The sequence below is a fragment of the Budorcas taxicolor genome, chromosome 8, assembly GCF_023091745.1.
Source record: "Budorcas taxicolor isolate Tak-1 chromosome 8, Takin1.1, whole genome shotgun sequence".
Taxonomy (NCBI): Eukaryota; Metazoa; Chordata; class Mammalia; order Artiodactyla; family Bovidae; genus Budorcas; species Budorcas taxicolor.
The window spans coordinates 66844045-66979266 of NC_068917.1; the positions used below are offsets into that span (position 1 = coordinate 66844045).

The 135222-nt window shown below is 41.2% G+C and overlaps 1 protein-coding gene across 1 annotated transcript; it reads left to right on the forward strand.

The window, feature by feature from the left end:
* Window positions 1-12707: 12707 nt before the first annotated feature.
* TGFBR1 (transforming growth factor beta receptor 1) lies at window positions 12708-78715 on the forward strand. Its single transcript, XM_052644452.1, has 9 exons — window positions 12708-12792; window positions 44876-45115; window positions 48434-48664; window positions 53615-53845; window positions 58732-58899; window positions 61814-61970; window positions 72248-72372; window positions 73360-73490; window positions 78462-78715. Exons 1-9 carry the CDS (start codon window positions 12708-12710, stop codon window positions 78585-78587), a joined length of 1494 nt encoding a protein of 497 aa, XP_052500412.1. The 3' UTR covers window positions 78588-78715.
* The last annotated feature ends 56507 nt before the right edge of the window (window positions 78716-135222 follow it).

Genomic DNA, 135222 nt, shown 5'->3' on the forward strand with positions numbered 1-135222 from the left:
GAAGCTAGAATTACAAAATATGAGTGTGTGTTCCCAGGAGCAAGTGGTAAATACTATCTTGTGAAAGTCCACAGTGGGATTACTTTGTGGTTTGGATGGGCTCTAGGCATTTGAGTGTCCATGACTGACCTTAACAATTACCGTAATCCCAGGCAGTTGCCACTATGATTGGGTCAGGGATGAGCAGTAATCCTAGGCCTTGACCAATTAGAACGTACCACTCCTTGGCCACAGAGTGGGGGGACACATGTCCCAGTTAATCCAAGGTTCTGTCCCTTAGGGAATCCAACCAAACCCTTTGATGGGCCTGGAAATTTCAAAAATAAATACTTTGGAGATGCCCAATCTGGTCTGAAACACAAAAGGGCTATTCACTGTCCACCCTACCCCCATCCCAGGCCAAAATTTGGTGGGTAGGGAGGAGAGACCAAGAGAAAACAAATAAGACACAGGGTAATTTCCAAGTTACATCATCAATAACCTACTTATAAAAGTCATGGTTTTGCTGCCCTAAAGAGAGCTTTGTTGGCAACCACAGGTCCATCTCAAACTCTAGGTTACCCTAAGGAGTAGTTTACATACTAGAAGAACCTGTGCACTTAGAAGGCTGACTTCCTGGGGAAACAGGGCTTTGGGAGGCAGCTGCACATCCATGCCAGGGGTAGGTGGCAGGTGGGAGAGCATTTGAGGTTGTCCAGGAAGAGCTATAAATTGAGTCAAAGTGAAAAGATGTGGGATAGACCCCGGCAGGGGGTGGGGTGGGGGGAGGGGAGCATTGATGGACAGAGAGAGCAGTGGTAAGATTCCTCTTCCGCTTACAGACAAGGGTCCACCACCACACTTGTATTGTAGCATTGTGGTGACACAGAAGGAGCAGACTGTCCCTCCTGCAACCTCTGGCAGCCTGCCAAGACCGGTCCACATTCGCCTGCCAGATTTGCAAGGCTTTTGGGATAGAGATCTGGGTAAGCAGGAGACGTGGATGGAGACTAACTGGACATAGGTTAGAATGGATAGAGGGCCTCTCAGAAGGAAGGAGGCATTCACTATAATCTTTCTGGTACCATTTAACATTTTTCAACAAAAACGTAAATGGTTTTTTTGTGTTTGAGGGGAAATCAGACCATTGTTTCTTGTGATGAAACATTATGATGAGGGGACTAGGAGGTGGTCACCTCTAGTGGAGTATGACACTGTGATAGCTATTAACTGTGTATAGTCCTCACTATACTATGGGCTCCTAGAAGGAAAAAAGAGCTAGACTCAGAGAAGGCGACCTGCCTGTGTTTGAAAAAGGAAAGCACAGTTGAGTGGAAAGATTTTATGCTGAAGTCTCACCCCTCCAGGGTAGCTGCCCTTCCTCCACTCAACCTGCCCCATGAGAATCATCCAGGAGGCCTGACCCCACACTTGCTTTAGTTGGAGGGAAGAAATCCACCTCAGAAATACTATGGAGTCATGCATAAAAGGAACTCAAATAGAGTGTGGAGCAGAACCTTCCAGAAGCTGAGAGACATAGATTTCTATAAGCTTGGCAGATATATGGCATTTTCTTCTTTCATTTCATTTAGCTTCACAGTTAAATTTCTTTGGAAAGTACTACACTGTCTCAACTATCTAACCGGAAATGAGGAAGAAGTTTGAGTTATATTCTGGAGTCTGAAGGAGGAGTCAAGAACTGTCCTCTAGGGTGAAGCCTTGGGGTAGGGAGAGGAAGAGCTAGTGATCCTGGCATGGTCTGCCCTGATCTGAGCAATGTTCTCTGAAATCTCTTCTAAAAATGTGTCCTAGCCTTTGCTTTTGATTCATGTGAGATGCTTCCCAGAGTCTGGCTCCTGCAACCACATCCATCATCCCTCAGCCCAGCTGTGGAGCCATGAAGATATTGGGGCTCCTCCTTTCCTCTTTCTTAGCAGTCTGAAGGTGGCCAGGGCCCTGGGAACACCACAGGGCCTGGTTCTGATAGGCTCACCCAAGGGAAATGGCACTTGCTCGGGTGTGATGAGTCCATGGAAGCTCCGTCCTGGCTTTCCCTCAGTCCAGCGTGTTCCGTCCAGCTGACTGTTGGTGCTGACTGGGGAAGTAAGGAGCCTTGACCTCTTGGGGCCAAACTCCAGAGAGCATATGGAGGAGTCAAAAACTCAAGGGACCAGGAAGGCCCCCATGACAGGTGAAGGGGGATTGGTTTTGAGCTGGAGTCCTGAGATTTTAGGATGTGGAGTGGTGGAGGCCTGGCTTGGCAAAAGGGGGTTGATAATTCTTCCCTTTGGTAGCACTCATGTTTCCCTGAAAGATGGGGGCAGAGGTCTGCAATCAACAGCAATGGGTCTTTGTCTGCATAGCATCCTTCTGGTAATAGGAACCTGGTGATAATTCCTTTGGGAAGTGACTCCTTCCCATCCACTGGTGCTTTGTGATGGGTCTGGAAGGGTTGCCAAACCCAGTGGCCCATCCATCCTGATCTCTACCACAGGAAAGGGCAGGTGGGAAGGGCTCCCATCACCATGCCCCGAGTCCTTGGCTTCAGCAATTGGTACAAGGCAGTGGTTCTCCACCTAAGGCAGTACTGCACCCCACAGCCCTGGCCTTGGAAGTGGAGGGGTACAGTTGATTGTTGTCTTGGAATCACTTTGGCATTTAGTGACCAGGGACCCTGAATACTAGAAATGCCCTGGATAGTGCTTCAGAGCAAAGAATTGGCCTATTCAACAGCTTCTCTATTGAGAAACCCTGACCCAAATGACTCAAACGATGGGCACCTGATCCCAGGTGGGCCAGCCAGAGTCTATCCCTGAGACTTTGTTTCAGAATGACTTTCAGGTGTCAGGTAGCCACCCCTCTACCCCAACACATGCAAGAGTATGTCTGAAAGAGAGAATGAGGACTAGGCAGAGAAAAGGCAGAGATGAGAGATGGAGAAAGAGAGCTTGAGAACTAATGACATCATCTGCCCTTATCCTTTTCAGCTATGACAGCCAATTTTTTTCTTTTTGTGCTTAATGGCTTCGAATTTGGTTTCTTTTTCATAACCCTCAGAATCTCAACCACCATGAGGGTTCAGGAAGCAATGTTCCTCCTTGCTGGGCACAGATATAGGGGATCAAGATTTTAGAAAGCAGCTTTAACTCTTTCTCCAAATATGGAAACAGGTCCAGAGAAGGGTCACACAGCTACTGAATGACAGGGACCAGGCCATATGTCAAGTCTCCTGCCGAAGAGCTCGGAACAGAACAACCTACTCTTGTTTAATGAGATCAAATCTAAGCTCCTGCCATCTGGATAGGGGTGCGATTATGTCTTTAACATGCCATTTGGCACTCAGGGGAATGCTAAGAGACACAAGGGGAAGGTTCAGGACCTCTGAGAAATTTCAACCTAATTGGGACCATCATGGCTACCTGGATCCTGTTGGTTTGGCTTAAAAAGTGAAATATGCAGATGGAATTGGAAATACAGGACATCCAAACTAAAGGGCAGGGAATTTCAAACTGGCTAAGGATCCCCTTTCTTCATTCTAGTTTTTCCAGTTTAGGTAACTTAATGGCTCTCTATGTTCACCCATTTCCTTTGCAAAACACCATCAGGAGACAGTCAGCATCTCTGTTGGGCCCAGAGAATTTTTAGAGGTTGTTTGTGGCCAAGACACTATAATTAGATGAATGAGATCCTTTGCCCTTCCCCTGTAGGTAGGAAGAAGTTATGTAAGGAAGGCTGGTGTTTGCTGACTTGGGTGGGTGGAGGCTGCCTTAGAGACTGTGGGGCACCTGCTTGCCTATAAGTGCTAACTTGGATCCTGACCTGTCCAGAGACCTGATCCTCTAGAATGTTCACTGTCCACTCTGCCCCCAACCTTCTTACTCCCCACCTCCCCACCCATTGCATAAGCTTAAAGTAACTGTCAGTTTTTTCTGGCACTAAAATGGTTTTCATTGTTATCAGTATTGAAGAGAATTCAAATAAAAGCTATTGGCAATACAGTCCAAGAGAAATTCAGCTTCTGCCATTATCTCCCCTTTTCCAACTGTGAGAATGTGTTCACGGGCTGTCTCTCCTCCCGCTTTCAAGCTGATGTCTCCAAATACTTGGGTTACTCAGGAAATTTTTGTATGTGTTTTGAATATTTTGTTTTGTTTTCACTTGAACTTTTGTTACAAATGCCCAACTTTAAACACACCAGAGACACAAGGATTTATCCTCTACTGTTTCTGCTTTGAAGGAATTTGTTGAGGTTTCTTAATTTATGATCAATTTTGTAAATGTCTTTTTGATACTGGAAAACAGAAGAAAGTACTCTGCATTTTGTGCTTGTGAACCTGCGTGTGTCTGTGAGAGAGAGAGAGACAGACAGACAGACAGATAGAGCATTAGTGCATACTTGGCCTTGGAAGTTATACTTGCTTGTTTCTTGACTGCTTGTTCTGCCAAATAGAGTTGTATTAAGCTCTTCTCAGCACTTCTGTGTTTCTGTTTAATTATCTCATTGAATGTGGGTGCTATTTTTTTACATATAGTTCTAAATATGCAAGTGAATTTGCATGTGTGTGTGTGCAGAAAATTAACTTGTGCAGATCTCCTACTAAAAGGCCACATGGGCATGTGTTCCATGTCTTCTGGCTTTTTTCTCTTTGCACAATACTTTTTAAGAACATGTGATTAAAGGGAAATTTGATCCAAGGGGAAGGGGTTGTGTTGTGATTAAAGGGAAATTTGATCCAAGGGGAAAGGGCCGTGGGAGCCTATTGAAAATCTTCAATTTGTCTTGGCCACAGGGAATCTTCCTGGCTGATCAGGGGGAAAAGCTAGGCTCTCGCTGAGATAATTCAACTGGATAGGGCAGACCAACGCAGAGGAAGATTCTGTGACCTTTGTGAGGCACTGAGTCTAGTGGGGGCACGCAGCAACCAAGGAAAGAACATGACCATGGGCAGTCAGTTCCAGAGATGCTGTAAGGAGCGAGATGTTTCTAGGACAAAGAGAGAGCAGCATCATGTACCTATAAAGCATAGGCAACCACATTAGAACGTTCATCTGCATGGAGCAAACATTCATCCACTGAGCTTGGTTTTGGCCAGATATTCCAGTCTTAAAAGGGGGGTGATAAAAAGGAGTTTGGGCCAAACGGAGGATGTGGGCAATACAGGGCATCAGTGCAGTGGCCTAGCCTTGGAACGAGGCAGAACCTAGTTATCAGTTGGCTGGAGACTGAGTTGTAGAGAGGGAAGCCAGAGGACTGCTTAACGTCCAGCTGTCTGAGGTCAGGATGGGTGCAAAGGGAGTCACAGTGTGCAGCTTGGGACAGCTTCTCATGGCCAGGTGGAAGACAGCGCCAGCCTGCAAGCCCTCAGCCCTAACCCACAAGGGCCAGGAAACTGGCATTAATGTTTGCTTCTCTGATGAGGTAAGGAACCTGGTCAAGACCAGAAGATGTGTCTCTGGGGAAAGAGGGAAAGCAGAAGAAGAGAGATCAAACAGTCAAAAATAAGCAAAGGTTAACTACCAGGATTAAATATACACACACATACACACTCACAAATTCACATGAGTAAAAGAGAGTCTACTTCTGTTTTTCAGTATCTGTGGGGCATTTATTGAATTAATCTAAATAAAAAAAAATAAAATTTTCAAAGCAGAGAAAGTTTCCATGGGGCAATTCTTTGTCAGTAGTGTGTTTAAAATAAGACTTTCATAATGAAGGTCCAATAGGAAACAAAACAATACAAAACAGAAAACAAAACATTTTCTTTAAAGTAACCCAAGCATTTGGGGGAACCAGCTTGACAGAGGCGAGTGGAGAGACAGCCTGTGAACATATTTTGAATGTTTGAGAAGCGGTAGAGAGGCTGCCAGAAGCTGGTTGTTCACGTTCTGTATTGCAAAACAACTTTTGTTTGAAACCCTGTGAGATCTATAACAGTTACGACTGTATTTTGTTCTAACAGATAAGAGATAACTGCATAGTGATTTTTAAGGTATTTGTAGGATGTTGCTGCTGCTAAGTCGCTTCAGTCATGTCCGACTCTGTGCGACCCCACAGACAGCAGCCCAGCAGGCTCCCCCGTCCCTGGGATTCTCCAGGCAAGAACACTGGAGTGGGTTGCCATTTCCTTCTCCAATGCATGAAAGTGAAAAGTGAAAGTGAAGTCGCTCAGTTGTGTCCGACTCTTCACGACCCAGTGGACTGCAGCCCACCAGGCTCCTCCGTCCATGGAATTTTCCAGGCAAGAGTACTGGAGTGGGGTGCCATTGCCTTCTCCTCTGTAGGATGTTAGGCAGTAGGAATTTCATTCCTGATAACTAGTGGATTGACCCTCCTAAGGAAAAAATTTCAAATGCAGAGAAAATATATCTTCCTAAGTGCATTTCTGAGTTGGCAAGAAAATAAGAGGTTCAGGCCAAAACGCTAAGTGAGTTCTAAGTGAAAGAAGGACCACGCTGGCTGTGGCTCTGAGGGCATTGGTTGAACCAGGTGGACTTGAGCTTCTGTTGTTGGGCTTCACAGAGGACAGAGAATCATGAAGTACAGAGACCAGGGCCATCCAAGGCACCTGGACACTTCGCCCATAAAGGTGAGACCCCCAAATGCCTACACTTCAAGATTGTATAAACTGGAAATAGTTATTAACCACCTTAACCATCAGGGAGTTGCAAGACCCTAGGTCCTGAGCAAAAAAGGAAAATTAATGTCATTACTGAGCATCTGGGACCACAATCTGTCCCTCATGTAGCTTGAGGCCCAATTTCATACTACCTATGTATTCTAAATAGTAAACAACAAACCACCCTCCACCCCCAACACTCGAGCCAATACTTTGTTAGGTTAATCCGAGACTGGTAGTGGTGTAGGTGGCAAGAACTAGTGCCAGTCTTTGATAGAGGAACCTACCTTTATCTCAGACCTTAAAGAATTTCCACAAATAAAATCTCAGGGAAGTACACAGCTTTCAATAAAAAGAAACGATCTTCACACAGAGGCGCTATAAATGAGAAAAAACCAGACTGCAGAAATAAACCCACAAGAATTCAAATACTGGAAATATCATACACAAACAAAACTCTGAAATAACTACGATTGCTATATTGTTTTTTGAGAAAAGATCAACTTGAAAAACATGTTGGAAATGAGGAACTATAAGGAAAGATCAAGCAGATTTAGACAAGGTCCAAATAGAACTTCTACAAATGAAAAAGAAAATGAAAATGAAAACTTAATGGAAATAACAATTAGAAAATGAAATTTAGTAATTAATTCCAGTAAATTCCCTTGTGGTCCAGGGGTTAGATCTTGGTGCTTTCACTGCTGAGGGCCCAGGTTCAATCCCTGGTCAGGGAAAGAAAATCCTTCAAGTTGTGTGGCACAGCAAAAAAAAAAAAAAGAAAAATTAACTCTACTTACAATAATGTAAAAACTTACCTAGAAATAAATTTAATAAATGTTACAAAAGGCTCCTACCAATAAAAAACTACAAAACATTGTTGGGAAATAAAAAAAGGTGTTGAGAGAAATGAAAGACTTTGAATAGAGAAATATACCATGATCACAAATTAGAATAATCAATATTATAAAGATGTACATTCTCCTAAAATTGATTTATAGACTCAAGGCAACTCCAGTAAAAATTCTAGCAGGGTTTTGTGTAGATATTGACAAGCTATTATTAAAATTTACTTGGAACTCTGTAGGTCTTAGAATGGGCAAAACAACATTGAAGAAGAACAAAGTTGGAGAGCTAATGGTACAAGATTTTAAGACCTACTAGTGATATTGGCACTAAGATAGACAAATAAACCCCTGTAAAAGAAAAGAAGGTCCAGAAATAAACTACAATCAAGTTATTTTTGACAAAATTACCAGTGTAGTTTTATGAGGAAAGACATTTTTTCAACGAGTCAACAAATTATTTATAATTTTTATTTATTTATTATAAATATTTTATTTCTAAAATATAAAGTCTATTTAAAATGCAGAGAGAAAAGATAGCTTACCTACAAAGGAGAAATCAACTAATATCTGATTTCATAAAAACAGCAATGGAAGCCAGAGACAGTGGGATGATGTCTTCAATTGTTGAGAGAAAACAATTATCACCCTAGAATTGTACATCCAGTGAAAACACTGTTCCACAATAAAGATTAAATATAGACATTTCAGCAAAAGAAAACCAAAATTGTTTGCCGCTACTCAACTCTCACTAAAGGGAATTCAAAAAGATGTGCTTCAGGCAGAATGAAGGTGACCTGAGATGGAAAAATCTAGCGGTAAAAAGAAATGAAGTTCAGAAAAGGTGGTAAAAATGTTTTTAAAATGGCCACACCTATTCCTCTCTTGGTCTCCACGCCCCTTTGCAATCTGGTTTTGCATCCCCTTATGTCAAGAGATGGAATCTATTTTTCCACCCTTTGAATTTGGGTTTGGCCTAATTCATGACCAAACCAATGGGACGAGGCAGAAATTATGTTGTGCTAGTTGTAAACTTCCATTTAAAAGCTATTTTGGACCCCTAAACTGTCATGTTAACAAGCTTAGGCTAGCCTGTTAGGATTAAAAACCACATAGAAAAGTGATTGAGATTATTATAGATCTTTTCGGCATCAAGTTGATTTGCCACCTGACAGCGATTCATATGTGAGCTCAGCTGAGATCTGCTTAAATTGGCCTACATCAGAATCACTGCCCAGCCTACCCACTGCCTTTTTCTACCCACTGGTGAGAAATAATACATGACTACTATGCTAAGCCTCTAAGTTTTGAGGTGATTTGTCATTTAGTTCAGAGCACCAAGAGTTAGCAATAGATAATAATGAATGGTATGGGCTTCCCTTGTGGCTTAGCTGGGGAAGAATTTGCCTGCAATGCAGGACACCTGGGTTCAATCCCTGGGGTGGGAAGATCCCCTGGAGAAGGGAAAGGCTACCCACACCAGTATTCTGGCCTGGAGAATTCCATGGACTGTATAGTCTTTGGAGTGGCAAAGATTTGGACACGACTAAGTGACTTTCACTTTCAATAATGGTATAAATCGATAATGTCTTGTGAGTTAAAAATTAAGATAGAAAGAAAATATATAGCAATAGATAGCATAGGACTAGAACTGAAGTGTTCTAGAGTTTTAAAAAAGATGTTTATTTTTCTCATTTCAGAGTTGGTACAGTTGCTTAAGGAATTTATCAAGGACCCAGACTGTCTTTTATTTTCCTCTTCATTATTTCTAGTCATGGCCATCATCCTGATATTCACAAGATGGCTGCTGCACTTCTAGGCATTGCAACTGTGTTCCAGGCAGAAAGAGGGTGAGAATGTGGTATGTCTGTCTCTTCTTTATGAGGAAAACAACATCTTTCCCAGAAGCTCTACTTGGTAGACTTCTGATTATATTTCTTTGGCCAGAAATCTGTCACATGACCATATCTAGGTGCCAAGCCTGGGAAATTTTTAGTTAGGTGAACTGCTTTGCCAAAGGAAATGAGGATTCTGTTATAAAGTGAATGTGGGAATGGATGTAGATTAGGCAACTAGCAGTCTCTGCTCTCTACTTGAGAGAAAACGTCTTACATGAAGAATGATGAAAAGCAAAGCAAGCAATGTACTCTGCATAAAGATGGAGAGACAGTATTGTGTAGGGACTAGAGTGAGAATCTCCAAGTCTTAGCTCTGAAGATGACTCAGTGGAGGACTGGTCCTCACTTTCTTCCCCTTTAAAGCACAACGTTGGAGGGAACAAACTGTATTTCTTTTTCAGGGCCGATAGAAACTGTGAAGGGAAGTCACATCATAGATTCTTCATGTGCAAGAACACATTTAGACCTTATAGCAAATATATGAGTCAGTGTCATTATCTCATTTTACACCAGGGTGATGTAAAATCTCAGAGAGATCGGGTAGAATGCACAGATCCTACATCTAGGAAATGCCAGAGCCAGAGTTTCAGCAGAGCCTTCTTTCCATTGCCCACCCTATTTCAAAAGGTGAAATAAGCACATGCATTTTTCAAATTAAATTTTAAGGTCACATTTCCTAAACTAAGTGTCTTTTAAAGCATGACCTGGTGACACCAGCAGCTTAATCTCCTGGGGGTGTTTATTACAAATGCAGACTCTTCTGGACCTCCTTCAGATGAACTGGAGCAGAACTGAAACCAGGAATCTGCATTTTAAAAAGCTCCCCTGGTAATTTGGAGGGGCATTTTAAATTTGAGAACCATGGTTATAAACTTATAATTTATCATTCCATTCTAATGTAGTTTATTTATGGATCTATGGCTCATGGAAATTTCCTACACATATCACGAAAACAAAATTTAAAAATAGTCTGTTTCTCCTTCCTGTTCCTCAGTTTCCTAAAAAACACACTCAATTCCATGGAAAATGTGAAGGACCTGGAAGTGCGTCACAGAAGATATCCCAACAATGATTAACTGAGGCTCTGTAAGGCAAAAGCGTGGATTACTATGAACGTGAACGCTGATTAGAATCACACAGAACTGGAATAGGATGGGCAAAGGAAATGACATTACTAAATATTTACTATGTTCCAGACACTGTTCAGACACATTACGTCATTTAAGGGGCCTAAGACATGTGATTTGATCCCTTTTATTTATAAATGGGGAAGGTATTCTTATATTTCCATTTTAGAGATGAAAAACAATGATGAGAGAAGAACAATCGCTTGTCTGAGATAAATCATTCATTCATTCACACAGTAAGTATCTCTTGAGTGTTTATCTTAAGTAAGATATTGAGAGTAGAGCAGCAAACAAAGAAGTCTCGAGACTGCAGGTGTCACAAAGTCCTGATTGACTCACCAAGTCTCCACTGAAGAAACCAGAACTGAGAAAGCAGATTGGGGCTGGACCCTGGCAGAACAGGCTCTCTGGGCTTCTCCTGCCTGCTGCAGGGAGCTAAGAACAAAGCTTCTTGCTGGTGATCTCAGGCAGCGCCAGAGAGCAGGCTGTGACCTTGGTTCCAGCAGTAGCTACATCCCTGGTTAGGTGGTCTGGTGTATGTATATTTGTATGTATACCAGCTCCTTATTGGCCCAGAGGAGAGGAGCAGGTGAGGGGTCCAGAGAGAAAGTGTATCAGCAGAATTTCAGAGGGAAGAATGGGAGCCCCCAAGTCTTAACATAGTCTCTCACTAAAACTTGGGAGATAGATATTATTTCCATTTTATAGATGACGAAATGGAGGCTCAGAAAGGTTAACTGGCTTGCTCAAAAAGGTGTTCAAGCCAGAAGGGGAATAGTGCCCATCTCAGATCTCAGTTCCAACACCCGCGCCCTGCCCCTTTACTGCTCAGGAGGGAGGTCTTCACAGGCTTGTAAAATGCTCACCCCCGTAGCCCTAAACCAATTTACAAATCGATAGTAGAGGCTGGTTCTGATTCCTGCTACCAAGGCTTTATTTAATTTCAAGTTCGAATCACACAGAAAATAAAATTTTCTCCCTGAAAGGTTCTGTGGAAAAATGTTCTCTGTTCTATGTAACAGCCTCCTCGGCTGTGTTTGTGTCTGAAGAGAGGACTAGTCTGACAGGAAGAATTACAAATCTGGAGCTCATTTTGGCGTCCCAGAGGAAAGGTGGGTGGAGCGTCTCACAGTAAATTAGGAATTCAGAATGAAAACGTAGCTGAGTTTATTTAGGTTTCTAGTGACACCTCAGAATTATTGTGCAGGCGTGTCAGAGGCAGCTCAAAGTAATGACTGCTCCTCCTCCGCTCCCGGGGTGCTGCCTGCTAAGAAGGGGGAATCCCTCTCCTTGGGGGATGGGGGTGGGAACCTTCCCTTTCTCACCTGGATCAGGAAGGGAGACGGGGAAAGGAGTGTGGTTTGGAGTCCTGTCTGGCTCAGTTCTGAGTTCCGGAGAGAGGGGGGAGTCAATTCGGGGGTGTGTCTGAGCTCGGGATCTGTGTCTGAGGCGGATCTGAGGCCAGGATTTGGAGACTTTCTTTAGATTTTTTTTTTTTTTTTTTTTTTGCGGGGTGAGGGTAATCTAGGTTTGGGGTGGACAATGACAGTGGGAGGAAACAGGAGATTGGGTCGTATCTGAAAAGCACTGAGGTAGGATCTTGGGGTGGGGGGATGGTGTTGAAAGTTGAGGCGTGGATCTGGAAAGGGGAAGTTGAAGCCTGCCCGACGATACTAAGGATCTGGGTGAATGTGTGGGGGATTGACGGTGCAGGACTGTGAATCGGGGTCAGGCTCAGTACCAGATCTTAAATGAGAAGAAAAAAGGCTAGAAGAATAGAGCTTCGAGCTGCCACAGCCTTTTTCCGAAACCGACTCACACCCAGACACACCCATCGTCTAGCCCTCGCCCTCTGTGGCTGGAGGTAAGGCTGTGCCAGGCTCGCTAGTCCCTGCCCCCACCCGGCCTTCTAGCTCCCAGCGGCTCGGACTGGGGCAGGGGTCTGTCTCTTCGACCCCGGGGGAGTCTGGGGGCGTGGCCAGCAGCCCGGCGCCTGCGGCTCCGGATTGGCTTCCCAGCGGGCACGTGGGCGGGGTTTCGGCTTGGGTCCGGCTCTGCAGTTCGCAGACTGCGCGGAGGCGGGGCCGGCGGGAGCCCTGCAGCCAATGGACTGGCAGCCCCCGAGCAGTTACAAAGGGCCGAAGCGAGGCCGCCGCCGCGGCAGGGGAGGTGGGGCGAGGCGAGGCTTGTTGAGGCAAGGCGGCGGCCGGGCCGGGCCGGGCCACAGGCAGTGGCGGCGGGACCATGGAGGCAGTGGCCGCTACTCCGCGTCCCCGGCTGCTCCTCCTCATGCTGGCGGCGGCGGCCACGCTGGTCTCGGAGGTAACGGGTGAGTAGTGGCGCGGCAGGGCTGGCGGGAAGCTTCGGGGTGCGCGGGCCGGGCCCGGCCTCTGGCTCACTTCTTCTCTTTCTCAAACATGGCGCGGGGCCGGGGGCGCAGGTGGCGGCACCCGGGCCGGGCTTTCCTGGTCTGGCCGCCGCCTCGCGAGTCGCGGGCGGACAGCGGAGGCGGGGCATAGTCGTGGGTCTGAGCGCGGGTGAACGTGCCCGGCAGCCCGCAGCCGCCGCGGCTGCTGGCTCTTCACGGGGAGGTGGCGTCGGGCGAAGCGGTCCGGGGTCCTGGGCTGCCCTCTGGGGAGCGAGTGGGCGCGGGCCGAGGGGCGGAGGGTGTGAGACTGGCCGAGACCGGCAGAGCTGGGGCTGCTCCCCGGTTCCCGCGAGGCGCTGCGTGGCGTTGTCCCAGGCACCGCACCCTGATCGAGTTGGTCCTCCAGGCTTCGGGGGCCCTGGCGGGGTTAGGGGGTCGGAGGAAGCTTCCAGGGCGGGGTGTGCGCTCTGAGCCTCCAGGCCTCCCCCAGCAATGGGAGGGGATGTGTGTGGCAGAGACCCTTGGGGTCAGCGAGGCCTGCCTGGCCTTTGACATCGGCTTGACCCGGCCGAGTGGGGCTGCTTCTCCAGCCGGGGGTGGCTTTGGAAGAGGAGCTGCTGCGAAGCTTTGTGTGAGGACAAGGAGGCACTAAGATGTGTGGAATGTTTCTTTCGTGCGTCTGGGGAACGCTGAAGTGAAATCCACTCACCAGAAGGCTGCGGATTGTTTTGGTAGTAGAAACTTGAACGTTTGCTCACTCTGCGGGGTTTGGAATGTTTGAATGGAAATGACTCTGAATTGATCAAACGATTTTATTTTCTCGAAGGAACATCGGTAGAGAGGTTCCATCTCTTGAGTGACAGTAGTTTGAATCGGTCGTCTGTGAGGCTGGTTTCGAGGGACAGTGTTATGTTTTCCAAAATATTAAATCAGGATGGGGTATGTGGTCATCACCAACCCAATGGAAGGGGGAGTGAAAAACTTTGTTAGCATTCAAACTGTACTACTAGAAACTGAGATGTAGAGCCTTAGTGAAAGCAACTAAAATAAAGTGAATACATTTTTATTTCTCTAATTGAACAGTGTTTTAAAAACATTTCAAGACTTAGGGTGCCAGTTATTATTAATAGCTATTGTCTATTAAGAGCTTATTATGATACAGATGCATAAAGTAGACCAAAGTACATTATCTGATCCTCACAACTAAACCCTGAGGGCTGGTGGCGTTTGCCCCATTTTACAGAAGAGAAAACAGGTGTGAAGAGGATAAGTACTCAATTGCTAAAAGCTGGATTTAAGATTTGCAGCAAAGGTTTCAGGGGTTCCAAAACCTATACACTTTAATATATATACCTGTCTGGCATTGCCCATATTCATTTTTAGATTTTTGTCCTCAAAATTAGAAAACCAATTTGGCTTCTTTCAGACTCCAAGTACTTTTTTTTTTTTTGGCCACACTGCATGGCATGCAGGATCTTAGTTCCCCCTGCAGTAGAAGCGTGGAGTCCTAACCGCTGGACTGCCAGGAAATTCCCTTCCAGTACATTCTTATAGTCCCTTCAGGCTAGGCCTACCTTTGAGGAAACAGATTTTTGACATTGCCTGAGAAGGGGGGCAAGATAGATAGGTGGATAGGTAGGAGAATCAGTATAATTATGCATCAAGTAACATTTCCACACCACTAATTAACTCAAATAGCATAGTTCTCTCTTTTCCACTTAGCTTAGCACAGAGAGTGTTCATGTATTCAAATAACAGAATTGAGCTTACTATATACACAAAGCATTGCCCAGTTCATGCCCTGGAGGAGCTTGCAGACTACTCTGGCATGCATTCAATACAAAGCTGATCCAGGCGCTATTATCCTTAAGTCTCAACTGGTCTGCCTGCTCTCCTAGGTGACGTTGATGTTTCCATTCATCCTTTCATACCTTGTGAAGATGCTCAAATGCTCTTTAAAATTTATAAATTGAGGGACTTCCCTGGTGGTCCAGTGGCTGGGACTCCGAGCTCCCAATGCAGGGGCCTGGGGTTTAATCCCTGGTCAGGGAGCTAGATCCCACAAGATGCAGCTAAGACCCAGTGCAGCCAAATAAATACACACCTTTTTTTTTTTTTTTAATAATTTGACCCTCATTTTTAAGAGTCTGCATTTGTTCCTTATTGTCTGAGTATCAGTTTTATATTTTTCTGCCCACCTTCTGCTCTGTCCAACATAGATTTCTATGGGGAGATTGGTCCCTTGTCCTTGGTACACAGTTTAGTACCATTATGTTTACATAGATTTCCCATGTGAGAATGCTTTAGCTTCCTGTCATTTTGTAACTTTTTCTTCGAAAACATGCCCAAGCCCAACTATTCTTTACATTAATGCCTCTTGAATGTATCTTCCTTTCTTCACATGCAGCTGTCAGGTTTAGTCCTGCCTATTATCCCTCAAATGCATTTGCTTTCCAGAGTTTCTCTCACCTAGGCTTTTCTTTTTTTCACCTAGGCTTTTCTGTAGGCTGCTGCCAAGCTAACCTTCAACCATCCCCACAAGGGGTTTCCAAGATTTCCCATTTGTATTCAGTGCTTAGAGCAGTACCTGAGGCTTATGATTAGGGCCATTTCTGTATCCAGCTAGAGATCTCTCATCCTGCTACTGCAAACCCTCGATTCCAGTATTTTGTGTTTTCCCACCCACTCCTGACTTTTGGGAGTGTGAGAAGTTTTTAGTCCTGACTTCCTATACTGGTTTAGTTTGTGAACTATTTGCTTGAACTGCATGGAACTTACACTTTGTGTTTTCTGTTTCTACCACCTTACACCTTAAATATTCTCTTGAACATGTTATAAGTACCCAGAGGGCAAGGGTCATGCATTTAATTTCCTTTTGGTCTTAGAACCTAGCACTATGTTTTATATTCTGTTCCATTTAAGTACTTGTTGATTAAATGAATTCTATTTGACTTGAGTATTCCTTTAGTGATTATACTGTTATATGTAAGTACAGTTTATACAGTATTGAGAATTCTGTGTATAATCAGAAAAGTCATGTACCTTCTAGTTATGCAGAAGACGGGGATGATACCTACTTTGCCTAGTTTGAGATTGTGGAGATCGAATGAGAAAATGGTATTAGAGTTTGAGGTTGCTGTTTTGTATTGTTATTAATAGGAGGGCTGATGTTCAGCCAGAAATTCCCACTGGGCCACCTGTGTTTTGATTGGTCAGACATCCTTTCTGATTGGTTGATCCCACTGTGGTGCTGGTTGTTAATACTTTTAATATCACCCCTGCAGAGAGGCATCAGTATTCAAAGAGGGAAGTGAGTAGTCTAGGCTGAAGTGACTGGGGGAGGGAGGCTTCCTGGACACTTCAGGACTTAAACTGACTTTGAAGGGAAGCTGGAATTTATTGAGGCTAAGTGGGGAATGTGATTAGTGTTAAACTCTCTCTTTGTAAACTGTGTCCCCCAACTCCCCTAGGGCAGGAAGCAAAAGCTTTTATTGTCTGCCTGGCAAGTTACTCTATATTTATAATTTCCTTATTCTAAAATGTGGGGTTTCGATATATTAAACACTATTATTTATTCTCCAATTCTAAAAATTCTCTAATATGTGACTGAAGCAGAAATGAAATATAAGTGGGATAAGAGAGAATAATATAATAGGATGCCCACTAGGGCTAGGCATTCGAATGTTGAAAGTCATAAGTCACTCACTTTACAGATGGAAAAACATGGGTTAGGTGAATTTTTCAGGATAGGGAAGAACCAGAACAGGAATTTTGATTTTTCTGATCCTGGATCTTGTGTCCTATATGGCATTTTAAGATGTGAAGGACTTGGATCAGGGAGGAACAGAGTTAATGGAGTACTTTCCTAAGTGAAGTTACCTTGAATTTCACAGAGCTTAAGAAAAGTGAATTCTGAAGGTGGGAAAGAGGGGGAATAATTATAGGTTATAAAGGCCTCAAGAGAATGTCAGTATCTTTTTTATACTGCTGGAAAAAAAATAAAAAGAGGACCTGGTGTAGTGTTTGTTGATTGAGAAATGTAGACATATTAATTTGGAAGAAATTTTGGGTTAATTGAAGTGCGGTGTAGGCCTTGTAGTACATGATGGTTAGGTTTAGAATTTTAGATGAACTCTTTTTAAAAAAAAAACAAAACATTTTTTAATGGGTGATACGTTGTAAATACGTTTTATTTTTATTTTGTTTTTTTCCACTTGCCCTGCAGGATCTTAGTTCCCTGACCAGGGATCAAACCCATGCCCCTTGCAGTGGAAGTGCAGAGTTTTAACCACTGGAACGCCAGGATCTGCTTTGTTGTTGAAATTAAATGGGGAACTGATATGTTAAAAATAAGCAAAAGGGAAACCAATTTTCTTGTGGGGAAGGCTGCTCCTGTGAAGACTTTAGCTGAAAACTCCTAGGCCTATTTGGAACAATTACCTGAACTCAGTAGTGCTGTATTGTATCAGATATGTTCATATGTTCATGTCTAATGAAGTGGGTTTTGAAAATGCTAGTATCCAATGGATTGCCCTTTTGATGTGAGAACATATCTTTTCAAACCACAGAATCCCCTGCACATGTCAAAAAACCTCATGCCTTTTGCTGTTCTTCTTGGTTGTGGATTGTATAATGCAACTTTCTCTGAACAGATAGACTGTGGTTTGATATCATGTGATTGGATCACATCTTTGCTTCCTGGTTCTGGAAACTGAGGGCAGATGCTGGCATGTTTCTCAGAAATTTTCGTGCCTTGTCCCATAGAACTGGCTCAAGAAAACTCTTGGAATCTTCTAAAAATGTATAGTCTGTCTTGACCCAGCCTAACTCCAATACTTAGGGTAACACTTAATGCCTTTCTTAATGTAATTTTCTCAGTATCAAATCCAAGCAGTCTCCATAAATATTAAGATTTGCTGCTACTCTGAATTAAATCCAGGTATAGCTGTACAGTTTCAGTCCAGATAGTGCAAGTAGGTTTCTTACGGTTACCTTTTTCTGGTGTGAACTTAGGATTGATTGACTTGTAGGCTTTTTGCCTTAGAAACTTTCTCAAATGCTAGGGGAGTAAGCCTGATTGGTTTTATGGGTTTTATGGGTCCAGTTTTATAGATCTGGCCTTTAGAAACCTTCTTTCTCAGTTTGGCAATCTGAGAGCAATAAACATCATAAAGAATGATTTATAAATTAAATTATGACTTACATGATATACAAACAGGTTGCTTTGACATTTCTCAAAGGTTTAGCGGGCCTTGCATCATCTTATCAATCTGAAAGGAACATATTTTAAGAATGTGCTGGGAATTCTACCTGCCTTGTCTCATTTAATTCGCATAACTAACCTTAGATGATAGCTGTGTAATAATACAAAAACTTCTTACTGTGTACCAGTTAATTTCCAGAAGAGTCTTTTTAAGTCCATTTGTCCCCAAGTCCAGTGACCAGTGCTCTGCAGATAACTGTAGATTTGTATGACATTGGTTTTAACCCAGGATTCTTTTCAGTTCTCTTAAATAATTTTCGAAGATGTTAACATTTTGTCATTCATATTTTAATCATAAATACATTTGTAAAAGGAAGGAAGGAAGGAACAGATAATGACTTATCCCTTCAGAAGGAATAGATAATGACTAACAGTAATCCAACCACTGAGACTCAAATGATTGTGTATTAATTACCATTAATTCCATCTGCCTGAGTAGGCAGAGTTGTTGGGATTTTGCTCAGATTGGAACTTAGTTTGTATCGATGAACTTTGGTAAATAGAGCTTCTGTGTTTCCATTTTACAGACCAGGAAACTGAGGTCATGGTGTTAATGAGTGGAGCCTGTATTTGAGCTTTTCAGAGTGTGGACTGTCCTCTACATCATGCTGCTTTCATACACAGTAAATACCTTGTTATGGTCACTGTGTCAGGAAGGATTTTTTTTTTAAACCATGAGAATTTGCTTCACTTTGTCTTTATTATGGGATTCCCTGGTCTTTATTACAGTTCGCCTCTTTGAAACTGCAGGTTACTCAGATCTTGCAGTCTTTGACATAGATAATTTTAATTTCTCCAGTGAGTCTAGTGATAATTGATCATTCACTATTTGTGTTGCTTTATTTATATTCATAGCAAACTCTTATGCTTCTCAAATTAACATAGACACAGACCTGAAAATTTGAGTCAGAGAAAAGAAAAAAGCTATCATTATCCGTTATTAACATTTGGCTTATTCTTCCCCCTCCATACATTTTTTTGTATAATATAAACATTCTTTAATCATTCCATTTTAGTAGTTTATCAGAACTAATAAATATGTTTTTAAGATGGCAGAACTTTGACTTGAAGAAGAAATAGCTCATTTAAAACAAGCACATATTTAGTAATGGTCAACACAGTGGAAATACAGAAAAAGAGGTGCACTTGCTTTCAAGGAGTATGATGCTGGGGTAATAATGATGAATCCAGATTCAGTAATAGAACTTCTTGGGCTGCTTAATAGAGGTGATAGGACTTGATCTCATGCCTTGCAGGACAGGGATGGTTTAGACAGGATGACGGGCAGAGGGAAAACACTCCTGGATAGGGGAGGATGATGTGAGTGAAGAAGGAGCCTGCTGAATTTCAAGAATTTAAGGGGAGGAATGGAAATTCATGATGTTTACATTATGAGTAGGCTCAAGAGAATTATGAGCCTTGAAGATCAGGTGGATGGTTTTAATAATTTTAATGTGGAAAAAGAATGTCTAGCTATACCAAAGAGGAAATGGAGCAGGGTGGCTACCTAGGAGTTTTGGAGTAGGTATGATGACCTTGGGAATGGCTTTGTGACATTTCAAAGAAACAGGAGGAGCTAGTAGTAGGGAATTTTTATGACTGTCCCTCATGTATCTACGTGGCCTCCTCCCTCACTACTTCTATGTTTTTGATCACATGTCACCTTTTTCCCAAAGAGGCTAACCCTGACCACACTTATGTAACTGCCGTTATCTTTTCTTTTTCTTTTTTTAACACTGCCTTCTAAAATACTGTTTATATATGATACTTACTGATTTACTGTGTTTATTGTTTCCTTCTAACTACTAGGATATAAGACATGAAAGTGGCTATTTTTTGTTTTGTTCATCAGTTTATCTCAAGTGCAAAGAAAGTGCCTGGTGCATCATAGATACTCAGTAAACATTTATTGAATATTTAAGGAAGTAGCTCTTAATTGTAAAAAGGTGAGTACTGGTGTTTAGAAGGACTCCATGATATAAAAATAAATGATTCCAGGGGTTTTTATATCTAGATCATTCCTTTAACTAGTAAGGAATTTGGTGAGAGAAAGATTGAAGAGAAATGAATTCTGGTTTGAGCATGTTGAGTTTGAGGTGAAAATAGGATAGGCAAGTGAAATGGTTCAGTAGGTGGAATCCATAAATGACTGAAAGATGCTTGGAATGGGAGAGGACCTTAGGGAGAGAAATGATATCAGCATTTGGCTTCCATCTCATTCTTGTGGATTCTTATGCCCCCCAAACCACCTTAAGTATTTTGACTCTGAATTCCTAGCTTAGATCTGGAGCCTTGCTCAGTTCATGTTATATTGTTTCCTCCTGGGTTGCAGGTCCATATTTAGAGTACCTGGCAGATAGCCTGATACTGATAAATATCAATAAATGAGACTTATACATTTAGATAAGTGGAGGAATGTCTTTTGGAAGAGGAAATATATGTCTCTGTAATGAAGAGTTGTGATTAACTGGTAGACTGAGAAGCAGATTTCACTCAGTATAAGAAAGGACATTATATCAATAGGGAGCAGTCATAAAGTGAAACATTACAAGGTACTACGTTCCCTGTCACTGGAAATGTTCAGGCAGAGGTGGTAGGTAGAGATAACCTCCTGTCCAGAAGTTGTAGAAAACATTTCTTGCGTTATGTGAGAGGATGGAATTGATTACATCCAAGCTCTTTTTCTACTCCAGAACTCTGTACTTAGAGTTGTAGTCCAGGCTTCCTTGCTGTTTTTAGCCAGCGTGCAGGCTCTCCACTTCCCTAGCATTCATGACTTCAAGATGAGCACCTTTTGTAACTTACTGTTTGGGAAAAATTGATTCAGTGCTTGGCTTGTCCTCTGGCCATTTTCCATAAAAGGATTTAGGAAGCTTGAAATAAAAATACGTGCAGTAAGACCAAAGCTAGTGATCAAAAAGATAAGAACCAGTAAGTAAAAGGGGGAAATAAGGAGAACAATTAACCATAACTTTTTCACCTGAGGAAAGTGTTAGTAGTAGAGCTAATAATTAGCTTTGAGTTTTCTAGCCGTGAGGGCCATACGGGAACCTGAGAGCTTACATAGATCTCATTGCCTATAGTTGAGAACACATGAGGAGGCTGCCACCTTCATTAATAAAATAGAGCTCCCAAACATGCAGAGTGCAAAGTAGGGAGTAGCTTCAAGTGTAAGAGTTCCGTGGATCTGGCAGCCCTGACCCTTGCTCTCAGCCTCCTCTTTAACATGCTGGAGCATTTACTTGAGTGCTGCTGCTCCCATTTTTCTTCTCTACTCTTAAGGACACACTAGTTTTGCCTTAATTCCGGTGCAACAGCTGATGTAAGACTGGGATGTTTAAATCAAGCTTTCCTAAAAGCTAGAGGGTAATGGATGGAAAGCAACATAAAACTGTTCATCCTGGTTTATAAAGACTTTGTCTTCAGGTCCTTATCTTTGGCAGACAGAGTCTGAGTACTGCCACCAGGTGAACAAAGCCGGATATTTACCTCTCTTCCCATAGGCCCAAGACAGCAGGGTCCACAGAGTGTCTCTGCTTGGGTTTCTTGTTTGAAGAGCTGCCTCCTTTCTGGGTGATGAATTATAGGAATGATGACTTCCTTTAGGAGAGACTGCGCTTACCCCTGGAGATCATGGCCCTACATATGTTGGTTGTATAGTAACCTCAATATTCATGTAAAAGATACTGACACATGTTACCATAAGTTGCATTCTTTGGTTAGAGACATGATTATTTAACTGGAGAAAACAGTTTCTCCATGCTCTTTAGCAGAATCTATTATAGAAGTTTTTGTATAAGAAGGTGAAAGTCACTTAGTTGTGTCTGACTCTTTATGACCCCATGGACTATATATAATCCATGGAATTCTCCAGGCCAGAATGCTGGAGTGGGTAGCCATTCCCTTCTCGAGGGGATCTGCCCAACCCAGGGATCAAACCTAGGTCTCCTGTGTTGCAGGCGGATTCTTTACCAGCTGAGCCACCAGGGAAGCCCAAAAGGGCTTTGTTTAAGAGGCACTGGGAAAAAAGGGAAGAATTTGAGTTTATAAGTTTCCATGACTTGAGTAGATCACTTTCCTTGCTTATTCTGCAGTTGCTGAGTTACTTAGGCCTGTTTCAGTGTTTCCTTGTTTTAACCAATAGGGCTGAAACTCCTTATTTTTGTTCACTTGCTTAGGATAACCATCCCATCTAGATTTCCTAGGTGTGACCCTCACTGATTTCATAATGGTGTATATTTATAGTTCTGGGACACCTTGTGCAGGCGTCCTGTTACATTTCTCCAGTGTAAGATCTTTCAGTATGCATGGAAATACAAATAGCTCCCATGGGAAAAAGCAAAAGCAAATTTTTTTTTTTAACTGGAAATGAGGACTAATATACATATTTGGGACCATTGAACATGAAAGAGATAGTTAAACCTGAAGAGGAATATAGAGATAAAAGCAGTAACGGTGGCTTTTCATTTATACACACGCACGTGTGCACACGCACACACACACATTATGTGTATGGGGCTATTTTTTTCCCCTAGATGTATTCATTCCCAAACCAAACCATAATGTGCTCTAATTGAGTCTCTTTGTTTAGCACATGGCTGTTGATTTGAGTACTTGCTCCAATTGAAAAACTGACATTTAAATTTTGTTATTCAGTGTACAACAGATTTAAATAAAAACACCAAGATTGTGTATTGTAGATTTCCTTCAACATAATTATATGTAATTATTTTACCAAAATAAACAAGTTAATGTAGTTTTAGCTATTTTATCTCACTTCACATTTGGAGAAGAATTACAGAGCAGGGGTTAGAGTTTGCTCATGTTTCTCAATGAGGAGAGCTAATTTCTGATTGCTAGTTCCAGCTGGTTCCATGCACAGTTGATGCTGGTCAGAGACACTGAGCATGAGGAGAGGAAGTGCAGCTGGAAATAGGTCGGGCTGACTGCCTGTTGCTAAAACAGGTGACAGGTTTCATGAGTGTGGTATCTCAGCAATTGTAAGGAACCTGTGAAGGTTAAATGAGATTGTACTCCTAAGCTTGGAGCATCCCTCCTGGCACTTAGAAAACATGAAGTAAATGATAGTTAATAGTAGGAAAATTGTTTTTCATAGAATCGTAGAAGTTTTAGACTAAAGAAGGACCATGAGACCATGATTATCATTTTGTCTAACTTTGTAAGTGAGGAAACTGAAGCTCAGACATTATGTGGCATTTCAGGATAAGCAGAATGATTTCAGGATAATAATTCAGCTAATGACTGAACAGGAGGCCAGCTGCCTCCTCACCTGCAGTTTCATTTCGCATCCCTTTTCTGACTCAAGCCTCCATTAGGGAGAATGATTTTTATTTTTTAATGTCTAATTTGTGGAAGGTTTTTTTGGTGTGGTGTGCGTGCTCAGTTGTGTCCAACTCTGTGACCCCAGGGACTGTAGCCTGCCAGACTCCTCCTCTGTCCATGGAATTTTCCAGGGAAGAACACTGGCATGGGTTGCCATTTTCTACTCGTCTTCCTAACCCAGGGATTGAACCTGTGTCTCCAGCGTCTCCTGCATTAGCAGGCAGATATTTTACCACTGAGTCACCGGGGAAGATTTCTTTAAATACTATCAAATCGGACCCTTAACAGATAGATGCTGTTGCTAAGTCACTTCAGTCGTGTCTGACTCTGTGCGACCCCATAGACGGCAGCCCACCAGGCTCCCCCATCCCTGGGGTTCTCCAGGCAAGATCACTGGATTGGGTTGCCATTTCCTTCTCCGATGCATGAAAGTGAAGTCGCTCAGTCGTGTCCGACTCTTAGTGACCCCATGGACTGCAGCCCACCAGGCTCCTCCGTCCATGGGATTTTCCAGGCAAGAGTACTGGAGTGGGGTGCCATTGCCTTCTCCGAGATAGATGCATAGGTGGATAAATAATGATAAAATTAATATAACAAAATAGTAGTTGTTATGGAATTTAAATGTTAAGTATAGAGGCGTTCACATTTCTGTCAACTTTTCTGAATGTTTGAAAATGTTCATAATGTTGGAGGGGGGAACTAAAAAAAAATGATCTCCTCACCCCAGATATCTGTGTCTCTGAACACAGACAAATCAGCAGTATTTGCTACAGCCAAAGGAAATAAAACAACAGGGGGTCCAGACTCCTCTAGGCCCTTTCCTTGACATTCTTCAGGGAGTGAGAACCACAGGTCTGTCTCACGTTTTCCTGTTCTTTCTTTACTCTATCTCCCTCCTTTCTTAAATTGCAGACGCTGCAGATTTGAAAGTGCTCACCCACGAACAAGCCAGTTAACACAATTAGCACTGTCTATGACTTTCATCATTTTTCTTCTTTCTATTGTTTCACTTTCTCACTTTCCATGGTAAATTTCGCTTTTGTTCTTTTCTTTCTTGTTTTAGTTTATAATCTTGAGTATTTGTTCTTACATATCTTTCTCCCCAAGATTGCGGTTGTTTCTTCTACCTTAACCTTAAAAAAACCAAACACCCAAACATGGCCGCATCAGTTGAGTATTTGTTCTTATATATCTTTCTCCACAAGATTGCAATTCTTTCTTCTACCTTATCCTTAAAAAAAAAAAACCCAAACATGGCCTTATCAGTATTCTTTTAGTTGGGGTCTTTCTACTCTTTCTCATATAACACTTAAATTTTGTCAGATCCAGCCTACCCTTTCCTTATGGTAGGAGAAGGGGAAGGAGGGAGTTTTAATAAATTGGGTTTTAGGAGTCAGGATACTCTTAAAGGGTCAACAGACTCAGAATTGGCAGTGCATTGTAAACAGATGGTGTGCCCTAAGGAAATAGCTGCTCTAAACAGTTGGGTTCTTGCATCTAATTTAGCTTCGAGATCCTGGAACTAGGGAAAAAAATTTCATGGAGCAAATAAAGTGAGTGAAGTCGCTCAGTCATGTCTGACTCTGTGCGACCCCATGGACTGTAGCCTACCAGGCTCCTCCGTCCATGGGATTTTCCATGCAACAATACTGGAGTGGGCTGCCATTTCCTTCTCCAGGGGATCTTCTGACCCAGGGATTGAACCCAGGTCCCTCACATTGCAGGCAGACACTTCACCGTCTGAGCCACCAGGGAATCCCAAATTCCCGTGGAGCAAATGGGAATACTTAAATATAAACCATTTTAAACCATTGCTAGGGCCTAGTCACTATTGACTGACGTATAGACATCATAGCCCTGTGCCAGCATTTTGTATGCTGCGTAGTTTTGTAACACATAGTTCTGTGCTGTATCTTCTATTCTCCAAAGGATAAGCAACATCAAGCCTTAACAGCCTCTTACCTTTTAATAACCAATCCCTACTAGAGTCCTTCAGTAACCAAAATGCTACTAGCAATTTGAAACTTGTATTCCTAATGCTGCGTCTTGGGACTCTAAATTTTGAGGTGTGAAAACGTTATTAGGTTGATTACAGTGCATCCCCAAAGCTCCAGTTTTTAAATACACAATTTAGTCTTAAAAGGCTAAGTATTCCTCTGAAAGAAGTCAGTGCTAGCTGCTTGAAGCCTCATGCCCCAAGGGAGGCTACAGATTCCGAGCGTTAGAAACATTATGACAATATACACATAATAAACGCGTCTCCATTTTGACTGGATTTTTCTGTCCTTGCTTGGTTTGGTTCAGCTATATTTCTCTGTTGCTGCTGCTAAGTTGCTTCAGTCGTGTCCAACTTTGTGCGACCTCACAGACGGCAGCCCACCAGGCTTCGCCGTCCCTGGAATTCTCCAAGCAAGAACACTAGAGTGGGTTGTCATTGCCTTCTCCAATGCATGAAAGTGAAAAGTGAAAGTGAAGTCGCTCAGTCGTGTCCGACTCTTCATGACCCCATGGACTGCAGCCTACCAGGCTCCTCCGTCCATGGGATTTTCCAGGCAAGAGTACTGGAGTGGGGTGCCATTGTCTTTTCCAGGAGACTGTAATTAGAATTGAACTGCTTTCTTTGATATTTTATTTGACAAGAGAGATGAACATTTCAGACGAGAAGACAAGAACGTTATAGCCTGTGTAAATTGTGGTTCACCAAGTCTCAGATTTCTAAAGTATTTATCATCCCTCTTTTGGCTAAATTCTGTTATTTTTTCATTTGTTTCGCAAAGGGTTGGGAATGACATAAAACTAAATACCAAGAGACTGAATTAAGAGTAGAAAAAAAATGTGATTACCTCTGTGGAGCAGGAAATAGAAAGGGTTGAGTGTTGGGGAATTGTTACCTTTTGTCTGGGGGAGGGGGAAGGTAGATAACAGTCTTGTAGAACTATTTGACAAACTTTATACATATACAACTTTGATCAAAATAAAACCAAAGTTAATTAATGATAAACATATGGCAGTTGTAAGTTCATGAATGCTTAGTAAATACGAAGGTTTGAATTCAAGAAAATAGATTCTTAGATTAGAATTATATAAACACAGAGGTCTGCAAATCTAGCACACCTTTTCATGAGACACTTAAAATGACATCAAAGGTTGAAATAATGAAATAGAAAAAGGCAAATATGACACACACAAAAAAGTAGATATGGTAAAATTAGTACCTGACAAAATTTAAGCTGCAAAAGATACACAGATGACACCACCCTTATGGCAGAAAGTGAAGAACTAAAGAGCCTCTTGATAAAGCGAAAGAGGAGAGTAAAAAAGTTGGCTTAAAGTTCAACATCCAGAAAACTAAGATCATGGCATCTGGTCCCATCACTTCATGGCAAATAGATGGGGAAACAATGGAAACAGTGGCTGACTTTATTTTTCTGGGCTCCAAAATCACTGCAGATGGTGACTGCAGCCATGAAATTAAAAGATGCTTGCTCCTTGGAAGAAAAATTATGACCAACCTAGACAGCATATTAAAAAGCAGAGACATTACTTTGCTGACAAAGGTCCATCTAGTCAAAGCTATGGTTTTTGCAGTGGTCATGTATGGATGTGAGAGTTGGACTATAAAGAAAGCTGAGCGCCAAAGAATTGATGCTTTTGAACTGTGCTGTTGAAGATTCCTGAGAGTCCCTTGGTCTGCAAGGAGATCCTACCAGTCCATCCTAAAGGAGATCAGTCCTGAATATTCATTGGAAGGATTGATTTTGAAGCTGAAACTTCAATACTTTGGCCACCTGATGCAAAGAACTGAATCATTGGAGAAGACCCTGATGCTGAAAAGGATTAAAGGCAGCAGAAGATGGGGATGACAGAAGATGAGATGGTTGGATGGCATTACCAACTTAATGGACAGGAGTTTGAGCAAGCTCTGGGGGTTGGTGATGGACAGGGAAGCCTGGTGTGCTGCAGTCCATTGGGTCACAAAGAGTCAGACATGACTGAGCGACTGAACTGAACAAAAGCATTAAAGGGAAGAAAAAAGATTTAATTTTGATAAAGAGGTACCATCTTTCAAATGTCATGAATCTTTATGCGCTAATATTGTCCAAATACATAAGAGCAGAACTGTTAAAAATACAAAGACATTGATAAACTCACTGTTTGTAGATTAAGAAAACAGTATTTGAATAACTAATAACATAATTATTCCAATTTCATAATCATTAATAATCTTGTAAAATAATTATGCAGTTTTCAAGGAAATCAATGATTTGATAATTTGGAAGTCTACAAAGAAAACTCAAATTAAAAATTAACAACCAAAAAAACCCCAAAATAAATCATGTATCTGTTGTTGCAGTTGTAAATTACAAACCATTTAGAAATGAACAAGAGTTTATCAAACCTAATGGAAGTGTCACTAAAGGAATCCCCAAAGGAAAATTTGAAAGTGAAAAGATTGAAGATCAATCTGGAGACTTAAGTAAATACAAAATAAGGATTTAGAAAAAAAATTAAGAAAAATAGATTTGATACATAAAACTCCAAATTAGTTCTTTGTAAACACGTTATTAAAATAGACAAATGTTTGGGAAATCTAAAAAAGAAAAATCTTTATTTGGGCTTCCCTGATGGCTTTCCTGGTGATTCAGGTGGTAAAGAATCTGCCTGCAATGCAGGAGACCCAGCTTCAATCCCTGGTTCAGGAAGATCTCCTGGAGAAGGGAATGGCAACACACTCCATTATTCTTGCCTGTAGAATTTCATGGACCGAGGATCCTGGTGGGCTACAGTCCACAGTGTTGCAAAAAGTCTGACACAACTGAGCAACTAACTCTTTCACTTTCACAAGAAAAAAGGCAGTATAGAAACATGGCAGAGTCTATGATGTCTTTTTGTTGAGCTGTAATGTATTTTATTGGAGTCCAGCTTCAGTTTTTTTTCTTTAAGGTGAGTGCTTTTTGAATCCTATTTGATTATATTTCTGGATTCAATGTCTTAAAAATGTTTTTCTGTGTATTTTCATCTAAAGGGCTTCTTCTTTTACCTTTCACATTGAGATGCAGTCTGTTGGCAGTTGATTTTGGTATGAGATTTTGTTTTCATTGAAAAAATATGTATCTCCAGTTGACCCAGCACTATTTGTTGGTCATGCCTTCCTTTTCCTAGTGCATTATGTCGTCACCTTCACTATAAATTAAGTAGTTGTATGCGAGAGTTATATGTGAGAGCTTGTTTATGGAATCTCTGTTCTGTTTCATCATTCTGTTTGCCATTGTGCCAATACTGTATTGTCTTAGTATTATACTGTTATAATGGGTCTTGATATCTAGTAGTGCAGGTCTTCCAAAAGCATTGTTTTCAAGATTGCTTTGGCCATTCTTGGGATGTTTTTCCATATAAGTTTTAGAATCAACTTACCAGTTCATACACATACACACACCCCAAACTGTAGCATTTTGATTTGATTTTGTCAAATGTACAGATCACTTTGAAGAATATTAACATTTTACAGTGTTGAACTGTCCAGTGAGAAGACTGACATGTTCCTCCATTTATACATACATTTTTGTTTTATATTTTTCATAACTTCTATCAAGTAATCTTAAACATATAACTGGAGGATAGTTGGCTTACGATGTTGTGTTGGTTTCTTCTGTACAGCAGTGTGACTCACTGTTAGTGTGCATAATCCCCTCCCTCCGGAGCCTCCCTCCGCCAGCCCCATCCCACCCGTCTAGGTTTTCGGGATGCTGAGCTGAGCTGTCTGTGCCCACACGCAGCTTCTCACTAGCTCTCGGTTTTACACAAGGTAGTGTACACATGTCAATGCTACTCACTCAGTTTGTCCTACTTTCCTTCACCTGCTGTGTCCACAAGTCCAAAAAATAAGTCCATCATTACCATTTTTTCCTAGATTCCATATATATGCATTAATATACAAAAAAAATTTTTTTTCTGACTCAGCTTCACTCTGCATAATAGGCTCTAGGTCAATGTATCTCACCTCAACTGATTCAGATTCGTTCCTTTTTGTGGTTGAGTAATATTCCACTGCATATGTACCATAACTTCCTTATACACTCATTTGTAGATGGACATCTAGGTTGCTTCCATATCCTGGTTATTGTAAATTGTGCTGCTGTGAACATTGAGGTACATGTGTCTTTTTAATTATGGTTTTCTCAGAGTATATGCCCAGTAGTGGGGTTGCGGGTCATATGGTAGTTTTATTCCTAGTTTCTTAAGGAATCTCTGTACTGTTCTCCATAGTGGCTGTATCAATTTACATTCCTACCAGCAACGGAAGACATTTCCCTTTTTTCCACATCCTCTTCAGCATTTATTGGTTGTAGATTTTTTTGGTGATGGCCATTCTGACCTGAGGGGATACCTCATTATAGTTTTGATTTGCATGTCTCTAATAATGAATGATGTTGAGCATCTTTTCATGTGTTTACTGGCTATACGTATGTTTTAAAGCTTTCACTATGACAGTCTTACGTGTTGTTCCTAAACACTTGATTTCTTTGGGTGCTTTGTGAATGATTTGTTTTAGAATTTTTGTTATCTGTTTGTTGCTGGTTTAAGAAAAGGTGATAACGTTTTGTATAGTGACTGTTCAGGTATTGAGTTTTATCCATTTTTTTGTTGATGTGATCTATTTACATTTTCCTAAGCTGCCTGTAACTCTCTTATTCCTGAGTCTATGTACAATATCTTTATATATGACCTCCTTTACTTCTTTAGCCTTGCATACGCCTCGGTTCAGATGTCGTCTTTGAGATGTCTCCCTATTCTGTGCTCCCTCAGCACTTTGCATCAGCCTTTGTCAGCTGTGTGTGTGTTCTTCACATTACTGTATGAGCTCCTTGAGAGCAGGAGTCTCATCCTAATCATCTCTGTCCTCCTAGAGGCACATTCTTTCTTCCTCCACAGATGACACACCGTGTTCTGTTCCGGTAAAGTGTGTTCAGGCCTTACTGTCTGCTTCTGAAATTAGCAACTGCACAGACCTTCGCCTCATATATTCAACTATGGCTCCAGTAGGTCTTTTGCTATTTGCTGGCCCAGGTGTAACTCTCCTCTGCCCTTAGTTCAAAGGCAGCTGGTGGATGGTTACTGCTCTCTTCTCTTACCACAGTTGTTGCATACTTCATTCCCCTAGCCCAGAATGACTTGTCACATCTATTTAGTGACATTCATCATGATATCTTGGTATCTATGCAACCAACCCACCATGTCTCCTACAGTTACTCTTGCTTTCCAAGTGGAAGGGGTTGAATCCTTTGTCTTGCCCTACTTGGGGGAGGACCACTTTAGATTATCTGATAACCCTTTTTTTTCTTTTTCTTTTTGTGGTTTTTAGAATAAATCTAGATTATATTGCTATAACTTTAGGGCACCCCTGTTTCCTCATCTATAAAATAGTTATTGTCACTCTATTAAGTGTCAGTCACTCAGTCATGTTTGATTCTTTGCAACCCCATGGATTGTAGGTTCCTTTGTCAGACAAGAATATTGGAGTGGGTAGCCATTCCCTTCTCTAGGGGATCTTCCCAAGCCAGGGATTGAACCCCGGTCCCCTGCATTGCAGGCAGATTCTTTACCATCTGAGCCACCAGAGGGTTAGTATCAGGTAATTATCAATTGCCTTCCCAGTATGAACGTTTTATGATTAATGAGTTGTGTTCTTTATCATTAGGGGTATTGCATGTAAATGCGTATACATGCTTACTTGTTAATTTGGGTTGGAACTGCAAACATGGTTCCATGTAGGTACTTCTCACATGCTATGGGAGTGAAGTTCTTGGACTAAATAACTTTGCTCAGGCAGTCACATTGATGAAACCTGAACGCATATTTGTGAATGGAGTGAGAAATAGCTACCATGAATGCTTAGTGTTGTGTGTGCGCACGTTTATATTGTGTCAGTGCTGCCTCCTAGAGCGATATGAAGGTTTGTTCTGATTCTCTGTCCAGCATCTAGAACAGGAACTGACACATTGTAGTGTTAAAAAATGTGTATAAGTGAATTTTTTGAGCATTTTATTATGTGGTAGGCACTATACTAAATATTCTGTTATCTCATTTAACCCTCAAACTTTCTGAGACTGCTATTGTCATGCATTTAGGAAACAGGCTCCAAAAGTTAAGCAACTTAGAGGCTAACTGGCAGAGATAGGATTCGAAGTTGGGGCTTTTTTGTCTCTAAATTCCATGAAATTAACTACTGTATTCTTGTAATACCCATTAGTCAACATAAAATCCAGGAAGAAACTATAAAAGTGTGTTTAGATTGGGGAAAATAAATTCATTTATTTTTTTGTCACTCACCATCATAAATACCAGCTTGTCCACTTTTTTCCCAGGGGCTAGAGTGAGGCAGAGTGTGCACATCTGCTCTGTATGTTAGCATACCCCCCAACTCACTGAAGTGAACCAAACAAGATCGCTTAGGAGGATTGAGATTGTAATCACATGGTATACAGCTTCAGTAGGATGATTATTTCCCTGTCCTTAAACATACTTCTATAAATTATCAGCCTGAAAGGCTGTATAGTATTCCGCTAACCCTGTTGTCACTCATATAGATTGTTTTCAACAAATGCTATAACAGACATCGATGTGCTTATATCTTTGCTATCATCTGTTGTTTCCTTAGACTAAATTCTAGGAAGTAGAATTAATGAGTTAAAAGATACAGACTTTTAAAGGCTCTTGCTATATCTTTGCAAATTATTTTCAAGAAAAAACAGTCTTGAAATTGACATGAAGTGACTGTATTCTTCAGGGTTAAATATCCTGAGTTGGAGTTTTGGAGACAAAATAAGGAAGGGGGATGGAGTCCAGAGGGGCATATTAAACATTTTTTGGTAACTTTGAATAGATACAATACACTCATTTTCCAGAATTCAAAAAGTAAAAATAGGTTTATAATGAGAAGTCTCCTCCTGCTCCAGTCTTCTGGGTACCCAGTTCCCTTCTTTGGAAGTCAGCGTTACCTGTTTCTTTTATAGCCTTCCAGGGAGAAGAAGGGGGTGACAGGATGAGGTGGTTAGATGGCATCACAGACTCGATGAGCATGAGTTTGAGCAAACTCTGGGAGATAGTGAAGGACTGGGAAGCCTGGTGCACTGCAGTCCATGGGTTGCAGAGTCAAATAAAACTTAGGGGCTGAGCAACAATAAGAAAGGAGATACTTTGTAACATTTACAAGCCAGTATATGTATGAATTTTCCTCTCTCCCTTTTTTAGCACAAATGTTACTATATCAAATTCAGTGTTATGCACTGTGGATTTTTACTTGATACTCATTGGGGTCAGTCTTTGTGTGGCTGCATGATCTTCCATCTTATAGTGATTTTACCAGTTCTATTGATAGATGCATAGGAAAGATTATAGTCTTGTAGAACTGATGAGGACATTACCTATTAGGTAAGTATATGTAAGCCACTTTACACATGTATGAGTTATCTATAGGCTATATTCCTTGTGAATCAGAGGGTATCTTCATCTGTAATTTTGACAGAGCCAGCTCGTCCTCCATTTATATGATGAAAGAAGTTATTCTGGGCAGTGGGTATTTACATCACATGGACCTAAGAGATATCTACATGGGAATTTTGGACAGTTGAAAGGAGAGCACTGAGAAATGGGAAAAGGACTTAAAAAAAATGATGGTAGTAAGGTAGAAAGGGGTAAAAGAAAATTTGCTTGTGTGGCCATTTTATTGAGGGCCCCTTGGGTCCAGAAGATCCCCTGGAGGAGGAAATGGCAACCCACTCCAGTATTCTTGCCTGGAAAATCCCGTGGATGGAGGAGCCTGGCAGGCTACAGTCCATGGGGCCACAAAAGAGTTGGTCACCACTGAGCGATCAAGCACACACTGCTAGTAGCAACCGTCCATGTACTAAAGAGATACTCCTTGGATGTTATTTAAGAAACACATACTAGATCTCTCCTGTGTACCAGAATCTTGGTACCCTGAAGATGTTAAGTTGAACTAGGTCAGGAAATGAAAACATGGATATTTAATGTTTGATATAACTTGTGAGGTAATAGAATCTTACTATTTAAAGAATGGTCGAGTTTTAGACTAACGTTTCATTTAGTACAGAGGATCCCTACTTCAAAAAATCTGACTTGGTCTTTAAGCCTCTGCTTATCTCTAATGACAGGGAAGTCATAACCTTTTGAGCAGCCAAGTCCATTGTAGGGAGGAGCTGCAGTTATAAAGTGATTCTTTATGAAACAGAATTTTTACGACATCCTGATCTCATGATTTGATTTAGTATTGGAGTAAGAGAAATTGACTCACTTGCTACATCTATAAAATGAGGTTGTCTTCACATCTGTGGTGTCTTTCAGATCAAACTTTGTTGAATTAATTCTTTGATTCTCTAACTCATTTACATGGCAGATTGATATTCAAGTAACGCTTATGATTACTTGTTATATTGGACATTTGTGGGATTTTGTGCCCAAAATCTCCCTCTGTCTCCCCCATCACCATGGCTACAGTTAACAGTAAGTGCTGTTGATTCTCTTTAAATCTGTTCTTAAACAGATTCCCCAAATCTGCTAGGCAATTATCCTGTACTTGTGCAGTTTATTTTGAACCTAAATGAAGGCCTTTGTAGTAATTACCCCTATTAAATCTCATCTTGCCATTCAGGCAGCGTTTTCTTAGCATGCTTTTCCTCTGATACTAGTTATCATTATATCAGCTAATTCCATGGAGCTTTGGAGACTAGAAAATGGAAGTATTGTGGAAAACCAAGTGATTGAGAATTTCACAGTGCCCGCATTCATGTGTTGAATTATATAAATGATGCTTCTTAAGTGCTTTAAAGGTGGCAGAAGTAAATGGTATTTATCTGAAGAAGTGTTTGGATAAATCAGATTTTTGCTTTGAAGCCCAACATTTGGGAGTGAAATGTTATCCATACTGAAGGAGAACTTACTCTCACAACGTATGGTGCTGTTAGCTGTAGGGCAACCAAAAGGCATGGAGTTAAGAACTACTGAGTCTTTTGAGGAACAAAGCCCTTAGCAGTAGGCTGGAGGGAGTTGCAGACAGGATTTTAGCCTTGTTTTGTAGAGATATGCCACATATTTTAAAAGGAAGAGAACCTGTGTGGTTTCCTAGACTTGAAAGAGGGAGAAAAGGAGAAGATAGGCCTCCTTGAGAAGGGTGTGGAGAGAAAGGAAGGTGGGTTACTCTGGGAAGCTCAAGTGGACCAGTAGACTAGATGGTAACAGGGCTTGACATCAGTACTGGAAAGGATTTAACTTTGAACTTTTGCCTTCACCTTTGCCAGCAATGGTGTGGTCTTCTGCTTTTAGTCTAGCTAAGCAGACTGAATAAAGGGCATTGTGTGTTTGTTCCTTTACCTACCTGTTGGTGAGTATTTGTTACATTTGGAAATAGTCTGTGCTGTAAAAATAATCGTGATATAATGGGGTAATGGAAAGAATGGTCATTACTAGAAAAACCAGAGTGGTGAAAAGATTGGAATCCAGCGTCTGGTCAGAAGTCTTCATCCCCTTTTTCCGTTTTAGTGGGTGATCTGTCTTCTGTCTTAGCAAGGAAGAAACCTCTGAATCCTTCCAGGTGCCTTTTGATCACAGATACTGTACTTGGAGTAATAATGCTGTGTTTGGTTTTGAATGTGTGAGCTTTGCACTAACAGCTAAGCCAAGCAGAATATGCCCTGGCAGGCAGTTTGGAGTCTAGAGCACAAGTGCGAGGTGAGGAGTGTGGAGATAGACGTGGGCTGCAGCGAAGGACTGAGTGTGCAGTGTCACGTGACCAAGACACACAGGGTTGTCAGTGTGTCTCCTGTCCTAAAATAATTAGAAAAGAACAAATTCAACAAAGGGGCATCACTAGTGAATTTCAAGAAGATGTTTCAGCCTAGTTCTTGATGGGCGAGGATGGGAGATGAAAGGGTAACAAGTATTGAAAAAGAAGAGAGTATTTTTTTCTTATGTTCTCTTTTATTTTTTAACTGGAGGAAAATTGCTTTATAAGGTTGTGTTGGTTTCTGCCATACAACAAAAAACAAATCAGCCATAATTATATATCTCTCTCTCTCTCTCGAGCCTCCATCGCACCCCTCTAGGTCATCACAGAGCACTTGGCTGGCTCCCTGAGTTACATACCAGCTTCTCACCAGCTGTCTGCTTTATGCATGGTAGTGTATCTATGTTGGGGCTACTTTCTCCATTTTTCCCACTCGCTCCTTCCCCTGCTGTGTCCACAAGTCCATTCTCTTCCTGTGTCTCCATTCCTTGCCTGCAAATAGGTTCATCAGTACCATTTTTCTAGATTCCATATATATGCGTTTAATATATGATATTTATTTTTTTCTTTCTGACTGACTTCACTCTGTGTAACAGGCTCTAGGTGCATCCGCCTTATTAGAACTGACTCAAATTTGTTCGTTCTCATGGCTGAGTAATACTCCATTGTATGAATAGCACATCTTTATCCATTCATCTGTTGATGGACATCTAGGTTGCTTTCGTGTCCTGGCTCTTGTCAGTAGTGCTGCTGTGAACATTTGGGTACATGTGTGTCTTTTCAATTATGGTTTTCTCAGGGGGTATGCCTATAGTGGGATTGTTGGGTTAGTTTAATCCCTGGGTCAGGAAGATCCCCTGAGAAGGGAATGGCTACTCACTCTAGTATTCTTGCCTGGAGAATTCCGTGGACAGAGGAGCCTGGCAGGCTACAGTTCATGGGGATGCAAAGAGTCAGACATGACTGAGCGACTAACTCTTTCACACATGGTAGTTTTATTCCTAGTTTTTTAAGGAATCTCCATACTGTTCTCCATAGAGGCTGTATCAATGTACATTCCCACCAACTGTACAAGAGAGTTCTATTTTCTCCACATCCTCTCCAGCATTTATTTTGTAGATTTTTTTGATGATGGCTAATCTGACTGGTGTGAGGTTAAGGGACAGAGTATTGAAGGATATGCCTAAAAAGAAGTGTAAGGGCTGGGAAGACAAAGTTCCTGGTACTAATTTTTATTTCATCAGTAGGGCTTATGAGCTAAGTTGCTTCAGTCATATCCAACTCTTTGTGACCCTATGGACTGTAGCCCTCCAGGCCCCTCTGTCCATGGGATTCTCCAGGCAAGAATAATGGAGTGGATCGCCATACCCTCCAGGGCTCTTCCTGACCCCAGGGATCAAACCTGCATCTCTTGTCTTCTGCACTAATGTGCAGGGTTCTTTACCACTAGCGCCACCAGGGAAGCCCGTAGTAGGGCTCGTAGGAATTTTAATTCATCAGTAGGCCCTGTTTCATATACTATTCATTGTCTCTTCATTGCCAGATATAAGGGCTTGTGAATCAACCATTGATAGCCCTGGTATCAGGTAGAAGTAATACTGTCTTGATGTGTGACCTCTGGATACAATGAAATGAAGCAATCATGGAAATTTCCTTTATAGGAGGAACTAAGAACCAGAATCTCAACTTGGAATTTATCCGATACTGGAATATAATCAGAATGATAACCTCATGTGTTCTGCTCTTTTTACTCTTGCTGCTTCCCTTGAGAGCTAGATGTTTGGTTTCTAACAGTCCGTCACATCTCACCAACATCTTCAGACTTCATAATTGTATGATTTATTCTGCAGTATTTGAAAAATTCTACTACTAGTAATTGTATTCCTGGCACAGGGCTGACAGTTTTCTGTGAACACAGTAACTTCATTGCAGTGCTGAATCACAGAGAAATCTCTGTGAAGACATCTTAATAGGGATCAAGCTTAAGTTAAATGTTAGTTGCAGGAGAGCTACCAGTGCAGATAGTTTAAGTGATGATTAATTGAGTATTACCTTCCATGCATAGCCAGGTTTGCACAGGCATAGGTTGTAACAGCTCTGTCATGTCTTATCTTTCTTTCTAGAGACTGGAATTTTGTGGGGTTTTTCTGACCTTGATTGTGGCATGGTATGTAGATTCACACGATGTTAAAAGTGTGGGAAAATGTGCATCTTATAATTGAGGAAGCTGTGGCTACTAATAGAGATTGGGGCACAGAAGCAAAGGGCCAAGGTAGCAGAAGGGCACTCAGCAAGGAGTTTAGTTCTTCCCTTTGCTGTCAAGTAGAAAAGTCAGCAAGAAGCTGTACTACTGAAAGATTGGAGTTACTTACATACAGATACCAGTATAGAGAAGAACCACACATACTTATTCCTGTTCATGATGATAATTTACTGGGGTTGCGAAGAGTCAGAGGCAACTTAGTGACTGAACATTGTCTAGAGACATTTTCTTATTGAAAAACTCTTTAATAAGAGAATCCCCTTTTTAGCACAGACTGTCTTCAAATTTGCAATACTTTTAAGAGAAAAATACAAGTGTATTTTTCATAGTGTTGAAAGTTGTATAGGCCTGAAAGTAGATATAAAATCTTTGTTCTTGGCTCATTGACAACTATAAACCAAGTCTGCAAATTAAATATAAAGAGAGCTACAAAACCAACAAAATTCAAATTAATACAATTATTCAGTGTGACAGATGATACTTAGGTTTCACAGTAGAAAAAATAGCCTTGGGTCTGATTCCATTTTAAATTTGTATCTATATATTTTAAGTTCAGTGATACTAAAAGCTTGCAAGTGCCGATTCTCAGAGGTAATGTTGTGCAAGGGGGATATGTGTTAATTTCTTCATGGCTTTGTAAGTCCAGGTTTATCAGACCTCATACCTCATCAAACACTTGCCAGCATGCAGTCCTCAAAGGCCAGTTTTAATGAGATGTCAGCTGTCACAGTCACTTGCAGGCGAGGTTAACATTGAAATCTTTAAATGGCTCTCTAGAACAATCCTGGAAGTGAGAATGGAAAAAATGTCATTACAACCACAGTTACCGCTAATGAACTTTTACGGATTGTACTACAAAGATAGGACCCATGTAATTCTTGTAATGTGTATATGGTATTGGCTTTTGAAAATACAGTAAATATACCGTGATGATTCACGTTCCCTGTACTTTTCACTCTTTCAGTTACAATTACCATTTCAATTACAAAAAGCTCTCGCTCACAGTGTTTCTTGAGGACATCTGACCTGAAAGAGATCTTCACCCAGCTGAAAAGCAGCAGTGAAAGCCAACTGACTGGCAGTACTTGTGTAGATATGTATGTATATGTGTTCATTTGCCTACTTGTGTCTAGACTGTTTGCAGCTCTAAGGACTGTAGCCCACCAGGCTCCTCTGTCCATGGGATTTTCTTGGCAAGAATACTGGAGTGGGTTGCCATTTCCTCCTCCAGGGGATCTTCACAACCCAGGGATTGAACGTGCATTTCCTGTGTCTCCTGCAGGGGGATTCTTTACTGCTGAGCCACCAGGAGTGGTTACTCATGATCCAGAATGGTTATCATCATCTTTGTTGCTGCTGTTCAGTCGCTAAGTCATGTCCAACTCTTTGTGAACCCCCACATTGCAGCACTCCAGGCTTCCCTGTCTTTCACTGTCCCCTGGAGTTTGCTCAAACTCATGTCCATTGAGTCAGTGATGCCATCTAACCATCTCATTCTGTCATCCCTTTCTTCTTCTGCCCTCAATCTTTCCCAGCATCAGGGTCTTTTCTAGTCAGTCAGCTCTTTGCATCAGGTAGCCAAAGTACTGGAACTTCAGCTTCAGCACCAGCCCTTCCAATGAATATTCAGGGTTGATTTCCTTTAGGATCGACTGGTTTGATCGTGCTGTCCAAGAGACTCTCAAGAGTCTTCTCCAGCACCAGAGTTTGAAAGCATCAGTTCTTTGGCACTCAGTCTTCTTTGTGGTCCATCCCTCACATCCATACATGACTGCTGGGAAAACCATAGCTTTGACTATATGGACCTCTTTCAGCAAAGTGGTGTCTCTGCTTTTTAATACACTGTCTAGGTTTGTCATAGCTATTCTCCCAAGGAGCAAGTGTCTTTTAATTTTGTGGCTGCAGTCACCATCTGCATTGATTTTTTAGCCCAAGACAATGAAATCTGATACTGTTTCCACATTTTCCCCATCTGTTTGCCATCAAGTGATAGGACCAGGTGCCATGATCTTCGTTTTTTGAATGTTGAGTTTTAAGCCAGCTTTTTAGTCTCCTCTTTCACCTTCATCAAGAGGCTCGTTAGTTCCTCATCACTTTCTGCCATTAAAGTGGTATCATCTGCATATTTGAGGTGGTTGATGGTTCTCCCGGCAGTCTTGATTCCAGCTTATGATTCATCTGGTCTGGCATTTCACATGGTATACTTTGCATATAAGTTAAATAAGCAGGGTGACAATATACAGTCTTGATGTGCTCCTTTCCCAATTTTGAACCAGTCTGTTGTTCCATGTCCAGTTCTGCTGCTGCTTGTCTTGCATACAGGTTTCTCAGGAGGCAGGTGATGTGGTCTGGTACTCCCATCTCATTAAGAATATTCCACACTTTGTTGCGATCCACACAATCAAAGGCTTTGGCATAGTCAATGAAACAGTAGATTTTTTTGGAGTGGGATTCCCTTGCTTTTTCTGTGATCCAGTGTCTGTTGGCAATTTGATCTCTGGTTTATCTGCCTGTTCTAAATCCAGCTTGTACATCTGGAAGTTCTCAGTTCACGTACTGCTGAAGTCCTAGCCTGAAGGATTTTGAGCATAATCTTGCTGGCATGTGAAATGGGTGCAATTGTATGGTAATTTGAACATTCTTTGGCATTGCTTTTCTTTGGGATTGGAATGAAGACTAACCTGTGGCCACTGCTGAGTTTTCCAAATTTGCTGGTATATTGAGTGCAGCTCTTTAATAGCATCATCTTTCAGGAGTTGAAATAGCTCAGCTGGAATTCCATCACCTCCACTAGCTTTGTTCATAGTAATGCTTCCTAAGGCCCACTTGACTTCACACTCCAGTATGTCTGGCTCTAAATGAGTGATCACACCATTGTCGTTATCTGGGTCATGAAGATCTTTTTTGTATAGTTCTTCTGTGTATTCTTGCCACCTCTTAATCTCTTCTGCTTCTGTTAGGTCCTTGCTGTTTTTGTCCTTTACTCTGCCTGTCTTTGCATGAAATGTTCCCTTAGTATCTCCAGCTTTCTTAAAGAGCTCTCTAGCCTTTCCCATTCTGTTGTTTTCCTCTATCTCTTTGCATCGATCACTGAGGAAGGCTCTCTTACCTCTCCCTGCTGTTCTCTGGAACTCTGCATTCAGTTGGGTGTATCTTTCTCTTTCCCTTTTGCCTTCCTCTTCTCTTCTTTTCACAGCTATTTGTAAGGCCTCAGACAACCACTTTGTCTTCTTGCATTTTCTTTTTCTTGGGGATGGTTTCGGTCACCACCTTCTGTACAGTGTTATGAACTTCTGTCCATAGTTCTTTAGGCAGTCTCTCTCCCAGATCTGGTCCCTTGAATCCATTCATCACCTCCACTGTATAATGATAAGGGATTCGATTTAGGTCATACCTGAATGGCCTGTACTTTCTTCAATTTGAGCGTGAATTTAGCAGTAAGGAGCTGATGATCTGAGCCACAGTCAGTTCCAGGACTTGTTTTTGGTGACTGTGTAGAGCTTCTCCATCTTCGGCTGTGAAGAAAATAATCAGTCTGATTTTGCTATTGACCACCAGGTGATGTCCATGTGTAGAGTTGTCCCTTGTGTTGTTGGAAGAGTGTTAGCTATGACCAGTGCGTTCTCTTGGCAAAACTCTGTTAGCCTTTGCCCTGCTTCATTTTGTACTCCAAGGCCAGACTTGCCTGATATTCCAGGTATCTCTTGACTTCCTACTTTTCATTCCAGATGAAAAGAACATCTTTTTTTTGGTGTTAGTTCTAGGAGGTCTTGTCGGTCTTCATAGACTCGTTCAGCTTCTTCAGCCTTAGCAGTTGGGGCATAGACTTGGTTTACTATGATACTAAATGATTTGCCTTGGAAACAAACTGAGATTATTCTGTCATTTTTGAGATTGCAACCAAGTACTGCATTTTGGACTCTCTTTGTTGACTCTGAGGGCTACTCCAAAGGAATTCTTGCCCACAGTTGTGGATGTAATGGTCATCTGAATTTAATTAGCCTATTCCCATCTATTTTAGTTCACTGCTTCCTAAAATGTTGATGTTCACTCTTGCCATCTCCTGTTTGACCACGTCCAGTTTACCTTAATTCATGGACCTAATTCATGGACCTAACATTCCAGGTTCCTGTGAAGAATTATTCTTACAGCATCAGACTTTACTTTCACCACCAGATACAACCACAACTGAGCTTCATTTCCGCTTTGGCTCAGCCTCTTCATTCTTTCTGTAGCTATTTTTCCATTCTTCCCCAGTATTGTACTGGATAGCTACTGACTTCGGGCATTCATCTTTCACTGTCATATCTTATTTGCCTTTCGATACTGATTATTCATTATTCATCTTAGAGTAGGTTTTAAATAAATATACTTAAATTTTTGTACACTATTTTAGACTCTCCTCCTTCTCTCAACATATTTTGACCTCCTGTTTGGGAAACATTTCTTTGGCCAAAAAAACCACCAAAACATATATATATATATATATATATATTTGGCTGTGTAGAATAGCATGTGGAATCTTAGTTCCTTGACCAGGGATCGAACCTGTAGCCCCTCTATGGCAGCGCTGAGTCTTAACCACTGGACCATCAGGGAAGTCCCTGGCAAATGTTTTTCTGATTGCTGTCATGAGTTCAGAATTCAAAGATGGGAAAATTTTAAAAACCTGGCCATTCCTAATTTAACGAGAGACACTTTAACAGCAAACTGTAAATAGACTGATTAGTGCTAACCTAAACGTATGTAAAGAGAGCTATGAAAAAAAATTGAAAGGAGTCACCCAGTTGTTTTATGGGTAGAGGAGAGATTTAGGGCAAGCACATCATGGAAAAGATCTTGTTTGAATAGGGTCGTAAAATATGAGAGGGGGTTTAAACTAGGCAGAGAGATAGGATCTGTAAAGATCAAGGTCATGAAGTATGACCTTCAGTGAAGTTCATATTTCATTGACTCATGTTTCATGTTCATGAAATATGAACATCATAATGATGAGAAGTGTGTGACTCTGGATAGCATTTGTAATGTGAACAATAAGTTGGAACCCCACAGTAGAAGTTAGACCCACAGTTTTGCTCTTATTTCATACACGCTAAGGGAGCCATGAAGCTACTAGAACAGGGCGATTCTTCATGGCAGTATTTTTATACAGCAATTACCACACTGTATTGTAATGTTTTCCCTCACTGATGATTGGAGCTCTTCAAGGGCTATGACCATGAATTATTAATCTTTGAATACTAAACTTCTGGTGGAGTAACTGATAAAGCTATGCTTAGAAAACATTGGTTGAATGGCTAATCATGAGTAAACACGATTCAGAAGAATAATGACAGTCTTCTGTGGTGGTGGTTTTAAATTTTTGGGGGTGATGGACCACTTTGTAGTTCTGTTGAAAGCTATAAACCTTCTCTTTGAAAATGTAAATACATACAACATTTGGCCTACAGTTTCATAGGATTCGTGTATCCCTGAAGCCAGTCCGTGGATTCCTGGTTCAGAATCCTTCCTTAGGAAATTATACCCAGGGAACCTACAATCACCACCAAACGACTGTCTCTTTCAACAGTCTTTAAATGTTAGAACTTTCTTATACTTTTCTTGAATTATCTTCATGCTTGGGAGGATTTAATTCAAAGAGCTGAACTATCTATGGAGAAAGAAAAGAATTTTTATAATGATTAAGTTAAAACTTGGCTGGTCTTTAAAGATAATAAAGTGTGCTTAATTAAGCCAGCAACCAAGAAGCAGCTGCTAGAGGTGATGCTGATGGTCCCTAAGTTTGGATTTAACAAGTGAGTTGGAGGTCCACATGACCTTCCTCAGGCTTGATGATTTACTAGAAGGACTCACAGGACCCAGAAAAGCTGTTAATACTCGTGGTTTTCACTTATTACAATAGAAAGACATGTATTAAAATCATCAAAAGGAAAAGGGAAGGCACACGGGGCAAAGTCCAGGAGAAACCCAGTGCCAGCTTCCAGACGTCCTCTCCCAGTGCAGCATCATCGATGTCCGCGTAACTTATTAGTCAGGGATGACAGCACATGGGAAGTGTTGCCAGCGGAGTTCACTGGAGCCTTGGTGTCCAGGGGCTCAGTCACATAGCACTCGTATGAAAGAGAATATTTCAGGGTGTCAGAGCTCATCTCCCAGGAACTGGCCAAGGACCAGTCCTGAAGACAAGCGTTTCTTGAGGATGTGCAAGGTTTGAGGAGCTTGGACTTGCTGAGTGAACCCTTTCCTACACACCAAATTAGCTGTTCAGAGTAGCTAGTTTTCTCCTGGCCTGCCTGTCTGCCTAGCCACTGTTACTGGTTACAGTAGACCCCCTGGTCTCATTGCAAATGGCCATTCTGCAAACCTGGACACTTCCCTTTTCCTTTACCGATGTGCAATTGGACTCAAGGATATATCTGTGCTTTTCATGCGATCACAGTGATCTCCCATTCATTTCACAGTTTTTTTAATGTTGTGTACCAAGCTTAGTTCTAGATGTGGATTTACAGAATCTGCCCTCAAGAACCTTAGAGTTTCATGAGGGAAAGGAGATAATTCCGGTAAGCAGTGTTTGTTTGCTTTGGGGAACACTTACCCTTGTTGGCGAGCTTAGTGAAGTTCTGTGTGTATGGGAAGATGTTGATTATAATTAGAAGACTTCCCTTAAGGAATTACTCTTCAAGTTGAGCCATAAAAATCAAATAGATAAAAGTGGGCATGGAGCAAGTGTTTCTCCAGTTATTTCTATAGCCAGTTGCCTTTGTGGTTGGAGTACATAGGTCTTGTTACCTTGCTTATGAGAAAGTACTCTAATCCTGATTAGAAGATACATGTCTTTTTTGGAGTTTGCACAGGAGAAGAGAATGTCTGGCTCAATACAAATCTATTTCCATTACTCTATTACCATAAGCTTACCCTGAGATTTCCAACCTACAGTGAGGAGGAGGTAGGATTTTCACACTGCATTCCCCAGTGGAGGGAATATATGAATCCCTAATTTTGGACTGATAAGAATAAGTATAACCTTTGTAAGTTTCAGTGTACTGCATTTTAAATGGGAGGACAAATGCTTGCCTTGCACAGATAAAATTGCATGTAACAGTTTTTCTCTCCTTGGAAGCCAGAAAGGTTTAGGAAAAAAATCTGGGTCCAAATTTCAACATGTTTGACTCCTACATATATGTGCTTCTTAATAGAATTTGGAACTTCTCAGAATAACAAGAGTTTTGTTTTTTGAACAGTGTAAAAAAAAACTGTATAATTATAATATAATCAGGAATGTGTCAATATTAGTACAGACACTATGGGATAATTTAAAATTGTTAACCTTGATAATTTTCTCTGATAGGATCTTTTTTTCTTTTTTTTCCAGCATTACAGTGTTTCTGCCAACTTTGTACAAAAGACAATTTTACTTGTGTCACAGATGGGCTTTGCTTTGTCTCTGTCACAGAGACCACAGACAAAGTTATACATAACAGCATGTGTATAGCTGAAATTGACCTAATTCCACGAGACAGGCCATTTGTATGTGCACCATCTTCAAAAACTGGGTCTACAACATATTGCTGCAACCAGGACCACTGCAATAAAATAGAACTTCCAACTGTTGGTAAGTTGTATAAGATTTTTTTCTTGATACTATAAGAAAAGCTCTTAGACTATCCCAGTTTATTCAGTTTAGAGGCAAAAAGTAACTAGTCCATACTAGTAGAGTCATAAGAGTAGCCAAAGTTCTTACTCCTGGGTGTGTGTTGCTTGAGAAGGTGGTACCAAGACAGACTTTCTCTGAGGTCTGTTGTGCCTAAAAGGGTAGGCACATGTAGAGAATCCTGATACAGGCCACCACAGCAGTATATCCTGAGAGTGTCCCCGCTTGTATAATGCTCCAGCCTTTGAAAGCAGTCAGTAATGGACAGGGAATGGAGAGCAACACTTAACAATCCAGACGCCTTCACTTTGTAATTTCACCTTGCTTTATAATCTTCATGTATAAATTATTACATATGATTCTAGGTTTTTGGTCCTTCACCATAGTTTACATTTTAAAATGTCCTAGGAGAGCCAGAAATTTGAAAACTTCATAAACAGGTAGGATTAGATTAAAGATTCTGGTTAAAGATGTTGGTCTGAGCTCATGTATTTAACTCTGCTGTCACTTTTCCCTGGTGGGCTCCCCGGTGGCTCAGATGGTAAAGAATCTGCCTGCAGTGTGGGATTCCCAGGTTCGATCCCTGGGTTGAGAAGATCCCCTGGTGAAGGAACTGGCAACCCACTCCAGTCTTCTGGCCTGGAGAATCCCATGGACAGAGGAGCCTGGCAGACCATGAGGTCACAAGGAATCAGACATGACTGAGCGACTACATGATGTGATGTGATGATCTGTCACTTTCCCCAAATACCTACTATAATAAAGGAATACAAAAATGAGGAAAAGCTATATTAATGCTAGGAGAATTAATGGAAGAAGTGCCATCTACATGCATGCAGAGTTGTCATACATGCATGTACCCTGCAGTTTATAGTGCAGATGATAATTGTCTAGTGAAGAATTGACTAACTGTAGGAAAAGAAGTAGGTGAAAGAAATTCTTGCAGAATCCCACCAATACTTTAAGCTGAGAGGCTGGGCGTGAGACTGGGCTACAGGGGCAGACTCTGTCTCTCTCTTTTTTAATATAAATTTATTTATTTTAATTGGAGGCTAGTTACTTTACAATATTGTATTGGTTTTGCCATACATTGACATGAATCTGCCACGGGTGTACATGTGTTCCCCATCCTGAACCCCCCTTCCCTCCCCATCCCATCCTTCTGGATCATCCCAGTGCACCCGCCCCGAGCACCCTGTATCATGCATCGCACCTGGACTGGCGATTCGTTTCACATATGATGATATACGTTTCAATGCCATTCTCCCAGGGGCAGACTCTCAATTCTCCTTTAGGAAGCACGGCTTTCATTGCTCAGAGGGACAGACCCCAGTGCTCAGTTTCCACTCAGAGTTGGTCTAGGCATCATAATAGTTAAAGTAGAAAACTGCTAGAGCTCAGAATAAAAGGGCCAGTCCTGCCAGTTACAGAAGGCAGGCAATCTTCCACCTAGTTCACCTGATGACAGCAAAGTAAAACCAGATCTTCAACATAAAGAAGGTCCTTGTGGCAAAGCTCTGTCAGACTGTAATTTTTCTGACTTTTATATAGTTACTTGCAATTCTAATATGACGAAGAGAATAATAATTTTGGAATTTCCCATTTTTGTTGTTTGAAATGGTTTGAAATATCAGAATGGAGACTCACAAAATCTTATGAAGAACTCAGTTTATTTCTAATGCTAAAATACACAGATCCCTTATTCCCAGGTCCCTGATAATCAGACAGCAAATGATTTTATCAAATGGAAAGATTCCATGGTTTAAAAGAAGTGAACTGAACTGGATAAATGAGAGTAGATGTCATCCTATGAAACAGACTTACCATATGATAGGGAAGAACTTTCAGAGAGTCCAAGGTCTGTTGTCAGTTGTTCACAGTGAAATGAGAACATTTCACAGTTGCTAAAGATTGCTTTCAGATGAAAAGCTCAATTGATAAATTATTTTAAAAAATTCAGTATTGAAAGTGAACAGCAGACTGGATACTGTAATTTTATAATCAAGTGTGAGACAAGCTTAAGGCAAGACAAGCTTGAGAAACTGTTACAATTCAGAAAAAAGACAGTTGGTGAGCAAATTAAGAGATAGAGGACAGATCTAGGTGATCCAGTGTGCTTACTGTAAAACCAGAAAAAGGCAAAAGGATGGACAGAAAAGAGAATACTATGTAAAATTAATGAAGACTTACTTAACCAAATATATATAATGAAAAATCCATCAATTTTCAAGAATAAAGGAAAACTGTGTACACATTCAGCACAAGTGAACACTGGTTACCTATAAAAGGAAAAAGTTCAAATTATTTTGCTTTAAAAAAAAAAAACCAAAAAAAAAAATACCAGAAGGCAATGAAATATCATATATTGCTTGTTACCCAAAATTCTTTAGATGAGCCAAGATTTTTCATATGTAAAGGCAACAGCTAACTTTAGATAATCAAGTATTCAGTGTGTATGCACTCATGTACTCCTGAAAGATAGGATTCGTTCTAAGAAATCAGTCCAGTAAAGATCTCAATATGATAAAGATGTGATGTGAAGGAAATGGTGGTGGGCTATGAACCAGCAAGTGTCAAAATGAATGCCTAAATAGTCATAATTAATGTGTTTCTGAAGCAATGCAAATTGTTGTTAAATTATAAAAAAATGATCTTGATTTAAAAGGCTCAGTGATTAAAATAAACTGGAAAGTATACACGTGCAAACTCTATTAAAAAAACAGGGTATATTTTTGCATGGAAAAAAAATTGATGGAGGTATATAGATACACAGAACATGCAAAGATGAATTTTAGGGGGATTGTGAGGCTGTAGATAAATTTAACTTTTGCTTATCTGTATATATACTTCTTAATTTTTTTCTTTCAGCATATACTGGCCTTGGAATAAGATAAGCCAAACTGCTTTTTAAAGAAAAGACAGTGACTCAAGAAATATTTAATGAGAGTTGTTCCAGATTATTGGTTCTTTTGTTAGTAATCTGAGAGTGATGGAAGGCGGGGAGTGGGTGTACAATGTTTGCAGTACCTGGCCTTGTTATTTAGGCTCAAGACTACAGGAAGACTAAGTGGATGTTGACAGAGCTAGTGATCATAAAAGGAGAGCCAGTGGGAGAGGATGAAGTGCTTCACTGGTTATGGGCTTGAGCCCCATGAGCTGCTGTAATGAGGCTGGGACTAATGGTAGTGACCAACTGCAGGAAACGTGGAGGATGAGGAAACTGTGGATGCCGCCTATAGTGTTATTGTGTTGTTTATTCCATTTGAGGCCCTTTTACAGGAAAGCCGTCATCTGGCCTTGGTCCTGTTGAACTGGCAGCTGTCATTGCTGGACCAGTCTGCTTTGTCTGTATCTCACTCATGCTGATGGTCTATATCTGCCATAACCGCACTGTCATTCACCATCGAGTGCCAAATGAAGAGGATCCCTCGTTAGATCGCCCTTTTATTTCAGAGGGTACAACGTTAAAAGATTTAATTTACGACATGACAACATCAGGTTCTGGATCAGGTAATGTATTTCTTTCTTTTTCCTAAAATGTCTTTTTAAACTTAACTGTATTTATTAGTTGGCTAAGCCAGTTGGCTAAGTTTGTAAAAATTCGGGCTAGCATGAATACTACCCCAGGTTTGAACCTTAATATAGGTCTTTAAGCTAGGTTTATATCTGACTGTGGCTAGTTTAGGAAGGACAAATTAGAAGTGACTGACTTGTCAACATTTCATCAGTAAGTCACTTTCACATTTGCGGAAATTTCAAAGCATTCTCACCTTCTCATGACTGTGTAAGATAAAAAGGATAAGGACAGTTATTCTTCTGTAGCTGAGGCTGAAGTTCAGAGATGTTCAAATAATCTGCAGTTACCCATTCTCTTCAGGACTGTTTAGCAGCTTTATATTTGAAAGCAGGTATGACAGAGAGTGTTATGACAGACATAGTTAAAAAAGCTATTTGCTTTTTTAACATGAAATTGCTGTCTTTGGCTCAGGCCTAGTTCTTGTTGTTGTTTTTATTAAAGTAATGAATTTTTTGTCATTTTCTCCCTTAAGAAAATGCCTGACCACCTTTTTATTTAATACAGCTTTACGGATCCATGGCCCTTCTGATATTTGCTTTCCTCAGTTTGTTGATTTATGTGGGATCAGAAATAGATTACCAAATTGCCTGAAGCAAATTAACTTCAAATAAGGGCTAGATTCATGGATACAAAGATTTAAATATATATATGTAATGAAAATTTCACAAATTGTTTATCAAGTGATTAAAGGAACTTTAAAACAGAAATTATGACTAGGGGAAGCATATGGCTCTGAAGCATAAAATCACACATACACAAAAAGTTCACATAATGAAAAATGCTTTATTTTAAGAGAATGAAGGTATATTTTATAGGATGTATATGTATATATGTTCATTGATTTAAGTATGAGCAAACTGATTTCATGATCTCAAGTTTTCTTCTATAGAGTTTGACCGTAGATATTCCATGAGTTCTCTCCATGACTACTAGGATGCATACAGGCTTACGAAGGAGCCCACGTCTCTTAAGGCAGCCTTGTAGGGATGCCTGAGCCTCCCATGAGGAGGGAGGCAATTAGAAGTTGGATTAGAAGGAGCGGGCTTAGTTCTGAAGATGTGACACTCTGGGCAGAAATAGTGGAGGAGTGGCGAGAGATTATTTTACGCTTCCCTTGGGTTCCCCTTTGAGTCTGAGTTAAAGGGTTCTCAAAGAATATCTGGCTCATTCCAGGAGTTATCCTGGAACAAAAAAATATCTTAAGCAAGGACCAAAGTCACGGAAAATTAGAGTGGTTTTAAATCATTTGGAATTAATCCCTTGGACCTGCTCTCTTGTGACCAAACTTAAACCCAAGGAAATCAAAGCAGCTCATGCCACCTGGCATAGTGTTATGTATCTGGCTTCCTAAAGGATTAAAAGAAATTGCTGTCTGGATGGCAGTTGATTTCTAAATAAGAATATATTTACCTTTTAAGATACAAATATGAAGTAAAGAATTCTACATTTCTAGATCTGTCAGGGACCCAGCTCCACTGTCTGAAAGCTTCTCTCCTTTTTATGCCTCCTTTTACCATGTAAAAACTTGTCTGCATTGTTTCTCAGCTCTGTGGCTTTGGGCAGTTAGCTGATGTCTCATGCTGGAGTTATTTCATCTTTAAAATGAAAATCATGAACCCTGCCTTGTGTACATCATTGAATTTGTTGTGAGATTCAAATGAAATGATACGTTTATGTGAAAGCATTTTAAGCACTTCGTAGATTGTAAAGTTACATCCAAATGACAAGTGTTATTACTCTTATTGAAAAGGTATTTGGGGAAAAAATCTGACATACAATTATGAATTTGCTGCATTTTTACAAAAAAGCTTAGTTTAAGGCCTCTTTCCCTGTCATAGTTTATTCTGTGCTGAATGACTTCCAGATTTTTCCGGACAGAAGCTATCTTCTGTTGAATGATAGCAGAAAAGTGCTTTTCCTCCTATTTATTATAAAGCCTGAATGCCACTTCATGAATGGAACTCATGCCTCTGAGTAAGTCAGATGTCTATGAATAATACCTTTTTAGTTCTTTCAGTCATTGAGGAAGAGGTAAAACAACATTTTATGTTATGAATTCAAATGTTTATTACTCAGTACCATATATGAGGAAGGGCCCTATCTCTCTCGTTCAAAGACTGTACTTTTTAACTTAGGAATTGTGGGAGCCAGCAGAGAGCTGGGTTCTGGTACCCGCCTCTAAACTTAAAGCTAACCTTTTCCCTGTTGCATGAATCTGAACGGCAGGTTGCGCATGTGCCTATTTTTAAGCGTATGCCTCTAAGCAGCCATCAGATTGAAAAGTGTGTGTGGACATGCACATGGGTGTCTCAGTTTTTGAGAATGTGAATCTCTTAGCCCAGTGTTAATATTGTGTCTTGTTCATGCTTATGATCTCTTTAATGTATGCATATTGTTCTGGTCTTATTTCCATTGTTCACTGCATGTGAAGGTGCTTGGACCACGCATTTTTCCCTATTGTAGCTTCCTCTCAAGCAGTTCTAAAAGGTACAGAAGCAGAAAACATTGAGATCTAACTTAGGCCTGCTAATTTTTGTCTTTACAAGAAAACTTTTTTTTTTTTTTTTTTTAATGCTCAGATACTCATGTGGGTTGTGGTAACCAAATACAGAAAATATGATAAATCTTGACTTTCCCTGATAGCCCAGTTGGTAAAGAATCTGCCTGCAATGCAGGAGACCCTGGTTCAATCCATGGGTTGGAAAAGATCCCCTGGAGAAGGAAAAGGCTACTCACTCCAGTATTCTGGCCTAGAGAATTTGCAGAGTCGGATACGACCCAGGGACTTTCACGCCTGACTTTGAATTCTAGTTCTCCATCTATCAGTGGTGAAGGGGAAGACAGACTTTTCCTTGTCCCCTTAGCCTTTCTTGACTGTACCATTTACAAGAGTCTTGAACGTGTCGGGCGTTTCCAGACTTCTCATTTGCTATTCCCTTTCTTTTTTATTTCTTGTCGTTCTAACTTCAAGATCAGCCTCCTGAAAGGAACCTTTTTTTCCTGTGTTTTTAATATTTATTTATTAATACATCAATAAATATAACCCTGGTGGCTCAGACGGTAAAGAATCTGCCTTCAATGCGGGAAACCTGGGTTTGATCCCTAGATCCTGGAGGAGGGCATGGCAGCCCACTCCAGTATTCTGCCTAGATAGTCTCCATGGACAGAGGAGCTACATTCCATGCGGGCTACAGTCCATGCAGTCGCAGAGTCAGACACGACTGAGCGACTAAGCACAGCGCATTTAGTTATGGCTGCACTGGGTCTTCACTGCTGCAAGCTGGTTTTCTCTAGTTGCAGCTAGTGGGGCTCCTCTTCATTGCAGTGGCATCTCTTATTGCAAGCACAGGCTCTAGCTGCCTAGCAGCGTCCGGAATCTTCCTGGACCAGCAGATCAAGCTTGTGTCTCCTGCATTGGCAGCCGGATTCTTAACTGCTGGACCACCAGTCAAGTCCCTGAAATGAACTCTTAGGTATACTTTACACCTTTTTAAGTACGTGGTGTGGCCCTGTTCAGAGGCTTTAGTGTCTACTGTATGTACTGTCGATATGTTAGTGTCTGCTGTAAACAACATAATTAGGAATTGGTTAGTCATAATACAAATGAGCTCCTTCATTTAATTTCTTCAGGTTTATTTTTAACTAGCAGTCTCCTTGTAAAAACAACTGTTTACAGTTAGACTGCTACTTTGCAGGAAGTGGCGGGGGGGCCATGGATGGCTAGAGCAAGGGAAAGGAAAGACCTATTTGAGAAGCTTAAAGATGAAAAGAGATGAAGATTTAATGTTTGTATTTATAAGCATTTCACACTAGAAACCAAAGAGAGCAGATAATTTTTTTTACCCTGTTGGGTAATTTGATCTGTAGTAGGCAACTCAATGTAGATTACATGTGACACGGATTTATGCATATTAGACTATATAAACAGTGTAGAACATGATGTACACTGATATTTTAATTGTCAGTGCCAGTATAATTTAAGGTGACAGTTCTTAGTCCATGAAATATTAAGTGAATTAGAATAGTAAAAAATACAGTGTTACTTAAATTTTATAGGTAGTTAAATACTTTTATATAAATGAAGTGTGGTAAAATATTGAAAACTCTGTATGTTATAATCAAGCAAGTTCATTTGGTGAGAAAACTGCCAAGATCTCATCACCAGGGTAAGTTACTTGGCATCATTCTTTAAGATATTAGTGTAATGGAAGCCAGTTCCTAGCACATAAATTAGTAAATTGCTTGTCTGAGATGGTTTTTGTGGTCATTTTTAAAGTTAGACCAGAAGTCACTTCTCTTGTTTCTGGTGTTTACATATTTTTTCCCTCCCATTCTTAAAACTTACCAGACTCATCTTTCTGAAATAAGATTTTTAAATCATTTCTTCCCATTCATGGCCCCTTTTCTGCAATGTTTACCGGTTCCTCTTTCCCCTACAGCTCTTCACTGGTCACCTTGAGCTTGGCACTCAGTACTCCTCACATTCGGACGCAGCTTCCCTCCTGTTCTACTGTTTTACTACACACGTCCCCGTTCTGCTTATCTAAGCTGGCTCCCTAAACATGTATCATCCATTTCCTTCCTTCTACTTTTGCTTGTATATTCCTCCGACCTAAACACCTTACCTTCTCTTCTTCTTTAGTCCTATCCCTTCTGTAAACCCAGTCTAAATTCAGCTTATCTTTTAAAGCCTACCTTGACTCTTAGGCAGGAGTTTCTGGATCCCTTTATTAGTTTCCTTTTTATCATGAATTACTGATTTCGCAAATTTACTCTGTATTTCCTCAGTGAGATTTTAAGTTTCTGGGTCATTCTTTAACACCTATCCTGGTTTAGAAACAGACTAATATTTTGTATTGAATACTGTTTATTTTTATCCTTAGGTTTACCATTGCTTGTTCAGAGAACAATTGCGAGAACTATTGTGTTACAAGAAAGTATTGGCAAAGGTCGTTTTGGAGAAGTTTGGCGAGGAAAATGGAGAGGAGAAGAAGTTGCTGTTAAAATATTCTCCTCTAGAGAAGAACGTTCATGGTTCCGTGAAGCAGAGATTTATCAGACTGTCATGTTACGTCACGAAAACATCTTGGGATTTATAGCAGCGGACAATAAAGGTCAGTGACATTTGCTTCTCCTGAGTGTAACAAAATATATTTTAATTCCTTCAACAAATAAGACTATTAAACACTGTCATATGTGATGAGAAATGGATATTTGTCATATTGATTAGACCTATTAAGTAAAACAATACATTAGAAGCCTTTAGAAACAGGAACTTCTAAAAGATTTTCTTGATTCTTGACATGTTCCTAAACCTCTAATTACTCCATAAAGTATAAAGAGCTATTTAAAAAAAACAAAAAATGAAACTATATACTTTTGTTAATTTGGTTCTGGGAAGTTAGATATCGAATATAGTCATAAGCTTTAGTTGCCCAGAGTTCTGAGATAGACTAGAGCTCAGATATGTTTCCTTTTAATCTCCTCCTGACCATTAGGGCATTCTAGTATTTCCTAATGAGCTTATTTATAGGGAGAATAAAAATAACTTCTCAAGTGTATTCTGTGTTTAAATTTCTAGGGCTAAATAGATTAGTCTTTTAAGTAAACTCACTTAGAGAAATGGTTTCTCTAAAACCACCTAGATCTTGGTGACCATGTGGATGAACCCTTTCTTGCCTGTGGTACACAGGTGATTGAGGCCAGGGGTCAGAAGCAAGTGAGGAAGCCATGTGCATAGACAGTCAGGATGAGCGGTGACTGAAAAGTCACTTCAGACTGTACTTACTTTTTTGGCTTCAGTTGTTATAGCAGTGCCCACAATCCCACTTTTATAGCTTTTGTCAGAGACTTGTATTAAACTCAACTCTCATCATACTTGCTTTGAATCAGATTTATTCCCCAGCATTGCTATTTGTTTTTTTGGAAAAATGCTTTCATTCTTTTTTAAAGGCCATAACCACAGTCATATTTTTACTCTTTTCCCTTCCCATTTTCTTCAACAATATTTATTTCTCCAGAATGTTAATAGTGTTTAACCTTAGTTGATGTTCATGGGTGATTTTGATTTTTCATGTGGTTTCTCTGTATTTTCAAATTTATTTACAATGAACATTACTTGTTTTTTTAAACTTTTATTTATAGAAAATTTCCAGTATACACAGAAGTCGAGAATAGGATAGTGGATTCCCATTACCCAGCTTCAAAAATTATCAGCTCATTGCAAATCATACTTGAGTTCTGATTCCATCTACTCTGCTCCTTTGAATTATTTGAAGCTAACCCCAGCAATACACCTTTTCACTATTAATATTTCAGTTTGCATCTTTAGATTATAGGGAATCTTTTTTATGAAACATAACCATACTACCATTATCAATTTAAAGGATGCCATCAAATATCTAGTCCGTTTCATATTTCTGCAATTGTCTACTTATTGGTTATTCACTTTAGGATCCACTGCATTTGGTTGATATTTATCTTAAATCCTTTAAAAACACTAGGGTTTTAAAAAACACTAACAGTAGGGTGCCCCCCTGCCCTTTTTTTCCTTCTTGCAGTTTATTTGTTAAAGAAACTGGATTGTTTCTCATATAGAGCTTATCATATTCTAGATTTGCTAATTGAATTCGTACAGTATCTCTGAACTTGCTCCTTGTATAATCTGAAAACTGGTAGTTAAAATTAGAAACTGAATCTGATTATTTTACTGGTTTTCTGACTGAAAATATTATATACTTTGTACATATTGTACTCTTTCTATTGCACCTCATCAGGAGGCATATATAATGTGATTATCTACTTTTTGTGACCTAGGGGTGATGATGGATGTAAGCAGCTGTTACCAATAGATACTACCAAATTGGTAGTATTTAAAAATAAAACAAATAAAACTAGTACTTATAGTCTGACCAAGTCCTTAGTTTTCATTTTCTTCTTTCTTAGACACCATTTTTCTTCTTCCCCAATGCTTTAAAACAGTCTTTATTATTAATATATTCTGTGACTATGGAGGTTTTTAAAAAGTTTTTTTATTGAGGGATAATTGCTTTACAGAATTTTGTTTTCTGTCAAACCTCAACATGAATCAGTCACAGGTATACATATATCCCCTCCCTTTTGAACCTCCCTCCCCATCCACCCTTCTAGATTGATACAGAGCCGTTTGCGTTTCCTGAGCTATACAGCAAATTCCCACTGGCTATCTATTTTACATATGGTAATATAAGTTTCCATGTTACTCTTTCCATACATCTCACCCTCTCCTTCCCTCTCCCCATTTCCATAAGTCTATTCTGTTTCTCAACTGTTGCCCTATAAATAAATTCTTCAGTACCATTTTCTAGATTCTGTATATATGCATTAGAATATGATCTTTTCTCTGACTTACTTCACTCTGTATAATAGGTTTTAGGTTTATCCACCTCATCAGAACTGACTCAAATGCATTCCTTTTTATGGCTGAGTAATATTCCATCATGTATATGTGCCACAACTTCTTTATCCATTCATCTGCTGATGGACGTCTAGGTTGCTTCCATGTTCTAGCTATTGTAAATAGTGCTGCAGTGAACAATGGGATTCATGTGTCTTTCAGTTTTGGTTTCCTCAGCATATATGCCTAGGAGTGGGATTGCTGGGTCGTATGGTGGTTTTATTCTTAGTTTTTTAAGGAATCCCCACACTGTCTTCCATAGTGCCTGTATCAATTTACATTCCCACCAACAGTGCAAGAGCATTCCCTTTTCTCCACACCCTCTCCAGCATTTATTGTTTGTAGACTTTTTGATGATGGCCATTCTGACTGGTGTGAGGTGATACCTCATTGTAGTTTTGATTTGCATTTCTCTAATAATGAGTGATGTTGAGCATCTTTTCACTTTTGTTAGCCATCTGTATGTCTTCTTTGGAGAAATGTCTGTTTAGGTCTTTTTCCCACTTTCTGATTGATTAGGTGAGTTTATTTCTTAATAGGTGCTTTTGTTTTCTGAAACCCTTCTTAACTCATATGAAGGCTCTAATTCTACAAACAGTAATTTCTCCCTCAAAGAAGTCACCCACATTTTTGGTTTCAAATTCAGTGGTGGCAGTGACTTTAAAAACCGCAGTTTGAGGCTCTTAGCATGCCCAGCATGTTTTAGGCTTGTTCTAAGTTGTTAACATGCTGACTGACAAAACACGCTCCTGCTACTGTGCCCTGAGCTCTTCTTTCGCTCAAGCAGCAGCCAAGCGAGTGCTGTCACCTAGTGGTCACTGTGGGAACTGGTGACCCTGCCGGCTCGTCCTACTCTTTCTTCCCTGTCAGGGTCAATGGACTCTGCCTAGAATCTAGATCTGCCCCTCGCCCACCACCTTCACCTCCAGCCCGCTATTCCCTTTTCCTTTGTTTTCCTGCTAATTTAGTTAATTCCAACTCAGACAACCCTTTATGTGGGCATAGCCTCTAGTATATCCTTCCACCTCTCTTGTCAATTACCTTAGAAAATCTCCCAGTCTTCCATCTTCCTGTGTTCCGAATTTATTTCTTGTTATTTGTGAACCTTCCAGAATTCAGCTATGGTTAATCATGCAGATGTACTTAGTGATATACCTCTATCAAGGAAAAGGAAAGGCACAAGTCTGAACAGAATCAGTTTATAAAGTTTATGAATGAATTTATAAAGAACTAGTATCATGAATATCTAAATCCTTTCAAAAATACTCAGCAACCTCCTCCAGAATCTTCTGAAAACATTTCATCCTTTAATTTCTTCTAATCAGAGTTGCTTTCTTTCAAGTAACAACTTTCAAAATAAAATGTTTTATGTCACTTTGAGTTTCTTTCATTTTACAACAGGGAAGGAAATAGCACATTTTAGTTCTTGTGTGCCATGCTAAATGCTTTTTAAAAACCTGTTATCTTATTTTTAAAATCTTCTTTGTGGTCTTGAAAAGTTAAGGTATTCTTGTAGTGTAAACGAGGAAACAAAGGCTCACTGGTTAAGAAGTTTCTTAACCAGTCTAAGGTCACGTAGTTAGTAATAGCCAGGCCCTGGATTCCAACCTGGGTCAGAATGACTCCAAGTAAAGCATCTTTTACTGAAATGCCCTGCCTCCAAGTATTGTTGTAATACTGCTTTGCTATCATGATTTTGTGAAATATATGGTTCTCCAGCTACTTCTAGGTTAAATGGACTTTTGTGGACCAGCCTAGCCTAGAAGCCCAGCCAGAACCTTTACCATGGTTCCTGAGGGAAAATACATTTTCATTTCACATATTGGTTTACAGTTAATAGAACTTTTGAAAAAAGGCACATTCTTAGCTAGTGAGGTTTAAAACTACCTTGTGTCAAATTAAATTCAGTCCCAGCCTTTTCCCCTCCTGACATTTTTAGTTCCTATCTCAGCTTCCCCATGTGTCAGTGATACTACTGTTTATATATTTTTCTAAGCTGTAAACCTTGGAATTGTAATAATCTTACTTGGCTTCCTGTTGAACTATATACACAGTTTGTCATTAAAGCTTGCATTTCTCATTTAAGGTCACGCTTGGTTTGTCCCATAATATTCCATTCCCACTGTGGCTGTGCTAGGTTCCAGGTATTTCTCTTCTTTCTCCTCCCTTGTTTCTCTCCCAGCTTCCAGGAACAATCACTGAGCACCTCACCTGGACCAGGCATTGTTCTGTGTATTAAACAGTCCCATCCCTGCGTGTGGACGCGAGATCACCGTCTTTACACTGTGATTCTTTGTCTCTTGAATGGACTAGTTGTCTTTGCCTCAATTTCAAGGATAGGGGACTTAATTAAAGGATATAAACATAAACGTATAAGAAAACTGAAAATAAATGAAAATGTATGAACAAGAAAAACAAGAAAATATGAAAGAAATCTATACAAATGTACGGTACCAACGTGTTGCAGTTGTGTGATTCAGGACTGAGTAAAAAGTGATAATGTTTGAACAGATAAATCATAAATGTTCTATAGCCTATCTGAAATATTGTTTTTCTACTTGGCAGACAATGGCACATGGACTCAGCTCTGGTTGGTGTCAGATTATCATGAGCACGGATCCCTTTTTGATTATTTGAACAGATACACAGTTACTGTGGAAGGAATGATAAAACTTGCTCTGTCCACAGCAAGTGGACTTGCCCATCTTCACATGGAGATAGTTGGTACCCAAGGTAACTCAAAGCAGTCCTGTTATTTAAGCTTTAAATTCCTATGGGTCTAATGTCTATTCAGAAAATTTTTGCAAGAAGTCAGCCAAAGTGGAAATGTTTTAAATGAGTTTTTATATGAGAATATTTTAACTTTCTGTTGAAAATCTAACATAGAGTTAGGAATCTAGGAATTTGATTAGAGATTCTCTAGTTGTTATAACAATACTGATATTTTGGTAAGTTCTTAAAAGTAGTGTTTAGTCTTGTGATTTTGAGGATCTTAATTTCGGCATTTATGTATAGTACCAAATGAAATGTGAAGATGCTCTGTAAACATCCAATATGCTACATAAATGTTATCTGACCATCTGATAATTGTGTTTGATCCTAGGATAAGGAGATTGCACGAGTTAGTATTGTGCTATATAAGATATCAGATGCCAGTGTAGTCTCTGCTCTAATGATTATCCACTTGCTAACCCCATTACCAGCTTTACTATATACGTCACACATGCTGTTTTAGTAGTTCAGTCAGCCCCATCTTTGCAAAATCAATTGTTGATTATAATAGCTTTATTGAGTTATAATTCATACTATGTCACATACAATAAACTGGAAAATTCTGAAAAAGATGCGAATACCAGACCACCTTACCTATCTCCCTAGAAACCTCTATGCAGATCAAGAAGCAACAGTTAGAACTGGACATGAAACAAAATAGACTTCAAAAACAACAGGTTCAGAATTGGGAAAGGAGTACAGCAAGGCTGTATATTGTCACCCTGCTTATTTATATGCAGAATACGTCATGTGAGATACCAGGCTGGGTGAATCACAGCTGGAATCAAGACTGCTAGAAGAAATATCAACAACCTCAGAATGATGGTAATGACAGAAAGTGAAGAGTAACTAAAGAGCCTCTTGATGAAGGTGAAAGACGAGGGTGAAAAAGCTGGCTTAAAAGTCAACATTCAAAAACAGAAGATCATGGCATCCAGTTACATCACTTTATGACAAATAGAAAGGGAAAAAGTGAAAGCAGTGACATATTTTCTTTTCTTGGGCTCCAAAATCACTGTGGACGGTGACTGCAGCCATGAAATTAAGACACTTGCTCCTTGGAAGGAAAGCTATGACAGACCTAGATAGCGTATTAAAAAGCAGAGACGTCACTCTGCCGAGAGAGGTCTGTGTAGTCAAAGCTGTGTTTTCCAGTAGTCATGTATGAATATGAGAGCTGGACCATAAAGAAGGCTGAGCGCCAAAGAATTGATGGTTTCAATCTGTGGCGCTGGAGAAGACTCTTGAGAATTCCTAGGACTGCAAGGTGATCAAACCAGTCAGTCCTAAAAGAAAACCCAGAATATTCATTGGAAGGACTGATGCTGAAGCTCCAATACTTTGGCCACCTGGTACAAAGAGCCAACTCATTGCGAAAGACCCTGGTGCTGGGAAAAATAGAAGGCAAAAGGGAAAGGGGGTGGCAGGGGATGAGATGGTTAGACAGCATCACCAACTCAATGGACATGAGTTTGAGCAAACTCCAGGAGACAGTGAAGGATAAGGGAGCCTGGCCTGCTCCAGTCCATAGGGTCGTAAAGAGTCAGATATGACTTGGTGACTGAACAACAACAAATTGAGTTGTAATTCACATACTATACAATTTACCCATTTGGTGTACAAATCAGTGGTTTTTAGTATAATCAGTTTTGTATAGCTATCACCACATTTTTAAGAACATTTAAGAACATTTTCATCACCTCAAAAGAACCCTGTAGTTCTCAGCAGTCACTCTCCATTTCGCTCTAAACTCTCTAGCCCTAGGCAACCTCTGATTTATTTTCCATATATTGTTCAGTCACTGAGTTGTATCTGACTCTTTATGACCATCTATAGATTTGCTTATTCTGGACATAGCATATGGAATCATACAATATATATCTTTTATGACTAGCTGCTTTCTCTTAGTATAGGTTCAAGGTTAAATAATGCAGCATTATCAGAAATTCATTCCCTTTTATGTCCAAGCAATATTTCATTATATGGATTTAGCACATTTTGGGTATCCGTTCATCAGTGATGGACATTTGTTTCCACTTTGGGTTATTATGAATAATGCTGCTATGAACATTGATGTACAAGTTTTTGTGTGGATACATTTCCATTATCTTGGGTATATGCCTAGAGGTGACGTTACTGGATCAGACAGTAGCTAATGATTTGTGAAACTTGCCAGGCTTTTTTTTTTTTCCTAAGAGCCTGTACTATTTTATTGTACATTCCCACCAGCAGCCTCTGAGGGTTCCAAGTTTTACACACTATAATTATTTTATAATAGCACTTTTTCTAGTAGTTAGTATTAAAGGCTGCAGTCCATGGGGTCACTAAGAGTCTTCCCTTTCACTTTTCACTTTCATGCATTGGAGAACGAAATGGCAACCCACTCCAGTGTTCTTGCCTGGAGAATCCCAGGGACGGCAGAGCCTGGTGGGCTGCCGTCTTACCGGGTTGCACAGAGTCGGACACGACTGAAGCGACTTAGCAGCAGCAGCAGCAGTATTAAAGGCACTATACATTTAATGAATATATTCCAGTTGATAGGCAAAAGAGGTGATCAAAAATTTTGGTTCTTGGATTGGAATATGAGTACCTAGGAGTCCTATAAAAAAAGATTCATAGGGTATCAACAAACTAGTATCTTTAACCTCCTGGTTTTTGAGTGTTAGACTTATATTTTTTTAACATCATCTGTTTTCTTTGAAATGTAATTTCATCAACTTTTTGTGCACTGATTCATGTAAGTTGGTTTAGTAAGGGCCCAGGTATTGCAGTGATGGGGATAAAATGCTTTTGACACTGGGATGGGAGGACCTAGGTGAGATTTGTGATTGGTGTTACCCTTTAAGCAACCATGTTTAACTTTCTTTTTCTTTAGGAAAACCAGCCATAGCTCATAGGGATTTGAAATCAAAGAATATCTTGGTAAAGAAGAATGGAACTTGCTGTATTGCAGACTTAGGACTGGCAGTAAGGCATGATTCGGCCACAGATACAATTGACATTGCTCCAAACCACAGAGTGGGAACAAAAAGGTATACTTATCACAGAGTGAACACAGTTATTTTTATGTTCTGAAGTTGACTTCTTTTCCTTCTCATTTCTAGATACGTAACTTTTATGAAACTCAACCTTGTTCTTTATTAGATTGCTCACAGGTAGAAGATCTCATGGTCTTGCCTGCTCTGAAATCATGGTTGCTGCTAAGTCGCTTCAGTCGTGTCCGACTCTGTGCGACCCCATAGACGGCAGCCCACCAGGCTCCCCCGTCCCTGGGATTCCCCAGGCAAAAACACTGGAATGGGTTGCCATTTCCTTCTCCAATGCATGACAGTGAAAAGGGAAAGTGAAGTTGCTCAGTCGTGTCCGACTCTTCATGACCCCGTGGACTGTAGCCTACCAGGCTCCTCCGCCCATGGGATTTTCCAGGCAAGAGTACTAGAGTGGGTTTTAGCTAACTTACAAAGGTTACTGCTGATGAAAGGTAGCCTTTCCAGAAAACACTACCATTAGTTATGTTATCATAAGAGTAGTTAATATTAATGGGGTACCTACTGTGTACCAGTCATTTTAATGTGTCTCTTATGTATATTACATCATTTAATGTTCTCTTCAAATGTTGTGCTGTAGTTAGCCCAACTGTTTTTATATTTTTATTTCCTGAAAACATAGCTTTCTCTCTTCAAACTTTCACATGTGCTATATCCTAGAGCAGCAGTCCCCACCCTTTTTGGCACCCGGGACTTATTGTTTTGAAGATAATTTTTCCAAGGACTAGGGGTGGGGAAGATGGTTTCAGGGTGATTCAAGCACATTACATTCATTGTGCACTTTATTTTTAATCTAACGCTGCCACTGATCTGACAGGAGGTGCAACAGTTTGTGGGCCTGACCTCTGTCCTAGAGCATAATTCCCCCTCCTGTTTCCTTAACTTGTTACTCAGTCTTCCTTTCTCAGAGAAGTCTTTTTCTGGACTGTTAGGTGTCCTTGTCAGACACCCTCATTGCATGCTAAATCTGGACCACTTAGCACATTATAACTGTTCACTTATCTGTATATTCCATTGGATCGTAAGCTGCTTGAGAGAAGCCTTGTATTCCCAGCATCTATCACAGTGCCTAGAACATAGTAGGTCCTCAATAAGTATTTGTTGAATCTATGAGTACTCCCCTGGTAGCTCAGTCAGTAAACAATCTGCCTACTATGTAGGAGGCCCAGGTTCTGTTCTTGGGTCAGGAAGATCCTCTGGAGAAGGGAATGGCAACCCACTCCAGAATTCTTGCCTGGAAAATCCCACAGACAGAGGAGCCTGGTGGGCTACAGTCCATGGGGTCACAAAGAGTCAGACACAACTGTGTGACTAACACACACACGAGTACTCAAAGAACCTAAGTAGGTAAGTATCACTACCCTCAATTCACAGATGAGGAAACCACCCTGTGAAGGTTCATGTGGCCAGCCAGCCTCATGGATGGTAAGCTGAAGAGCTGAGACTTGAACCTGGGCCTTTCTGACCCAAAAGGCTTTGCTTTGTGTATAACAGCATTTTGCCACCACATACCTTCAAACTGCTACACTGGACTTGAATAGAGCTGAGCTTTATTCAGTCTCAGCTGTGTTTATGGTTTCAGTGGGGACTCTCAAATCTCTTGACTCAGGGTTCCAGGCAGTGGCTGCTGCAGGTCTTTGTGAGTCCTAATCCGTAACCTTAGTAGGATTTTTGAAACCTCAGAACTGTGCAATATGGTATCATTAAGGACTGGCATTCATTTTTATCTATTATTTTGTTCCCTGGAGTATGTTCTTGCCTTTCCTTTTATCCTGTTTTAGTGAGAAGACTTCTAGACTGAAATACATAGTCCCTGCATAGTACACAGCAAAGTAGGTGGTGTATAGTAGGACGCCTAGAATGTGGGTCATTAGAAACAAAGATCATAAGGCAAATAGCATAAAATTGCAATTTCAGCTTTTCATGGGGTTTGGAGTAAACCAGTGGAGATACTTTTCTTGAGTCTAATATGATCTCAGTTATGCGTGGAGGCTCAGGCTTCAGAAATCAGACCTGGGGGAGACAGGGGTGGGATGTATAGAAACAGTCAGAAGGGGTTAGAGTCTGATGTGACTGCATCTGAGGGTGTACACAGAGAAAGCCTGGGCTGCCTTAGAGGCCAGGCGCCATCGTGTGGGCCGTGTGTGAGGGGCGTTTTCCCCTGCATTAGCTTTCAGGTGGCAGGACACCACCTCCAGGAACAATCATGAGCTGCCACCACTGCCAAGAACACGAGGACCAGGTATCTGCATACCCTCTATCAAAGGGGTAATGACCAGAACATGCCGAGAGGAGAGGTGACAGGCATCCATACTAAAACAGCCCTCGCACCAAAAATGCTAAACCCACACAAGGTACACATGGGGGCTCCCACCTATAAATAGTCCTCAGAGACGATCGTAGATAATTGTTTCTCCTAAATTCACAAGATGATGCTGTGAAAGTGCTGCACTCAATATGCCAGCAAATTTGGAAAACTCAGCAGTGGCCACAGGACTGGAAAAGGACAGTTTTCATTCCAATCCCAAGGAAAGGCAATGCCAAAGAATGTTTAAACTACCACACAATTGCACTCATCTCACATGCTAGCAAAATAATGCTCAAAATTCTCCACACTAGGCCTCAACAGTATGTGAACCATGAACTTCCAGATGTTCAAGCTGGATTTAGAGAGGGCAGAGGAACCAGAGATCAAACTGCCAACATCTGTTGGATCATCGAAAAAGCAAGAGAGTTCCAAAAAAACATCTACTTCTGCTTTATTGACTACGCCAAAGCCTTTGGCTCTGTGGATCATAACAAACTGTGGAAAATCTTCAAGAGATGGTAATACCAGACCACCTGACCTGCCTCTTGAGAAATCTGTATGCAGGTCAAGAAACAACAGTTAGAACTGGACATGGAACAACAGACTGGTTCCAAATCAGGAAAGAAGTACGACAAGGCTGTATATTGTCACCCTGCTTTTATGCAGAGTACATCATGCGAAATGCCAGGCTGGATGAAGCACAAGCTGGAATCAAGATTGCTGGGAGAAATATCGATAACCTCAGATATGCAGATGACACAACCCTTATGGCAGAAAGTGAAGAACTATAAGAGCCTCTTGATGAAAGTGCAAGAGGACAGTGAAAGAGCTGGCTAAAACTCAACATTCAGAAAACGAAGATCATGGCATCTGGCCCCATCACTTCATGGCAAATAGATGGGGAAACAGTGAGAGACTTTTTCTTGGGCTCCAAAATCACTGCAGATGGTGACTGCAGCCATGAAATTAGAAGATGTTTGCTCCGTGGAAGGAAAGCTATGACCAACCTAGACAGCATATTAAAAAGCAGAGACATCACATTGTCAATAAAGGTCCATCTAGTCAAGGCTATGGTTTTTCCAGTAATCACATATGGATGTGAGTGTTGGACTATAAAGAAAGCCGAGTGCTGAAGAATTGATGCTTTTGAACTGTGGTGTTGGAGAAGACTCTTGAGAATCCCTTGGACTGCAAGGAGGTCCAACCTGTCCATCCTAAAGGAAATCAGTCCTGAATATTCATTGGAAGGACTGATGTTGAAGCTGAAACTAATACTTGGGCCACCTGATGGGAAGAACTGACTCACTAGAAAAGACCTTGATGCTGGGAAAGATTGAAGGTGGGAGGAGAGGGGGCAACAGAAGATGAGATGGTTGGATGGCATCACCGACTCAATGGACATGAGTTTGATTAAGCTCAAGGAGTTGGTGATGGACAGGGAAGCCTGGCATGCTGCAGTCCATGGGGTTGCAAAGAGTCAGACACGATGAGCAACTTAACTGAAACTCACAGAAGAGAAATATAAGTAAAATGAAGAAGAGGAGGAACCACTCCCAGTTGAAAGACCAAGAGAATTCCCTTGAAAGAGCAATGAAACAGACCTATTCAGTCTAGTAGGTACTGATTTCAAAAAGACGACTGAAAATACTGAAGGAATTAAAAAAGGCTATCAACAGAAACACAGAGTACTATAAAAAAGGAATTAGAAACTATAAACAGGAACCAAGAAAAATTAGAAAACTCACTTGCCAGGACAAAAACTGAAGTAAAGGCAATGAATAGCAGAATAAATAAGAAGAATGAATATCTGACCTGGAAGATTGAATATGAAAACTGCCCGATTAGGGCAGCAGACAGAAAGCCAAATGAAAAAAAGGGACCTGTAGGGTAAGATAAAGTATGCCAATCTATGTGTAATAGGAATTCCAGAAGGAGAAGAAAGAGAAAAAGAGGTTGAAAATGAATCTGAAGAAATTATGACTGAAAGTTTCCCATACCTAAAGAACGAAACACATATTCAGTACAGGAAGCACTGAGGGTCCCAAACAAGGTAAACTCAAACAGGCCTATACCAAGACACATTATACGTAGCAGAAATTAAAGAGGAAAATTCTAAAGGAAGCAAGACAAAAGGTTAATTATAATGGATTCCGCCATCAGTTGTTTCTTCTACAGAAATGTTGCAGGCTTGAAGGAAGTGGCAAGATATATTCAAAGTCCTAAAAGGGAAAAATCTGCAACCTAGGATCCTCTACCCAGCAAGGTGATTGTTTAGAAAGAGATGAATTTCTCAGAAAAGGAAAAAACTCAAAGTATACAGTAATACTAAACCTGTCCTAAAGGAAATACTGAAAAGTCTTCTCTAAATAGAAAAGGAGTAATATTCTATAGGGGAAAAAAAGGGGGAGGAAAAAAATCACAATTGGAAAGCAAATTACTGAAATAAGCCTGAGATTAAAAAAATTTTTCTTCTGTGAAAGGGATAACCACAATGAACAGCAAAAGAATGAACATGAAGGTATAAAAGTGGACATCTAAATCATAAAATATGGGGGAGGAAAGTAAGATGTAGGGTTTTTTTTTTCTTTCATTTCCTAGATATGTTTGAGCCTGTATGCCTACCTATCTAAGGCAAGTAGATATAGGATGGGATGATTTGAAAAATAGAAAAACCACCAATGAAAAACATAACAATAGATTCACAGAAACCAAGAAGAAAATAAGTATGACACAAAAGAAAATCATCAAACCACCAAAGGAAAACAAAGGAATAGAAAGGGACAAAGAAGAAATATAAAGTCAATGGGAAAACAAAGTTAAAATGGAAATAAATATGTATATATCAATAGTTACTTTAAATGTCAGTGGACTAAATACTCAGTCAAAAAACAGAGGGGCAAACATTTGCACAGCAAAGGAAACCATAAACAAAACCAAAAAGACAGCCATCGAATGACAGGAAATATTTGCAAATGAAGTGACCAACAAGGGATTAGTCTCCCAAATTTACAAACAGCTCATGTGGCTCAATATTAAAACAACCCAGTCAAAAAATGGGCAGAAGATCTAAGACATTTCCTCAAAGACATACAGATGGCCAAAAAAGCACATGGAAAGGCGCTCAACATCACTAACAGAAAAGCCCAGACCAGAACTACAAAGATGCATCGCCTCAGACCTGTCAGGTGGCCATCATCATCATCATCAAAAAATCTACAGACAAACGCCAGAGAGGGTGTGGAGAAAAGGAGCTCTCCTACACTGTTGGTGGAAGTGAAAACTGTACAGCCACTATGAAGAACAGGGTGGAGGTTCTTTAAAAAACTAAAAATGAAACCATCATATGATCTAGCAATCCGACTCTTAGGCATATATCTGGGAAAACAGGCACCCCAGTGTTCACTGCAACAATGTTTACAATAGACAATCTAATGTCCAGATGAATGGATAAGGAAGATATGGTGTATGTATACACACACACAATGTTACTCACCCATTAAAAAAGAAAATGCCATTTGTGGCAAGACTGGTGGACCTAGAGATTATCATACTAAGTAAAAGTAAAACAGAGAAAGACAAATAACATATCACTTACATGTGCAATCTAAAAAAATGACACAAATGAACGTATTTATGAAACAGATTCACAGGCTTACGGCTACTAAAGGGGAAAGGTGGAAAGGAGGGATAAAGTATGGGTTTGCAATTAACATACACACAATGGGCTTCCCTGGTGGCTCAGCTGGTAAAGAAGCTGCCTACAATGCAGGAGACCCTGGTTCAATTCCTGGATCAGGAAGATCCCCCGGAGAAAGACAGGCTACCTACTCCAGCATTCTTGGGCTTCCCTGGTGGCTCAGACAGGAATCTGAGCTGCAGTGCAGGAGACCTGGGTTTGATCCCTGGGCTGGGAAGATCCCCTGGTGGAGAGCATGGCAACCCACTCCAGTATTCTTGTCTGGAGAATCCCCATGGACAGAGGAGCCTGGTGGGCTACAGTCCATGGCATCACAGAGTCAGACACAGCACATACATACAATACTATATATAAAATAGATACTCAACAAGAACCTACCATATAGTATGGGAACTAACTCAACTCAGTACTTTGTGATAACCTATGTGAGAAAACAATAGATACATGTGTGTGTGTAAATGAATCACTTTGCTGTACACCTGAAACTAACACATAAATCAGCTATCCCCAAATAGAAAATAAAAAATGAGAATAAAGATAAACTCAAAGAGAGTAGATCTCTCAATATTCTGTGGTAAACCTTAATGGAAAAGAATGTATAACTGAATTACTTTGCTGTACAATAGAAACTAACATTGTGTATCAACAATACTTCAATAAAATAAAGACAGGGTGGCAGATGTATTGTTTTAATCCGGAGCCTACAATATGCTGCCTATAAGATCCACTTTAGGGCAGAGGACACACATAGATCAAAAGTGATGGGATGGAAAAATATTTCATGTAAACTGAAATGAGAAGAAAGTGTGGAATCACTCATGTGAGACAACACAGACTTTCAAACAAATACCATAAAAAAAGATAAGGACACTATATTGAAAAAAGGATCAATTTAGGAAGAGGATCTTATACTCATGAGCATATATACACCTAATGTAGGAGTATCTAAATACATAAAACAAATACCAACAAACAAAGGGAGAAATTGATGGCAAAATAAGAGTAGGAGATTTGAACACACACGTCAATGGATAAATCTTCTAGACAGAAAACCAGTAAAGCAAGAGATCCTAAACAACACAGTAGAATTACGGTAAATTGATATTTTCTGGGCATTAAAAAAACACATTCTTTTCAACTGCACCTGGAACATTCTCTAGGATTGATTACCGTCTCAGGCATAAAACAAGCCTCAACAAATTTAAGAGTGTAGAAGTTATCTCACACATTTTTCCTGACCATAATAGCATTAAACTAGAAATCAACCACAGAAAAAGAAATGAGGGGAGAAAATAAGTTACACAGAGACTCAACAACAGACTACCAATACTAAAAAAACCAATGGGTCAATGATGAAATCAAAGAGGAAATTTATTATTTTTTTAAATATTTATTTTTGACTTTGTTGTTATGCACAGGCTTTCTCTAGCTGCTGCCAGCAGGGGCTACTCTGTAGTTGTGGTGCTCGGGCTTCTCAATGTGGTGACTTCTCTCCTTACGGTGCATGGGCTTGGTTGTTCCCAGGCACATGGGCCCTTCCCAGACCAGGGATCCAGCCAGTGTCGCTTGCATTGCAAGGTAGATTCTCAACCACTGGACCACCATGGAAGCCCCAAAGAGGAAATTTAAAAATACCTTGAGACAAATGACAGTGAAAACAACCATAAAAAACCTATGGAATGGGACTTCCGTGGTGATTCAGTGGCTGACTCCAAGCACCCAATGCAGGAAGCCGAGGTTCAATCTGTGGGCTAGACCCCGTGTGCAGCAGTTGAGAGCTGGCACAGGTATTTTCAAAAAAGAAACCTATGGGACGCAGCAAAAGCAGTTCCTAGAGGGAAGTGCACAGCGATACAGACCTTGCTCAGAAAACATGGAACACATCAAATAAACAACCTAGCCTACCACTTAATTATCCTTATGGCTTCCCTGGTGGCTCAGATGGTAAAGCGTCTGCCTGCAATGCAGGAGACCCGGTTTCGATCCCTGGGTCGGGAAGATCCCCTGGAGAAGGAAATGGCAACCCACTCCAGCACTCTTGCCTGGAGAATCCCATGGACGGAGGAGCCTGGTAGGCTATACTCCATGGGGTCGCAAAGAGTCGAACACGACTGAACGACTTCACTTCACCACTTAATTATAGAATAAACAAAACCTAAAGTCAGCAGAAGGAAGGAAAAAATAAAGATCAGAGAGGAAATAAATAAAATAGAGATTTTTTGGGGGGGAAAAAAATTACAACTGAGACCTGGTTCTTTGAAAGGGTAAAAAAAATGGCAAATCTTTGGCCAGGCTCACCAAGAAGAAATGAGAGAACCCAAATAAATGAAAAAGACATAACTGACTTAAACATAAGACATGACATCAAAAACTCCTTGAAGAGAGCATAGGCAAAATGTTCTGACATAAATCATACCAGTGTTTTCTTAAGTCAGTCTCCCAAGGCAGTAGAAGTAAAGAAACAAATGGGACCTAATCAAACTTACAAGCTTTCAGCACAGCAAAGGAAACCATTAAAAAAAGGAAAAGACAACCTATAGAATCGGAAAAAATAATTGCAAATGATGCAACTGATAAGGGCTTAATTTCCAAAATACGTAAACAGCTCATAGAACAACAACAACAAGAAGACAGCTTAATCAAAAAAGGACAAGAGACCTAAAATGGCATTTCTCCAAAGAAGAAATACAAATGGCCAATATGCACATGAAAAGATGCTCAATATCACTAATTATTAGAGAAATGCAAATAAAAACTGCCGTGAGGTACTGCAGTGAGTGGCTGGTTAGAATGGCCATCATTAAAAACTGTACAAATAACAAATGCAAGAGAGGATATGGAGAAAAGGGAACTCTTACACTGTTGGTGTGAATGTAAGTTGGTACAACCACTATAGAAAACAATGGAAAAAGAGAAAAACAGAATTACCATATGGTCCAGCAGTCCCACTTCTGGCTATATATCCAGAAAAAACTCTAATCCCAAAAGATACATGTACCCCCTATGTTCACAGCAGCATTATTTCACAATAACCAAGACATGGAAACAACCTAAATGTCCATCGACAGATGAGCTGATACAATGTGGTGCATATATCCAATGGAATACATCTCAGCCATAAAAAGATGAAACTGCCATTTGCTGCAACATGGATGCAACTAGAGATTATCATAAGTGAGGTCAATCAGAAAGAGACAGATAGCATGGTATTACTTAATGTATGAAATCTAAAGTATGACACAAATGATCCTATCTGCAAAACAGATTGAGGGATAACAGACTTGTGGTTGGTAGAGGGGAGGGTGTTGGGAGAGGGATGGGGTGGGAAGCTGGAGTTAGCAGATGTAACCTATTACATATAGAATGGATAAACAACAACATCCTACTGTACAGAACAGAACTATATTCAGTATCTATATAAATAATGGAAAATAATATTTTAAAACTAATGTATATATACATATAACTGACTTTGCTGAACAGCAAAAATTAACGATATTATAAGTCAACTGTATTTCAGTTACATGAAATTTTTAGACGCTTACTCCTTGGAAGAAAAGTTATGACCAACCTAGATAGCATATTCGAAAGCAGAGATATTACTTTGCCGACTAAGGTCCTTCTAGTCAAGGATATGGTTTTTCATGGTCATGTATGGATGTGAGAGTTGGACTGTGAAGAAGGTTGAGCGCCGAAGAATTGATGTTTTTGAACTGTGCTGTTGGAGAAGACTCTTGAGAGTCCCTTGGACTGCAAAGAGATCCAACCAGTCCATTCTGAAGGGAGATCAGTCCTGGGATTTCTTTGGAGGGAATGATGCTGAAGCTGAAACTCCAGTACTTTGGCCACCTCATGCGAAGAGTTGACTCATTGGAAAAGACTCATGCTGGGAGGGATTGAGGGCAGGAGGAGAAGGGGACAACAGAGGATGAGATGGCTGGATGGCATCACTGACTCGATGGATGTGAGTCTGAGTGAACTCTGGGAGTTGGTGACGGACAGAGAGGCCTGGCGTGCTGCGATTCATGGGGTCGCAAAGAGTTGGACGTGACTGAGCGACTGAACGACTGAACTGACTGACACTTCAATAAATTTTTTTTTTAATTTAAAAAGCAGCAAAACCATAGTGAAAGGAGGAAAGGTCAAAGTTAATATTGCTTCCCACCCCCCTGACCTCCCCGCCCAGGAGTAAAAGATGAAACAGTTTAAAAAGTAATGTTACTGTTGCATAAAATGAAGTGCTGACTTCTTTTTTAGGTACATGGCCCCTGAAGTTCTAGATGATTCCATAAATATGAAACACTTTGAATCCTTCAAACGTGCTGACATCTATGCAATGGGACTAGTATTCTGGGAAGTAGCGCGACGATGTTCCATCGGCGGTAAATTTCTCTCCCTTCCCCCAATATATAGTCACAAGCAAAAGTTGTCTAAGAATTGTCTTTTTTATTGAATGAAATTGTTTTCCCAGTGATGAATGAGAGTGCCAGAGAGATGACACAGCATGCTTTATTCTTGTGCAGGGCTTTATCCTAATACACAGCTTTATTCCAGTGTGGTCTGTTTCTAGTTCCACTTGAATTTTGGGAAGCAATAGAAACCACCCCCTTGTTATCTTGCAGTATATTTAGAATGAATGACTGCTTGTGAGGCCACCCAGGAAGCTATTTTTAGCATGTACCGGAGTCAAACTGATTTTTTTTACTCCGAGATTGTAGTGATTTTCTCCATCGTGATAGTGGAAATTACATATGCAAATACACTGTCATTGCATTACTTTTTAAAGTACGTTTGTGCTAGATTGAGAACTTTCAATGTTTACTTGAGAAACAGTCTTATCCTTGAGAACCCAGGCTCACCTGAGACTAGTGCCTCAGGTCTAGGCACTAGTTTTTTTTTGAGGCAGTGAGGGGTGGAGTAGCAAATAGGACAGGTTACTAACAGACACAGGTAGAGGAAGGGACTTGCGCCTCAGGCTTGCCATGTAGGATCCACACCTTAGTGAGTGTACATCCCCTTACCGCTGAGGCTGTGCACTTGCAGAATAAAGGCTTTCACTTCCCGCACATTAGGGCTCTAGGAGAAAATGTCTATCTGGTCATCACAACTCATATTAACCATTATTAAAACAGCCTTTGCTGATTGTATTGCAGAATTTAGTTTCAAAGTGTGGGCTTAGTACTGACTCGAGGTGGGTTGTTGATGCAGACATGCATAAGAGAGCAGGCTGTTCCACTTACCTGTTTTAGTAATGGGACACTGTAACAGGATTTCCAGCTGTTCCTTTTCTGTCTGGTCAAAGATTGTTCTGACATTATCTGAGTTAACCTTTCAAAATAGGTTTTTTTTAACATTCTTTACCAACGTAGGAATTCATGAAGATTACCAGCTGCCTTATTATGATCTTGTACCTTCCGATCCATCAGTTGAAGAAATGAGAAAAGTTGTTTGTGAACAGAAGTTAAGGCCAAATATTCCAAACAGATGGCAGAGCTGTGAAGTGAGTATTTATTTTGGATATTATACAGTTTTCTAAACTGCTTCTGGTTAGTATGTAGAAATTTGCTACTTTTATTTGAGGAAAACAGAAGAATTCCCATTCTTTTTTCATAGCTAATTAAATCAATGAGTAAAAACAGAGTAATTTGGTTTTTATGTTCAATTTCAAGCACATTGCAAAGGCGATGGAACATTTTCAGTGGCCATCCATTTATTAGAGCAGTGTTTAGATCTGCCAGTGAAACAAGGCTCCTGCATTTTAAACTAAAGCTTCTTGGCTTTCCCTGGTGGCTCCACAGTAAAGAATCCGCCTGTCACTGCAGTTAACACGGGTTCAATCCCTCATCTGGGAAGACCCCCACAGGCCACAGAGCAGCTAAACCCATGCACCACCACTTACTGAGCTCTAGAGCCCGGGGGCTGAAACTTACTGGAGCCCGCATGCCCTCAGAGCCTGTGGCTCTGCAACAAGAGAAGCCACCACAATGGGAAGTCCAAGTGCCACAGCTAGAGAAAAGCCAGCGCAGCAGTGAAGGCCCAGCACAGCCAAAAACTAAATAGATATATATATATATATGTATATTTTAAAGCCACCTTTCAACCAGGGCAGCCCCGAACAGTGGGCTGTGTGCTGGCTGGAATCAGGAGGCCTATATTTTAGATCCTGGCTACCATATGTTTCAGAATCTGACTTCTGGCAAAGCACTTCAGTTCTTGGGACCTTAATATGCCTTTTTGTAAAATAAGGGATTTGGATGATTGTGAAGATGGTTCAGGTGATTTTATATTTTATTCATTTCACTGCTCATATGACTATTCATCAGGAATTTGTGGAAACTGCTTTTCAGCAGTATCTGAGCTTTTCAACCCCAGCTCTTTACAAAAAGTTTTAGAAATACTTTTGTAGTTATACTTTTAAAGAATTTATAAGAAAAATGTTATTTATCCTTAATTGCTTTTACTAATGGAAGTAGAAGGTATTAAGAATACATAGAAAAACTGTACAGAAAAGGTTTTAATGACCCAGATAACCAGGATGGTGTGATCACTCACCTGGAGCTAGACATCCTGATGTGTGAAGTCACGTGGACCTTAGGAAGCATTAGTACAAACAAAGCTAGTGGAGGTGATGGAAATCTTAAAAGATGATGGATGTTGTTAAAGTGCTGCACTCAGTGTGCCAGCAAATTTAGAAAACTGTTTGAGCAGTGGCCACAGGACTGGAAAAGGTCAGTTTTCATTCCAGTGCCAAAGAAGGGCAATGCCAAAGAATGTTCCAACTACCACACAATTGCACTCTTTTCACATACTAGTAAGGTAATGCTCAAAATCCTTCAAGCTAGGCTTCAACAGTATGTGAAACGAGAACTTCCAGATGCACAAGTTGGATATAGAAAAGGCAGAGGAACTAGAGATCAAACTGCCGACATCTGTTGGATCATAGAAAAAGCAAGGGAATTCCAAAAAAACCTTCTGCTTCATTGACTACAGTAAAGCCTCTGACTATGTGAATCACAACAAACTGGAAAATTCTGAAAGAGATAGGAATACCAGACCAACTTGCCTGCCTCCTGAGAAACCTCTATGCAGTCAAGAAACAACACAGAACCAGACATGGAAACAGCAAACTGGTTTAACATTAGGAAAGGAGTACGGCAAGGCTGTATACTGTCACCCTGCTTATTTAGCTTGTATGTAGAGCACATCATGCGAAACGCTGGGCTGGATGAACCTCAAGCTGGAATCAAGACTGCTGGGAGAAATACCAATAACCTCAGATAGGCAGATGATACCAACCTAATGACAGAAAGTGAAGAGGAACTAAAGAGCCTCTTGTTGAAGGTGAAAGAGGAGAGTGAAGAGGCTGGCTTAAAACTCAACATACAGAAAACTAAGATCATGCATCCAGTATCATCACTTCATGGCAAATAGGTGGGGAAAAAATGGAACAGTGAAAGACTATTTTCTTGGGCTCAAAAATCACTGAATGGTGACTGCAGTCATGAAATTTAAAAAGATGCTTGCTCCTTGGAAGAAAAGCTATAACAAACCTAGACAACATATTTAAAACAGAGGTATCACTTTGCCAACACAGGTCTGTATAGTCAAAACTATGGTTTTTCCAGTAGTCATGTATGGATGCGAGAGTTGGACCATAGAGACCTGAGTGCCTAAGAATTTACGGTTCCGAACTGTGGTGCTGAAGAGTCCCTTGGACAACAAGGAGATCAAACCAAGTCAACCCTAAAGGAAATCAACCCTGAATTTTCATTGGAAGGGCTGGTGCTGAAGCTCCAATACTTTGGCCACCTGATGTGAAGAGCTGACTCATTGGAAAAGACCCTGATGCTGGGAAAGATTGAGGGCAGGATGAGAAGCAGGTGACAGAGGATGCAATGGTTGGATGGCATCACTGACTCAATGGACATGAATTTGAGCAAACTCTGGGAGATAGTGAAGGACAGGGAAGCTTGGCGTGCTACATTCCATGCAGTCAGAAAGGGTCAGACACAACTGAGTTAACAACAACCATTTTTATGATACTATTATAATATTGGTAAAACAAAGCATTTCCCTTTGGAGTTGATGTTTTGTAGTTTAGGAAGAATAAAAAGCTGTTCACTTAAGTAGTTTATTTTACATCTTAAGAGTAGGACACGACTGAAGCGACTTAGCAGCAGCAGACTTCATTAGATACCTGTGAGATCAAGAGAGTTCCTTGGCTGCCTCCAATGAAATCAAGTATGCAGGCCCAGACAAAATATATTGTGTGCTCACAGAACCTGCATGTTTAACAAATGAAATTGGCCTAGATTTTGTCTTTGAAAAATTTCATCTTGACACTACAAACTGGAATTATTCGTGCACTCATTCAATAAGCAAATTAGAGCAAATTAATATTAAACAGATGGCTAATTAAGCATGAAGTTAGTAGTTAACGTTAAAAACATACATGCAAGTTGCAATTATTGTCGCAGCATGTTGAATTAATGCCATCACTGTCATTTTAGATTTTTTCTCAATTTGGCTAGTTTTGTATCACTAACTTAATCTTTCACTTTTCTTGGGTTTTACAAATCTCTCCTCAGTAGCTGAAACACATGGAGAATTTGAAATTGATAGGATGCCTACGGAAGTGTTTTTCAGAGCCCTCTGACCTTTTCCAGTCTGAAAAGCGGGCTCTAGGCCAGCTTTCATCTTGGGATATCCCTCACCTTTCACCTGTGATCTCTCTTGCCTCTTCTGTGGTGACTGCCTTTCTGAATCCTATGTCCTCACGTTTCTTGGTTTGCTCGTTTATCCCCCTCTTCCAGCTCTTTGCTCAGATGTTACCTTGTCAGTGAGACGTTACCTGTCAATCTATTTAAAATAGCACTTTCCCCCCCTGGCATATTTTATCTCCTTCCCTAAATGATGTTTCTCCTCAGCACTCAGCACGGACAGCCCATGCATTCTGCTTATTTACTATATGCTCTAGCCCTCTATAATGTAAGCTTTATGAGAGCAGAGATGTCGTCTGTTAGTGTACCCTACCAGATACATGTACGATGGTATCTGGATTATGGCACTCAGTTTGCTGGATGATTTTATGCATGTCCTGAACCCTTGGTCATTTTTACCTGAAAACAAATGTTCATTTCTAGGAAATTTTCCTCAAGTATTCCCTTCCATTTTCCGTTCTTTTTCTTCAACTCTGGTTATGAATGTAGACATCCTGAACAGGCATTCTGATTTTTTTGTGTTTTCCTTCCTATTACCCATCTCTTTGTTTTCTTTTCTCTACTTTCTGGGAAAGGAATCCGCCTGTATCTTTTGGTCTTATTATTATTCAGGTTTATCTTGTGGTTCTATAAAACTTTCCCTAAACCAAACAAAACCCCAAAAAAGTATTGATAAGTCCAGTATCAGTATTTTATCTCTTTGAAAATATTAATGATGGACTGTTGATATTGTCTTCTGTACACCTTTTGGTTTTTCCAAGGTGTTTTTTTCTGTGTCAGTTTCTGCATTTCATATTACTTTCCTGAAATGTTTGATCAAGCTCATGCTGTGTATAAAAGCAGCACTGAAAGCTGATAGGAAGCTTTGTGCACGTGAATGGAGCTTATCTCCAATGGAGCTTCCACTGCAGTCTAAGGGTGAAGTAACTGGATTGCTTCCTTGGGGAACCACTGATGTCTCTCTTTAGGCTTTTCTTCTTGGGCTGAAGACTCTTCTGGTCTCTTACCTGGAGGACTATGTAAAGTCACTGGCCATGTTCTGGGGAGAAAGTTTACTGTCTTCGCATTTAGTGTGTTGTCAGTGTGGAATTTTGCCCTTATTTCCCCAAGACGGGAATCTGTTCTGCTCTCTCAGATTGAAACCTCTTGTCTTCTGTTCGGATGGGGTGGGATGGTCACCCAGCTGTGTGAAGTTGGGGCAGGGCAGGTATCTGGGTTTCCAGCTTCTTTGGCTGATTCTATTTTTACCCTGAACTTCACCCCAGGGATACAGGATATAAGTTAATTCCTCAGTTTTGGGGGCCATTTCATGTGAGTCAGGTTCTCTTTGCTTTGCACAGCTCTGTTTGAGGATTCAGGTTTCTCAGGCTGCCAAGTAAATCCTCCTTTGTCCATCTGTTTTCCAGCTGCTGGCACCAGTATCCTGCTGATGGGAATTTAGGTCATCTTTACTCATTTGCTATTACAAATAATGCTGAAACAGAAATACTTGTATGTCGTTTGAAAAGAAAATTTACAGGTAGATGAGATGGCTGGATGGCATCACCGACTCGACGGACATGAGTTTGAGTGAACTCCGGGAGATGGTGATGGACAGGGAGGCCTGGCGTGCTGCGATTCATGGGGTCGCAAAAGAGTCGGACACGACTGAGCAACTGAACTGAACTGAACTGAACTGAACTGAAAGATTATTATCCAGGTCGTTGAAACGTGGTGCATGCATTAATGATCTTTCTTTTCTTTTCTTGTAGGCCTTGAGAGTAATGGCTAAAATTATGAGAGAATGTTGGTATGCCAATGGAGCAGCTAGGCTTACAGCTTTGCGGATTAAGAAAACATTGTCACAACTCAGTCAGCAGGAAGGCATCAAAATGTAAATTCTGTGGCTTTGCCTGAACTCTACTTCTTCTTCAGATCTGCTCCTGGGTTTTAATTTGGGAGGTCAGTTGTTCTACCTCACTGAGAGGGAACAGAAGGATATTGCTTCCTTTTACGACGATGTAACAAGGTGAACTAAAACATCCCAGGATTTCTTCAGACCCAGGAAACCGCCATGTGGGGTCCTTTCTGTGCACTATGAACGCTTCTTTCCCAGGACAGTTACAAAATGTTGTGTAGTCTACCTTTATTTTTTATTAACACAAAACTTGTTTTTTTAAATGATTGCTGGTCTTAACTTTAGGTAACTGCTGTGCTGAAGATCATCTTTAAGGGTAAAGGAGCTGGATGGCTGAGTTATATGAAACATTTCTTATTTTTAAAGAAAGTGATTTCTCCTGGTTAGTACATTCTCAGAGGATTCTGAACCACTAAAGAGTTTCTTTGATTTAGACTTTGAATGTACTGTTCTATAATTTTCAGGATCTTAAAACTAACACCTATAAACTCTTGAGTCTAAAAATGACCTCATATAGTAGTGAGGAACATAATTTATGCAATTGTATTTTGTATATTATTGTTCTTTCACATATTCAGAACATTACATGCCTTCAAAATGGGATTGTACTACACCAGTAAGTGCCACTTCCGTGTCTTTCTAATGGAAATGAGTAGAATTGCTTAAAGTCTCTGTGTGTGTTAAACCTGTCATGTTTTAATTCAAAAGTTTATTTACCTGGATAACCCAGACTTACTCTGTTTTGTTTTCTGGAAGAGTTTTTCTGGTATGTTCTTTGGTATTCCATTTTGAAAATGCCTTTCTCCTACCAAAATGTGCTTAAACCACTAAAGAAATGAAATGGCATTAATTGGTAAATGGTAATCATGGTCATAATTAAGTATTCTCATCCAGTTTTTGCATTTTAATTGTATTGTCTAAGTACACTTTAAAAAAAATCAAGTGGCACTCTTGATGCTTATAGTACTTTAATAACTTAAAATCTGTAGCATACAGACAAATTTTTCTAAAAGGGAAAATTTGTCTAGCTGCTTGTGAAAAGTTGTGTGGCATTCTGTAAGCCATTTTTTTCTTTATCTGATCAAAGACAGTGTTATTTTTTTAAGAAATGAATTACGTTTAAAATTAGAATATGGTTAATGTTAAATAGGCTTTTTTCTAGGAAGGTAAAGGTAGTTGATAATTTGAATAGTAACAGGTATTTGAGAGTCACATTGTTGTGTAGGAGTCACTGTTCTGTGGACTTTGTCTTCGTAGCTAAGGTTAGAGTCAGTGTGGTTTTGAGGTCGCACTACACTTTGAGGAAGGCAGCTTCTAATTCAGTCTTTCCTTCTCTGTGCAGATATTGCAACTGCCTAATTTATATGGCTATGGAGTGAATTTGGTGCACCCTCAATATCTAGGAAAGTGATAGCTAAGGCATATTCCAAGGATAGATTCTCCATTTACAGATGTTTATGGTGAAATTAAGTGTTTAAAGCAAATCTGTCATGGCCTTCTCACATTAAGGTGAAAGTAGCTTATAATAACTGGTTTTACTTCCAGTGCTAAAAGTCTTTGCAGGATTTTTACAGTTTTTCAAAGTCCTCTTTATCACTGTGATCTTAATCTGAGGGAGGAAAGTCTATCATAGCTGTGAGGCAAGAAGTCCTTATAGAGCTATCAATTTCCTGATGAAAGGGTCAGAATAATTACCTTTACAGTATTTTGGTCAGTAAGAGATAGTGGCCATTTATGCTCATTGAGCTGCATTCTGATAACGTCTTATTTCTTATAAATAGAATAAATTTTAAAGACTATTTGGTCTTAAAGCCAAAGTAATTTTAGAATGAATGACATACTTCATAGGAATTTAGTGTCAATTTCACGTGTTTAAAAACAACATGGGGAAAATATTGTTTAGAGGTTAATATTTTGAGTCCAAATTTGAGTTTTTTCTGTAGTTACCATGATTTCATCAAAGCAAATGAGTGAGTTTGAGAGGTTTGTTTTATAATTGTGTTACGTTTCCTGTTTAATAATCTCTAGCTCTATGATCAGGTACTTTTACTTTTCTTTTTTTTTTGGCCATTTACAAGCCTACCAGATCTGCTTTATGAAATCCAGGGGACCAATGCATGTAATCACTAAAACTATTTTTATATAATTTTAAGAACATACCAAAAGTTCTTGTCTGATTTAAAGTTGTGATACATGATTTCTCAGTTTCATATAAGGTAATCAACTTTTGCTGAAGATATTCTTTATTAAGTAAAAAAAAAGACTTACAATTTTACTGTTCAGCCTAAATGGATAAAATCTACTTTTGATGAATCAGGGAACTTTTTAAAAGTTGGAATTTAGTTCTAAATTGGGTTTACATGTTACGCTAGCTGATTCCTTTTTTTTTTCCCCCCCCCGACTAACGATGGTTTGACAACCCCCAATTGGCTAGTATTGAAATGAAAGTAACTGAAAATATTTATGGATCATGATTGCTGTGGCTGTTCCTGCAGAAAAATTTGACTGGATAATAAAAACACAAGCCTTTGTGTTTATACTATCTTCAGATGCTCACTTTCCAAGGTTCAACTTGGCTAAAGTATACCTTCAGGCAGATTGTCTGTCAGTACCCCCAGAGGAACGGGGATGAGGGGTGCATACGGCTTACTGGGGTGTAGACATCCCTGGTCTTTTCTTCATACCCTTAGCTCGCTCTCTCCCAAACTGCCTTCCTGCTGGTCCTGCCTCTGAGTGGGCTGGCAGCAAGGGGTAGCTCTGGCAGTGGGAGCTGTGCCAGAAGCAATGGCCAGTTGTATCTTCCATAGGACAGGGTAAGGTCCAAAGAGCTGAGCCTGTGGTTATGCTGTAATGATAGTGCTCAGGAAGTGCCTTGAGTCAGGATACAGTGCCATGGTCAGCAAGAACTCCAAACTTCTATTCTTAAAAGACTTCAGTGGTCACTTGGCCATTCTGCTGCTCATGCCTGAGTTACCTTTGTTCCCCCTCTACCTTAAAGAACTGTCACATACAGAGTATTTTGTTAAACAAGATGGCGAAGTGCTAATTAAAACTCAAAACAACATGAGGATCCCATTAGACATGTCATATCAAGAGTTTATATTTACCCCTCCAATGAAAGAGTGATTGTTAGTAAACTATTTCTTGACCATGGCAGTGTTCTGGCTCCAGATGGTGAGAGTCCAAATAATGGTTCTGTCACAGCTTGGCAGAAAAATGCCAGTTCAGATGTTTTTGAGATTCTAAAAAAATAGCTCATGACGTGTCCTGCAGCATCTTGTGTCTGTTTTGGAATGCTGCGATTCCCATGGGCCCTCTCCGGAAATGCTGGACTTCTAGGACATTCTGAGGATTGTCAGTATATTTAAACCTTTAACCCTATTATGCAGTCTTATTTGTAACTGTAAACTTAAAAAAAAGTGGTTAACAACATTCAACCAGTTTCTTAAAAGCTTAAAAAGAACTTCAGTGAATGTTTTTATTTTTAAACAAGATTTGTGAATTGAGTATCATGAACTGTGTTTTGATATCCCTTTTTCACATTGTGCCAATGGAATGGGGTGTTTGATATTTCTTTATATGTCAAGGAGATGCTTCAAAACGTCAATTGCTTTAAACTTAAATTACCTCTCAAGAGACCAAGGTACATTTACCTCATTGTATATATGATGTTTAATATTTGTCAGAGCATCCTCCGGGTTTGCAGTTTTATTTCTATAAAGTATGAGTATTATGTTGCGAAATTACTCAAATGGTACTGTATTGTTTATATTTGTACCCCAAATAACATCTATACTTTGTTTTCTGTATTTTATTGTATTTGTGCAAATTCTTTTGGCTTTATCACTGTAATCTCTGCCCCTTTAAGATGTGTACAGAAAATGTCCATATAAACTTTCACTTACGTTGGATGATTTTGAGAAACCTGTAAAGAGGTGAGGAAAACAAAAACTGTAGTTCCCCATAAGTTTTTTAAAATTGTATACTGTTATTTGTAGTAATATTCTGAATGAACTGTAAATAGGAGGTAGAAGAATAATGCTATGTCAAGTCCTAACACTACAGTAGAAAAATGGAAGCAATGCAAATAAATTACTTTTTTTCCCAAGTGCTAGTGGCTTAATTTAAAATAAAGGGTGTATATTGGAGAGAGTCCTGCTATTATGAAATGTAACTGATAGAAATACAGACTAGAATCTTTGGATGACTGCTCGGTACAAGTTACAGTATTAGAGTGTGTTTGAGACTTGCCCACCTGTCCAAGGGTGCATCTTTCTGTGTAGAAGCTTCTTTCCACATGCTTGTGGGTGGCTAATCTGTTGGTGGACACGAAGTGACATGTCTACACGTGGACTGCTTTGTCTCTGGCTCAGCAATCTGCTAAGTTTGTGTTAAAAGTTTTTCAATGATTTCCAAAGAAAATTTAAAGTATTTTCATCTTCTTTCCAAATTTTTCCTAAATTAAGGATTGTGAGAAATAATTTGTAGAAATAAGTTTTTTGTTTTTGAGTTTGTTTGAACAGTTAGTCTCCTGAGAGTGAGAACTTGACTGATAAGAGAACTGAGGAAGTAGTGATAGACAGGGGAGATGGCATCCCCAAGCCCACAACATACTCTGGGTGAGGTTTTGCAGATTGGATTGTTCTTGCATTAAAGACTAGTCACCTCAATTCAGAGACCAGATTTAGCGATTTTATTTTTCTTCATAATAAAGGCAGAAGTAGAGCTTTTTCCAGAAGAAAGTGAGATTACTTTTAAAACATCATAGATTCAGAGGAAACAGAACTAGCTTTGTCTTTTCATCACCTCTTCAGCCCTTGGGGTTTTCTGATTTGGAGAAAGTGATACTACCTATATGGTCCAATGGACAGATCCTGCAACTCTGTGCTTTATTTCATAATTGAGAACTTAGAAAACATTGGAGCTATTCTGAAAAGTGAGTAGAAAAATTTGATGTTATAAGAGCGAGGGCTCAGTCATGTATGACTTTTAAGGGTTAGAAAATATTCAGTTAAATAATATTAAATCATTGTGAAAAAGTTCTTAATGTGAGATGGAAAAAAAGAAACTTAAGATGACTATTTTCTTTCCTAATACAAAAGAACAGAATTATAATAGGACATTGGCAACTTAAGTATTTCAAAGAAGAGAAAGGAAACAAAGGCTGTCGAGAATGATAGGATTTGAATACAACTAAACCAGCTCTCAAAAATAAAGGTGGGGAAAAAAAGCAGCACACATGAAAAAATGAAATTAAGATCATTCCTTAACGCCATACACAAAAATAAGCTCAAAATGGATTAAAGACCTGAATGTTAGACCGAACACTATAAAACTCAGAGGAAAACATAGGCAGAACACACTATGACATAAATCACAGCAACGTCTTCAATCCATCTCCTAGAATAATAGAAATAAAAACAAACAAATGGGACCTACTTAAACTCAAAAGCTTTTCCACAGCAAAGGAAACAATAAGCAAAACGAAAAGACTACCCACAGATTGGCAGAAAATATTTGTAAGTGATGTTACTGATAAGGGATTAGTCTCCAAAATTTACAAACAGCTTATGACACTTAATAGCATCAAAACAACCCACTCAAAAGGCAGAAGCCCTGAATAGACATGTCTCTCAAGAGGACATACTGATGGACAGCAGGCACATGGAAAGGTGTTCAATGCCATTCCTTATCAGAGAAATGCAAATCAAAGCTACAATGAGAAGTCACCTCACCCAGGCAGAATGGCTATCATCAAAAACCCACGAACAACAAATGCTGGAGAGGGTGCAGGGCAAAGAGAACCCTCCTGTCCCATTAGTAGGAATGTAAACTGGTACATGAACTATGGAGAACAGTATGGAGGTTCCTTAAAAAACTAAAAATACAGCTACCATATGATCCTGCAATCCCACTCCTGGGCAAATATCCAGAGAAAAACATGACCCAAAAAGATACACGCACCCCAATGTTCACTGCAGCACTGTTTACAACAGCCAAGAGAGGGAGACCACCTAAACGTCCACTGGACATTCAGACATGGCGGCTCACTCTGTGTGCCTGGAGAATCCCACGGGCAGAGGAGTCTGGCATCAATGGTCCCCAGCGACACAAAGAGCTGGACACAACTGAAGTCACAGCACACACGCACACGATGTATATTACAATAATAGCACAAGAGAGTGGGTAGGAGATGGAGCTATACTGGAATAAATACTCTGCTTTTCACTGGAATTACACTAGCATTAATCTGAAGATTGTGGTTAACGAAACTACTGCAGTCCCTAGAACAACCACTAAAACACTCAAAATACAGTTTAAGAAATCTAAACAGCACACTAAAAAAGTTTTAACACAGAAGAAGGCAGCAACAGAAAGATGGAGATGCAAAAACATACGAGACATTTGGAAAACAGTAAAATGGTAGCCATAAATCAAATCAAACCATGCCAATAATTTCATTAAAAATGACTGGCCCAAATACTTGAACCAAAAGAAGAAATTGTTACAATGGATTAAAAAAAAAGCAAGACTTAACTATATGGTATCTACAAGAGAAACTTTGGATTCAAAGACAAATAGCACAAAAGTAACAGTATGAAAAATATACACCATGCCAATAGTAACCATAAGCCAGAGCCAGAATGGATATACTGATGTCAGACAAAGTGGGACTGGAAATAAACTAGAAATAGAGGACACTTCAAATGACAAAGGGTCAGTATGTCAGGGAGATATATTACTCTACCAAACGGGTTCACTCAAGTGCACTCAGTAAAGCTAATCTAGTGACAGTAGGTTGTGGTGAAGAAAATTCCAGTGTTTATTCCGAGGCACCCACTGTGGGGACAAGTAAGAATGGTAGCTCATGCCTGAATGACCCAAACTCCCCAATGGATTCTAAGGAGGACAAAGTGAGGGAGAGGGTCACAGGATTATTGATCAGCTCATACACAGTTCTGGTTGGTTAGTGGTGAGCCAACAGGGTGATGTTTGGGGACTCTCCATCATCAACTTTCTGCTTCCAAACTGTCTGGCGCCTACATGCCTGTGGTCAGCATGAAGTTAACTTCCTCCAACTAGTTGTTGTGAAAGTGAAAGTCACTCAGTCATGTCCGACTCTGCAACCCCTTTGGAATTCTCCAGGCCAGAATACTGGAGTGGGTAGCTGTCCCCTTCTCTAGAGGATCTTCCCAACCCAGGCATTGAACCCAGGTCTCCCACACTGCAGGCAGATTCTTTACCAGCTGAGCCACAGGGGAAGCCCAAGAATACTGGAGTGGGTTGCCTATCCCTTTTCCAGTGGGTCTTCCCGACCCAGGAATCAAACCAGGGTCTCCTGCTTTGCAGGAGGATTCTTTATCAACTGAACTATCAGGAAGTCCTAGATATTAATGTACCTAAATAGCTGCACCTAAAAACAAATATGTGGAGAAAAAAGTGACAGAAATGAAAGGAGAAATGGATAATTCACCAATAACATTTGGAGATTAATACCACATCCTCAATAACTCATAGAACTTGAAAAGAAGCAAAAAAGAAAATGTCATCGCCCAACCTGTCCTGACATTTGTAGATCAACCACCACAGCAAAACATACATTCGTTTCAACTCCACACGGAACATTCTCCAGGGAAAGACCACATGCTGTCTCGCTCTAGGTGAGTGTGAGTGATCACACCATGGTGATTATCTGAGTCGTGAAGATCCTTTTTGTACAGTTCTTCTGTGTATTCTTGCCACCTCTTCTTAATATCTTCTGCTTCTGTTAGGTCCATACCGTTTCTGTCCTTTATTGAGCCCATCTTTGCAGGAAGAACATGCAAAGACACATATTAATCAAACTCACAAAAATTAAAGACAAAGAAAAATATTAAAGGCAATAAGAGAAACAAAAAAAAAATCAACAAATAATGTACAAGAGAATCCTCATAAGACTATCAGCTGACCTTTCAGCGAAAACTCTGCAGGCCAGATATGAGTGGCACACTATATTTAAAGTGATGAATGGGAGAAATATTACAACCAAGGATACTCCACTCAGCAAGGCTCTCATTCAGATTTGACAGAGAAAGCAAAAGTTTTACAGACAAACCAAAGCTAAGAGAATTCAGCACCACCAGACCAGTTTCACAACAAACCCTAAAGGTGGGATTGTTCTTCCCAACAGAAGGTTGGAAAACTTCTCTAGGTGGAAAAGAAAGGCCACAACTAGAAACAGACAAAAAAATTACAAATGAGAAAGCTCACCATGAAAAGCAAACATAAAGATAGGAAATCATCCACACACAAATATATTAAAACCAGCAATTCTGAGGAGAGTACAAATGCAGAATACTGGAAACGCATTGTAAATTACGAAATCAGCAACTTAAAACCAATTCTGTAGATACATAGACTTCTGTATCAAAACCTCATGGGAACCACTAACCAAAAATCTACAATAGATACACACACACACACACACACAAATGCAATCCAAATACAACAAGATAAATGTCAAATCATAGGAGAACAGAATAAGAGAAGGAAAAAAGATCTATAAACACAACAAAATGACAATAAGAACATACATATAAATATTGCCTTAAATATAAGTAGATTAAATTTTCCAACCAAAAGACAGAGACTGGCTGAATGGATACAAAAACAAGACCCACATATATGCTACCTATAAGAGACCCACTTCAGATCTAGGGACACATACAGACTGAAAGGGGAAGGGACAAAGGTATTCCACGCAAATGGAAATCTAAAGAAAGCTGAAGTACCAACACTCATGTCAGACAAAATAGACTTTAAAATAAACATTGTTATTAGAGACAAAGAAGGACACTACATAATGATCAAAGGGTCAATCCACGAAAAAGATATAACAAGTGTAAGTATATATGCACTCAAAGGAGCACCTCAATATTTAAGGCAAATTATAACATCCATAAAAGGAGAAATTGACAGTAGCACAATAATAAAGGCGGACTTTTAACACTTCACATTCATGAATGAACAGATCATCCAGACAGAAAGTCAATATGGAAACACAGGCTTTAGATAACATAGTAGATTTAAACTTAATTGATATTTATAGAACATTCCATCTGAAATCAGCAGAATACAATTTCTCCTCAAGTGCACAGAGAACATTCTCCAGGATTGATCACATCTTGGGCCAGAAATCAAGCCTTGATAAATTTAAGAAAATTGAAGTCATACAAAGCATCTTTCCAAACACAGTGATATGAGATTAGAAATCAATCGCATACACAAAAATGTAACTAACAACAAGTGGAGGCTAAATAATGTGTTGCTAACAACCAATGGATCACTGCAGAAATCAAAGAGGAAATAAAAAAAGATACCTAAAGACAAATGAAAACAAAAGCAGGACGATCCAAAACCTATGGGACTCAGCAAAAGCAGTTCTAAGAGGGAAGCTTATAGCAATACAATGTTACCTCATGAAACAAGAAAAATCTCAAATAAACAACCTAACCTTACACCTAAAGCAACCAGAGAAAGAACAAACAAAACCCCAAATTAGTAGAAGGAAAGAAATCATAAAGATCACAGCAAAAATAAGAGATAAAAAACAATAAAAATATCAGTGAAACTAAAAGTTGGTTCTTTGAAAAGATAAATGAAATGGATAAACCTTTAGCCAGACTCATTAAGAAAAAGAGGGTACAAATCAATAGAATTAGAATTGAAAAAGAAGTTACAATGGACACCACAGAAATACAAACGAGCATAAGAGACTACTACAAGCAACTAGATGCCAATACAGTGGACAACTTAGAAATTGACAAATTCTTAGAAAGCTATGATCTCTCAAGACTGAGCCAAGAAGAAACAGAAAATATGAACAGGTCAATCGCAAGTACCGAAATTGAAACTGATTTTAAAACTTCCATCAAACAAAAATCCGGGACCAGACGGCTTCACAGAAAAGTTCTATTAAACATTTAGACTATGTAACAGCTATCCTTTGGAGAAGGCAATGGCACCCCACTCCAGTGCTCTTGCCTGGAGAATCCCAGGGACGGGGGAGCCTGGTGGGCTGCAGTCCATGGGGTTGCGAAGCAGACACGACTGAGCAACTTCACTTTCACTTTTCACTTTCATGCACTGGAGAAGGCAATGGCACCCCACTCCAGTGTTCTTGCCTGGAGAATCCCAGGGACGGGGGAGCCTGGTGGGCTGCCGTCTATGGGGTCACACAGAGTTGAACACGACTGAAGTGACTTAGCAGCAGCAGCAACAACTATCCTTATGAAGCTATTCAAAAAAAAACTATGAAAACTTATAAACCTATTTCAAAAGCAGAGGAAGGAACACTCCCAAACCCACTCTATGAGGCCACCATCACTCTGATACCAAAACCAGACAAAGATACCTCAAAAAAAGAAAATTACAGGTCAATATCACTGATGAACATAGACACAAAAATACTCAACAAAATACTAGCAAACTGAATCCAACAATATATTAAAGGGATCATGCACCATGATCAAGTGGGATTTATCCCATGGATGAATGGATTTTTCAATACCTGCAAATCAATCAATGTGATACACTACACCAACAAACCAAAGAATAAAAACCATATGATCATTTCAACAGATGCAGAAAAAACTTTTCACAAAATTCAGCACCCACTTACATAAAAAACTCTCAAGAACGTGGGCATAAAGGGAACATACCTCAACATGTTGTTCAGTTGCAAACACCTCAACAGAATAAAGGCCACATATGACAAACCCACAGCTGATATTATACTCTATGGTGAGAAGCTGAAAGCATTTCCTCTGAGATCAGGAACAAGAGAAGGATGCCCGCTCTTGCCACTTTTATTCAGCATAGTTTTGGAAGTACCAGGCACAGCAATCAGAGAAGAAAAAGAAATAAAAGGAATCCAAACTGGAAAGGAAGAAGCAAAACTGTCACTATTTGCAAATGATGTGATACTATACATAGAAAATCCTAAAGATGCTCTAAGAAAACTATCAGAGCTCATCCATGAATTTGGTAAAGTTGCAAGATAAAAAACTAATCCATGGAAATCTCTTGCATTTCTATATGACAATGAAAGATCAGAAACAGAAATTATGGAAACAATCCCATTGACCATCACAACAAAAAGAATAAAATACCTAGGAATAAAACTATAAGCAGGCAAAAGACCTGTACTCTGAAAACGACATGACAATGAAAAGACAATTCAAAATCTATGGGCTGCAGCAAAAGCAGTTCCAAGAGAGAAGTAAATAACAATACAACCTTATTTTAGGAAAGAAGAAAAGTCTCAAATAAACAAATCAGCTTTACACTTAAAAGAAACCAGAGAAAGAAAAAACCAAACCCAAAGTTAGAAGAAGAAAATAAAGATCAGAGTAGAAACAAATGCAAATAGAGAAAGAAAACAGAAAAGATCAATGAAACTAAAAGCTGGTTCTTTGAAAAGGCAAACAAATTTCATAAACTTTTAGCCAGACTCAAGGAAAAAGGGAGAGTGCTCAAATTAATAAAATCAGAAATGAAAAAGAAGTTACAACTGACACCACAGAAATACAAAGGTTGTTAAGAGACTACTAAGAGAGCTATATACCAATGAAATGGACAACCTAGAAAAAATGGACAAATTCTTAGAAGGTACAACCTTCCAAGGGTAAACCAGGAATAAATGGAAAATATGAACAGATCAATCACAAGTAATGAAATTGAAACACTGATTTTAAAACTTCCAACAAACAAAAGTCCAGGACCAGATGGCTTCATAGGAAAATTGTATCAAATATTTAGGGAAGAGTTACACCTATTTTTCTGAAACTCAAAAAATTTCAGAGAAAGGAACACTCCCTACCTCACCCTATGAGGCCACCATTACCCTGATACCCAAACCAAGCAAGATGATACAAAAAAGAAAATTATTGGCCAGCATCACTGATGAACATAGATGCAAAAATACTCAAAAAGATACTAGCAAACCCTGAATCCAACAATATTAATACATTAGAGTTCCAGAAAAACATCTATTTCTGCTTTATTGACTATGCCAAAGCCTTTGACTGTGTGGATCACAATCAACTGTGGAAAATTCTGAGAGAGATGGGAATACCAGACCACCTAACCTGCCTCTTGAGAAATCTGTATGCAGGTCAGGAAGCAACAGTTAGAACTGGACATGGAACAACAGACTGGTTCCAAATAGGAAAAGGAGTACGTCAAGGCTGTATATTGTCACCCTGCTTATTTAACTTCTATGCAGAGTACATCATGAGAAATGCTGGGCTGGAAGAAACATAAGCTGGAATCAAGATTGCCGGGAGAAATATCAATAACCTCAGATATGCAGATGACACCACCCTTATGGCAGAAAGTGAAGAGGAGCTAAAAAGCCTCTTGATGAAAGTGAAAGAGGAGAGTGAAAAAGTTGGCTTAAAGCTCAACATTCAGAAAATGAAGATCATGGCATCCGGTCCCATCACTTCATGGGAAATAGATGGGGAAACAGTGGAAACAGTGTCAGACTTTATTTTTTGGGGCTCCAGAATCACTGCAGATGGTGACTGCAGCCATGAAATTAAAAGACGCTTACTCCTTGGAAGGAAAGTTATGACCAACCTAGATATTATATTCAAAAGCAGAGACATTACTTTGCCAACTAAGGTCCGTCTAGTCAAGGATATGGTTTTTCCAGTGGTCATGTAAGGATGTGAGAGTTGGACTGTGAAGGCGGAGCACCAAAGAATTGATGCTTTTGAACTGTGGTGTTGGAGAAGACTCTTGAGAGTCCCTTGGACTGCAAGGAGATCCAACCAGTCCATTCTGAAGGAGCTCAACCCTGGGATTTCTTTGGAAGGAATGATGCTAAAGCTGAAACTCCAGTACTTTGGCCACCTCCTGCAAAGAGTTGACTCATTGGAAAAGACTCTGATGCTGGGAGGGATTGGGGCAGGAGAAGAGGACGACCAAGGATGAGATGGCTGGATGGCATCACGGACTCGATGGACGTGAGTCTGAGTGAACTCCGGGAGATGGTGATGAACAGGGAGGCCTGGTGTGCTGCGATTCATGGGGTCGCAAAGAGTCAGACATGACTGAACAACCGAACTGAACTGAAAAGGATCATATACCACGTTCAAGTGGGATTTATCCTAGAGATACATGATTTTTCAATAAATGCAAATCAATCAGTGTGATATACCACATTAACAAACAGAAGAACAAAAACAATATGAACATATGATCATCTCAATAGATGCAGAAGAAGCTTTTGGTAAAATTCAGCACTGATTTAGGATAAAAACTCTGCAAAAAGTGAGCACAGAGGGAACTTACCTCAACATAATAAAGACCATATATGACAAACCCACAGCTAACATCATTATCAGTGATGAAAAGCTGAAAGCAGTCCCTCTAAGATCAGGAACAAGCAAGGATGTCCACTTTCACTGCTTTTATTCAATATAGTTTTGGAAGTCCTAGTCATGGCAAACAGACAAGAAGAAGAAATTAAAGGAATCCAAATTGGAAAAGTAAAATTGTCACAGTTTGCAGAAGACAAGACACTATACATAGAAAATCCTAAAGATGCTATCAGAAAACTATTACAGTTCTATAAATTTTGTGAAGTTGCAGGTCACAAAATTAATACACAGAAATCTCTCACATTCCTACACAATAACAATGAAAGATCATAAAGGGAAATTAAAGAAATAATCTTACGTAACCATTATATCAAAAATAAATAAATTAATTTAAAAAATACCCAGGAATAAAGCTACCTGAGGAGGCAAAAGACCTATACTCTGAAAACTATAAGATGCAGGATGAAAGAAATTAAAGATGACACAAACAGATGGAATGACATACCATGTTCTTGGATTGGAAAAATCGACATCATCAAAATGACCATGCTACCCAAGGCAATCTACAGATTCGGTGCAATCTGTATCAAGTTATCAATGACATTTTTCACAGAACTTGAATAAAAAATTTTACAATTTGTATGGAAACACAACCCCACCACCCCAAATAATCAAAGCAGTCCTGAGGAAGAAAAATGGAGCTGGAGTAATCATGCTCCCTGACTTCAGACTATACTACAAAGCTATAGGAATTAAAACAGAAATATAGATCAATGGAACAGGACAGAATGTCCAGAAATAAACCCATGCATCTATGGTCAATTAATCTGACAAAGATGGCAAGACCACACAGTGGAGAAAAGACAGTATCTTCAATAAGTGGTAATGCAAAAACTGGACAGCTACATGTAAAAGAATGAAATTAGAACATTCTCTTAACACTATACACAAAAATATACTCAGAACAGATTAAATATCTAAATGTAAGGCTGGACATTATAAACTTAGAGGAAAACATAGGCAGAACACTTTGACATAAATCTCAGCAAGATCTTTTTCGGTTCACCTCCTAGAATAATGAAAATAAAAATGAACAAATAGTAGCTACTTAAACTGAAAAGCTTCTGCACAGCAAATGAAACCTAAACAAACTGAAAAGAATGGAATAAGATATTTGCAAATGAGCAGTCAACAGGGATTAATCTCCAAAATAAACAGCTCACACAGCTATATGTAAAAAAAAAAAAAAAACCAACAGAAAAATGGGCATAAGATCTAAATAGATATTTCTCTGAAGAAGACATACAGATGGTCAAAATATGCATGAAAAGGTGCCTCTACATCACTAATTAGAGAAATGCAAATCAAAACCGCAATAAAGTATTACATCTCACCAGTCAGAATGGCCATCATCAAAAAGTCTATAAACAATAAATGCTGGAGAAGGTGTGGAGAAAAGAGAAACCTCCTACACTATTGGTGGGAAGGTAAATTGGTTAAACCTCTGTGGAAAACAGTGTGGGGGTTCCTTGAAAAATGTATCTGGAAAAAAAAATATAATTCTAAAAGACACATGCATCCCGATGTTCACTGCAGCATTATTTACAATAACCAAAACATGGAAGCAATCTAAATGTCCATGAACAGATTCCTGGGAAAAGAAGACGTGGTACATATATGCAACGGAGTATTATTCAGCCATCAGTTCAGTCGCTCAGTCATGTCCGACTTATTGTGGTCCCATGAATCGCATAAGAAAGCAAAATAATACCATTGGCAGCAACACTGATGGACCTAAAGATTATCATACCAAGTGAAGTCAGTCGAAGACAAACATGATATTGCAGCAGAGCAGGATGAGCACAGTCCTTAGCAGGCAACAGCCATTGCTGGGCCTCCTTACTCTGCTCACTGTAACTAGGCAGCAGGTCTTGGTCAGCCACTGCTCAGTGCCTCAGTGGGCCCCGCCCACTAGCAAGCATCAATGAGGAACCAGTGGGAAGTAATTCAGTCAAGGGTCGATGGTGTGGGGGTCATCAGGTAGAGAATGAGGCAAGAGGAAGATTCAGGCCTTCTCCTGGAGGCCCTCCAGCTTACTCAGCCCTGGGCCAGCGGGTGAGCTGGAGGGCCCAGGGAACAGACTGGGGACTATGTCCCTGAGGGCTCCTGAGTCCTTACTAAGGCCCTCCACTAGCCGTGGCCCAGGCCTTGTGGTGGCGGTGGACCTCTCACCCATTCCTGTCTCTGCAACCTAACAGCAATGGCTGTCTGGGTCACAATCTGTGACCTGAGGAGGCTGAGGGTCAGCTGGGCTGCGTGCACGGCTCCCTCAGGGATGACAGCTGGGCAGGATGTGGGAACCTGGCTCTGAAGGAGCTGCCAGCTGAGATCTGCCTCCTCTTAGCCAGGCCTGGGACCTTGGAGGGTGAAAGCTGTGCCTTGGGACTTTGCTCTTTCCCGTCAGGACAGAGAACAACATTTATCCAGTAGAGATTTATAGGAACATTGTTACTTGACCACGACTGGACCTCAAGAACAAAGGATCTGACACCAAGAAGTCTGCAACAACTAACCATGTCCATCTCTCACCTTTCGCTTTTAAGGGACTTGAAGAGGGCATTTAGTAACTAACTGGGGTTCTCAGGGGATGAGCCACCCATCTCCTTGTATGAATCTTTAATAAATCTTTCTCTGTTCCAAACTATAATGTTTAGTATTGATGGGCCTCACTGTGCAGTTGACCACATGGACTTGCGATTTCAGTAACAGTATAATGCATAGGTGGAATCTAATTTAAAAACATGATACAAATTAACTTATTTATAAAACAGAAACAGACTTACAGGTTTTGAAAGCAAATTTATGCTTACCAAAGGGGGAACATGGTGGTGGAGCACAAATTAGGAGTTTGTGTACACATTACTATATCTGAAACAGATAACCAACCAGACCCACTGCTGCATAGCACAGGGAACTCTACTCATTATTCTGTAATAACACATCTGGGAGAAGAATCTGGAAAAAAATGAACATACCTATATGCATTACTGAATTGCTTTGCTGTACACCTGAAATACAACATTGTAAATCAACTATACTGCAATGGAATTTTTAAAACTTACTATTAAAAATGAGCCAAAGATTGAGCAAAAAAGTTTGCAAATCATATATGTGATAAAAGAGAATTCCTGCAACTCAAGACAAATGATCCAATTTAAAAAGTCTTTAAAAATCTGATATTTCCCCAAGATACATGAATGGCTAATAAACAACTTATGACTATCAATAAAATTAATACCATAATAAACAACCACTCCACACTAGAATGACTATAATAGTTTTTTTAAAAAAGACAATGTAGGTGTTGGTGAGGATCAGAAACTAGAATCTTAATACATTGCATGAGTGAGTGCTCAGGCATGTCCAGTCTTTGCAATCTCATGGACCATGGTCTGCCAGTCTCCTCTATCCATGAAATTTTCCAAGCAAGAATACTGGAGTGGGTTGCCATTTCCTATGCCAGGGGATCTTCCCATCCCAGACATTGAACCTGTGTCTCTTGCATCTTAATATTAATACACTGACAGAATGTAAAATGGTACACAGTCCCTTTGGAAAAGTTTCATTTTTGAAGAACAGTTCCTTCAAAAGTTAATTATAGATGGATGAGATAAGGATCAAAATAGAGTAAAATGATGTAAAGCTCACCTTCCCCCATGAACACATCAAAAATACATCAACATATATAAAGTTTTTCAGGGAAATCTACCTAAAAACTGGCAGAAGAACTACATGATCAAGGCTTAAGGAGATTCCCAAAGTAACTGGGTAGGACAAGGGAAAAAGCACTGGGTTGGGACCAAGGCTTCTGAAAGGAGTCTAAGAGGAAAAGAAAGACTACACAGGCAGACCCTTGTTCTGAAGAGTGAGTGGGTGGAGCCAGAGTCTGGGTATCTTAGGCCTGGGGTCCTACACAGAGGAGACAAGCACCGTTGCTGATGAGAAAACCACTGGGACAGACAGAAAGGTTGGAAATCCTAGACTCTCCTTGCTAGGAGTGCAGATGCTGGCTTGCCGAAAGACAGGGCAAAGAGAGTCCCGCCCTAGTGGTTGCTGCCTCTCTGCATTCCCCAGTCTGAGCTATGCAAAAACCCTTGCCCTACTCACTCCACACATAGCTTAGCAGAGTATCTAGGGTGACCAGGTCCTGGGAAAATACTTTATCTAGTGACACAGAGGTGGCCTGGGATGTGGTCCAGGAGGGGAGGTGGTGGCCACTGTAGTCACTCAAACAGCTCCAGGAAAGCAGTGCTGACTTCCAACAGTGGTGCAAGCCACTTTCTTGCAACCACAATGCCCCAAGCCCTGGTCCCAGCCTAGAGAATGCTCTGGCTCTGCTCACTCCATGACACGACCTTGCACTAAATCTGGGGAAACCACAAAAAGCAAAAGGCATGACTTTGAGCTATGACTGAGCAGAGTCTAAAATACCTACACAGGCAGCACATTCAGCTCTGTAAGCACACAAACGTCACCGAGTTCACTGTTCCCTTCCTTTGGACCAAAGGCCCCAGTGTGGGGAGAAGGGAAAACACTTAAAGGGAACAGATCCTCCCTTAGTCTGACCCTCAGAGTTTCTATCCCAGCAACTTGGGAGTTGACCCATACCCCTGGCAGGGCTGCAGGAGACGTTGAGCAGAGAAGTCCCACCTCACATCCCGAGCAGGATTTAGCTCCTCCAACACTAGTCACACTCTCTCAAAGTGACAGTGGCCAGCAGATCTTGGCCAGGAAAGATGTGACTGGTGTCCACATCGAATCAAGACTTCACACCACTGACACCAGCACATGCTGTCTACATAGGAATATTCCCATATGAAAACACTTAGACCACAATAAATGTTTCACCTGAATTCAGAGACACAGAGAAAAGAGAATGAAAAGGCAGAGGAACTACTCCCAATAGAAAGAGCAAGGGAAAACCCTGGAAAACAGGGATAATCGATCTACCAGACACTTGAGGATAAAACAATTAGTAATAAAAATGCTAACTGAATTAAGACTATTTATAAAAACACAGGTCATTTTAATGAGGAACTAGAAACTACAAAGACAACCTAATCAAAAATAGGTTATTCAGTTTCTGACATAAAAGCACTCTAGAAGCAATGAGGAGCTGACTCCATGACACAGAAGAATGCACAAGGCATTTTTAGAGAGAAAGAAGAAAGGGAAGTCACCCAATTACAACAGAAGATAAACAAGTGGGGAAAAAATGAGAGCAACGAGACTTATGGGGTAATATAAAATGTGCCAACATATGCTTAACAGGCGTTCCAGAAGGAGAAGAGAGAGAAAGAGAGAAGGGGATATAAAACTATTTGAAGAAATTGACTGAAAACTTTCCAAACCTAAAGAAGGAAACAGATATGCAGGTCTAAGAAGCACAGAAGATAACAAATAAGATGAACCCAAACAGGTCCAAGACATATCATAATTAAAACGGCAAAAGTTAAAGAGAGGATTCTAAAGGCAGCAAGGGATAAACAGAGTTAATTACAAGGGAACCTCCTTAAGGCTATCAGCTGATTTCTCTGTAGAAATTTACAGGCCACAAGGGGATGGTACGATACATTTAAACTCCTAAAAAGGAAAAACCTGCAACCTAGGATATGCTATCCAGCAGTATCATCATTTAGACTAGAAGGAAAGACAAAGAATTTATCAGACAAGCAAAAAACAAAAGACTTCAGCAATAGGACTGGGGAAACACTCTTGGAGGGCACCAACAAAACCTCATGTGCACCAGGACCCAGGAGAAAGGAGCAGTGACCCCACAAGAGACTGACCCAGACTTGCCTGTGAGTGTCCAGGAGTCTCAGGTGTGATGTGGGTCAGCGGTGGCCTGCTGCAGGGTCAGGGCACTGAGGGCAGCAGTGCCTGCAGTGGGACACTTTGAAGGACGAAACCATTATCATTACCTCCACCATAGTTTGGCCTCAGGTCAAACAACAGGGAGGGAGCACAGCCCTGCCCATCAACAGAAAATTGGATTAAAGATTTCCTGAGCATGGCCCCGCCCATCAGAACAAGACTCAGTTTCCCCCTCAGTCAGTTTCTCCCATCAGGAAGCTTCCATAAGCCTCTTATCCTTCTCCATCAGAGGGCAGACAGAATGAAAACCACAGTCACAGAAAACTAACCAATCTGATCACATGGACCACAGCCTTGTCTAACTCAATGAAAGTATGAGCCATGCCATGTGGGGCCACCCAAGATGGCCGGGTCATGGTAGACAGTTCTGACAAAATGTGGTCCACTGGAGAAGGGAATGGCAAACCACTTCAGTATTCTTGCTTTGAGAACCCATGAATAGTTTGAAAATGCAAAAAGACAGGACACTGAAAGATGAACTCCCCAGGTCGGTAGGTGCCCAATATGCTACTGGAGATCAGTGGAGAAATAACTCCACAAAGAATGAAGAGACGGAGCCAAAGCAAAAACAACAACCAATTGTGGATGTGACTGCTGATGGAAGTCAAGTCTGAGGCTGTAAAGAGCAATATCGCATAGGAACCTGGAATGTCAGGTCCATGAATCAAGGCAAATTGGAAGTGGTCAAACAGGAGATGGCAAGAGTGAACATCGACATTTTAGGAGTCAGGGAACTAAAATGGACTGAAATGGCTGAATTTAACTCAGATGACCATTATATCTACTACTGTGGGCAAGAATCTCTTAGAAAAAATGGAGTACCCATCACAGTAAACAAGAGAGTCTGAAATGCAGTACTTGGATGTAATCTCAAAAACAACACAATGATCTCTGTTATTTCCAAGGCAAACCATTCAATATCACAGTAAATCCAATCTTTCTGTCCTATCTTTTTGCATTTTCAAACTATTCATGGGGTTCTCAAAGTAAGAATACTGAAATGGTTTGCCATCAGGGCTATGCCCTGATCAGTAATGCTGAAGAAGCTGAAGTTGAACAGTTCTATGAAGACCTATAAGACCTTCTAGAACTAACACCCAAAAAAAGATGTCCTTTTCATCATAGGGGACTGAAATGCAAAAGTAGAAAGTCAAGAGATACCTTGATTTCAGTATTCTTACAGGCAAATATGGAGAGAATATCCTAGGTTGCCAGGAGTAACAGGCAAATTTTGCCTTGGAGTACAAAATGAAGTAGGGCAAACGCTGAGTTTTGCCAAGAAAACACACTGGTCATAGCAAACGCCCTCTTCCAACAACACAAGAGAAGACTCTACATGTGGACATCACCAGATGGTCAATACAGAAAATCAGAATGATTATATTCTTCGAAGCCAAAGATGGAGAAGCTCTATACAGTCAGCAAAGACAAGACCAGGAACTGACTGTGGCTCAGATCATGAACCACAAAATTCAGACTTAAATTGAAGAAAGTAGGGAAAACCACTAGACCATTCAGGAATGACCTAAATCAAAACCCTTATGATTATACAGTGGAAGTGACAAATAGATTCAAGGTATTAGATCTGATAGAGTGCCTGAAGAACTATGGATGGAGGTTTGTGACATTGTACAGGAGGCAGTGATCAAGACCATCCCCAAGGAAAAGAAATGCAAAAAGGCAAAACGGTTGTCTGAGGAGGCCTTACAAATAGCTGAAAAAAGAAAAGAAGCTAAAGGCAAAGGAGAAAAGGAAAGATATTCCCATTTGAATGCAGAGTTCAAATAGCAAGGAGATAAGAAAGCCTTTGTAAATGATCAATGCAAAGAAATAGAGGAAAATAATATAATGGGAAAGACTAGAGATCTCAAGAAAATTAGATACACCAAGGGAATATTTCATGCAAAGATGGGCACAATAAAGGACAGAAATGGTATAGACCTAACAGAAGCAGAAGATATTAAGAAGAGGTGGCAAGAATACACGGAAGAACTGTACAAAAAAGATCATTACCCAGATAACCACGGTGGTGTGATCACTCACCTAGAGCCAAATATCCTGGAATGCAAAGTCAAGCAGGCATTAGGAAGCATCTCTATGAACAAAGCTAGTGGAGGTGATGGAACTCCAGTTGAGCTGTTTCAAATCCTAAAAGATGATGTGCAAGTGCTGCACTCAATATGCCAGCAAATTTGGAAAACTCAGCAGTGGCCACAGGACTGGAAAAGGTCAGTTTTCATTCCAATCCCAAAGAAAGGCAATGCCAAAGAACGTTCAAATTACTGCACAATTGCCCTCATCTCACACATTAGCAAGTAATGCTCAAAGTTCTCCAAGATAGGCTTCAACAGTATGTGAAGCATGAAATTCCAGATGTTCAAGCTGGATTTTAAAAAGGCAGAGGAACCAGAGATCAAATTACCAATATCCGTTGGATCAATGAAAAAGCAACAGTTCCAGAAAAACTTCTACTTCACTGACTATGCCAAAGCCTTTGACTGTGTGAATCACAACAGACTGTGGAAAATCCTTAAACAGATGGGAATACCGGACCACCTGACCTGCCTCCAGAGAAATTTGTATGCAGGTCAAGAAGCAACAGTCAGAACTGGACATGGAACAACAGACTGGTTCCAGTTGTCACTCTGCTTATTTAACGTCTACGCAGAGTATATCATGTGAAATGCTGGGCTAGATGAAGCACAAGCTGGAATCAAGATTGCTGAGAAAAATGTCAATAACCTCAGATACGCAGATGACACCACCCTTATGGCAAAAAGTGAAGAAGAACTGAAAAGCCTCTTGATGAAAAGTGAAAGAGGAGAGTGAAAAAGTTGTCTTAAAACAATATTCAGAAAACTAAGATCATGGCATCTGGTCCCATCACTTCATGGGAAATAGATGGGGAAACAATGGAAACAGTGAGAGACTTTATTTTGGGGGGCTCCAAAATCACTGCAGATGGTGACTACAGCCATGAAATGAAAAGATGCTTGCTCCTTGGAAGAAAAACTATGACCAACCTAGACAGCATATTAAAAAGCAGAGACATTACTTTGCCAACAAATGTCCATCTAGTCAAATCTATGGTTTTCCATGTATGGATGTGAGAGTTGGACTTCTCTGACCCTTTGCGACCCCATGGACTGTAGCCTATCAGGCTCCTCTGTCCGTGGGATTCTCCAGGCAAGAATACTGGAGTGGGTTGCCATTTCCTTCTCCAGGAGATCTTCCCAACCTGGGTCACGTGCATTGTAGGCAGACGCTTTACCATCTAAGCCACCAGGGAAACTCCCATTAAGAAAGGTGAGCGCCGAAGAAGTGATGCTTTTGAACTGTGGTGTGGGAGAAGACTCTTGAGAGTCCCTTGGCCTGCAAGGAGATCCAACCAGTCTATCTTAAAGAAAATCAGTCCTGAATATTCACTGGAAGGACTAATGCTGAAGCTGAAGCTCCAATACTTAGGCCACCTGATATCAAGAACTGACTCACTGGAAAAGACCCTGATGCTGGGAAAGATGGAAGGCAGGAAGAGAAGGGGACGACAGAGGATGAGATGGCATCACTGACTCTATGGACATGAGTTTGAGTAAGCTTTGGGAGTTGGTGATGGACAGGGAAGCCTAGAGTGCTGCAGTCCATGGGGTCACAAAGAATTGGACATGATTGAGCGACTGAACTGAACTGAAACATACCCTAAAAGAAATCCTGAAGGATATTCTCTAAATGGGAAAGCGAGAACCTTTAGAAAAGGAAAAATCCCAGTAAGAAAGGTCAATATATACTAGGGATTGAAGACCACTTAAATAGCTAGTATACTGATTGAGAAACAAACAAAAAAATTGAAAAAGCAACTATAACTACAATAAACAGTAAAAGGGTAAATGTGAAGATGTAAAATATGACATTGAATACAATGTTGGGGAGGGCAGTAGAAAATGTAGATCTTTTAGAATGTGTCTGAACTTAAATGACTATCAGTTTGAAGGAGACAGATATAATTATGGGTCAAAATATACGAATCCCATGTTGGCCACAAAATCTAAAACCTACAAGAGATACACAAAACCAAAAAGAAAAGAACTCAAACATATTACAAAAGAAAATCAAACCACAATGGGGAAATAAAAAAAAAAGAACAAGAGAACAACTGGAAAATAAGAAATAAAATGGCAGTAAGTATATCCCTATAATTTAAGTGCCAATGGACTAAATAAATGCTCAATCAAAAGACATAGGATGGGATTTTAAAAAAGATCCATCAATATGCTGTCTACAAGAGACTCAATTCAGGGTGGAAGATATACACAGGTTAAAAGTGAGACAGTGGAAAAAAATATCCAGGCAAATGGAAACAGTAAGAAAACTGAGATAACAATATTCGTATCAGACCAAATAGACTTTAAAACAAAAGCTACAGAAAAGAAAAAGGGCATTATATAATGATAAAGGGATTAATACAAGAAGAGGATATTCAACTCTCTAATATACATGCAATCAATACAGGAGAACCTAACCATGTAAAACAAATGCGAACAGACATAAAGGGGGAAATGAACACAGTAACAGTAGGAGACTTCAACATCTCACTGACATCAATGGACAGACCATCAGATAAAAAGCAATAAGGCAACAGAGGTCCTAAATGACACACTAGACTGGTTGGACTTAATCGATATCTACAGGATACCGTATCTAAAAAAGAAAACATTCTTTTTAAGAGTGCATGAAACATCCTCCAGGATCAATCATACATGAGGTCACAAAACAAACCTCAACAAATTTAAGAGGGTAGTAATTATATCATCTTTTCCAATCACAATGGTAAGAAACTAGAAATCAACTGGAAGACAAGAAAAGAAGAAACATGGAGAGTAAACAACATGCTGCTAAGAAAAACCCCAATGGTTCAACAGTAAAATCAAAACGGAAATCAGAAAATGCCTTAAGATGAAAATGGAAACACAACTTTTCAAACTCTACGGGATGCAGCAAATGCAATTCTGAGGGAAGTTCATAGGGATATACGTCTTTCCAAGAGACAAGAAAATTCTCAAACAACCTAACTTTCCACCCAAAAGAACTAGAAAGGGAACAAAGGCCAAAGGCAGCAGAAGGAAAAATCAGAGAGAAAATAAAATGAGATAAAAAAATAGAAAAGATGAAACTAAGAACTAGTTTCAAGAGCTAAAGTTTTTTTAAAAGAAACAAAATTGATAAACCTTTTGCCAGACTCACCAAGAAGAGAGCAGACTCACATGAAATAATAAAGAGGAGAAATATCAATGCTGTAGAAATTTTAAAAAATCATTAAGTAAATATTATGAACAGTTATATGCCAACAAAATGGACAACCTAGAAGAAAAGGACAAATTCCTAGAAACAAACGGCCTGCCAAGACTGAGCCAAGAAGAAACAGATAATTTGACTAATTACTGAACAGACTAATAATCACTGGAAGTGAAACAGAATCCACAATAATAAAACAACACAAAACTTCCTACTAACAAAAGTCCAGGACTGGATTGCTTCACTGGGGAATTCTACCAAACATATGGAGAACTTCAGTTCAGATCACTCGCTCAGTTGATTCTGACTCTTTGCGACCCCATGAATCACAGCATGTCAGGCCTCCCTGTTCATCACCAACTCCCAGAGTTTACTCAAACTCATGTCCATCGAGTCCGTGATGCCATCCAGCCATCTCATCCTCTGTCGTTCCCTTCTCCTGACCCCAATCCCTCCCAGCATCAGGGTCTTTTCCAATGAGTCAACTCTTCGCATGAGGTGGCCAAAGTATTGGAGTTTCAGCTTTAGCATCAGTCCTTCCAATGAACGCCCAGGACCGATCTCCTTTAGAATGGACTGGTTGGATCTCCTCGCAGTCCAAGGGACTCTCAAGAGTCTTCTCCAACACCACAGTTCAAAAGCATCAATTCTTTGGCGCTCAGCCTTCTTTACAGTCCAACTCTCACATCCTTACATGACCACTGGAAAAACCATAGCCTTGACTAGACGGACCTTAGTCGGCAAAGTAATGTCTCTGCTTTTGAATATACTATCTAGGTTGGTCATAACTTTCCTTCCAAGAAGTAAGCATCTTCTAATTTCATGGCTGCAGTCACCATCTGCAGTGATTTTGGATCCCAAAAATATAAAGTCTGACACTGTTTCCCCATCTATTTCCCATGAAGTGATGGGACCGGATGCCATGATCTTCGTTTTCTGAATGTTGAGCTTTAAGCCAACTTTTTCACTCTCCTCTTTCACTTTTAACAAGAGGCTTTTCAGTTCCTCTTCACTTTCTGCCATATGGGTGGTGTCATCTGCATATCTGAGGTTATTGATATTTCTCCCAGCAATCTTGATTCCAGCTTGTGCTTCTTCCAGCCCAGCGTTTCTCATGATGCACTCTGCATATATTAAATAAGCAGGGTGACAATATACAGCCTTGACGTACTCCTTTTCCTATTTGGAACCAGTCTGTTGTTCCATGTGCAGTTCTAACTGTTGCTTCCTGACCTGCATATAGGTTTCTCAAGAGGCAGGTTAGGTGGTCTGGTATTCCCATCTCTTTCAGAATTTTCCACAGTTTATTGTGATCCACACAGTCAAAGGCTTTGGCATAGTCAATAAAGCAGAAATAGGTGTTTTTCTGGAACTCTCTTGCTTTTTCCATGATCCAGCGGATGTTGACAATTTGACCTCTGGGTCCTCTGCCTTTTCTAAAACCAGCTTGAACATCTGGAAGTTCACAGTTCACGTATTGCTGAAGCCTGGCTTGCAGAATTTTGAGTATTACTTTACTAGTGTGTGACATCTATCCTTCTCAAACTATTTCTAATAAAACCGAGGAGGAGAGAATACTCCCAAAATCATTATATAAGGACACCATTATATAAGGACACCCAAACCAAACACAGTACAAAAAAAAATTACAGGCCAGTATCTTTGATGAATATAGATGCAAAAAATCCTCAAAATATTAGCAAATTGACTCCAACAATACATAAAAAGAATCATTCACTATGATCAAGTTGGATTTATTTCAGGGTCACAAGGATGGCTCAACAATCATAACACAAAGAGCAATTTTATACCACATAAACAAAAGGATAAAAATCATATGATCTCAACAGATGCAGAAAAAGCATTTGACAAAATTCAACATCCAGTCATGATAAAAATTCTCAAAGTGGGTATCGAGGGGACATCACCATGATAAACAGTGTGTGACAAATCCTCATCAATATAACACTCACAGTGAAAAGTAAAAGCCTTCCCCCTAAATTCAGGAACAGGAAAGGATGTCCACTCACGACTTCTTTTATGTGTGTGTGCATTTACATAAAAAAATTAATTTAAGATAAATTTATTTAGTTACAATATTGTGACGCTTTTTTGCCATACATCAACATGAACTGGTCGTAGGTGTACATGTGTTCCCCCATCCTGAACCCTTTCTCCCACCGTCCTCTCAAACAGGACTCACTCACATCCCAAACAGGGCTCACTACTTCTATTTAACATAGCATTGGAAGCCCTAACCATAGCAATCAGATGCGAAGAAACAAAAAACCGCACCCAGACAGGAAGGGAAGAGGTAAAACTGTCACTACTTTGCAGATGACATAATACTTTACATAAAGATCCTTAAAGTCTCTGCCAAAACTATTAGGATAAAAGAATTCAGCAAGGTTTCAGGATATATGGTTAATATACAGAAATCTGTTGCATATCCATACACTAATAATAGAAAGTACAACAATCCTGTTTAAAATTGCATTAAAAAAACAGAAATAAACTAAAGAGGTGAAAGATGCATACTATGAAAATTATAAAACACTGATAGAGAAAGCTGAAGATGATTCAAATAAATGGAAAGATAGCCCATGCATTTGTCAGAATGGCTATCGTCAAAATGTCTGCAAATAGCAAATATTGGAAAGGATGTGTAGAGGGGAACCTGGTCCCTGCTGCTGAAATTTTTGAAGGTAAATTCAATAAGTTGAGACATATGCATTCCTAAAGCCCCTTCCACCTTTTGCATTTTCCTGTCAGGGATGTTCTGACCAATAAAAGTCATATCAACCATCTTCAAATTCCCTCGCACCCCAGGGACTGCATCTGTATGTGCCTATAGGCTTACTAGAAACTCTGAATGACCCTCATTTGGTTTCTGTATTCCCTCCTGTGCTTTATTAAGGTGTCTTTGTTTTGGCCCCGTCTTCACAACCATGCAACAATGCAGCCTTGGGCCTGTCCCCAGCATCACATCCCAAACAGGACCCACTGTGGGTTCAGCTGCGCTTGTAGCAGCCTGTATCTAGTTACCAGGGGCTTCTGAATGAAGCCCATCTGCCTCCTCCCAGGCTTTCCAGCACCTTCTGCGTTCTGAAGTGAGGAGGGTGGTTAACAAATTTTGAACATCGGCCTAGGTTGGGTAACAGGTTGCAAAAATTTAATGAAAAAAATGTCCAACTCTTTGGGTCATCTCTATAAGTTGGCATATTGTTCTTCCAATTAAATAAATCTGAAGGTGGAAAAGGAAAATGGACCAAGGTCAACCCCACCAGTTGCCCAGTTTCAGCATTCACCTCCCTCGTTGGAGACTTGCCTTAAGGGATTTTGCCCCACTTGAGTTTGAGTAGCTTCCTGGCCAAATGGAGTACCCTGGCAGGTATGAGAGGGGAAGACCAGTCCTATTTCCTATTTCTCTACCCACAGACACCAGCAGGGACTAGAAGGGGATTGAGGAGAGCCTGAGGCAGCAGCAGCACCAGCATGTGGGGCTGGGGAAGGAGCCGTCCAAGTATTAGAATTAATAGCAAGCCCTCCTTCTTTTCTTTAGAATCAAGTGAAATAACAGGTTTCTTTTCCTGCCCTTCCTGTTGGGCCATAATCTTGCATTGTGTTTGCACAGGTTTATTCTGACACAATAACATAAGACTATACAAAAGATATTTTATCTCATTTTCCTTCCCATTTACAAAATAAATCAAGTTGTGAGATTTTATTGTAATTTATGGATCCATTTTCAGGCCATTTTGCTCTGGAGTCTAAAGGATATTGTGGTTATACAGTGTTACAAAAAATACCATCTCTTTCTCTTCCACGGATTCATAACCCAGAGTCATCTAACTCCGAAGAATGCAGGTTAGCGGGCTGTGAGAGGGAACTGAACCAACATTTCCCGTTAAGAAGGGGCTCTGCTTCCAGGTGGTTATAATAACGAAATCTCTCTACAGGTCCTCTCTGCTTGGTGCTTCTTGGGCACCAAGAAGCTCAATCCCTAATAGCCATTTCTTAACAATTAACTCAGACCGACCTAGACAAACATAGGCAAACAAGAGCAGAACAAACAAGACCAAAAAAAAAAACCCAAACAAAAAAGAAAGAAAAACAGTCCTGGGCCTTTCATTCAGGTACCTCAGTCAGCAGCTGTAGCCTTCTGTATTGCCTGCCCACATCCCACCAGGTAGGCCTCCAACCCACGATTCAATCAAGATCACAGAAAAAACCTGTGCACAGGTGCGTTTCTTTAACGAGGTTACTCACCCCAAACGCATCTTCCAAACCCAACCCCCGAAAACCATTTTTTCGCTGCAAAACAAAACTTAGGCGCCGAAGGTCAGTGGCATCTCACCTGGGAATTCCAAAGGACAGTCCCTGGCACTAATGGACCAGGCCGCTGCCTGGACTCACCCACAGGCTCTCAGTACCCGCGAGGGGCCGATGAACCACTGGCAAAAGCTCCGTTTCGACTTACCTCCTGGCTGGCTCATCTTGCCGGACACGCAGGAAACCAAAATCCTGAGACACCGAGGCTTGCAGCGAAAAGAGGGCTTATTTCATAGGCAGCCAAGCAAGGAGGTCGGACGACAAATCTCAAATTTGTCCTCCCAAAGGCAAGAGGCTGGGAAGCTGGAGGTATAACTAAAGAAGAAACAGCCGGGCGGCGGGGTTGCGAGGGGCTGAGGCTCGGGAGCAGTAGTGCTATTCGGCGCAGGCAGGCGTAACTACGTAAGCCTCTGCGTGGTCAAAACGTCACGCTCGCTCATACTCAGTGGAAAGGCTGATGGGCCTATCTGGTTTAAACTGGCTTAGCTTTAACCAGACACAGCTGACTACAAGCGCCTAGAAAATAACTCTGGCAAACATCTTTTTTTTGGACCACTTGCCACGTGGAAAACATGCAGGTGTTTAAATGACCTTGATTAGAGAAGGCAGATAAAATGGATTTAACTCACAGTTTCAGTCATCTGCCTTTACTTGCTAAACCTGGCACCCTAATTCAAGAAAAATGAAAACATCCACACAAAGAATCCTAGCTGAATGTTCATAGCAGCACTGTTCATCATAGCCAAAAACAGAAGCAATCAGAATGTCTACCACTGATACTGATTTTTTTAAAGTGTTATATTTATTCAGTGGGTTACTATTTAGTGATCAAAAGGGATGGACCACTGGTACATGATGCAACGTGAATGGACCTCAACACCATCATGGCTAGTGAAACAAGCATGACCAAAAGACCGCAGATGGGCACCAGAGGACTTCTTGCAATGATAGGAATGTTCTAAAACTGGATTTGGGTGATGAATTCACTATTTTATAAATTCAGTAAAATTCAATTTTATAGATTCAGTAATATTCATTAATTATGCACATATAGTGGGTAATACACATATACTGTGTAAATTATGCCTCAATAAATCTATTTTTATTGAAGCTTCCCTGGTGGCTCAGTTGGTAAAGAATCCGCCTGCAATGAGGGAGACCTGGGTTCCATCCCTGGTTTGGGAAGATCCCCTGGAGGAGGGCATGGCAACCCACTTCAGTATTCTTGCCTGGAGAATCCCCATGGACAGAGGAGCCTGGCGGGCTACAGTCCATGGGCTCACAAAGAGTGGGAGATGACTAAGCACAAATCTATTAAAAAAAAAAAAACCTCTCCTGCCATTCTTACCCCCGGTGTACTTTATGGGCCAGCCCTATGGAGTCACCCTCATGTTTGCCAGCACACCCTGCTTTTTCCGTCTTTGCTCAGGCTCTGCTGGGTTGCTGGGACCACAGATGCCCCTTCCTCTGCCTTGCCAATTGAATCATCCCCAAGGCCCAGCTCAAATGTCGTTTCCTCCACATTCAGTCGTGCTGCCTGCTAGTAGGTCACTGATCTCGGCAGTATTTCTGTCATTTGGTTCAGCTTCTAACTGCACCTCTTTACTGATTTAACCTCCCTGGGGATATTTAGGACACACACTCTCTCTCTTCACATTGAAGCAAGAAGATGGTGTTCACACTTTTCCCTTTCCAAGTACCTCACATGAGAACTAACAAAATAGATTGCAGGATTATTTGGATGCTAACTCCCTGGTGACTCGGATGGTAAATAATCTGCCTGCAATTCAGGAGACCTGGGCTTGATCCCCGGGTTGGGAAGATCCCCTTTAGCAGGGAATGGCTACCCACTTCAGTATTCTTGCCTGGAGAAATCCATGTACAGAGGAGCCTGGGGGCTACAGTCCATGGGGTCACAGAGACGGGACACTGAGTGACTAACACTTTCCCTGTTCACTTTCAACTCTGCTGGAACCCTGTCTTCTCAGGGAGCCTGTCCTACATTTGATGTGTCCTGTCAGAAGCACAGTACCCTTCCTAGGAGGGTCTTCTTTATGTTCCCACCACACTGTTTATGAAGCCATGTCATACGTACACATGCTGCCCTCTAAGCTCTTGTATAAATTTTGTGTCCTTGAGTGGTTCCAAGGCATATCTCTGCCAACTAGATAGGAATACCTCAAGAATGAGGAGCGTGTCTCATTCATTTCCATGAACCTCTTGCATAGACCAGAGCAGAGCAAACCTCAAGAAGAATTTGTTGAATGAATGATCATCCAGTTAAGGGAATCCTATAAGAATATAATTGATCTGATGGAATCCATCCAATAAACTGGATATTTATATTATAAAAGCAAAGTCCTTCATCCTGGGGAGTCCCCAGATGAAGGGGGTGCCAGCTTTTTAAAAAGGCATTCCAGCCCCACCACCAGGACCTCTCAGGTGTTCTTAGAGAAGACCTTTCTTATTTTCCTTATTCACCACCCCACCCATCTCCAGATGGCTTCTCTCTTGCTATTCTGTTTACCAATTCCATCAACTGCTTTCATTACCCTTTTATTACTTTCTCTTTTTCTCATACTTGATGTCATTAAAACAAAGCAAAACAAAAAAGTGGGCTCTCCTTAGAATCCAGCAGTGTTAGTAAAATGGAAGTTTGGTTTTAAATTTTAAAGTATTTAAAGTGAAGAATATTTTTACATGCTCAATAAATATTTATTAGTATTTATTTATAATGTAAATAAATATTTACTGAGCCTGGACCATACAAAACAAACTGTGTGCCTATCAGTCACCTTCCATTTCTTTTCTTATATTGACCTTTCAAATTAAAAAGCAACCAGAATTCTTATTTATAGCATTCCTGATCCCAGTCCAGCTTATGAGTTTAGCGAACCAGATGATTTTGGAAACTTTTCCAGCTCTAATATTTTGTGATTCTAATATACGTTTTTACCTTGTTTCTTTCTTAAACCAATAAGTGAATGCAATCTGCTTTGATCTTATTGGGGGTGTTAATATTTTCAACCCAAAAAGGAACAGGAATTTGGTTCATTAGACTGTAGAGCCTGGATTTTTAAGGTGTGGGTCAGTGTGATATATACAGGTTGGATTGGGTTTGGCAGGATGGCTCCCCAGATATAGTTTGATTTCTCTTAGACTCTGATGCATTGGCTATGCATCAAAGTCTTCCTGTAAGTCAGGCTGAGGATCTGTGTCTCAGGGAGTGAGGGGACTTGCATAGTATGTGGCATATAATAGAACCCTGGTAAGTATTTGTTGGACCCCTGCCTGCCTGCCAAGACCGTGTGCTCTAATTTCTCTCAGACATGCAGACGCTCTATTCCCACTTCCAGGACAGAGGTCCTGCCTCGCTGGGCACCAATTTGCAGTGAGCAGGGGTGCATCTCCTATTTCATGGGACAACAGAAGTTATTTTAAGGAAGTAGTGTTTCTTAAAAGGTCTTTCTGATACAGTGTCGCTCCTTTTCATTGGTCACACACATCAAGCCTTTGCCCCAGAAGAGCCGTGTCAGAAGTTGAGCCCAAGTCCCTTGTGTCAGATCTTCACTTCTGAAACTGCTGTTATGCTTTCCCAAGCGTCTCTCTGTATGATCCTGATTTCTTACTTATATTGCTACTAATTCATGCTCCTGGAGAAGATAAACCAGATTTTGGGTCTAGGCAGGTCTCAGGAGGATTTTTTTGGTTTGTTTTATATTTATATAACAAGCCTTTCAAGGCGACTTATTCTCCCAAAGTCGTCAGTAGATGGCAGTGTTGCTCATTTATCGGTTTTGGGTCTGGGGTATCTCTTCTGTTTTGTTTTTCTAAGATTTTGAACAGCTGAGGTTTCTGTCTAGCTTTAGATTGTGGGTTCCATAAAATGTAGTTCTTTTTACTCATTCAGTCTTTTTGTTCAGGACTTTACAAAAACCCTAAGTCCTTTAGGTAGGCTAATAAGTAAGTCTTCAAACTAGTATTCTATTTAAAATGTTTTAATTACAACAGTAAGACATGGTTGTAAAAATTCAAAAGACACAGCAATGTAGAAAATAAGAGTGAATGAATGTTTTCCAGGTGTTTTACTATGCATATAATATATATTAATAGCATTACATATATGTGTGTAGGGTCATATTATTCATACTATTCTACAACTTGCTTCTTTACATCACGGGTTCCTCCACGTCAATATACACGATCTTCATTCTTTCACACTTTCATTGTTTGCAACATTTACATTCTGTTCTGGAACTATAGTCAAGTCTTCTAGGCTTGAACTTCTGAATACTCAATAAAAATAGCATTTACCATATTGTGGTTATGTAAATATTAATCACTGCAGAACAAAATGTGATCAGATCTGTAGAGAAGAAAAGAGAATCACAGGTACTTAACACTTACCATACAATTGTCAATGTTCAAAGCTGTGTTTTAATTTCATTTTTATTTTCCTTACTTTTACTCAGTTATCACTGGTTTTTATTAGTTTGTTTGAATCTCATGTTTCTTGAAATCTCATTCTTCTACCCTTTTTCTCTCTTCAAGTACCTCCCTGGGTAATTAGCAAACATTAGTACATCTGTTGGAGAAGGCAATGGCACCCCACTCCAGTATTCTTGCCTGGAAAATCCCAGGGATGCAGGAGCCTGGTGGGCTGCAGTCCATGGAGTTGCTAAGAGTCGGACACGACTGAACGACTTCACTTTCACTTTTCACTTTCATGCATTGGAGGAGGAAATGGCAACCCACTCCAGTGTTCTTGCCTGGAGAATCCCAGGGACGGGGGAGCCTGGTGGGCTGTCGTCTATGGGGTCACACAGAGTTGGACACGACTGAAGTGACTTAGCAGCAGCAGCAGCAGCAGTACATCTGTTATAAGCTTTCTCTGCAGAGCTCAAAGTACTTTCTCCCCACTGATTACTGATTTGCCTAGAGATTTTAGGCTCAAATTCATATCCCCTTGGAATTTTAAAGACATGGTTTAAAAGTGTTTCTGATGGGAAATCTGATGTTAGTCAGATTTTTATTCCTTTGAGACTGATGTTTGTTTCCCTATCTGGAAGCTTTTAAGACTTTATCATTGTTCTTGGGGTTCTGAAACTTCTACGAGTCTAGGTATGGATATCTATATTTATCTGCTTGGTACCTGGTGGGCTCTTTCAATCTGACGATTTATGTTATCCCCCAGCTCAGAAAAATTTTCTATTACGGTTTTGATTCTGCTACTTGGCCCCTTTTCTTGGTTCTTTCTCAAACTCATACTGAATGAATGGGTGTTGACCTTCTAGATCTTCTCCAGCCACCACGAACACATTGCTGAATCCTTCCAGGGATATTTCCTGCATAGACTAATACACACATGCATGAGTTTATACATGTATATGTGCACATACATACATACAAGTAGCCCCCTTTCCATTTTTACTTAAATGGTGCTGTACCAAAGAGCTGTTATTGAAAGAAGAGGCCAAACTTTGTTAGAGGAGGAGGATTGCTAGTGATAGCCCTCAGCTCAATTTTTCCTCTTCTGTGCTATTAGAGCTCTGCTTCTAAATATGCACACACACACCACCTCTCCCAACAAAAGAAGCTCAGCTCACTCCATTCCATGACGGTTTCTTACAAGCATGTTCTTCAGAGGACTCCTTACTTCTTTCCCCCTAAAAAGAAAGATTTATTGAAATGTTGCAACCACACAGAATAATCTCCTTGTGAGGAATTCCATCCAGTAAATTCCCTTTTCCCCCATCTTGTACCCTTCTGGAGCTTTCGCATGACTGAGTTCGGTGCTCCAGTAGCTGCCGAGGGGTCCCACCCATTATCCCAACCCTGGCACTGCCTGTGGAAGCTTTCAATGCAGGTGTCACTGCTGAAGAATGAAGCACATTGGTGGATGCTTCCTCTCCCCCACTGCCATGCCCCCATGCTTGATTCCAGTGCCCTGAAATGACCTTGTGAGGGAAAGTACTGGAGACTGGAAAGTATCTCCGCTCAACTTTCTATCCTTTTCTAAAAAGATGGCGGAAGTCAGGAATCCACCTGGGGTGGTGGGGAAAGGGAAAAGGTGTGTGTGTTGGAAAGAGTGTTGGGGGTAGACGGGGTCAGTCTCAGAGCAGAGAAGTGATCAACAGGGGGCTGCTTCCTGTGTGGCCTTGGCCCCCATGGAACTGTCAAATTTGTGTCTTCCTGATTTTCCTTACTGCTGCTGCCTGTCTGAATTCTGCCCAGCCCATAAAAAAATAGCCAAACAGAGCTGAAGAACACAATAGCTGAAAGGAAAAAATACACCAGAGGGAATCAACAGTAGATTAGATCATACAGATAAAGGGATTAGTGAACTAGAAGACAGAGTCGATGGAAATCACTTCAGTTGAACAGAAAAAAGAATTTTCAAAAATGAGGATACTTTAAATGACCTATAGGACAGCATCAAGAATAATAAAATTCACATAATAGGGGTCTCAGAAGAGAGAGAGAGAAAGAAGTAAAAAACTTACTTGAAGTGTTAACAGCTGAAAACTTCCCTAACCTGGGAAAAGAAACAGACATCCAAGTCCAGGAAGCACACAGAGCCCCAAGCAAGATCAACTGAAAGAGGACCACACCAAGGCACACTGTAATTAAAACAACAAAAAAATGAAAGATAGAGACTGTAAAAGCAATAAGAGGAAAGCAACCAGTTATGAACAAGGGAACTCCCCAAAGACCGTAGCAGACTTCTCAGCAAAAAACTTTGCAGGCCAGAAGGGAGAGGCACAATGTAATTCAAGTACTGAAAGGAAAAGGCCTACAACCAAGAATACTCGGCAAAGCTATCACTTAGCTTTGAAGGAGCGATAAAGAGTTTTACAGGCAAGCAACAGGCAGAAGAATTCAGAACCAATAAACTGGCTTTACAAGAAATGAATCCTGCCCAGATCAGAAGTCATGTCCTCCACTCTGGGTAGTCCTGTCTCCAAACTGGCAATGTTTGTCTGTCAGTCTTATACAAACACACACACACACACACACACACACACAGGTGCATGTGTATGCAGAGGTGGTTTCTTATTTATTTCTCTGTTTGCAAAGTCCATCACAGAGGTGCTTAGCAGCTTAGGAGATTCTTGTGGGACAAATATTATTTTAAAATTTTTATGTTTTGAATAAATAATACTAAAAAAATCCACATATAGTACAGCTACTATGGAAAACAGTATGGAGGTTCCTCAAAAAATTAAAAACAGAATTATCATACGATCCAGCAATCTCACTTCTGGGTATATACCCTAAGGAAATGAAAGCAGGATCTTGAAGTGATATTTGCACTCCACGTTTATAGCTGCATTATTTGCAACAGCCAAGATATGCAAACAAGTCAAGTGTCCATCAGAGGAAGAATGGACAAAGATGTGATGTACACCCACATACATCAGTTCAGTTCAGTCGCTCAGTCGTGTCCAACTCTTTGCGACCCCATGAACCGCAGCACACCAGGCCTCCCTGTCCATCACCAACTCCTGGAGTTTACCCAAACTCATGTCCATTAGGTCAGTGATGCCATCTAACCAACTCATCCTCTGTCGTCCCCTTCTCCTCCTGCCCTCAATCTTTCCCAGCATCAAGGTCTTTTCAAATGAGTCAGCTCTTTGCATCAGGTGGCCAAAGTACTGGAGTTTCAGCTTCAGCATCAGTCCTTCCAATGAATATTCAGGACTGATCTCCTTTAGGATGGACAGGTTGGACCTTCTTGCAGTCCAAGGGACTCTCAAGAGTCTTCTCCAACACCACAGTTCAAAAGCATCAATTCTTCGGCGCTCAGCTTTCTTCACAGTCCAACTCTCACATCCACATATGACCACTGGAAAAACCATAGCCTTGACTAGACAGACCTTTGTTGACAAAGTAATGTCTCTGCTTTTCAATATACTGTCTAGGTTGGTCATAACTTTCCTTCCAAGGAGTAAGCATCTTTTAATTTCATGGCTGCAACCACCATCTACAGTGATTTTGGAGCCCAGAAAAATAAAGTCAGCCACTGTTTCCCCATCTATTTCCCATGAAGTGATGGGACCAGATGCCATGATCTTAGTTTTCTGAATGTTGTTTTAAGCCAACTTTTTTATTCTCTTCTTTCACTTTTATCAAGAGGCTCTTCAGTTCTCTGGTTTCTGCCATAAGGGTGGTGTCATCTGCATATCTGAGGTTATTTATATTTCTCCCGGCAATCTTGATTCCAGCTTGTGTTTCTTCCAGTCCAGCGTTTCTCGTGATGTACTCTGCATAGAAGTTAAATAAGCAGGGTGACAATATACAGCCTTGATGTACTTTCCTGATTTGGAACCAGTCTGTTGTTCCATGTCCAGTTCTAACTGTTGCTTCTTGACCTGCATACAGATTTCTCAGGAGGCAGGTCAGGTAATCTGGTATTCCCATCGCTTTCAGAATTTTCCACAGTTTGTCATGATCCACACAGTCAAAGGCTTTGGTGTAGTCTGTAAAGCAGATGTTTTACTGGAACTCTTTTGCTTTTTTGATGATCCAACAGATGTTGGCAATTTGATCTCTGGTTTCTCTGTCTTTTCTAAATCCAGCTTGAATATCTGGTAGTTCACGGTTCATGTACTGTTGAAGCCTAGCTTGGAGAATTTTGAGCATTACTTTGCTAGCGTGTGAGATGAGTGCAATTGTGCAGTAGTTTGAAAACTCTTTGGCATTGCTTTTCTTTGGGATTGGAATGAAAACTGACCTTTTCCAGTCCTGTGGCCACTGCTGAGTTTTCCAAATTTGCTGGCATATTGAGTGCAGCACTTGCACATCATCTTTTAAGATTTGAAACAGCTCAACTGGAATTCCATCACCTCCACTAGCTTTGTTCATAGTGATGCTTCTTAAGGCCCACTTGACTTTGCATTCCAGGATGTTTGGCTCTAGGTGAGTGATCACACCATCGTGGTTATCTGGGTCATGAAGATCTATTTTGTACAGTTCTTCTGTGTATTCCTGCCACCTCTTCTTAATATCTTCTGCTTCTGTTGGTCCCTACCATTTCAGTCCTTTATTGAGCCCATCTTTGCATGAAACGTTCCCTTGGTATCTCTAATTTTCTTGAAGAGCTCTCTAGTCTTTCCCATTATATCATTTTCCTCTATTTCTTTGCACTGATCACTGAGGAAGGCTTTCTTATCTCTCCTTGCTATTCTTTGGAACTCTGCATTCAAATGGGTATATCTTTCCTTTTCTCCTTTGCCTTTAGCTTCTTTTCTTTTTTCAGCTATTTGTAAGGCCTCCTCAGACAACCATTTTGCCTTTTTGCATTTCTTTTTCTTGGGGATGGTTTGATCACTGCCTCCTGTACAATGTCACGAACCTCCAATAGTTCTTCAGGCACTCTATCAAATCTAATCCATTGAATCTATTTGTCAGTTCCACTGTATAATTGTAAGGGATTTGATTTAGGTCATACCTGAATTGTCTCATGGTTTTCCCTACTTTCTTCAATTTAAGTCTGAATTTTGCAATAAGGAGTTCATGATCTGAGATAGAGTCAGCTCCCGGTCTTGTCTTTGCTGACTTTACAGAGCTTCTCCATCTTTGGCTGCAAAGAATATTATCAGTCTGATTTTCTGTATTGACCATCTGGTGATGTCCATGTGTAGAGTTTTCTCTTGTGTTGTTGGAAGAGGGTGTTTGCTATGACCAGTGTGTTCTCTTGGCAAAACTCTGTTAGCCTTTGACCTGCCTCATTTTGTACTCCAAGGCAAATTTTGCCTATTACTCCAGGTATCTCTTGACTTCATTCTTTTCTATTCCAGTCCCCTATAATGAAAAAGACATCTTTTATGGGTGTTGGTTCTAGAATGTCCTGTAGGTCTTCATAGAACCGTTCAACTTCAGGCTCTTCAGCATCACTGGTCGAGGCACAGACATGGATTACTGTGATATTGAATGGTTTGCCTTGGAAACGAACAGAGATTATTCTGTCATTTTTGAGATTGCATCCAAGTACTGCATTTTGGACTCTTTTGTTTACTATGGTGGCTACTCCATTTCTTCAAAGGGATTCTTGCCCACAGTGGTAGATATAATGGTTATCTGAGTTAAATTCACCCATTCCAATCCATTATAGTTCACTGATTCCTAGAATGTCAGTGTTCACTCTTGCCATCTCCTGTTTGACCTCTTCCAATTTGCGTTGATTCATGGACCTAACATTCCAGGTTCCTATGCAATATTGCTCTTTACAGCCTCAGACTTGACTTCCATCAGCCATCACATTCACAACTGGGTATTGCTTTTGCTTTGGCTCCATCTCTTCATTCTTTCTGGAGTTATTTCTCCACTGATCTCCAGTAGCATATTGGGCACCTACCGACCTGGGGAGTTCATCTTTCAGTGTCCTATCTTTTTGCCCTTTCAAGTTATTCATGTACACACACACACTAATAAGATGGAGTATTACTCAACCATGAGAAGAGAAGAAAATCCTGTTGCTATTTGCAATAGCTTGAATGCAGCTTGAGGGCGTTATGCTAAGTGAAATAAGGCAGACTGATCAAGACAAGTTCTGTATGGTATGTATTTCATATACACATCATGTAAATGTGATCTTAAAAAGCCAAATCAATGGAAACACAATAGAATGGTTGTTACCAGGGGCTGGGCTGTGGGGGAAATACTGGTCAAAGGATATAACCTTCCATTATGATTGACAAGTTTTGGGGACCTAATGTACAGCATGGTGATTATAGCTAATAGCCCCTCCTTTCACCTTTGGTAACCGAAAGTTTGTTTCCTATGTCTGTGAAACTACTTCTGCTTTGTAAATAAGTTCATTTTTGTAGATTCCGTATGCAAGTGATATCACGCATCTCTCTGTCCGATCTACTTCATGTAGTATGATAATCGCTAGGTGCATTCTCATTGGTGCAGTTTGCCAACACCTCTTCATAGAGAGCTGACTTTCAGAACAGACCAGTGGCAAGAGATCTGAGGGTCAGTTTCTCACAGGTGAGAAGCACGGCACAGGCCTTGTTTACAAACCCAGAAAGACTTGCTGGGACTTTTTTCTGCTCTCATCTCGGTCGTGAGGGGTTAAGCCTCTGTGGACCCTCAGGGATTTCAGCCTGGACTCCCAGGCCGTTAATCACTGGGGACCAGGGCTGCAGGAACAACACTTACTAGCAATTAACCTACAGTGAAGGGAGCATTGTTCCCCATCCCCCTGCACTCCCTCATCTGCACGCCCGATTACTCTAAATTAACATTTACCGAGCAAAGTGCCTGTTAATTGGAAGGGCAGTAGAAAGAAAGGCCACACACCTACCCAGTCTAACTTAATAACCTCAAAAGAAGCCATTAATTAACAGGAAACACACATTCAGATCTTGTTTGGCTGGTTCGCTGTTAACATGGGTTTGTGTTTCTGAGCTCGGCTCTGGTCTCCCCACTCCCTCGCCTCCAGTACCTCTGATTATAAAAAACACACTCATAAGTGTGTCCTCATTGACTGGGTCCTTACAGGTTCCTGGAAACAATCTTCTTATTGTCTAGATGGGGAAACTGAGGCAGAGAAAAAAGGAGAAGAGGACTGCCCAGGGTCACACATTCAGTTCAGCAGCCAGTGCCCCCTGACAGGTACCTCTCTGTGCCAGGCTGTGCACTGGAGGCCGCATCCTCTCTGGTCCCCAGGTGTCAGACAGGCAAGTTTGTTAACTTTCATGCTGGTTGACACAGGGCGAAAAGTTAAGTGGGGGGTGATGAAGTTGGGCAGCAGGCACAGTGTCTCAGGGCAGCCTGCTGTAAAACAAACGCCCTTCAGGGCTCACTCTCTGGCCCCTCCCCAGGTATGCAGCTGGGCTGAATGGCACCCACAATCCTCCAGACCAGTAATCCGAGGGTCCTGGCAGATACTCCTCTTTCACCACTGTTCCCATGCCCTGTCCATTTGAATCCTTGGCTTCATGCAAACCCAGCTCTTCTCTTCCTGCGCACGCTGGTGGTCTCCATCCTAGCTGGGCCTCCTCCTGGCCTGGCAGTGCCCAAGGTCACCTCTCTCTTCCATTCTCCACAGCGACTGTTACACACTTTCCTGACTTTCCTCAAGCCCCTCACCCGTTCTTATCAGATAACTGCCCCTCTCTCCTCAAGAAAGGGCACCGTCGGGGAGGGGATTCTGCTTCATTCCCTTCCTTCCTGCTGGGTTCAGCCTGCCCTCCTGCAGGGCTGACCTGTAGCTGCAAAGGTGTCCCGCATTCCTCATCTGGGCTCCCAGTCTGCGCCTCCTCTGGGACCTTGCTCCTCTCTTTCCTCTTGGTCTTGGCCATCTCACTCTCTCTGGGATTCTTCTGCCACACTGGAAGACTCTGAAGTGACTCCCATCCTATAACAGCCCTGCTTCCCCTGCACCCTCCTCCAGCCTCCCTCCCTCCCTCCCTCCTCATCTTCGGTGTTGAGCTGGTTACACTCATTGTATATTCTCAACCTCCTACCCACTCTCAATTGCCCTACAGAAATGCTCTTCCCTAAATTCAAAATTAGCTCCTTGTTACCAAATCAGGAGATGTGCTTTTAGTTTCTTTTTTTAAAATATGACCCCATTTTTTAGAATTTTCTACTGCTGATGACTCCCTTCCTCCTTCCTGAAACTCATGGTCCTTGGCTCCCATGGAACCACCTTTCATCTTCCAGGTGTCTTGTTCCATCTGTCCTTTCATCAGACATTCTCCATGGTCAGCCCCATCCAGTCAGGTGGCTTCCACTGCCAACTCAGTGATGATGCTGCTGTTGATGAAGGTGGTGTTGACGGTACTGGTGGTGGAGGTGGTGCTGATGATGCTGACAGTGATTCTCAGGTTATACTGCACCCAGATCTGACTCCTGAGGATCAGGATCGTCTCCAGCCACCTGGCAGACATCTCACTTGGGACTTTTAGAAGCATCTCACACTCTCCGTGTTCAAACTGAGCTCATTATCTCTCCTTTGTCTGCTTCTCCCTGAGGGCTTCCTGTGTCACTGAAAGTGCCACTGTGCACATGGCAGTCACCCCTTCCCCCACCTCTCCTGTCCAGTCAATCAATTAATCATCAAACCCTATATATTCAATCTCCGAGGGGCCTCTGTACCCCTACTCCCATTACTTGAGCTGTGACAAATTCCAGTCTCACCTCCCTACTACCAAAGTGATCTTGCTAAACCTATATTTTATCCAGTTGCACCCTTCAGTGGCTCAGCACTGCCCCCAGGTCAAGGGTCAAGCTCTTTAGAACAATGCCAGATTCTTTAAGACCACACACTGGAAAAATCTATGGACTAGGACAAGTGTTCTCATCTCAGCCTCAGTTTTCTCTTCTTAAAAATCAAACATCCCTGCAACAATCTTAGAACTTTGATATCTGTTTACTGATTTAAGACATGAAAACACTTCCATGAGGTAGGCATTACTGCCTCCATTTCACAGATGAGAATAATTGAGTCTCACAGAGTCTGAGGTCAAAAAATAATTATGGCAGGATGTAAACTCCTGCAGGAGACTTACCATACCTTTCCCATGATCCCAGAGCTCAATAATCCAAGGAAGCAGAACAGGGGTCTTCCAGAGACTCAGAGATCACCCCGATTACATCACAGATCCAAGAGACCTTCTCATGTTGCACATGCTTCCTGTTGCCCTGTTCCTGGGGCTTGAGTCTTACCCTGAGTTCTGGGTCAGAGAGAATTGCTTCCATACCTACTCTCAGATGGGACTGGAATGATGGATGAGCAAAGGATCAATAGCCATCTGTCCGGCTCCACTGACAAGCTAATCTTTTCAGTAAACATTTCATTAGCTCCTGCCAGGCTGCTTGCACCTGCTGACTGAGAGGCAGAATGGGGTGGGTGAGGGGCCTCTGCTTTATCATATGGTTCATATGTCATGTTGGTGGGGGTCTCCTGGCCCCTAAGCTTTGCTAGAACAGCAGTACCATGTACCAGGAGAATCTGAAACATTCCCAAGTAAAGTAAGTAAAGTAGAGTCACTCAGTTGTGTCTGACTCTTTGCGACCCCGTGGACTGCAGCCCACCAGGCTCCTCCGTCCATGGGATTCTCCAGGCAAGAATACTGGAGTGGGTTGCCATTTCCTTCTCCAGGGGATCTTCCCAACCCAGGGATCGAACCCGGGTCTCCTGGATTGGAGGCAGACGCTTTAACCTCTGAGCCACCAGGGAAAGATGAAAAGGTTTTGGTAAATTCCTGGAGATGAATGTTCTTTTTGTCCCCTTTTCCCCAAAGAAGCTTTCACAACCCATGGTCTAAATGAGACCTCTCCAGCCTCATTCCATTTTAAGTTCTTCCAAATTTAGTCTTCCTTCATTGTGCTTTTACTGCTATTGTTGCTGCTACTGTCAGTTGTACTAACAGTAACAGCAAACAATACACCTAGTGAGCACCCACTGTATGCTGGGCACCGTGCTAAGTGTCTTGCATGCGTTACAACAGCCCTGGGAGGTAGGGCTATTATGCTTGTCCGTTTGGCAGGTGAGCAATGACTCTCTGAGAGGTTAAATGGGCAAGCAAGGCCTAGATCCTGGGTTTGTCCACCTCCAAAGTCCAAGCTCTTACTCACCATGTCACATTTGCAATTTGTGGAATTATTTGACCAACTTGTGGCTCCCTGAGCAGACTGTAAACCCTGCAAAGATGCAGAGCATGTTTGATTGCTTCACCACTATGTCTCAAGCATAATGACTTTTAAAAAAACGATACAAGGTATTACACAGAAGTTTGTTTAACTTTTATTGGTGGTGATGGTTTAGTCGGTCAGTCTTGTCTGACTTTTGTGACTCCATGGACTGTAACCAGCCAGGCTCCTCTGTCCATGGGATTTTCCAGGCAAGAATACCGGAGTGGGTTGCCATGCCCTCCTCCAAGGGATCATCCTGACCCAGGAATCAAACCTGGGTCTCCTGCATTGCATTGCTCCCAAGCTAGTGGAGATAAGAAGCTGATTTTTATTTTATTTTTTGTTTTATTTTTGCCATACAGATTCCGTCTTCACAGCTTCTTGGGGAAGACTGCAAATACCACTAGCTTGGGTGATCCCTCACTTAGCTCCACGCCCTGCTTCTTAAAACCAAACTACATCTGGAAAGCATTCTCATGCTAGCTGATAACTCCTACATTCCTACTGCAATAAACAAGCTACTTCAGTTTTGCATGTCAGGGGGTGTCCCTCATTTTCAGAATTATGTGCACTGGCTTTCTTGGAGGTCTGCAGTCTCTCACCTCCTCATAGTCTCCCCTGTTCATTCTCCTGCTCTATTTTGACTGCTTTGGACAGTTCTTCCAAGTAATTTAAGGTTTTGTCTCCAGTTTCAACAAAAATTGTTGCTGTTGGATGACGTTCAGGAAAAGAAAAGGGATAAGGTGACATCACGTCATGAGGTGACTTTATGCGGATTGGGATGAAGCATTCTGGGGGGCAGCCCCAGCAGCCTGTTGGCATGTAGACTGGAGGCTCCCTGGTACCAGATCATTTGGGTCTTCATATTGCAGGGAAAGGACTAAGCCAGGCCCTTTGGTGTCTGATTCTAAAGTCCTTGGTCCTAAACATTACATTATAAGGTCTCCATTAGCCATGTTGTTGAAAGAAAAATAGAAAACACTAATAAGCTAAAATAAACAATTACAATCACCCATCATGTTTCCAGTATTCTTGCCTGGAAAATTCCATGGACAACGGAGCCTGGTGGGCTACAGTTCATGAGGTCGCAAAGAGTTGGACACGACCAAGTGACTGAGTACGTGCGTGTGCGCGCGCACACACACACACGCACACACACACACACATCATGTTTCCACTTAGAGAAAACCACTGTCAAATAAATGGCCTGGTGGTTAAAAGCACTCAGACCGTTTCTATACATATAAAAGTGAAAGTCGCTCAGTTGTGTCTGACTCTTTGTGACCCCATGGGACTATACAGTCCATTGAATTCTCCAGGTCAGAATACTGGAGTGGGTAGCCTTTCCTTTCTCCAGGAGATCTTCTCAACCCAGGGATTGATCCCTGGCCTCACGGACTACAGGCGGATTCTTTGCCAGCTGAGCCACCAGGGAAGCTCAAGAATACTACAGTAGATAGGCCATCCCTTCACCAGAGGATCTTCCCAACCCAGCAATCGAACCTGGGTCTCCTGCATTGCAGGTAGATTCTTTACCAGCTGAGCCACCAGGGAATGAACACAAAATATTATCATATTAGGCATGTGACTCTGAAACCAGATACTTAGCACTATGTATTTCCATACCAGTGAACACAGATTTATTTTTTTAGTGGCTCTGTGGTATTTTAGTGCATGCAAGGAGTATGAGTTAACTAGTCCTTATGGATGTGCTCTGCTTCTAATTTTTAACTTTTTATACAATGCTGCATTGAATATTCTTGAATACATATCCCTGTGTATTTACTTGAGTTTTTCCCCCTAAGTCAGGGTTTCTCAACAATGACACTATTGATGTTCTGGACCAATAATTCTTATCCTCGGAGGGCTGTTCCATGCATCATAGAATGTGTCACCTTTGATTTCTTTCATTACTATCTTATAGTTTTATTCTGAGAACAGGTCTTCTGCCTCCTTAAGTTTATTCCTAGGCATTTTATTCTATTTGTTGTGATGGTGAATGGGATTGTTTCCTTAATTTGTCATCCTGATCTTTCGTTGTTAGTGTACAGGAATGCAAGAGATCTCTGTGTATTAATTTTGTAACCTGCAACTTTACCAAATTCATCGATGAGCGCTGGTAGTTTTCTGGTAGTATCTTCAGGATTTTCAAAGTATAGTATCATGTCATCCACAAACAGTGACAGTTTTACTTCTTTTCCAATTTGGATTCCCATTATTTCTTTTTCTTCTCTGATTGCCATGGCTAGGACTTCCCAAACTATGTTGAATTAAAGTGACGAAAGTGGACATCTTTGTCTTGTTCCTGGTGTTGGAGGAAATGCTTTCAGTTTTTCACCATTGAGAATGTTTGCTGTGGGTTTGTTGCATATGGCCTTTATTATGTTGAGGTAGGTTCCTTCTATCCCATTTGTAGAGAATTTTTATCATAAATTGATGCTGACATGCATGCACAGATGCCAGTAGCAGTAGAATAACCCTTTTCCCATATCTTGACAATCATTATCTCCAGATTGCCAAATGTCCCCCAGCTGGCAAAATGCTCCTGCTTGAGAACCACTGCCCTAAGGATAAAAATTCCTAAATTAAAAGGTTAAAGGATATGCATATTTTAGGACTTTTGTTACCTATGCCAAATCGCCTTCCAAAAGTTGCATATCTCTCTCTCTCCACTCCAAGAATGTATGAGAGCACTCGATTCATCACTCTACGAATATGAGCATTATATCCATCATCTAATAATTTATTAAGACAAAAGTTCTCTCACTGTTTGATTTTTTATTACTAAAGCTGAACACTAAAAATACCATGTTGATTGTACTCATTGGTTATAGTTTCTGTGGTGAACTCTCTCTCCTTATAATTTACCATTTTTTCTTTTGGAATATTCTTTTTCTTTCTTATTTTTCTGTCATCTTTTAATTTATTAAATAAAAAGTACATCCCTTTCATAGCTTGCTGTTTGTCTTTCTGTCCTGATATCTGTGGTATTTGTTTTAAAATCCTTAGGAATATCATATGCAACATGACATGTTTTTCCAACAAACTGTGGAAAATTCTTCAAGAGATGGGAATACCAGACCACCTGATCTGCCTCCTGAGAAATCTGTATGCAGGTCAAGAAGCAACAGTTAGAACTGGATATGGAACAACAGACTGGTTCCAAATAGGAAAAGGAGTACATCAAGGCTGTATATTGTCACCCTGCTTATTTAACTTCTATGCAGAGTACATCATGTGAAATGCCAGGCTGGATGAAGCACTAGCTGGAATCAAGACTGCCAGGAGAAATATCAATATTCTCAGATATGCAGATGACACCACCCTTATGGCAGAAAGCAGAGAACTGAAGAGCCTCTTGATGAACGTGAAAGAAGAGAGTGAAAAAGTTGGCTTAAAACAACATTCAGAAAACTAAGATCATGGTGTCTGGTCCCATCACTTCATGGGAAATAGATGGAGAAACAATGGAAACAGTGAGAGACTTTTTCTTGGACTCCAAAATCACTGCAGATGGTGACTGCAGCCATGAAATTAAAAGATGCTTTCTCCTTGGAAGAAAAGCTATGACCAACCTAGACGGCATATTAAAAAGGAGAGACATTACTTTGCCAACAAAGGTCCATCTATTCAAAGCTATGGTTTTTCCAATAGTCATGTATGAATGTGAGAGTTGGACTATAAACAAAGCTGAGCACCGAAGAATTGATGCTTTTGAACTGTGGTGTTGGAGAAGACTCTTGAGAATCCCTTGGACTGCAAGGAGATCCAACCAGTCCATACTAAAGGAAATCAGTTCTGAATATTACTTGAAAGGACTAATGCTGAAGCTGAAGCTCCAATACTTTGGCCACCTGATGCGAAGAACTGACTCATTTGAAAAGACCTTGATGCTGGGAAAGATTGAAGGCAGGAGAAGGGGATGACAGAGGATGAGATGGTTGCATGGCATCACTGACCCGATGGGCATGAATTTGAGTAAGCTCTGGGAGTTGGTAATGGACAGGGAAGGCCATGGACTGGCATGCTTCAGTCCATGGGGTCACAAAGAGTCAGACACGACTGAGTGACTGAACTGAACTGATCATATGCAGGGCCAGGGACAGCATCCTTGTGTATTTGCTTTTTAGGGGCTCTGTGCTCCCTGCCAGTGAACCTCTGACCTGGCTGGTCTTTGCCTGGTAGATGAGGCCATTTGGGTTTTGCCCTTGTATATTAAAATCTGCTGAATGTTCCTTTTGAGTTTGAGTGAAAAGCTCTTGCTCTGAAAGCCCACTTGTCAGGAAGCAGTCTTGATCTGGGAAGACTGACCTGGGGCTTGACCATAATTAGTTCAGGTTAATTATTGCCGATCTGTAGATTCGCAGCCCAGAGCCTTTCTTCCCCTGAGCTGGGGCCTCTGGAGGTTTCTTTTATGAGCTCTGAACCCTGAGGGAGGACTTAAAGTAATGAATTTTCCTGTAATCAGATTTGAGGGTTTGTTCCCTGAGCTATCCAGTCAATTGGAGAATTGAGCACTGACTGGTTTATTTGGCCAAAGGATGCCGGAGATGAAGCACAAGACATCCGATAAGCAACCTGGTGAGTATACTGAAAAAATGACTTAACAATCAGAGACGTACACCTCTTCTGCTTCATGAAGTTTTTAGAGGGAATAGATTCATTTACAAGGAGAGGATATCATCTGTGAGCTATTCAGGAAAGACTAGCTCAGGGGTAGTTTTTGTCTTGAGTATCTAATAATTGGACTGAGAGTCCGATTATCCTCCAGTGAAACCTTGTGAGTTTCACCTTAAACTTCTTCACCATAGGAGTAACATGGTTTGCACATGCTTATAAGTATTTAATTTGCTAAGTATTTACTCAGCATTTATTTGTTTGTTCATTCATCCATACAATCACCAGAAGGCACTGTGGATGTAGAATGCATTATATGGGGTTCCTGCCTGTTTTAAGACACGTACATGCCACTTGTATTACTGAGTGAAACGTGCTTTGCAAGGGTTCATGTTATGTACATTCGGGTTCACAATGTGAATATCTGTGGAGACCAGGTAGCAAAGTCAGTGAGGCTGGTTCAGGGATCTGGAAGAGGATGAGAGCAGGTTGAACTGAAGGGGAAAGGTGATGAGCATCTGCCAGTCAGCCCACAGGCAGTCAGTGGACGCTAGTTCCTTCTCCCAAGAGAGTCCCCCATACGGAGCTCTCAGAACTGCAACAGCCTCACTTGGTCTGAACTTGGATAAAAGCTCCATGCAGATGGGCTTCCTAAAGAACAGGAGAGGACAAGTCCAGACTTTTGTATTGCTTTGAGGCATTGAGGTCAGAAATAGAAGGGACCTGCAGTGATATCTTCTTGTCCTGTGGTGAGTGTCTAAATGGCCAAATGCAGGCCCCAGGCCTCGTGGGGCCTCTAACAGAGGGGAGCATCCCAGCTCAGAGCTCCATGGGGCCCTGTGCCGGGGAGGCAGCCAGGTGGGAGTGGGGGCAGTGGCTGCAGAGAGGACCCTTCTGCCCTCTGACCCATCACTGTAGAGAACCAAAAACTGCATTCGACACCAAACCTGGTGAGACGCCATGCCCAACTTGAAACTCCCATAAACACTGTATGTATCTGTACCTATTATCTAGATATCAGTGCACTCTCTTATTGTTTTAGGATTGTTTGTATGTCACTCTTCTAGAGGCTCTTTTGATTATGTTCATTTGTTGTTTTTCTTTATAGTTGCATGATTTTTCTTTCCTGTTTAGCAAGCCTCATGGTGATATAAAGGGAATTCTTGCAGTGAAGTTCCCACTCAACCCACTTCTTCTCAGAAGTTGCTAACTAGTTACAGACAGGAATGTAGGTTATAAAACTTTAGGGAAAAGACTGTTTTACATACAAATATTTCAACAGAGAAGTTCAATCTGGAGGGATGTGAAGCTCTCAAAACTGTCATTCTGGGTTAATTTCATTTCATAGTTAATTCCAATAAAGGAGAAAAGAGAGAGGCACAGGCATGGCTGGGCAGGAAGTGGTGCCAGGCTCAAGAAACAAGACTGCCTGGGGCCAAAGATGCAGGAGGAACATGCACATCACAAACCTGCAGGAGGCAGACGAGGGCACGCAGGGACATGGTAGGGATGGTAGCCAGTGTGGCTGAGATGTGTGGTGGTGGTGAGGCGCTCAGTCGTGTCCGACTCCTGTGACCCCATGGACTGTAGCCCACCAGGCTCCTCTATCCATAGGATTTTCCAGACAAGAATACTGGAGTGGATTGCCATTTCCTTCTCTAGGAGATCTTTTTGACCCAGGGAACAAACCTGGGTCTCCTGCACTGCAGGTAGATTCTTTACCAACTGAGCTACCAGGGAAGGCGAATGTGTGGGAAAGGGCCAAAAAGCTTTGCTGGTTGTGCTCTGTGTGAATTTGAAACTGCACTTAAGTGCTGGTAACACTGCCCACTCCAGTACTCTTGCCTGGAAAATCCCATGGATGGAGGAGCCTGGTAGGCTGTGGTCCATGGGGTCGCTAGGAGTCGGACAGGACTAAGCAGCTTCACTTTCACTTTTCACTTTCATGCACTGGAGAAGGAAATAGCAACCCACTCCAGTGTTCTTGCCTGGAGAATCCCAGGGACGGGGGAGCCTGATGGGCTGCCCTCTATAGGGTCGCAGAGAGTCAGACATGACCGAAGCGACTTAGCAGCAGCAGCAACAGTGACCTGAGAAACAATGGCTTCAATGAAACAAGGGAGCACTTTTCCTCTTGGGCAGTACAGGGTTGCTCTGGTGGCCTTACCATGCCATTACAACTTTCTATCTTTCTGCTCTGCCATCCTTCCTGTGTGGCTTCCCTCTGCACCTTCTCCTCATGGCCCATGGTGGCTGCCAGCGCTCCTACTGGGAAGAAGAAGGGAGCAGGTAAGAGCACAAAGGGTGCCTTCCAAATTTGTTAGTGCCCTTTATAAAGTAGTTCCCCAGAACCTGCCTCTCGCCCAGTGACTTCCGTGTACTTCAGATGGACCACCTCATCTGCAAAGGAGGCTATGTGTGTGTCGTGTTCGGCTCTTTGCAACTTCATGGACTTAAGCCCACCAGGCTCTTCCGTCCATGGAATTCTCCAGGCAAGAACACTGCAGTGGACTGACATTCCCTTCTTCAGGAAAGGAGGCAGAGACACCAGTTTTGTAGTGTGGCGTGTGGCCGCATTCAACCATCAGGGGGATCCCGTTACAAGGGGAGAGTAGACAACAGACAATGGCCAGGCAAGTAGCAATTTGTGATACAAGCTCAAGGAAGCCAGTGAACAAAGATGGCAAAGCACTCTTCCTCCCCTCCACAACCCAGGATGCACGGTGCACTGTCACTAAGCAAGAGAAGGCTCCAGACTCGAAGCTCTCACTAATTTGCTCCCATCTTCTTAAAATGTAAGAGGAAAGTTCAGGTCTAGGGAAATGGAGGAGATAGAGCATAATTTAAAAGGACTTCAAGTTCTAACCCCTTCAGTTCAGTTCAGTTCAGTCGCTCAGTTGTGTCCAACACTTTGCAACCCCATGAATCGCAGCACGCCAGGCCTCCCTGTCCATCACCAACTCCCGGAATTCACTCAGACTCACGTCCATTGAGTCAGTGATGCCATCCAGCCATCTCATCCTCTGTTGTCCCCTTCTCCTCCTGCCCCCAATCCCTCCCAGCATCAGAGTCTTTTCCAATGAGTCTAACCCCTTAGTTTTAACACAGGGCAGTGACAAGACTGAGAGATCCTGGAGAATCTGATGGAGAGGGGCCTGAATGGCATCACACTATCTGAAGTATGATTCCCAAGATGCTACTGGAAGTTACTAATACATGAAGAAATGGCTCCTGGGTCAAAACATTTGGGAAACTCTGGATTAAACTAAGTGAAGCTGTTTATTTCACTGCAGAAAATGTTGGAGTCATTAACATGCTCACTGAGCTTGTAATTTTTTGCTTTTCTTTCTAAAAGAGAGCATCTCCAAGTTTGTTTGACCATGGAAGTCACTTCTTGCAGAGGGTCCCATGGGATGCATCCAGATTAAATACTGGGGAAATAGTGGTGTGGGTAGAGGCTGCTGCCTTATCCGGGCTCTGGCTTTCTCAAAGTGCTACCCATGGACCACTAGCCCAAAACCAGCTTAGCCCTATTTCAGACCCACTGAATCACAATCTCAGGGCTGTGGCCTGGAAACCTGCATTTTCCCAAGCTCTGTGGATAATTCTTATACTCACTGAAGTTTGAGATCCACCAGATGACAGAGCTGAGCCTTCACTTTACAAAGAGTATGACTTGAATTTACATCCAGGTAGCTCCTCTCGGCCCCCTCAAAACTCATTTCTCTCATCACCATTTGGTATCTGGCTAATTTTCTCAGCTCTCTTCAGAGCAACGTGCATTTATCTTTATTGCCTGTCTCTTTATTGATTTAGGTTCTTCTCTGCAATTCGTCAAGCTTGGATTGTATTTTAATCTTATCCTCCAAAGTAGCTAAGATCCCTTCCAGCTTCGTATCATGCAGAGATCTGATTAGCTGGGTCTCGATTCCATCCTTCAAGTCATTAATGAAAATATTAAATGGTCCTGGGTTGGTACGAAGGTCTTCAGGGTTGTAAGTAGATGTATGGCCTCCATATCTGCCACTGGCCTCTGCTTCGTAGTTATCGGTTGGATCACACCCAGTATTTCAGTTGTAGGTTACCATTTCCTAATTTACAAACCCATGCATGTAATGCAAATCTATGTAGGAAAAAACCCCATTGATCAATAAATATTAGACCAGCAAATGGCTTTAAGGCCTCCTCAGCCTTTCCTCTCACATCAGTGGGATACTGACCACAGGGTGAAGAAGGTTATACCAAATGTGAGCATCAAAAAGATCAATTTTTATACAAAAGGCAGCTCAGCTCCAACTTTGAGGTACACCATTCCAGGCGGAGGCAAGCCCGTAACAAGCAGCTTCTACATCATAATGCGGCACGAGCTCACTTTTCTGAGCATTTCCTAAGTGCCGGACCCGGCTCTCACCTCTTTACGTGTGTTCATCGACACCCCTGTGGCGTGAGTACTGCGGCCATCACCCTTCTTCAGATGGGCCGTCTGAAGCATGTAACACATGTAGCGCCCGAGCTGGGAAGCTCAGAGCGAGATCTCAGACTCAGGCAGTCCGCCGGCTCTGGCCCGTGGCGGCGGAGGGGCCAGAAACGTGCAGGCGTCCCCACTTTCAGAGAGCGGGAGGGAGCACCGCGGTCTCCTGCAGGAGCTGGGCCTTGAAGTCAGATCTCAGTGACAGCCCAGGGGTGAGCTGGGGCGGTTCTGAGGGGAATCACACTCGCGAGTTGGCCACGTGAGCACTGGAGCAAACCTGGCGGGGGGGTGACTTCTCAAATGCCTGCCAAAGCAACTGACAAGCCACACGCTCACCTCAGCCCCTCAGCCTCTCAGTCACTGTTTCATGAGATGGTGTGCATTTCATTAGTCGGTCAAGCTGAGACAGTGAAGACCAGGGCCCCAGAATGAAAAAAAACTGCCACTGCGACTTCTCACTGGGCGAGTGAGAGGAGCCTGGGAGCCTGGAGGGCCTTTGTTCTGTTAGGTCTATGGAGCGCTTTGTCCATCAGCCACCAGAGGGCGATGGCCGTCCACACATCAGATATTCCTGTTGGGGTAGGGGGCATCTGCCTGGGAGATCTGGGGCTGGTGGTAGGGATTTCCTCCACCCCCAGAGCTTTTAAAAACCTTCAAGGCGGTGGCTTTCCAATCTTAGGGAGCAGTCTAGTTTAAGAACGGTTCCTGAGGTACAAAGACACTTGATTTGGGAGAACACAAGAGAAACTGAGCTCAGACCCCAGCGCTGATGCTCAGAGGCTGTTTAAGCCCCAGCCTTAGTTGCCTCATCTGTAAAGTGGGGATAACACTGCTTGTCCACCTATCTTCCCAAGTGCTCACAAGGTTTAAATGAGACAAAGGAAGTGAAGGAGCTCTGAGCGATATGACTTGTGAAGACAAGAGATTTTGATGAAAGCTGCTGTGTTTGTTGCCAGCATCCTTCCCATCCGCAGAGAGGGAGGCGGAGCCCGAGGAGCCTACTGCTTGCTTTGTGCTCGCGGGGAGCAGCCTTTCTGTCACAGAAGCTACTCTGTGGTTAGTGGCAGAGAGTGGTTTCCCTACATCTGAAACATAGAGGGCAAGGGATGCGGGGCACCTGGGAAGGGCTTGCTCACAGTTCACGGATGCTGTCCCACACTGACTTGCTTTGTGACTTAAGGCGAGTTTCTCGATCTGTACAGTGGGCAGGAGGTAGGATCTCTCTGCCCTTCTAGCTGCTCCCAGCCTCCAGCACCCCCTGAGTTGTTATGACATAGCAGGGAAGTCGCAGGGAGAGAAAGGCTGCTCATACTGGGAGCTGGAGGGGAGGGGTGAAGAGTAGCCCCTGATGCACAGGGAACCTTGGGACTTTTCCTCCCTTCCTCTGGGCCTTGATCTTCTCATCTGTGGAACTGGCAGACTGGACCAGTTGATCTAGTCCAACCATTATCTCCCCACAATTCTGTCTCAATAAATACCCATAGCATCCATATGGACTCTAAAATTCCCTGATTGTGATTCCATTAGGAAAACAGACAAGTAAGCACTTTGCCCTCAGATTGGTCCTGACCTCTAGAGTGCCCTGAAGTGTCCCAGCTGAGTGGAGGCTGGAGAACGTTCCCATGTGCACTCGGGGTCCTTCCTGCCGCTATCATCAAAGGGTAAATGCTGGAACCCTGAGTCCCTCTAAATGACGGGCTAACCTGCCTTTCTGATGCTCCAGGCCTGGATGCTGAGCTCCATCTTCAAGCTGCTGCCATAGCTGCCCCTTGTCCAGTCTCCGGTGTCCTCACTTCCAACAGACTGAGGCTCTGTCAGCTCCATGTTGACGCCTGGTCTTTTTGTGGCTCCAGGGGCTGACGGAACACTGTTACATGGTGTGGCCCATGTTTCTTCAGTTTTATCTTCTAATGCTTCCATTGATTTTTAAATGCCAGTGCAAATGTAGAGCCAACTGAAGTTTATGGAATGTAGGAAAGGAGAATCCATCTAAAATCTCTATAACTTGGAACTAGGATTACCTCCCCCTACCCCAAGATCTGCATTTCTGCCCTCTCCATCCTCCTTGCTCGATACAAGGCACATTACCTTTCAGTTTCAAACAAGCCTTCCTCTGCTGCTGTGCTTACATTAGGACACAATCTGGCTTCCCACTTCCCCAGCTGTGACACCAGCATTAACTTCCTCTAGGATCCTTTCTGGAGAAGGCAATGGCACCCCACTCCAGTACTCTTGCCTGGAAAATCCCATTGGCAGAGGAGCCTGGTAGGCTGCAGTCCATGGGGTCGCTAGGAGTTGGACATGACTGAGCAAATTCACTTTCACTTTTCACTTTCATGCATTGGAGAAGGAAATGGCAACCCACTCCAGTGTTCTTGCCTGGAGAATCCCAGGGACGGGGGAGCCTGGTGGGCTGCTGTCTATGGGGTCGCACAGAGTTGGACACGACTGAAGTGACTTAGCAGCAGCAGCAGTAGCAGCAGCAGTAGCAGCAGCAGGCTCTTTCCTGTACTCTTGCCTGGAAAGTCCCATGGACGGAGGAGCCTGGTGGGCTGCAGTCCATGGGTTCGCTAAGAGTCGGACACAACTGAGTGACTTCACTTCCACTTTTCACTTTCATGCATTGGAGAAGGAAATGGCAACCCACTCCAGTGTTCCTGCCTGGAGAATCCCAGGGACAGGGGAGCCTGGTGGGCTGCCGTCTATGGGGTCGCACAGAATCAGACACGACTGAAGCGACTTAGCAGCAGCAGGCTCCTTTCTAAGATGAAGACTGGAGTCCATCAGTCTCTTGCTTAGAGATACAGGTGGCTCCTCTTTGCCTTCAGGTAAGCCCAGCGTCACTGTCCTTAGGTTGCTACCACATAGAATAATAGCAAAGACTAACTTTCATTGTACTTTCTGTATTTCAGGCTCTTTGCTAAGTGCTGCACGTATTCTACTTATTGCATCCTCATAAGCATCTTAAGAGGTGGGTCATATTATTATCTACTTTTTGCAGATAGGAAAATTGAGGCACTGAAAAGCGACCCAAGCTCAAAGTCACCTAGTTGGAAGGGATGTGCTGGTATTTGAATCCTGTTTGGGAAGACTGCTGCTTATCACAGTACAATCCCATCTCATCATTTTGAGAAGCTTCCTGAGATTACTCTTGAGGGACAGAGTTCAAAATGTCTTTATCTTTGCCTCCAAGTTTTCTTATTATGATCCCCCTTGAAAGACACTTTGCCATGTGCCTCTCTGCTGTTACTAGATTGGAAACAACTCAAGCAGAGGATGAAGGCAGAGATGCTCACAAAACACTGGTTAACTTGAATCCTCTTCTGCCCTGGTAGATTCCCTGTACCATACCCCTTTATCACCCCCCTCCTCATCCTCTCTGCATTTGGGCTCTGCATGTGCCTCTGCCCAAGTCTCCAGGGACAGACATCCTCGTGTCCAGGTATAGGGTCCTGCCTGGACTCTGATGTGGCCCCTTCCCCTTGCCAAAGCTCTCTCCCCTTGCGGTCTCCAGCATGCTCCCCACAGCTGGTCGTTTTGCCTCTGCCAGCTTCTCTGCTGTCTCCATCCACAATCCTCCCACCCAGGTCAGGGAGCTGTCCCTAGCCGTGCCCCCACCACCATCACATGGCCCCCTCACAGCCCAGACCGGGGACACAGGAGCAGTTCATAAACACGAGCTGGATGAATATTTAAAGGGAAGCAGTAAGTAGTATATTAACAACTTACATGGATGTTGTAATGATCCACAGTGAAATATTCCCTCACCTCTTTGCAAAATTATCATTCCAAACCACGGAATACATTAGGTTTTATGATCTACTCGCTTCTTTGGGGAGATATAAACCTTGAAACATCATCTTCATATGACAGGGAAAAGAGTCCCCTGGGACACAAGATGTTTAAGAATGTTAACTGAGAATCAGAAATAGTTTGTGACTAATATCAAGGCTTTG

Bases quoted from the DNA above. Each gene is read 5' to 3' on its own strand.
- TGFBR1 (XM_052644452.1), top strand. From the start codon at position 12,708: ATGGAGGCAGTGGCCGCTACTCCGCGTCCCCGGCTGCTCCTCCTCATG. The intron at 61,971-72,247 runs GTATACTTATCA...CTTCTTTTTTAG, and splicing joins CACAGAGTGGGAACAAAAAG to GTACATGGCCCCTGAAGTTC. The intron at 73,491-78,461 runs GTGAGTATTTAT...CTTTTCTTGTAG, and splicing joins ACAGATGGCAGAGCTGTGAA to GCCTTGAGAGTAATGGCTAA.